The following is a 144,179-nucleotide window of genomic DNA, read 5'->3' as shown; positions in this document are numbered from 1 at the left end:
AAATTTGAAAGGAACAATTGTTCCTTTCCCCTTTGCTGTGTACTGTGCTGATGCTGTTTTCAAAACCTACCACACTTAGTGTCAGTGTCACACTGAGATATTTCAAAGATAACCTGAATAAATACAAATAAAATACAAAGAAAGGGAAACAGCTGTCCAAACCTCTGTCTCTATGTAAAAAGTAATTACACCAATGTGTTAAATCAACAATCAACAGTGATTAATCACATTTTTTTTATAGAGATGACTTCATGAGCAACACCCAGGCCGGAATATGGCCAGAATATTTTAGTCAAGAAATCACTTAACTAGAAGGTGTCTGACAAAGTGAAGTTGACTAAAAGATCTCAGAAAGCAACATCGTGGACATCTAAAGAAACAGCTAAGAAACACTGAACTCTATCAGTCTGGAAAGGGTTACAAAGGCATTTCAAATGCTTTGGGAATCGAACCACGATGAGGGCCTTAATCCAGAAAATGCGGAAAACCTGAAGGCCTCACTTGTCTCATTTAATGTGCCCTGAAGCTCAAGTGCACCAGGACAATAATGCAAAACACAGCAGCAAGATCATCTCTGAATGGCTCAAAAAACAACATGGAGGTTTTGACCTGGTCAAAGTGCAGACTGGAATCAGATTGAGATGATTTAGCATGACCTAAAAAACTCAGCCTATGCTGGAAAACCCTCCAAAGTGGCCGAATTAAAACAATTCTGCAAAGAAGAGTGGACCAAATTTCCTCCACAGCGCTGTAAAACACTCATCACCAGTTATTGCAAATGCTTGAATGCAGTTCTTGCTAGATGACAAAAACACTTATTAGGTTTAGAAAGAAATTACTTTTTCACATGAGGTAAAGTTGGAGAGCTTTTTTCCCAAACTAAATGAAATCATGATTTAAAAAACTACAATCTGTATTTACTCTGACCATCTGTGTTAACATTTGAAATTGGAAACATGTAAGTGGAACAAACATGTAAAAACATGAGAAATCAGGAAGGGGCAAAAAAAAAAAAGCATTTTGCTAAAAAAAGATTTACAGCAGAAGTTTTTTGCACTGCATTTTAAAATGAAGATATATTGCATTTATTTACAATTAAAGACACACAGAGCAGAAAGTGTGTTACTGTTTTACATCCACAGACACACAAGAAAAGAAGCAGGCAACATGAGGTCAAGTTATGGCAATTTTATTTCTGTATTTCAGTAGATGTATTCAGAATAGAGTTTTTAAAAAAAGACACAAACATCCCAAGTAAAGTTTGGGGGGATTTTTAGGAGGAAGTGGGTTAAAGGTGAGAGGTGAGGGTAGAGAAGATGAGCGAGACAGAGAGAGAAGAAGAAGGATGGAGTGAAAGAAAGGTGGAGACAGGGGGAAGGAGGAAGAAACTATTGATCTCCTTAAACTTGATGCTGCTGGGTCAGTTTTTTCTCAGCAGTCTGCTCCAGAATCCCCCTCCTGTTCTCCGCTTTCTTTTCTTTTGTCTTCAGCTCCTTCAAGGTTTTCTTGAGCTGCTCCTCGGCGTCTTCAAATTTTTCTTTCAGCTGCTGTTTGGCCAGTTTCACTTTGTGTTTGAGGAGCTCTTTAGCTTCCTTTTTCTGCTTTTTTATTTCTTTAAGTGCATCCTTGCAGTCTTTTTTGGTCACCGGAGAGCCTGTCATTTCTTTCTTGAGTACCTTCACCTCAATTTTCTCTTCTGCAACTTCTTCTCGCACTTTCATCAGTTCTTTCTTCAGAGTCTCACTTTCCTGTTTTGCCTCCCATTTTCCATGTGTCTCTTTTTCAAGTGCTTCCTGTGTTTCCAGCAACTTCTTCTTCATGTTTTGAGTGTAACTCTTTGTATTTTCCATTTCTTTCTTTGCTTCCTGTATTTTAATTTTCTCTTCCTCCAACACTTTTTGGGTTTCCAACAAATCTTTCTTCATATTTCCAATCTCATTTTCTGCCTCATGTTTACGTTTTTTCTCCTCTTCAAGTTGTTGCTTTAAATGCACTAATTCCTTCCTCAGTATTTCAGCTTCAGCCATTGCATTTTCAGCTTCTTGTGTTGCCGACTGCATTTTCCTTTTTTCCTCTTCAAAAGCTTCCTGCACCTCCTGTAATTCCTGCATCACATTTTCTGCCTCCTTCTTTGCAGTTTGATATTTATTTTTGGCTTCTTCTGCTGTGGTTTTCTCTTCCTCCAATGCTTTTTCAGCTTCCAACAGTTCTTTCTTCATGTTTTCATTCTCATTTTCTGCCTGTTGTTTTCCCATTTTCTCTCCTGTAAGTTTTACACCCACATGCAGTAATTCCTGCAATACTACTTCAGTTTCAAACTTTGAATTTTTAGCTTCTCCTCTTGATTTTTCTGCCTCTTCTTTTAATTTGATATTTTCAGCCTGTATTATTTGAAATTCTTCTCTCAAGGCTCGTCGACTTCACTGTGCTGTATGGTGAAGCACTCACATATCCTCTTCTCGATCTCCCTTGATTCATTTTGGCCTTTTAAAGAAAAGAACCAACTTATTGTAGAGAAGTGAAGTGAAGTTTTCGATGGTTTTTTATCTTCAACTGTCTTTTGTCCTGCACAGAGATGCTGCTGTAGATGTGTCTCTAGCTGTGTCTGGATAAAATGAAAAATGCTGTAACTAAGTGCTTGTGTTGCACAGTTCTACTAAACATTCCATCTCATGCATGCTCCGCCCACATGGTCAGGAATGTCAGGTGCTGCATCACCAAATGCTGCTCCCGTTGCCTAGCAATAACAGCTGTTCACTTTTTGGGGTCTGGTTCATTATTTAATAAAGAAAACATGTCCAAGTATTGCAACCATGGTGCTGAGGCTCAGCGCATATTCTAGCCTGCTGTGTGGGTGGCCAGCTAGAAATCACTGGTGGGCAACATGAGTGAGGAGAAAACTGGAGCAGCCAAGCAGGGAGCTGCAGGTTGCTGGTTTGAGTCTCTGTTCAGATGCTGGTGTCTCCTCTCTCTGAGATGTTTGCAAAGAGTCCCAGATAAAAGAATAAGGATAATAAACAAACACGTGACTAAACTAACAATTATGACACTGATGTGTTTCATGTGTAGCAGGATGGCCTCTATACAGCAGTCGCTGCAAGCATCCACATCAGCACACTTACTTTTCTTTAAGCAGGCGTGCTGGGGTCCTCCTAAGGAAAGTTTGAGAATTTTGTGTGAGTTTTTTTCATTGAGTCAAATTCCAGCATTTTATTAGTCTAATAATTAGCAGATATGTGTAACCACAGTAGATAACAGTAACGTAAATTTCTTCCACATATAGTCACCAGCATTGTGGCGACAAAACAGTAAAGTTGAAGCTTCAAAACGCAAAGTCCAAAAGCCCATGGGCGATGTCAGCGTGGTATACCTGTTATAAGCAGTGTGTGAATCTGACTCAAATATAACAGCCACTTTATTAGGTATACCAGTTGAACTGATCCTTCAGACAAACACCTAGTCAGCCAACCATATGTCTGCAACTCAAAGCATTTAGACATGTAGACACCTCAAATGGAGCATGAGGAACAGGAAGAAAGTTGGTTTAAATGATTGAACGCGGGACGGTTGTTGGTGGTGTTGGGCTGGTCCGAGTATTTCAGAAACTGCTGCGACTTTGCCACACAACTATGTCTACAGTTTAGAGAAGTATGGTCTGAAAAAGAGGAAACAGAGTGGGTGATAATGCTTTGATGACATCAGAGAATGGCCAGACTGCTTCAAGATGATAGGAAGGCAATAAATAACCACTTGTTACACTCTAGGTACATTCGAGCATGTACGAATGCACAAAACCTTGAAGCAGATGGGCTAGAAGACCACACTGGGTGGCACTCCTGTCAGCCAAGAACAGGAAACAGAAGCTACAATTTACACAGTTCACACAGGCTCACGAAAATTGGACAGAAGCCTAAATAAATGTTGCCTGTTCTAGTGAGATTCAATTTCTGCTGCAACTGATTGTCATAATTTGATGTAAAAAGTTTGAAAGCGTGGATCCATCTAAATAGGTATCCCAATAAATGCATTAATACCATGCTCTTATTCTGAAAAGACAAGTTTAGAACTCTAAATCTGAAAGTACTTTTATGCTCAGCAGCCCAGACAAATTTTTAGGACAGATTTTAAATTCAATAAACAAATTCAATAAATTCCACAACAGCTCTGTAAATTAAAATAACACAGTACAAATCCAAAGAAACCACATATTAAAAGATTTTTTATTCACAATAGAAGTGTAACAAATATAGTTTATTAAAAGTCTGCTGCTCATTAATATCATCTTAATCCATAAGCTCGGGAGATTTTTATATAAATGTCGAGCGGCCAGTTTGCCAGAATGGAATATTTACATTTTACTAAATAATTATAATATTAACACAATAAAACAGATTTCCCCACAAAATTTAAATATTGCATATAAATGCAAAGTAAACTATGTGCAATGGAAAGATTATCAGCAATATTTTGTACAGATACATTTCTGAGGTTCACATGTTTAAACCCTTTAAAGGAGATTGACGACCATTTTGAGGAATTCAGATTGAGTTCCAGTCATTTCTAGTGGTTGTGTACCACCATGAAAAACAAATGTCAGTGATGTCTGTATGAGACGTTTAAGGAAAAGTGGTGTATATTCAAAGAGGACTGACTGACTTTGGTTTGAATTCCTGAAACTGGTGTAATTCTCCTTTAATATTCACTAATAGAAAGGCATTGGAAAGCAACAGACCGCCAACACAATAATCATAAAATCACCAAAGACACTGCAGCTTAATCATGAAAACAACAGATTAAAAAAAAATCAAGTCTGCATGTGATAATGAACAAAAGCCTGACGTCACACAAACGTGAAGCTAAAGCAAACACCAGAAACCAAATACATTCTCCAGATCTCCTTTTGCAGGTAGTGAAACGACCAGTTCAGTGTCAAATGAGAGAGAGAGAAAAAATGTTAAAATGATAAAAATCCAGGTGGACACGAGCACAAGAGAAATGAAATTGTTTTTTGAAGAAAAAGCTGGGACTCAGCCCTTTAAGTCTAAACAGGTCAAATGTTTCTAAGAATACAAACCTTCAAAATAAACGTCTGCACACAGGGCTTAAAATCGACAACAACAACAACATTTATAATCATATGTATACTGTGTTCAACTAATGCCTGCAAAGCAATTTTCCCTGTTGGGAGATTACTCCTCAAAATGCTGCAAATGACTGCTGAAAATATCAGGAAATCTCACCCATTCAAATCTCTATTAACGATCATATTTACCTGAGGCTTAAAAAAAAAAAAGAAAGTATGACCCACACACCATTAAATGTTTTGATCTGTAACCGACAGAAATCATCAGAAATTTTAAATAACTTAATTCATATCAGAGTGATATCAGTACCTTAATGCTGAAATGTAGCCTTAACTCTTTCCTCTCTTATATCTAACTGCACACTGGACATTTTTGTGGGTTCAGGACTGTCCAACATTTACATGTTAGACTGTAACTTGACCATCTCAGGGAATGACGTGATAGAGAAAATACTCGAGCTGTTAGCTGCAGGTCTTAAATGCAAAGTACATAAAGTATCTAAAAACACCAGGACCAATGTGAATGACCAATGCCAGGTTCAGACTACACGACATCAGCAAGAAGTTGAACTTGGGAACAAAAACTGGTGTTATGGACGAAAGAATGCCTCACCACGTCCTGACTGCAGAAAGTGTAAAAAAAAAAATAATAAATAACGCCAAGACCTTAAAAGTGAGGCTAATCCTGCCTTCTTTCTAATGGCCATCAGGGGCGACCTCTCTGGTTTCAAAAAGAAGTATTTTGTCTCCACAGACCTCTTCTCACCATGTTTTTAGATACCACTGCTACATGTCGCTAACTTTTATCTTCTTTCTCCCAAAGTCTGCATCATTAAAGAGCCTGGCTCTACTGGAGGTTTCTTCCTGTTAAAATGCAGTTTTCCTTCCCACTGTCACCTAGTGCTTGCTCATAAGAGATTCTTTGCTTGTTGGAGTTTTTATTGGTGGAGACAACTCAATGATCGCTGGATATTGGTGGGGACATGTCCCTTCCGTCCATGCCAAATCTACGCCCTTGACACACATGAATATTCATAAAGCTTTTGCTGTATTAATTAAGAGAAATTACTATATATGGTTACAAAGTGTGTTGTGCAAGCGTGGTTATACAATGTGAGTGGTTATATGATGTGAGTGCAGCCCTCCCAGGATGTTGTCGGTATCTTGTCCCTGTCAGGTGGCTTCCTTCATTGAGTAAATACAACATAAAATCAACGACCTCCTCGGCTGAAATTGGTCCAGCCCAGAGTTGATAGTGACACACTGACCCCACCTTTCATTGTTTATACGTTACAAAGAAAAGAAAAAAAAAAGAAAGAAAGATAGAAAACATCTGCAAAAACAAAAATTCAGCATCGGCCCACCAGCATATGCCCGGTATGCTCGTTGGCCAGTCCAGCTATTGTAAAACGCATAAAGGCAAAAACTCAAAAGCAAAGTTTCTTTTTCTTCTTTTGTGCTTTGTTGTTTACGTTAAATACATGTTCTCTGTGGTCAGTGTCTGTATGTTACAGTATACTGTCTTTTAAAAATGGCCACAGTGGTCCAACACACGACTCCTTGCAGGCTGCCTTTGACCTACACGCCTTCAGGCCAGCCGTGAACCTCAGCAATCCCACCATAGCCAACATCTTCATCTTGTATGCTGTCCTCGCTGTGGTGAGTACAGAGTGAAACCTACGAGGTGATTGGATGTTTTATATAAAATTTGAAAGGAACAATTGTTCCTTTCCCTTTGCTGTGTACTGTGCTGATGCTGTTTTCAAAACCTACCACACTCAGTATCAGTGTCACACTGAGATATTTCAAAGATAACCTGAATAAATACAAATAAAAATACAAATAAAGGGAAACAGCTGTCCAAACCTCTGTCTCTATGTAAAAAGTAATTACACCAATGTGTTAAATCAACAATCAACAGTGATTAATCACATTTTTTATAGAGATGGCTTCATGAGCAACACCCAGGCGGAATATGGCCAGAATATTTTAGTCAAGAAATCACTTAACTAGAACGTGTCTGACAAAGTGAAGTTGACTAAAAGATCTCAGAAAGCAACATCGTGGACATCTAAAGAAACAGCTAAGAAACACTGAACTCTATCAGTCTGGAAAGGGTTACAAAGGCATTTCAAATGCTTTGGGAATCGAACCACGATGAGGGCCTTAATCCAGAAAATGCGGAAAACCTGAAGGCCTCACTTGTCTCATTTAATGTGCCCTGAAGCTCAAGTGCACCAGGACAATAATGCAAAACACAGCAGCAAGATCATCTCTGAATGGCTCAAAAAAAACAACATGGAGGTTTTGACCTGGTCAAAGTGCAGACTGGAATCAGATTGAGATGATTTAGCATGACCTAAAAAACTCAGCCTATGCTGGAAAACCCTCCAAAGTGGCCGAATTAAAACAATTCTGCAAAGAAGAGTGGACCAAATTTCCTCCACAGCGCTGTAAAAACTCATCACCAGTTATTGCAAATGCTTGATTGCAGTTCTTGCTAGATGACAAAAACACTTATTAGGTTTAGAAAGAAATTACTTTTTCACATGAGGTAAAGTTGGAGAGCTTTTTTCCCAAACTAAATGAAATCATGATTTAAAAAACTACAATCTGTATTTACTCTGACCATCTGTGTTAACATTTGAAATTGGAAACATGTAAGTGGAACAAACATGTAAAAACATGAGAAATCAGGAAGGGCAAAAAAAAAAAGCATTTTGCTAAAAAAGATTTACAGCAGAAGTTTTTGCACTGCATTTTAAAATGAGATATATTGCATTTATTTACAATTAAAGACACACAGAGCAGAAAGTGTGTTACTGTTTTACATCCACAGACACACAAGAAAAGAAGCAGGCAACATGAGGTCAAGTTATGGCAATTTTATTTCTGTATTTCAGTAGATGTATTCAGAATAGAGTTTTTAAAAAAGACACAAACATCCCAAGTAAAGTTTGGGGGATTTTTAGGAGGAAGTGGGTTAAAGGTGAGAGGTGAGGGTAGAGAAGATGAGCGAGACAGAGAGAGAAGAAGAAGAAGGATGGGGTGAAAGAAAGGTGGAGACAGGGGAAGGAGGAAGAAACTATTGATCTCCTTAAACTTGATGCTGCTGGGTCAGTTTTTTCTCAGCAGTGTGCTCCAGAATCCCCTCCTGTTCTCCGCTTTCTTTTCTTTTGTCTTCAGCTCCTTCAAGGTTTTCTTGAGCTGCTCCTCGGCGTCTTCAAATTTTTCTTTCAGCTGCTGTTTGGCCAGTTTCACTTTGTGTTTGAGGAGCTCTTTAGCTTCCTTTTTCTGCTTTTTATTTCTTTAAGTGCATCCTTGCAGTCTTTTTGGTCACCGGAGAGCCTGTCATTTCTTTCTTGAGTACCTTCACCTCAATTTTCTCTTCTGCAACTTCTTCTCGCACTTTCATCAGTTCTTTCTTCACAGTCTCACTTTCCTGTTTTGCCTCCCATTTTCCATGTGTCTCTTTTCAAGTGCTTCCTGTGTTTCCAGCAACTTCTTCTTAATGTTTTGAGTGTAACTCTTTGTATTTTCCATTTCTTTCTTTGCTTCCTGTATTTTAATTTTCTCTTCCTCCAACACTTTTGGGTTTCCAACAAATCTTTCTTCATATTTCCAATCTCATTTTCTGCCTCATGTTTATGTTTTTCTCCTCTTCAAGTTGTTGCTTTAAATGCACTAATTCCTTCCTCAGTATTTCAGCTTCAGCCATTGCATTTTCAGCTTCTTGTGTTGCCGACTGCATTTTCCTTTTTCCTCTTCAAAAGCTTCCTGCACCTCCTGTAATTCCTGCATCACATTTTCTGCCTCCTTCTTTGCAGTTTGATATTTATTTTTGGCTTCTTCTGCTGTGCTTTTCTCTTCCTCAATGCTTTTCAGCTTCCAACAGTTCTTTCTTCATGTTTTCATTCTCATTTTCTGCCTGTTGTTTTCCCATTTTCTCTCCTTTAAGTTTTACACCCACATGCAGTAATTCCTGCAATACTACTTCAGTTTCAAACTTTGAATTTTTAGCTTCTCCTCTTGATTTTTCTGCCTCTTCTTTTAATTTGATATTTTCAGCCTGTATTATTTGAAATTCTTCTCGAAGGCTCGTCGACTTCACTGTGCTGTATGGTGAAGCACTCACATATCCTCTTCTCGATCTCCTTGATTCATTTTGGCCTTTTAAAGAAAAGAACCAACTTATTGTAGAGAAGTGAAGTGAAGTTTTCGATGGTTTTTATCTTCAACTGTCTTTTGTCCTGCACAGAGATGCTGCTGTAGATGTGTCTCTAGCTGTGTCTGGATAAAATGAAAAATGCTGTAACTAAGTGCTTGTGTTGCACAGTTCTACTAAACATTCCATCTCATGCATGCTCCGCCCACATGGTCAGGAATGTCAGGTGCTGCATCACCAAATGCTGCTCCCGTTGCCTAGCAATAACAGCTGTTCACTTTTTGGGGTCTGGTTCATTATTTAATAAAGAAAACATGTCCAAGTATTGCAACCATGGTGCTGAGGCTCAGCGCATATTCTAGCCTGCTGTGTGGGTGGCCAGCTAGAAATCACTGGTGGGCAACATGAGTGAGGAGAACACTGGAGCAGCCAAGCAGGGACCTGCAGGTTGCTGGTTTGAGTCTCTGTTCAGATGCTGGTGTCTCTCTCTCTGAGATGTTTGCAAACAGTCCCAGATAAAAGAATAAGGATAATAAACAAACACGTGACTAAACTAACAATTATGACACTGATGTGTTTCATGTGTAGCAGGATGGCCTCTATACAGCAGTCGCTGCAAGCATCCACATCAGCACACTTACTTTTCTTTAAGCAGGCGTGCTGGGGTCCTCCTAAAGAAAGTTTGAGAATTTTGTGTGAGTTTTTTTTTCATTGAGTCAAATTCCAGCATTTTATTAGTCTAATAATTAGCAGATATGTGTAACCACAGTAGATAACAGTAACGTAAATTTCTTCCACATATAGTCACCAGCATTGTGGCGACAAAACAGTAAAGTTGAAGCTTCAAAGCGCAAAGTCCAAAAGCCCATGGGTGATGTCAGCGTGGTATACCTGTTATAAGCAGTGTGTGAATCTGACTCAAATATAACAGCCACTTTATTAGGTATACCAGTTGAACTGATCCTTCAGACAAACACCTAGTCAGCCAACCATATGTCTGCAACTCAAAGCATTTAGACATGTAGACACCTCAAATGGAGCATGAGGAACAGGAAGAAAGTTGGTTTAAATGATTGAACGCGGGACGGTTGTTGGTGGTGTTGGGCTGGTCCGAGTATTTCAGAAACTGCTGCTGACTTTGCCACACAACTATGTCTAGAGTTTAGAGAAGTATGGTCTGAAAAAGAGAGGAAACAGAGTGGGTGATAATGCTTTGATGACATCAGAGAATGGCCAGACTGCTTCAAGATGATAGGAAGGCAATAAATAACCACTTGTTACACTCTAGGTACGCTGAGGAGCATGTACGAATGCACAAAACCTTGAAGCAGATGGGCTAGAAGACCACACTGGGTGGCACTCCTGTCAGCCAAGAACAGGAAACAGAAGCTACAATTTACACAGTTCACACAGGCTCACGAAAATTGGACAGAAGCCTAAATAAATGTTGCCTGTTCTAGTGAGATTCAATTTCTGCTGCAACTGATTGTCATAATTTGATGTAAAAAGTTTGAAAGCGTGGATCCATCTAAATAAGTATCCCAATAAATGCATTAATACCATGCTCTTATTCTGAAAAGACAAGTTTAGAACTCTAAATCTGAAAGTACTTTTGCGTTCGCAGCTCAGACAAATTTTTAGGACAGATTTTAAATTCAATAAACAAATTCAATAAATTCCACAACAGGTCTGTAAATTAAAATAACACAGTACAAATCCAAAGAAACCACATATTAAAAGATTTTTTATTCACAATAGAAGTGTAACAAATATAGTTTATTAAAAAGTCTGCTGCTCATTAATATCATCTTAATCCATAAGCTCGGGAGATTTTTATATAAATGTCGAGCGGCCAGTTTGCCAGAATGGAATATTTACATTTTTACTCAATAATTATAATATTAACACAATAAAACAGATTTCCCCACAAAATTAAAATATTGCATATAAATGCAAAGTAAACTATGTGCAATGGAAAGATTATCAGCAATATTTTGTACAGATACATTTCTGAGGTTCACATGTTTAAACCCTTTAAAGGAGATTGACGACCATTTTTTGAGGAATTCAGATTGAGTTCCAGTCATTTCTAGTGGTTGTGTACCACCATGAAAAACAAATGTCAGTGATGTCTGTATGAGACGTTTAAGGAAAAGTGGTGTATATTCAAAGAGGACTGACTGACTTTGGTTTGAATTCCTGAAACTGGTGTAATTCTCCTTTAATATTCACTAATAGAAAGGCATTGGAAAGCAACAGACCGCCAACACAATAATCATAAAATCACCAAAGACACTGCAGCTTAATCATGAAAACAACAGATTAAAAAAAAATCAAGTCTGCATGTGATAATGAACAAAAGCCTGACGTCACACAACGTGAAGCTAAAGCAAACACCAGAAACCAAATACATTCTCCAGATCTCCTTTTGCAGGTAGTGAAACGACCAGTTCAGTGTCAAATGAGAGAGAGAGAGAAAATGTTAAAATGATAAAAATCCAGGTGGACACGAGCACAAGAGAAATGAAATTGTTCTTTTGAAGAAAAAGCTGGGACTCAGCCCTTTAAGTCTAAACAGGTCAAATGTTTCTAAGAATACAAACCTTCAAAATAAACGTCTGCACACAGGGCTTAAAATCGACAACAACAACAACATTTATAATCATATGTATACTGTGTTCAACTAATGCCTGCAAAGCAATTTTCCCTGTTGGGAGATTACTCCTCAAAATGCTGCAAATGACTGCTGAAAATATCAGGAAATCTCACCCATTCAAATCTCTATTAACGATCATATTTACCTGAGGCTTAAAAAAAAAAGAAAAGAAAGTATGACCCACACACCATTAAATGTTTTGATCTGTAACCGGACAGAAATCATCAGAAATTTTAAATAACTTAATTCATATCAGAGTGATATCAGTACCTTAATGCTGAAATGTAGCCTTAACTCTTTCCTCTCTTATATCTTACTGCACACTGGACATTTTGTGGGTTCAGGACTGTCCAACATTTACATGTTAGACTGTAACTTGACCATCTCAGGGAATGACGTGATAGAGAAAATACTCGAGCTGTTAGCTGCAGGTCTTAAATGCAAAGTACATAAAGTATCTAAAAACACCAGGACCAATGTGAATGACCAATGCCAGGTTCAGACTACACGACATCAGCAAGAAGTTGAACTTGGGAACAAAAACTGGTGTTATGGACGAAAGAATGCCTCACCACGTCCTGACTGCAGAAAGTGTAAAAAAAAATAATAAATAACGCCAAGACCTTAAAAGTGAGGCTAATCCTGCCTTCTTTCTAATGGCCATCAGGGGGCGACCTCTCTGGTTTCAAAAAGAAGTATTTTGTCTCCACAGACCTCTTCTCACCATGTTTTTAGATACCACTGCTACATGTCGCTAACTTTTATCTTCTTTCTCCCAAAGTCTGCATCATTAAAGAGCCTGGCTCTACTGGAGGTTTCTTCCTGTTAAAATGCAGTTTTTCCTTCCCACTGTCACCTAGTGCTTGCTCATAAGAGATTCTTTGCTTGTTGGAGTTTTTATTGGTGGAGACAACTCAATGATCGCTGGATATTGGTGGGGACATGTCCTTCCGTCCATGCCAAATCTACGCCCTTGACACACATGAATATTCATAAAGCTTTTGCTGTATTAATTAAGAGAAATTACTATATATGGTTACAAAGTGTGTTGTGCAAGCGTGGTTATACAATGTGAGTGGTTATATGATGTGAGTGCAGCCCTCCCAGGATGTTGTCGGTATCTTGTCCCTGTCAGGTGGCTTCCTTCATTGAGTAAATACAACATAAAATCAACGACCTCCTCGGCTGAAATTGGTCCAGCCCAGAGTTGATAGTGACACACTGACCCCACCTTTCATTGTTTATACGTTACAAAGAAAAGAAAAAAAGAAAGAAAGATAGAAAACATCTGCAAAAACAAAAATTCAGCATCGGCCCACCAGCATATGCCCGGTATGCTCGTTGGCCAGTCCAGCTATTGTAAAACGCATAAAGGCAAAAACTCAAAAGCAAAGTTTCTTTTCTTCTTTTTGTGCTTTGTTGTTTACGTTAAATACATGTTCTCTGTGGTCAGTGTCTGTATGTTACAGTATACTGTCTTTTAAAAATGGCCACAGTGGTCCAACACACGACTCCTTGCAGGCTGCCTTTGACCTACACGCCTTCAGGCCAGCCGTGAACCTCAGCAATCCCACCATAGCCAACATCTTCATCTTGTATGCTGTCCTCGCTGTGGTGAGTACAGAGTGAAACCTACGAGGTGATTGGATGTTTTGTATAAAATTTGAAAGGAACAATTGTTCCTTTCCCTTTGCTGTGTACTGTGCTGATGCTGTTTTCAAAACCTACCACACTCAGTATCAGTGTCACACTGAGATATTTCAAAGATAACCTGAATAAATACAAATAAAAATACAAATAAAGGGAAACAGCTGTCCAAACCTCTGTCTCTATGTAAAAAGTAATTACACCAATGTGTTAAATCAACAATCAACAGTGATTAATCACATTTTTTATAGAGATGACTTCATGAGCAACACCCAGGCGGAATATGGCCAGAATATTTTAGTCAAGAAATCACTTAACTAGAACGTGTCTGACAAAGTGAAGTTGACTAAAAGATCTCAGAAAGCAACATCGTGGACATCTAAAGAAACAGCTAAGAAACACTGAACTCTATCAGTCTGGAAAGGGTTACAAAGGCATTTCAAATGCTTTGGGAATCGAACCACGATGAGGGCCTTAATCCAGAAAATGCGGAAAACCTGAAGGCCTCACTTGTCTCATTTAATGTGCCCTGAAGCTCAAGTGCACCAGGACAATAATGCAAAACACAGCAGCAAGATCATCTCTGAATGGCTCAAAAAACAACATGGAGGTTTTGACCTGGTCAAAGTGCAGACTGGAATCAGATTGAGATGATTTAGCATGACCTAAAAAACTCAGCCTATGCTGGAAAACCCTCCAAAGTGGCCGAATTAAAACAATTCTGCAAAGAAGAGTGGACCAAATTTCCTCCACAGCGCTGTAAAACACTCATCACCAGTTATTGCAAATGCTTGAATGCAGTTCTTGCTAGATGACAAAAACACTTATTAGGTTTAGAAAGAAATTACTTTTTCACATGAGGTAAAGTTGGAGAGCTTTTTCCCAAACTAAATGAAATCATGATTTAAAAACTACAATCTGTATTTACTCTGACCATCTGTGTTAACATTTGAAATTGGAAACATGTAAGTGGAACAAACATGTAAAAACATGAGAAATCAGGAAGGGGCAAAAAAAAAAAGCATTTTGCTAAAAAAAGATTTACAGCAGAAGTTTTTTCACTGCATTTTAAAATGAAGATATATTGCATTTATTTACAATTAAAGACACACAGAGCAGAAAGTGTGTTACTGTTTTACATCCACAGACACACAAGAAAAGAAGCAGGCAACATGAGGTCAAGTTATGGCAATTTTATTTCTGTATTTCAGTAGATGTATTCAGAATAGAGTTTTTAAAAAAGACACAAACATCCCAAGTAAAGTTTGGGGGATTTTTAGGAGGAAGTGGGTTAAAGGTGAGAGGTGAGGGTAGAGAAGATGAGCGAGACAGAGAGAGAAGAAGAAGGATGGAGTGAAAGAAAGGTGGAGACAGGGGAAGGAGGAAGAAACTATTGATCTCCTTAAACTTGATGCTGCTGGGTCAGTTTTTTCTCAGCAGTCTGCTCCAGAATCCCTCCTGTTCTCCGCTTTCTTTTCTTTTGTCTTCAGCTCCTTCAAGGTTTTCTTGAGCTGCTCCTCAGCGTCTTCAAATTTTTTTTTCAGCTGCTGTTTGGCCAGTTTCACTTTGTGTTTGAGGAGCTCTTTAGCTTCCTTTTTCTGCTTTTTATTTCTTTAAGTGCATCCTTGCAGTCTTTTTTGGTCACCGGAGAGCCTGTCATTTCTTTCTTGAGTACCTTCACCTCAATTTTCTCTTCTGCAACTTCTTCTCGCACTTTCATCAGTTCTTTCTTCAGAGTCTCACTTTCCTGTTTTGCCTCCCATTTTCCATGTGTCTCTTTTTCAAGTGCTTCCTGTGTTTCCAGCAACTTCTTCTTAATGTTTTGAGTGTAACTCTTTGTATTTTCCATTTCTTTCTTTGCTTCCTGTATTTTAATTTTCTCTTCCTCCAACACTTTTGGGTTTCCAACAAATCTTTCTTCATATTTCCAATCTCATTTTCTGCCTCATGTTTATGTTTTTCTCCTCTTCAAGTTGTTGCTTTAAATGCACTAATTCCTTCCTCAGTATTTCAGCTTCAGCCATTGCATTTTCAGCTTCTTGTGTTGCCGACTGCATTTTCCTTTTTCCTCTTCAAAAGCTTCCTGCACCTCCTGTAATTCCTGCATCACATTTTCTGCCTCCTTCTTTGCAGTTTGATATTTATTTTGGCTTCTTCTGCTGTGGTTTTCTCTTCCTCCAATGCTTTTTCAGCTTCCAACAGTTCTTTCTTCATGTTTTCATTCTCATTTTCTGCCTGTTGTTTTCCCATTTTCTCTCCTTTAAGTTTTACACCCACATGCAGTAATTCCTGCAATACTACTTCAGTTTCAAACTTTGAATATTTAGCTTCTCCTCTTGATTTTTCTGCCTCTTCTTTTAATTTGATATTTTCAGCCTGTATTATTTGAAATTCTTCTTGAAGGCTCGTCGACTTCACTGTGCTGTATGGTGAAGCACTCACATATCCTCTTCTCGATCTCCCTTGATTCATTTTGGCCTTTTAAAGAAAAGAACCAACTTATTGTAGAGAAGTGAAGTGAAGTTTTCGATGGTTTTTATCTTCAACTGTCTTTTGTCCTGCACAGAGATGCTGCTGTAGATGTGTCTCTAGCTGTGTCTGGATAAAATGAAAAATGCTGTAACTAAGTGCTTGTGTTGCACAGTTCTACTAAACATTCCATCTCATGCATGCTCCGCCCACATGGTCAGGAATGTCAGGTGCTGCATCACCAAATGCTGCTCCCGTTGCCTAGCAATAACAGCTGTTCACTTTTTGGGGTCTGGTTCATTATTTAATAAAGAAAACATGTCCAAGTATTGCAACCATGGTGCTGAGGCTCAGCGCATATTCTAGCCTGCTGTGTGGGTGGCCAGCTAGAAATCACTGGTGGGCAACATGAGTGAGGAGAACACTGGAGCAGCCAAGCAGGGAGCTGCAGGTTGCTGGTTTGAGTCTCTGTTCAGATGCTGGTGTCTCCTCTCTCTGAGATGTTTGCAAAGAGTCCCAGATAAAAGAATAAGGATAATAAACAAACACGTGACTAAACTAACAATTATGACACTGATGTGTTTCATGTGTAGCAGGATGGCCTCTATACAGCAGTCGCTGCAAGCATCCACATCAGCACACTTACTTTTCTTTTAAGCAGGCGTGCTGGGGTCCTCCTAAAGAAAGTTTGAGAATTTTGTGTGAGTTTTTTCATTGAGTCAAATTCCAGCATTTTATTAGTCTAATAATTAGCAGATATGTGTAACCACAGTAGATAACAGTAACGTAAATTTCTTCCACATATAGTCACCAGCATTGTGGCGACAAAACAGTAAAGTTGAAGCTTCAAAACGCAAAGTCCAAAAGCCCATGGGTGATGTCAGCGTGGTATACCTGTTATAAGCAGTGTGTGAATCTGACTCAAATATAACAGCCACTTTATTAGGTATACCAGTTGAACTGATCCTTCAGACAAACACCTAGTCAGCCAACCATATGTCTGCAACTCAAAGCATTTAGACATGTAGACACCTCAAATGGAGCATGAGGAACAGGAAGAAAGTTGGTTTAAATGATTGAACGCTGGGGGCGGTTGTTGGTGGTGTTGGGCTGGTCCGAGTATTTCAGAAACTGCTGAACTGCTGCGACTTTGCCACACAACTATGTCTAGAGTTTAGAGAAGTATGGTCTGAAAAAGAGGAAACAGAGTGGGTGATAATACTTTGATGACATCAGAGAATGGCCAGACTGCTTCAAGATGATAGGAAGGCAATAAATAACCACTTGTTACACTCTAGGTACGCTGAGGAGCATGTACGAATGCACAAAACCTTGAAGCAGATGGGCTAGAAGACCACACTGGGTGGCACTCCTGTCAGCCAAGAACAGGAAACAGAAGCTACAATTTACACAGTTCACACAGGCTCACGAAAATTGGACAGAAGCCTAAATAAATGTTGCCTGTTCTAGTGAGATTCAATTTCTGCTGCAACTGATTGTCATAATTTGATGTAAAAAGTTTGAAAGCGTGGATCCATCTAAATAAGTATCCCAATAAATGCATTAATACCATGCTCTTATTCTGAAAAGACAAGTTTAGAACTCTAAATCTGAAAGTACTTTTTGCGTTCGCAGCTCAGACAAATTTTTAGGACAGATTTTAAATTCAATAAACAAATTCAATAAATTCCACAACAGGTCTGTAAATTAAAATAACACAGTACAAATCCAAAGAAACCACATATTAAAAGATTTTTATTCACAATAGAAGTGTAACAAATATAGTTTATTAAAAAGTCTGCTGCTCATTAATATCATCTTAATCCATAAGCTCGGGAGATTTTTATATAAATGTCGAGCGGCCAGTTTGCCAGAATGGAATATTTACATTTTACTCAATAATTATAATATTAACACAATAAAACAGATTTCCCCAAAAATTAAAATATTGCATATAAATGCAAAGTAAACTATGTGCAATGGAAAGATTATCAGCAATATTTTGTACAGATACATTTCTGAGGTTCACATGTTTAAACCCTTTAAAGGAGATTGACGACCATTTTGAGGAATTCAGATTGAGTTCCAGTCATTTCTAGTGGTTGTGTACCACCATGAAAAACAAATGTCAGTGATGTCTGTATGAGACGTTTAAGGAAAAGTGGTGTATATTCAAAGAGGACTGACTGACTTTGGTTTGAATTCCTGAAACTGGTGTAATTCTCCTTTAATATTCACTAATAGAAAGGCATTGGAAAGCAACAGACCGCCAACACAATAATCATAAAATCACCAAAGACACTGCAGCTTAATCATGAAAACAACAGATTAAAAAAAAAATCAAGTCTGCATGTGATAATGAACAAAAAGCCTGACGTCACACAACGTGAAGCTAAAGCAAACACCAGAAACCAAATACATTCTCCAGATCTCCTTTTGCAGGTAGTGAAACGACCAGTTCAGTGTCAAATGAGAGAGAGAAAAAATGTTAAAATGATAAAAATCCAGGTGGACACGAGCACAAGAGAAATGAAATTGTTTTTTTGAAGAAAAAGCTGGGACTCAGCCCTTTAAGTCTAAACAGGTCAAATGTTTCTAAGAATACAAACCTTCAAAATAAACGTCTGCACACAGGGCTTAAAATCGACAACAACAACAACATTTATAATCATATGTATACTGTGTTCAACTAATGCCTGCAAAGCAATTTTCCCTGTTGGGAGATTACTCCTCAAAATGCTGCAAATGACTGCTGAAAATATCAGGAAATCTCACCCATTCAAATCTCTATTAACGATCATATTTACCTGAGGCTTAAAAAAAAAAAAAGAAAGTATGACCCACACACCATTAAATGTTTTGATCTGTAACGGGACAGAAATCATCAGAAATTTTAAATAACTTAATTCATATCAGAGTGATATCAGTACCTTAATGCTGAAATGTAGCCTTAACTCTTTCCTCTCTTATATCTTACTGCACACTGGACATTTTTGTGGGTTCAGGACTGTCCAACATTTACATGTTAGACTGTAACTTGACCATCTCAGGGAATGACGTGATAGAGAAAATACTCGAGCTGTTAGCTGCAGGTCTTAAATGCAAAGTACATAAAATATCTAAAACCACCAGGACCAATGTGAATGACCAATGCCAGGTTCAGACTACACGACATCAGCAAGAAGTTGAACTTGGGAACAAAAACTGGTGTTATGGACGAAAGAATGCCTCACCACGTCCTGACTGCAGAAAGTGTAAAAAAAAAAAAAAATAACGCCAAGACCTTAAAAGTGAGGCTAATCCTGCCTTCTTTCTAATGGCCATCAGGGGGCGACCTCTCTGGTTTCAAAAAGAAGTATTTTGTCTCCACAGACCTCTTCTCACCATGTTTTTAGATACCACTGCTACATGTCGCTAACTTTTATCTTCTTTCTCCCAAAGTCTGCATCATTAAAGAGCCTGGCTCTACTGGAGGTTTCTTCCTGTTAAAATGCAGTTTTCCTTCCCACTGTCACCTAGTGCTTGCTCATAAGAGATTCTTTGCTTGTTGGAGTTTTTATTGGTGGAGACAACTCAATGATCGCTGGATATTGGTGGGGACATGTCCCTTCCGTCCATGCCAAATCTACGCCCTTGACACACATGAATATTCATAAAGCTTTTTGCTGTATTAATTAAGAGAAATTACTATATATGGTTACAAAGTGTGTTGTGCAAGCGTGGTTATACAATGTGAGTGGTTATATGATGTGAGTGCAGCCCTCCCAGGATGTTGTCGGTATCTTGTCCCTGTCAGGTGGCTTCCTTCATTGAGTAAATACAACATAAAATCAACGACCTCCTCGGCTGAAAGTGGTCCAGCCCAGAGTTGATAGTGACACACTGACCCCACCTTTCATTGTTTATACGTTACAAAGAAAAGAAAAAAAGAAAGAAAGATAGAAAACATCTGCAAAAACAAAAATTCAGCATCGGCCCACCAGCATATGCCCGGTATGCTCGTTGGCCAGTCCAGCTATTGTAAAACGCATAAAGGCAAAAACTCAAAAGCAAAGTTTCTTTTTCTTCTTTTTGTGCTTTGTTGTTTACGTTAAATACATGTTCTCTGTGGTCAGTGTCTGTATGTTACAGTATACTGTCTTTTAAAAATGGCCACAGTGGTCCAACACACGACTCCTTGCAGGCTGCCTTTGACCTACACGCCTTCAGGCCAGCCGTGAACCCTCAGCAATCCCACCATAGCCAACATCTTCATCTTGTATGCTGTCCTCGCTGTGGTGAGTACAGAGTGAAACCTACGAGGTGATTGGATGTTTGTATAAAATTTGAAAGGAACAATTGTTCCTTTCCCTTTGCTGTGTACTGTGCTGATGCTGTTTTCAAAACCTACCACACTCAGTATCAGTGTCACACTGAGATATTTCAAAGATAACCTGAATAAATACAAATAAAAATACAAATAAAGGGAAACAGCTGTCCAAACCTCTGTCTCTATGTAAAAAGTAATTACACCAATGTGTTAAATCAACAATCAACAGTGATTAATCACATTTTTTATAGAGATGACTTCATGAGCAACACCCAGGCCGGAATATGGCCAGAATATTTTAGTCAAGAAATCACTTAACTAGAAGGTGTCTGACAAAGTGAAGTTGACTAAAAGATCTCAGAAAGCAACATCGTGGACATCTAAAGAAACAGCTAAGAAACACTGAACTCTATCAGTCTGGAAAGGGTTACAAAGGCATTTCAAATGCTTTGGGAATCGAACCACGATGAGGGCCTTAATCCAGAAAATGCGGAAAACCTGAAGGCCTCACTTGTCTCATTTAATGTGCCCTGAAGCTCAAGTGCACCAGGACAATAATGCAAAACACAGCAGCAAGATCATCTCTGAATGGCTCAAAAAACAACATGGAGGTTTTGACCTGGTCAAAGTGCAGACTGGAATCAGATTGAGATGATTTAGCATGACCTAAAAAACTCAGCCTATGCTGGAAAACCCTCCAAAGTGGCCGAATTAAAACAATTCTGCAAAGAAGAGTGGACCAAATTTCCTCCACAGCGCTGTAAAACACTCATCACCAGTTATTGCAAATGCTTGAATGCAGTTCTTGCTAGATGACAAAAACACTTATTAGGTTTAGAAAGAAATTACTTTTTCACATGAGGTAAAGTTGGAGCTTTTTCCCAAACTAAATGAAATCATGATTTAAAAACTACAATCTGTATTTACTCTGACCATCTGTGTTAACATTTGAAATTGGAAACATGTAAGTGGAACAAACATGTAAAAACATGAGAAATCAGGAAGGGCAAAAAAAAAAAAAAAAGCATTTTGCTAAAAAAGATTTACAGCAGAAGTTTTTTTCACTGCATTTTAAAATGAAGATATATTGCATTTATTTACAATTAAAGACACACAGAGCAGAAAGTGTGTTACTGTTTTACATCCACAGACACACAAAAAAAAAGAAGCAGGCAACATGAGGTCAAGTTATGGCAATTTTATTTCTGTATTTCAGTAGATGTATTCAGAATAGAGTTTTTAAAAAAAGACACAAACATCCCAAGTAAAGTTTGGGGGATTTTTTTAGGAGGAAGTGGGTTAAAGGTGAGAGGTGAGGGTAGAGAAGATGAGCGAGACAGAGAGAGAAGAAGGATGGAGTGAAAGAAAGGTGGAGACAGGGGAAGGAGGAAGAAACTATTGATCTCCTTAAACTTGATGCTGCTGGGTCAGTTTTTCTCAGCAGTCTGCTCCAGAATCCCCTCCTGTTCTCCGCTTTCTTTTCTTTTGTCTTCAGCTCCTTCAAGGTTTTCTTGAGCTGCTCCTCGGCGTCTTCAAATTTTTCTTTCAGCTGCTGTTTGGCCAGTTTCACTTTGTGTTTGAGGAGCTCTTTAGCTTCCTTTTCTGCTTTTTATTTCTTTAAGTGCATCCTTGCAGTCTTTTTTGGTCACCGGAGAGCCTGTCATTTCTTTCTTGAGTACCTTCACCTCAATTTTCTCTTCTGCAACTTCTTCTCGCACTTTCATCAGTTCTTTCTTCAGAGTCTCACTTTCCTGTTTTGCCTCCCATTTTCCATGTGTCTCTTTTTCAAGTGCTTCCTGTGTTTCCAGCAACTTCTTCTTAATGTTTTGAGTGTAACTCTTTGTATTTTCCATTTCTTTCTTTGCTTCCTGTATTTTAATTTTCTCTTCCTCCAACACTTTTTGGGTTTCCAACAAATCTTTCTTCATATTTCCAATCTCATTTTCTGCCTCATGTTTATGTTTTTCTCCTCTTCAAGTTGTTGCTTTAAATGCACTAATTCCTTCCTCAGTATTTCAGCTTCAGCCATTGCATTTTCAGCTTCTTGTGTTGCCGACTGCATTTTCCTTTTTCCTCTTCAAAAGCTTCCTGCACCTCCTGTAATTCCTGCATCACATTTTCTGCCTCCTTCTTTGCAGTTTGATATTTATTTTTGGCTTCTTCTGCTGTGGTTTTCTCTTCCTCCAATGCTTTTTCAGCTTCCAACAGTTCTTTCTTCATGTTTTCATTCTCATTTTCTGCCTGTTGTTTTCCCATTTTCTCTCCTTTAAGTTTTACACCCACATGCAGTAATTCCTGCAATACTACTTCAGTTTCAAACTTTGAATATTTAGCTTCTCCTCTTGATTTTTCTGCCTCTTCTTTTAATTTGATATTTTCAGCCTGTATTATTTGAAATTCTTCTTGAAGGCTCGTCGACTTCACTGTGCTGTATGGTGAAGCACTCACATATCCTCTTCTCGATCTCCCTTGATTCATTTTGGCCTTTTAAAGAAAAGAACCAACTTATTGTAGAAAGTGAAGTGAAGTTTTCGATGGTTTTTATCTTCAACTGTCTTTTGTCCTGCACAGAGATGCTGCTGTAGATGTGTCTCTAGCTGTGTCTGGATAAAATGAAAAATGCTGTAACTAAGTGCTTGTGTTGCACAGTTCTACTAAACATTCCATCTCATGCATGCTCCGCCCACATGGTCAGGAATGTCAGGTGCTGCATCACCAAATGCTGCTCCGTTGCCTAGCAATAACAGCTGTTCACTTTTTGGGGTCTGGTTCATTATTTAATAAAGAAAACATGTCCAAGTATTGCAACCATGGTGCTGAGGCTCAGCGCATATTCTAGCCTGCTGTGTGGGTGGCCAGCTAGAAATCACTGGTGGGCAACATGAGTGAGGAGAACACTGGAGCAGCCAAGCAGGGAGCTGCAGGTTGCTGGTTTGAGTCTCTGTTCAGATGCTGGTGTCTCCTCTCTCTGAGATGTTTGCAAAGAGTCCCAGATAAAAGAATAAGGATAATAAACAAACACGTGACTAAACTAACAATTATGACACTGATGTGTTTCATGTGTAGCAGGATGGCCTCTATACAGCAGTCGCTGCAAGCATCCACATCAGCACACTTACTTTTCTTTAAGCAGGCGTGCTGGGGTCCTCTAAAGAAAGTTTGAGAATTTTGTGTGAGTTTTTTCATTGAGTCAAATTCCAGCATTTTATTAGTCTAATAATTAGCAGATATGTGTAACCACAGTAGATAACAGTAACGTAAATTTCTTCCACATATAGTCACCAGCATTGTGGCGACAAAACAGTAAAGTTGAAGCTTCAAAACGCAAAGTCCAAAAGCCCATGGGTGATGTCAGCGTGGTATACCTGTTATAAGCAGTGTGTGAATCTGACTCAAATATAACAGCCACTTTATTAGGTATACCAGTTGAACTGATCCTTCAGACAAACACCTAGTCAGCCAACCATATGTCTGCAACTCAAAGCATTTAGACATGTAGACACCTCTCAAATGGAGCATGAGGAACAGGAAGAAAGTTGGTTTAAATGATTGAGCAGCGGGACGGTTGTTGGTGGTGTTGGGCTGGTCCGAGTATTTCAGAAACTGCTGAACTGCTGCGACTTTGCCACACAACTATGTCTAGAGTTTAGAAAGTATGGTCTGAAAAAGAGGAAACAGAGTGGGTGATAATGCTTTGATGACATCAGAGAATGGCCAGACTGCTTCAAGATGATAGGAAGGCAATAAATAACCACTTGTTACACTCTAGGTACGCTGAGGAGCATGTACGAATGCACAAAACCTTGAAGCAGATGGGCTAGAAGACCACACTGGGTGGCACTCCTGTCAGCCAAGAACAGGAAACAGAAGCTACAATTTACACAGTTCACACAGGCTCACGAAAATTGGACAGAAGCCTAAATAAATGTTGCCTGTTCTAGTGAGATTCAATTTCTGCTGCAACTGATTGTCATAATTTGATGTAAAAAGTTTGAAAGCGTGGATCCATCTAAATAAGTATCCCAATAAATGCATTAATACCATGCTCTTATTCTGAAAAGACAAGTTTAGAACTCTAAATCTGAAAGTACTTTTATGTTCGCAGCTCAGACAAATTTTTAGGACAGATTTTAAATTCAATAAACAAATTCAATAAATTCCACAACAGCTCTGTAAATTAAAATAACACAGTACAAATCCAAAGAAACCACATATTAAAAGATTTTTATTCACAATAGAAGTGTAACAAATATAGTTTATTAAAAGTCTGCTGCTCATTAATATCATCTTAATCCATAAGCTCGGGAGATTTTTATATAAATGTCGAGCGGCCAGTTTGCCAGAATGGAATATTTACATTTTACTCAATAATTATAATATTAACACAATAAAACAGATTTCCCCACAAAATTAAAATATTGCATATAAATGCAAAGTAAACTATGTGCAATGGAAAGATTATCAGCAATATTTTGTACAGATACATTTCTGAGGTTCACATGTTTAAACCCTTTAAAGGAGATTGACGACCATTTTGAGGAATTCAGATTGAGTTCCAGTCATTTCTAGTGGTTGTGTACCACCATGAAAAACAAATGTCAGTGATGTCTGTATGAGACGTTTAAGGAAAAGTGGTGTATATTCAAAGAGGACTGACTGACTTTGGTTTGAATTCCTGAAACTGGTGTAATTCTCCTTTAATATTCACTAATAGAAAGGCATTGGAAAGCAACAGACCGCCAACACAATAATCATAAAATCACCAAAGACACTGCAGCTTAATCATGAAAACAACAGATTAAAAAAAAAATCAAGTCTGCATGTGATAATGAACAAAAGCCTGACGTCACACAACGTGAAGCTAAAGCAAACACCAGAAACCAAATACATTCTCCAGATCTCCTTTTGCAGGTAGTGAAACGACCAGTTCAGTGTCAAATGAGAGAGAGAGAAAATGTTAAAATGATAAAAATCCAGGTGGACACGAGCACAAGAGAAATGAAATTGTTTTTGAAGAAAAAGCTGGGACTCAGCCCTTTAAGTCTAAACAGGTCAAATGTTTCTAAGAATACAAACCTTCAAAATAAACGTCTGCACACAGGGCTTAAAATCGACAACAACAACAACATTTATAATCATATGTATACTGTGTTCAACTAATGCCTGCAAAGCAATTTTCCCTGTTGGGAGATTACTCCTCAAAATGCTGCAAATGACTGCTGAAAATATCAGGAAATCTCACCCATTCAAATCTCTATTAACGATCATATTTACCTGAGGCTTAAAAAAAAAAGAAAAAGTATGACCCACACACCATTAAATGTTTTGATCTGTAACCGGACAGAAATCATCAGAAATTTTAAATAACTTAATTCATATCAGAGTGATATCAGTACCTTAATGCTGAAATGTAGCCTTAACTCTTTCCTCTCTTATATCTTACTGCACACTGGACATTTTGTGGGTTCAGGACTGTCCAACATTTACATGTTAGACTGTAACTTGACCATCTCAGGGAATGACGTGATAGAGAAAATACTCGAGCTGTTAGCTGCAGGTCTTAAATGCAAAGTACATAAAATATCTAAAAACACCAGGACCAATGTGAATGACCAATGCCAGGTTCAGACTACACGACATCAGCAAGAAGTTGAACTTGGGAACAAAAACTGGTGTTATGGACGAAAAGAATGCCTCACCACGTCCTGACTGCAGAAAGTGTAAAAAAAATAATAAATAACGCCAAGACCTTAAAAGTGAGGCTAATCCTGCCTTCTTTCTAATGGCCATCAGGGGCGACCTCTCTGGTTTCAAAAAGAAGTATTTTGTCTCCACAGACCTCTTCTCACCATGTTTTTAGATACCACTGCTACATGTCGCTAACTTTTATCTTCTTTCTCCCAAAGTCTGCATCATTAAAGAGCCTGGCTCTACTGGAGGTTTCTTCCTGTTAAAATGCAGTTTTCCTTCCCACTGTCACCTAGTGCTTGCTCATAAGAGATTCTTTGCTTGTTGGAGTTTTTATTGGTGGAGACAACTCAATGATCGCTGGATATTGGTGGGGACATGTCCCTTCCGTCCATGCCAAATCTACGCCCTTGACACACATGAATATTCATAAAGCTTTTGCTGTATTAATTAAGAGAAATTACTATATATGGTTACAAAGTGTGTTGTGCAAGCGTGGTTATACAATGTGAGTGGTTATATGATGTGAGTGCAGCCCTCCCAGGATGTTGTCGGTATCTTGTCCCTGTCAGGTGGCTTCCTTCATTGAGTAAATACAACATAAAATCAACGACCTCCTCGGCTGAAATTGGTCCAGCCCAGAGTTGATAGTGACACACTGACCCCACCTTTCATTGTTTATACGTTACAAAGAAAAGAAAAAAAGAAAGAAAGATAGAAAACATCTGCAAAAACAAAAATTCAGCATCGCCCACCAGCATATGCCCGGTATGCTCGTTGGCCAGTCCAGCTATTGTAAAAAGCGATAAAGGCAAAAACTCAAAAGCAAAGTTTCTTTTCTTCTTTTTGTGCTTTGTTGTTTACGTTAAATACATGTTCTCTGTGGTCAGTGTCTGTATGTTACAGTATACTGTCTTTTAAAAATGGCCACAGTGGTCCAACACACGACTCCTTGCAGGCTGCCTTTGACCTACACGCCTTCAGGCCAGCCGTGAACCTCAGCAATCCCACCATAGCCAACATCTTCATCTTGTATGCTGTCCTCGCTGTGGTGAGTACAGAGTGAAACCTACGAGGTGATTGGATGTTTTGTATAAAATTTGAAAGGAACAATTGTTCCTTTCCCTTTGCTGTGTACTGTGCTGATGCTGTTTTCAAAACCTACCACACTCAGTATCAGTGTCACACTGAGATATTTCAAAGATAACCTGAATAAATACAAATAAAATACAAATAAAGGGAAACAGCTGTCCAAACCTCTGTCTCTATGTAAAAGTAATTACACCAATGTGTTAAATCAACAATCAACAGTGATTAATCACATTTTTTATAGAGATGACTTCATGAGCAACACCCAGGCGGAATATGGCCAGAATATTTTAGTCAAGAAATCACTTAACTAGAAGGTGTCTGACAAAGTGAAGTTGACTAAAAGATCTCAGAAAGCAACATCGTGGACATCTAAAGAAACAGCTAAGAAACACTGAACTCTATCAGTCTGGAAAGGGTTACAAAGGCATTTCAAATGCTTTGGGAATCGAACCACGATGAGGGCCTTAATCCAGAAAATGCGGAAAACCTGAAGGCCTCACTTGTCTCATTTAATGTGCCCTGAAGCTCAAGTGCACCAGGACAATAATGCAAAACACAGCAGCAAGATCATCTCTGAATGGCTCAAAAAAACAACATGGAGGTTTTGACCTGGTCAAAGTGCAGACTGGAATCAGATTGAGATGATTTAGCATGACCTAAAAAACTCAGCCTATGCTGGAAAACCCTCCAAAGTGGCCGAATTAAAACAATTCTGCAAAGAAGAGTGGACCAAATTTCCTCCACAGCGCTGTAAAACACTCATCACCAGTTATTGCAAATGCTTGAATGCAGTTCTTGCTAGATGACAAAAACACTTATTAGGTTTAGAAAGAAATTACTTTTTCACATGAGGTAAAGTTGGAGAGCTTTTTCCCCAAACTAAATGAAATCATGATTTAAAAACTACAATCTGTATTTACTCGGACCATCTGTGTTAACATTTGAAATTGGAAACATGTAAGTGGAACAAACATGTAAAAACATGAGAAATCAGGAAGGGCAAAAAAAAAAAAAAAGCATTTTGCTAAAAAAAGATTTACAGCAGAAGTTTTTGCACTGCATTTTAAAATGAAGATATATTGCATTTATTTACAATTAAAGACACACAGAGCAGAAAGTGTGTTACTGTTTTACATCCACAGACACACAAGAAAAGAAGCAGGCAACGTGAGGTCAAGTTATGGCAATTTTATTTCTGTATTTCAGTAGATGTATTCAGAATAGAGTTTTTAAAAAAAGACACAAACATCCCAAGTAAAGTTTGGGGGGATTTTTAGGAGGAAGTGGGTTAAAGGTGAGAGGTGAGGGTAGAGAAGATGAGCGAGACAGAGAGAGAAGAAGAAGGATGGAGTGAAAGAAAGGTGGAGACAGGGGGAAGGAGGAAGAAACTATTGATCTCCTTAAACTTGATGCTGCTGGGTCAGTTTTTTCTCAGCAGTCTGCTCCAGAATCCCCTCCTGTTCTCCGCTTTCTTTTCTTTTGTCTTCAGCTCCTTCAAGGTTTTCTTGAGCTGCTCCTCGGCGTCTTCAAATTTTTCTTTCAGCTGCTGTTTGGCCAGTTTCACTTTGTGTTTGAGGAGCTCTTTAGCTTCCTTTTTCTGCTTTTTTATTTCTTTAAGTGCATCCTTGCAGTCTTTTTTGGTCACCGGAGAGCCTGTCATTTCTTTCTTGAGTACCTTCACCTCAATTTTCTCTTCTGCAACTTCTTCTCGCACTTTCATCAGTTCTTTCTTCAGAGTCTCACTTTCCTGTTTTGCCTCCCATTTTCCATGTGTCTCTTTTTCAAGTGCTTCCTGTGTTTCCAGCAACTTCTTCTTAATGTTTTGAGTGTAACTCTTTGTATTTTCCATTTCTTTCTTTGCTTCCTGTATTTTAATTTTCTCTTCCTCCAACACTTTTTGGGTTTCCAACAAATCTTTCTTCATATTTCCAATCTCATTTTCTGCCTCATGTTTATGTTTTTTCTCCTCTTCAAGTTGTTGCTTTAAATGCACTAATTCCTTCCTCAGTATTTCAGCTTCAGCCATTGCATTTTCAGCTTCTTGTGTTGCCGACTGCATTTTCCTTTTTCCTCTTCAAAAGCTTCCTGCACCTCCTGTAATTCCTGCATCACATTTTCTGCCTCCTTCTTTGCAGTTTGATATTTATTTTTGGCTTCTTCTGCTGTGCTTTTCTCTTCCTCCAATGCTTTTTCAGCTTCCAACAGTTCTTTCTTCATGTTTTCATTCTCATTTTCTGCCTGTTGTTTTCCCATTTTCTCTCCTTTAAGTTTTACACCCACATGCAGTAATTCCTGCAATACTACTTCAGTTTCAAACTTTGAATTTTTAGCTTCTCCTCTTGATTTTTCTGCCTCTTCTTTTAATTTGATATTTTCAGCCTGTATTATTTGAAATTCTTCTTGAAGGCTCGTCGACTTCACTGTGCTGTATGGTGAAGCACTCACATATCCTCTTCTCGATCTCCCTTGATTCATTTTGGCCTTTTAAAGAAAAGAACCAACTTATTGTAGAGAAGTGAAGTGAAGTTTTCGATGGTTTTTATCTTCAACTGTCTTTTGTCCTGCACAGAGATGCTGCTGTAGATGTGTCTCTAGCTGTGTCTGGATAAAATGAAAAATGCTGTAACTAAGTGCTTGTGTTGCACAGTTCTACTAAACATTCCATCTCATGCATGCTCCGCCCACATGGTCAGGAATGTCAGGTGCTGCATCACCAAATGCTGCTCCGTTGCCTAGCAATAACAGCTGTTCACTTTTGGGGTCTGGTTCATTATTTAATAAAGAAAACATGTCCAAGTATTGCAACCATGGTGCTGAGGCTCAGCGCATATTCTAGCCTGCTGTGTGGGTGGCCAGCTAGAAATCACTGGTGGGCAACATGAGTGAGGAGAACACTGGAGCAGCCAAGCAGGGACCTGCAGGTTGCTGGTTTGAGTCTCTGTTCAGATGCTGGTGTCTCCTCTCTCTGAGATGTTTGCAAAGAGTCCCAGATAAAAGAATAAGGATAATAAACAAACACGTGACTAAACTAACAATTATGACACTGATGTGTTTCATGTGTAGCAGGATGGCCTCTATACAGCAGTCGCTGCAAGCATCCACATCAGCACACTTACTTTTCTTTAAGCAGGCGTGCTGGGGTCCTCCTAAAGAAAGTTTGAGAATTTTGTGTGAGTTTTTTTCATTGAGTCAAATTCCAGCATTTTATTAGTCTAATAATTAAGATATGTGTAACCACAGTAGATAACAGTAACGTAAATTTCTTCCACATATAGTCACCAGCATTGTGGCGACAAAACAGTAAAGTTGAAGCTTCAAAACGCAAAGTCCAAAAGCCCATGGGTGATGTCAGCGTGGTATACCTGTTATAAGCAGTGTGTGAATCTGACTCAAATATAACAGCCACTTTATTAGGTATACCAGTTGAACTGATCCTTCAGACAAACACCTAGTCAGCCAACCATATGTCTGCAACTCAAAGCATTTAGACATGTAGACACCTCAAATGGAGCATGAGGAACAGGAAGAAAGTTGGTTTAAATGATTGAATGCGGGACGGTTGTTGGTGGTGTTGGGCTGGTCCGAGTATTTCAGAAACTGCTGAACTGCTGCGACTTTGCCACACAACTATGTCTAGAGTTTAGAGAAGTATGGTCTGAAAAAGAGGAAACAGAGTGGGTGATAATGCTTTGATGACATCAGAGAATGGCCAGACTGCTTCAAAGATGATAGGAAGGCAATAAATAACCACTTGTTACACTCTAGGTACGCTGAGGAGCATGTACGAATGCACAAAACCTTGAAGCAGATGGGCTAGAAGACCACACTGGGTGGCACTCCTGTCAGCCAAGAACAGGAAACAGAAGCTACAATTTACACAGTTCACACAGGCTCACGAAAATTGGACAGAAGCCTAAATAAATGCTGCCTGTTCTAGTGAGATTCAATTTCTGCTGCAACTGATTGTCATAATTTGATGTAAAAAGTTTGAAAGCGTGGATCCATCTAAATAAGTATCCCAATAAATGCATTAATACCATGCTCTTATTCTGAAAAGACAAGTTTAGAACTCTAAATCTGAAAGTACTTTTGCGTTCGCAGCCCAGACAAATTTTTAGGACAGATTTTAAATTCATATCAGAAATTCAATAAATTCCACAACAGCTCTGTAAATTAAAATAACACAGTACAAATCCAAAGAAACCACATATTAAAAGATTTTTTATTCACAATAGAAGTGTAACAAATATAGTTTATTAAAAGTCTGCTGCTCATTAATATCATCTTAATCCATAAGCTCGGGAGATTTTTATATAAATGTCGAGCGCCAGTTTGCCAGAATGGAATATTTACATTTTTACTCAATAATTATAATATTAACACAATAAAACAGATTTCCCCACAAAATTAAAATATTGCATATAAATGCAAAGTAAACTATGTGCAATGGAAAGATTATCAGCAATATTTTGTACAGATACATTTCTGAGGTTCACATGTTTAAACCCTTTAAAGGAGATTGACGACCATTTTGAGGAATTCAGATTGAGTTCCAGTCATTTCTAGTGGTTGTGTACCACCATGAAAAACAAATGTCAGTGATGTCTGTATGAGACGTTTAAGGAAAAGTGGTGTATATTCAAAGAGGACTGACTGACTTTGGTTTGAATTCCTGAAACTGGTGTAATTCTCCTTTAATATTCACTAATAGAAAGGCATTGGAAAGCAACAGACCGCCAACACAATAATCATAAAATCACCAAAGACACTGCAGCTTAATCATGAAAACAACAGATTAAAAAAAAATCAAGTCTGCATGTGATAATGAACAAAAGCCTGACGTCACACAACGTGAAGCTAAAGCAAACACCAGAAACCAAATACATTCTCCAGATCTCCTTTTGCAGGTAGTGAAACGACCAGTTCAGTGTCAAATGAGAGAGAGAGAAAATGTTAAAATGATAAAAATCCAGGTGGACACGAGCACAAGAGAAATGAAATTGTTTTTTTGAAGAAAAAGCTGGGACTCAGCCCTTTAAGTCTAAACAGGTCAAATGTTTCTAAGAATACAAACCTTCAAAATAAACGTCTGCACACAGGGCTTAAAAATCGACAACAACAACAACAACATTTATAATCATATGTATACTGTGTTCAACTAATGCCTGCAAAGCAATTTTCCCTGTTGGGAGATTACTCCTCAAAATGCTGCAAATGACTGCTGAAAATATCAGGAAATCTCACCCATTCAAATCTCTATTAACGATCATATTTACCTGAGGCTTAAAAAAAAAGAAAAGAAAGTATGACCCACACACCATTAAATGTTTTGATCTGTAACCGGACAGAAATCATCAGAAATTTTAAATAACTTAATTCATATCAGAGTGATATCAGTACCTTAATGCTGAAATGTAGCCTTAACTCTTTCCTCTCTTATATCTAACTGCACACTGGACATTTTTGTGGGTTCAGGACTGTCCAACATTTACATGTTAGACTGTAACTTGACCATCTCAGGGAATGACGTGATAGAGAAAATACTCGAGCTGTTAGCTGCAGGTCTTAAATGCAAAGTACATAAAGTATCTAAAAACACCAGGACCAATGTGAATGACCAATGCCAGGTTCAGACTACACGACATCAGCAAGAAGTTGAACTTGGGAACAAAAACTGGTGTTATGGACGAAAAGAATGCCTCACCACGTCCTGACTGCAGAAAGTGTAAAAAAAAATAAATAACGCCAAGACCTTAAAAGTGAGGCTAATCCTGCCTTCTTTCTAATGGCCATCAGGGGGCGACCTCTCTGGTTTCAAAAAGAAGTATTTTGTCTCCACAGACCTCTTCTCACCATGTTTTTAGATACCACTGCTACATGTCGCTAACTTTTATCTTCTTTCTCCCAAAGTCTGCATCATTAAAGAGCCTGGCTCTACTGGAGGTTTCTTCCTGTTAAAATGCAGTTTTTCCTTCCCACTGTCACCTAGTGCTTGCTCATAAGAGATTCTTTGCTTGTTGGAGTTTTTTATTGGTGGAGACAACTCAATGATCGCTGGATATTGGTGGGGACATGTCCCTTCCGTCCATGCCAAATCTACGCCCTTGACACACATGAATATTCATAAAGCTTTTTGCTGTATTAATTAAGAGAAATTACTATATATGGTTACAAAGTGTGTTGTGCAAGCGTGGTTATACAATGTGAGTGGTTATATGATGTGAGTGCAGCCCTCCCAGGATGTTGTCGGTATCTTGTCCCTGTCAGGTGGCTTCCTTCATTGAGTAAATACAACATAAAATCAACGACCTCCTCGGCTGAAATTGGTCCAGCCCAGAGTTGATAGTGACACACTGACCCCACCTTTCATTGTTTATACGTTACAAAGAAAAGAAAAAAAGAAAGAAAGATAGAAAACATCTGCAAAAACAAAAATTCAGCATCGGCCCACCAGCATATGCCCGGTATGCTCGTTGGCCAGTCCAGCTATTGTAAAACGCATAAAGGCAAAAACTCAAAAGCAAAGTTTCTTTTTCTTCTTTTTTGTGCTTTGTTGTTTACGTTAAATACATGTTCTCTGTGGTCAGTGTCTGTATGTTACAGTATACTGTCTTTTAAAAATGGCCACAGTGGTCCAACACACGACTCCTTGCAGGCTGCCTTTGACCTACACGCCTTCAGGCCAGCCGTGAACCTCAGCAATCCCACCATAGCCAACATCTTCATCTTGTATGCTGTCCTCGCTGTGGTGAGTACAGAGTGAAACCTACGAGGTGATTGGATGTTTTGTATAAAATTTGAAAGGAACAATTGTTCCTTTCCCTTTGCTGTGTACTGTGCTGATGCTGTTTTCAAAACCTACCACACTCAGTATCAGTGTCACACTGAGATATTTCAAAGATAACCTGAATAAATACAAATAAAATACAAATAAAGGGAAACAGCTGTCCAAACCTCTGTCTCTATGTAAAAGTAATTACACCAATGTGTTAAATCAACAATCAACAGTGATTAATCACATTTTTTATAGAGATGACTTCATGAGCAACACCCAGGCGGAATATGGCCAGAATATTTTAGTCAAGAAATCACTTAACTAGAAGGTGTCTGACAAAGTGAAGTTGACTAAAAGATCTCAGAAAGCAACATCGTGGACATCTAAAGAAACAGCTAAGAAACACTGAACTCTATCAGTCTGGAAAGGGTTACAAAGGCATTTCAAATGCTTTGGGAATCGAACCACGATGAGGGCCTTAATCCAGAAAATGCGGAAAACCTGAAGGCCTCACTTGTCTCATTTAATGTGCCCTGAAGCTCAAGTGCACCAGGACAATAATGCAAAACACAGCAGCAAGATCATCTCTGAATGGCTCAAAAAAACAACATGGAGGTTTTGACCTGGTCAAAGTGCAGACTGGAATCAGATTGAGATGATTTAGCATGACCTAAAAAACTCAGCCTATGCTGGAAAACCCTCCAAAGTGGCCGAATTAAAACAATTCTGCAAAGAAGAGTGGACCAAATTTCCTCCACAGCGCTGTAAAACACTCATCACCAGTTATTGCAAATGCTTGATTGCAGTTCTTGCTAGATGACAAAAACACTTATTAGGTTTAGAAAGAAATTACTTTTTCACATGAGGTAAAGTTGGAGAGCTTTTTTCCAAACTAAATGAAATCATGATTTAAAAACTACAATCTGTATTTACTCTGACCATCTGTGTTAACATTTGAAATTGGAAACATGTAAGTGGAACAAACATGTAAAAACATGAGAAATCAGGAAGGGGCAAAAAAAAAAAAGCATTTTGCTAAAAAAGATTTACAGCAGAAGTTTTTGCACTGCATTTTAAAATGAAGATATATTGCATTTATTTACAATTAAAGACACACAGAGCAGAAAGTGTGTTACTGTTTTACATCCACAGACACACAAGAAAAGAAGCAGGCAACATGAGGTCAAGTTATGGCAATTTTATTTCTGTATTTCAGTAGATGTATTCAGAATAGAGTTTTTAAAAAAGACACAAACATCCCAAGTAAAGTTTGGGGGATTTTTAGGAGGAAGTGGGTTAAAGGTGAGAGGTGAGGGTAGAGAAGATGAGCGAGACAGAGAGAGAGAAGAAGGATGGAGTGAAAGAAAGGTGGAGACAGGGGGAAGGAGGAAGAAACTATTGATCTCCTTAAACTTGATGCTGCTGGGTCAGTTTTTTCTCAGCAGTCTGCTCCAGAATCCCCTCCTGTTCTCCGCTTTCTTTTCTTTTGTCTTCAGCTCCTTCAAGGTTTTCTTGAGCTGCTCCTCGGCGTCTTCAAATTTTTCTTTCAGCTGCTGTTTGGCCAGTTTCACTTTGTGTTTGAGGAGCTCTTTAGCTTCCTTTTTCTGCTTTTTATTTCTTTAAGTGCATCCTTGCAGTCTTTTTGGTCACCGGAGAGCCTGTCATTTCTTTCTTGAGTACCTTCACCTCAATTTTCTCTTCTGCAACTTCTTCTCGCACTTTCATCAGTTCTTTCTTCAGAGTCTCACTTTCCTGTTTTGCCTCCCATTTTCCATGTGTCTCTTTTTCAAGTGCTTCCTGTGTTTCCAGCAACTTCTTCTTAATGTTTTGAGTGTAACTCTTTGTATTTTCCATTTCTTTCTTTGCTTCCTGTATTTTAATTTTCTCTTCCTCCAACACTTTTTGGGTTTCCAACAAATCTTTCTTCATATTTCCAATCTCATTTTCTGCCTCATGTTTATGTTTTTTCTCCTCTTCAAGTTGTTGCTTTAAATGCACTAATTCCTTCCTCAGTATTTCAGCTTCAGCCATTGCATTTTCAGCTTCTTGTGTTGCCGACTGCATTTTCCTTTTTTCCTCTTCAAAAGCTTCCTGCACCTCCTGTAATTCCTGCATCACATTTTCTGCCTCCTTCTTTGCAGTTTGATATTTATTTTTGGCTTCTTCTGCTGTGCTTTTCTCTTCCTCCAATGCTTTTCAGCTTCCAACAGTTCTTTCTTCATGTTTTCATTCTCATTTTCTGCCTGTTGTTTTCCCATTTTCTCTCCTGTAAGTTTTAGACCCACATGCAGTAATTCCTTCAATACTACTTCAGTTTCAAACTTTGAATTTTTAGCTTCTCCTCTTGATTTTTCTGCCTCTTCTTTTAATTTGATATTTTCAGCCTGTATTATTTGAAATTCTTCTCGAAGGCTCGTCGACTTCACTGTGCTGTATGGTGAAGCACTCACATATCCTCTTCTCGATCTCCCTTGATTCATTTTGGCCTTTTAAAGAAAAGAACCAACTTATTGTAGAGAAGTGAAGTGAAGTTTTCGATGGTTTTTATCTTCAACTGTCTTTTGTCCTGCACAGAGATGCTGCTGTAGATGTGTCTCTAGCTGTGTCTGGATAAAATGAAAATGCTGTAACTAAGTGCTTGTGTTGCACAGTTCTACTAAACATTCCATCTCATGCATGCTCCGCCCACATGGTCAGGAATGTCAGGTGCTGCATCACCAAATGCTGCTCCCGTTGCCTAGCAATAACAGCTGTTCACTTTTTGGGGTCTGGTTCATTATTTAATAAAGAAAACATGTCCAAGTATTGCAACCATGGTGCTGAGGCTCAGCGCATATTCTAGCCTGCTGTGTGGGTGGCCAGCTAGAAATCACTGGTGGGCAACATGAGTGAGGAGAACACTGGAGCAGCCAAGCAGGGAGCTGCAGGTTGCTGGTTTGAGTCTCTGTTCAGATGCTGGTGTCTCCTCTCTCTGAGATGTTTGCAAAGAGTCCCAGATAAAAGAATAAGGATAATAAACAAACACGTGACTAAACTAACAATTATGACACTGATGTGTTTCATGTGTAGCAGGATGGCCTCTATACAGCAGTCGCTGCAAGCATCCACATCAGCACACTTACTTTTCTTTAAGCAGGCGTGCTGGGGTCCTCCTAAAGAAAGTTTGAGAATTTTGTGTGAGTTTTTTCATTGAGTCAAATTCCAGCATTTTATTAGTCTAATAATTAGCAGATATGTGTAACCACAGTAGATAACAGTAACGTAAATTTCTTCCACATATAGTCACCAGCATTGTGGCGACAAAACAGTAAAGTTGAAGCTTCAAAACGCAAAGTCCAAAAGCCCATGGGCGATGTCAGCGTGGTATACCTGTTATAAGCAGTGTGTGAATCTGACTCAAATATAACAGCCACTTTATTAGGTATACCAGTTGAACTGATCCTTCAGACAAACACCTAGTCAGCCAACCATATGTCTGCAACTCAAAGCATTTAGACATGTAGACACCTCAAATGGAGCATGAGGAACAGGAAGAAAGTTGGTTTAAATGATTGAACGCGGGACGGTTGTTGGTGGTGTTGGGCTGGTCCGAGTATTTCAGAAACTGCTGAACTGCTGCGACTTTGCCACACAACTATGTCTAGAGTTTAGAAAGTATGGTCTGAAAAAGAGGAAACAGAGTGGGTGATAATGCTTTGATGACATCAGAGAATGGCCAGACTGCTTCAAGATGATAGGAAGGCAATAAATAACCACTTGTTACACTCTAGGTACGCTGAGGAGCATGTACGAATGCACAAAACCTTGAAGCAGATGGGCTAGAAGACCACACTGGGTGGCACTCCTGTCAGCCAAGAACAGGAAACAGAAGCTACAATTTACACAGTTCACACAGGCTCACGAAAATTGGACAGAAGCCTAAATAAATGTTGCCTGTTCTAGTGAGATTCAATTTCTGCTGCAACTGATTGTCATAATTTGATGTAAAAGTTTGAAAGCGTGGATCCATCTAAATAAGTATCCCAATAAATGCATTAATACCATGCTCTTATTCTGAAAAGACAAGTTTAGAACTCTAAATCTGAAAGTACTTTTATGTTCGCAGCTCAGACAAATTTTTAGGACAGATTTTAAATTCAATAAACAAATTCAATAAATTCCACAACAGGTCTGTAAATTAAAATAACACAGTACAAATCCAAAGAAACCACATATTAAAAGATTTTTATTCACAATAGAAGTGTAACAAATATAGTTTATTAAAAGTCTGCTGCTCATTAATATCATCTTAATCCATAAGCTCGGGAGATTTTATATAAATGTCGAGCGCCAGCCAGTTTGCCAGAATGGAATATTTACATTTTACTCAATAATTATAATATTAACACAATAAAACAGATTTCCCCACAAAATTTAAATATTGCATATAAATGCAAAGTAAACTATGTGCAATGGAAAGATTATCAGCAATATTTTGTACAGATACATTTCTGAGGTTCACATGTTTAAACCCTTTAAAGGAGATTGACGACCATTTTGAGGAATTCAGATTGAGTTCCAGTCATTTCTAGTGGTTGTGTACCACCATGAAAAACAAATGTCAGTGATGTCTGTATGAGACGTTTAAGGAAAAGTGGTGTATATTCAAAGAGGACTGACTGACTTTGGTTTGAATTCCTGAAACTGGTGTAATTCTCCTTTAATATTCACTAATAGAAAGGCATTGGAAAGCAACAGACCGCCAACACAATAATCATAAAATCACCAAAGACACTGCAGCTTAATCATGAAAACAACAGATTAAAAAAAATCAAGTCTGCATGTGATAATGAACAAAAGCCTGACGTCACACAACGTGAAGCTAAAGCAAACACCAGAAACCAAATACATTCTCCAGATCTCCTTTTGCAGGTAGTGAAACGACCAGTTCAGTGTCAAATGAGAGAGAGAGAAAATGTTAAAATGATAAAAATCCAGGTGGACACGAGCACAAGAGAAATGAAATTGTTTTTTTGAAGAAAAAGCTGGGACTCAGCCCTTTAAGTCTAAACAGGTCAAATGTTTCTAAGAATACAAACCTTCAAAATAAACGTCTGCACACAGGGCTTAAAAATCGACAACAACAACAACAACATTTATAATCATATGTATACTGTGTTCAACTAATGCCTGCAAAGCAATTTTCCCTGTTGGGAGATTACTCCTCAAAATGCTGCAAATGACTGCTGAAAATATCAGGAAATCTCACCCATTCAAATCTCTATTAACGATCATATTTACCTGAGGCTTAAAAAAAAAAAAGAAAGAGTATGACCCACACACCATTAAATGTTTTGATCTGTAACCGGACAGAAATCATCAGAAATTTTAAATAACTTAATTCATATCAGAGTGATATCAGTACCTTAATGCTGAAATGTAGCCTTAACTCTTTCCTCTCTTATATCTAACTGCACACTGGACATTTTTGTGGGTTCAGGACTGTCCAACATTTACATGTTAGACTGTAACTTGACCATCTCAGGGAATGACGTGATAGAGAAAATACTCGAGCTGTTAGCTGCAGGTCTTAAATGCAAAGTACATAAAGTATCTAAAAACACCAGGACCAATGTGAATGACCAATGCCAGGTTCAGACTACACGACATCAGCAAGAAGTTGAACTTGGGAACAAAAACTGGTGTTATGGACGAAAGAATGCCTCACCACGTCCTGACTGCAGAAAGTGTAAAAAAAAATAATAAATAACGCCAAGACCTTAAAAGTGAGGCTAATCCTGCCTTCTTTCTAATGGCCATCAGGGGGCGACCTCTCTGGTTTCAAAAAGAAGTATTTTGTCTCCACAGACCTCTTCTCACCATGTTTTTAGATACCACTGCTACATGTCGCTAACTTTTATCTTCTTTCTCCCAAAGTCTGCATCATTAAAGAGCCTGGCTCTACTGGGAGGTTTCTTCCTGTTAAAATGCAGTTTTTCCTTCCCACTGTCACCTAGTGCTTGCTCATAAGAGATTCTTTGATTGTTGGAGTTTTTATTGGTGGAGACAACTCAATGATCGCTGGATATTGGTGGGGACATGTCCCTTCCGTCCATGCCAAATCTACGCCCTTGACACACATGAATATTCATAAAGCTTTTGCTGTATTAATTAAGAGAAATTACTATATATGGTTACAAAGTGTGTTGTGCAAGCGTGGTTATACAATGTGAGTGGTTATATGATGTGAGTGCAGCCCTCCCAGGATGTTGTCGGTATCTTGTCCCTGTCAGGTGGCTTCCTTCATTGAGTAAATACAACATAAAATCAACGACCTCCTCGGCTGAAATTGGTCCAGCCCAGAGTTGATAGTGACACACTGACCCCACCTTTCATTGTTTATACGTTACAAAGAAAAGAAAAAAGAAGAAAGATAGAAAACATCTGCAAAAACAAAAATTCAGCATCGCCCACCAGCATATGCCCGGTATGCTCGTTGGCCAGTCCAGCTATTGTAAACGCATAAAGGCAAAAACTCAAAAGCAAAGTTTCTTTTTCTTCTTTTTGTGCTTTGTTGTTTACGTTAAATACATGTTCTCTGTGGTCAGTGTCTGTATGTTACAGTATACTGTCTTTTAAAATGGCCACAGTGGTCCAACACACGACTCCTTGCAGGCTGCCTTTGACCTACACGCCTTCAGGCCAGCCGTGAACCTCAGCAATCCCACCATAGCCAACATCTTCATCTTGTATGCTGTCCTCGCTGTGGTGAGTACAGAGTGAAACCTACGAGGTGATTGGATGTTTTGTATAAAATTTGAAAGGAACAATTGTTCCTTTCCCTTTGCTGTGTACTGTGCTGATGCTGTTTTCAAAACCTACCACACTCAGTATCAGTGTCACACTGAGATATTTCAAAGATAACCTGAATAAATACAAATAAAATACAAATAAAGGGAAACAGCTGTCCAAACCTCTGTCTCTATGTAAAAAGTAATTACACCAATGTGTTAAATCAACAATCAACAGTGATTAATCACATTTTTTATAGAGATGACTTCATGAGCAACACCCAGGCGGAATATGGCCAGAATATTTTAGTCAAGAAATCACTTAACTAGAACGTGTCTGACAAAGTGAAGTTGACTAAAAGATCTCAGAAAGCAACATCGTGGACATCTAAAGAAACAGCTAAGAAACACTGAACTCTATCAGTCTGGAAAGGGTTACAAAGGCATTTCAAATGCTTTGGGAATCGAACCACGATGAGGGCCTTAATCCAGAAAATGCGGAAAACCTGAAGGCCTCACTTGTCTCATTTAATGTGCCCTGAAGCTCAAGTGCACCAGGACAATAATGCAAAACACAGCAGCAAGATCATCTCTGAATGGCTCAAAAAACAACATGGAGGTTTTGACCTGGTCAAAGTGCAGACTGGAATCAGATTGAGATGATTTAGCATGACCTAAAAAACTCAGCCTATGCTGGAAAACCCTCCAAAGTGGCCGAATTAAAACAATTCTGCAAAGAAGAGTGGACCAAATTTCCTCCACAGCGCTGTAAAACACTCATCACCAGTTATTGCAAATGCTTGATTGCAGTTCTTGCTAGATGACAAAAACACTTATTAGGTTTAGAAAGAAATTACTTTTTCACATGAGGTAAAGTTGGAGAGCTTTTTTCCCAAACTAAATGAAATCATGATTTAAAAAACTACAATCTGTATTTACTCGGACCATCTGTGTTAACATTTGAAATTGGAAACATGTAAGTGGAACAAACATGTAAAAACATGAGAAATCAGGAAGGGGCAAAAAAAAAAAGCATTTTGCTAAAAAAAAGATTTACAGCAGAAGTTTTTTGCACTGCATTTTAAAATGAAGATATATTGCATTTATTTACAATTAAAGACACACAGAGCAGAAAGTGTGTTACTGTTTTACATCCACAGACACACAAGAAAAGAAGCAGGCAACATGAGGTCAAGTTATGGCAATTTTATTTGTGTATTTCAGTAGATGTATTCAGAATAGAGTTTTTAAAAAAAGACACAAACATCCCAAGTAAAGTTTGGGGGGATTTTTAGGAGGAAGTGGGTTAAAGGTGAGAGGTGAGGGTAGAGAAGATGAGCGAGACAGAGAGAGAAGAAGAAGGATGGGGTGAAAGAAAGGTGGAGACAGGGGAAGGAGGAAGAAACTATTGATCTCCTTAAACTTGATGCTGCTGGGTCAGTTTTTTCTCAGCAGTCTGCTCCAGAATCCCTCCTGTTCTCCGCTTTCTTTTCTTTTGTCTTCAGCTCCTTCAAGGTTTTCTTGAGCTGCTCCTCGGCGTCTTCAAATTTTTCTTTCAGCTGCTGTTTGGCCAGTTTCACTTTGTGTTTGAGGAGCTCTTTAGCTTCCTTTTTCTGCTTTTTATTTCTTTAAGTGCATCCTTGCAGTCTTTTTGGTCACCGGAGAGCCTGTCATTTCTTTCTTGAGTACCTTCACCTCAATTTTCTCTTCTGCAACTTCTTCTCGCACTTTCATCAGTTCTTTCTTCAGAGTCTCACTTTCCTGTTTTGCCTCCCATTTTCCATGTGTCTCTTTTTCAAGTGCTTCCTGTGTTTCCAGCAACTTCTTCTTCATGTTTTGAGTGTAACTCTTTGTATTTTCCATTTCTTTCTTTGCTTCCTGTATTTTAATTTTCTCTTCCTCCAACACTTTTTGGGTTTCCAACAAATCTTTCTTCATATTTCCAATCTCATTTTCTGCCTCATGTTTATGTTTTTTCTCCTCTTCAAGTTGTTGCTTTAAATTCACTAATTCCTTCCTCAGTATTTCAGCTTCAGCCATTGCATTTTCAGCTTCTTGTGTTGCCGACTGCATTTTCCTTTTTTCCTCTTCAAAAGCTTCCTGCACCTCCTGTAATTCCTGCATCACATTTTCTGCCTCCTTCTTTGCAGTTTGATATTTATTTTTGGCTTCTTCTGCTGTGCTTTTCTCTTCCTCCAATGCTTTTTCAGCTTCCAACAGTTCTTTCTTCATGTTTTCATTCTCATTTTCTGCCTGTTGTTTTCCCATTTTCTCTCCTTTAAGTTTTACACCCACATGCAGTAATTCCTGCAATACTACATCAGTTTCAAACTTTGAATTTTTAGCTTCTCCTCTTGATTTTTCTGCCTCTTCTTTTAATTTGATATTTTCAGCCTGTATTATTTGAAATTCTTCTCTCGAAGGCTCGTCGACTTCACTGTGCTGTATGGTGAAGCACTCACATATCCTCTTCTCGATCTCCCTTGATTCATTTTGGCCTTTTAAAGAAAAGAACCAACTTATTGTAGAGAAGTGAAGTGAAGTTTTCGATGGTTTTTATCTTCAACTGTCTTTTGTCCTGCACAGAGATGCTGCTGTAGATGTGTCTCTAGCTGTGTCTGGATAAAATGAAAAATGCTGTAACTAAGTGCTTGTGTTGCACAGTTCTACTAAACATTCCATCTCATGCATGCTCCGCCCACATGGTCAGGAATGTCAGGTGCTGCATCACCAAATGCTGCTCCCGTTGCCTAGCAATAACAGCTGTTCACTTTTTGGGGTCTGGTTCATTATTTAATAAAGAAAACATGTCCAAGTATTGCAACCATGGTGCTGAGGCTCAGCGCATATTCTAGCCTGCTGTGTGGGTGGCCAGCTAGAAATCACTGGTGGGCAACATGAGTGAGGAGAACACTGGAGCAGCCAAGCAGGGACCTGCAGGTTGCTGGTTTGAGTCTCTGTTCAGATGCTGGTGTCTCCTCTCTCTGAGATGTTTGCAAAGAGTCCCAGATAAAAGAATAAGGATAATAAACAAACACGTGACTAAACTAACAATTATGACACTGATGTGTTTCATGTGTAGCAGGATGGCCTCTATACAGCAGTCGCTGCAAGCATCCACATCAGCACACTTACTTTTCTTTAAGCAGGCGTGCTGGGGTCCTCCTAAAGAAAGTTTGAGAATTTTGTGTGAGTTTTTTCATTGAGTCAAATTCCAGCATTTTATTAGTCTAATAATTAGCAGATATGTGTAACCACAGTAGATAACAGTAACGTAAATTTCTTCCACATATAGTCACCAGCATTGTGGCGACAAAACAGTAAAGTTGAAGCTTCAAAACGCAAAGTCCAAAAGCCCATGGGTGATGTCAGCGTGGTATACCTGTTATAAGCAGTGTGTGAATCTGACTCAAATATAACAGCCACTTTATTAGGTATACCAGTTGAACTGATCCTTCAGACAAACACCTAGTCAGCCAACCATATGTCTGCAACTCAAAGCACTTAGACATGTAGACACCTCAAATGGAGCATGAGGAACAGGAAGAAAGTTGGTTTAAATGATTGAACGCTGGACGGTTGTTGGTGGTGTTGGGCTGGTCCGAGTATTTCAGAAACTGCTGAACTGCTGCGACTTTGCCACACAACTATGTCTAGAGTTTAGAGAAGTATGGTCTGAAAAAGAGGAAACAGAGTGGGTGATAATGCTTTGATGACATCAGAGAATGGCCAGACTGCTTCAAGATGATAGGAAGGCAATAAATAACCACTTGTTACACTCTAGGTACGCTGAGGAGCATGTACGAATGCACAAAACCTTGAAGCAGATGGGCTAGAAGACCACACTGGGTGGCACTCCTGTCAGCCAAGAACAGGAAACAGAAGCTACAATTTACACAGTTCACACAGGCTCACGAAAATTGGACAGAAGCCTAAATAAATGTTGCCTGTTCTAGTGAGATTCAATTTCTGCTGCAACTGATTGTCATAATTTGATGTAAAAAGTTTGAAAGCGTGGATCCATCTAAATAAGTATCCCAATAAATGCATTAATACCATGCTCTTATTCTGAAAAGACAAGTTTAGAACTCTAAATCTGAAAGTACTTTTATGTCAGCAGCCCAGACAAATTTTTAGGACAGATTTTAAATTCATATCAGAAATTCAATAAATTCCACAACAGGTCTGTAAATTAAAATAACACAGTACAAATCCAAAGAAACCACATATTAAAAGATTTTTATTCACAATAGAAGTGTAACAAATATAGTTTATTAAAAGTCTGCTGCTCATTAATATCATCTTAATCCATAAGCTCGGGAGATTTTTATATAAATGTCGAGCGGCCAGTTTGCCAGAATGGAATATTTACATTTTTACTCAATAATTATAATATTAACACAATAAAACAGATTTCCCCACAAAATTTAAATATTGCATATAAATGCAAAGTAAACTATGTGCAATGGAAAGATTATCAGCAATATTTTGTACAGATACATTTCTGAGGTTCACATGTTTAAACCCTTTAAAGGAGATTGACGACCATTTTGAGGAATTCAGATTGAGTTCCAGTCATTTCTAGTGGTTGTGTACCACCATGAAAAACAAATGTCAGTGATGTCTGTATGAGATGTTTAAGGAAAAGTGGTGTATATTCAAAGAGGACTGACTGACTTTGGTTTGAATTCCTGAAACTGGTGTAATTCTCCTTTAATATTCACTAATAGAAAGGCATTGGAAAGCAACAGACCGCCAACACAATAATCATAAAATCACCAAAGACACTGCAGCTTAATCATGAAAACAACAGATTAAAAAAAAAAATCAAGTCTGCATGTGATAATGAACAAAAGCCTGACGTCACACAACGTGAAGCTAAAGCAAACACCAGAAACCAAATACATTCTCCAGATCTCCTTTTGCAGGTAGTGAAACGACCAGTTCAGTGTCAAATGAGAGAGAGAGAGAAAATGTTAAAATGATAAAAATCCAGGTGGACACGAGCACAAGAGAAATGAAATTGTTTTTTTGAAGAAAAGCTGGGACTCAGCCCTTTAAGTCTAAACAGGTCAAATGTTTCTAAGAATACAAACCTTCAAAATAAACGTCTGCACACAGGGCTTAAAAATCGACAACAACAACAACAACATTTATAATCATATGTATACTGTGTGTTCAACTAATGCCTGCAAAGCAATTTTCCCTGTTGGGAGATTACTCCTCAAAATGCTGCAAATGACTGCTGAAAATATCAGGAAATCTCACCCATTCAAATCTCTATTAACGATCATATTTACCTGAGGCTTAAAAAAAAAAAAAGAAAGTATGACCCACACACCATTAAATGTTTTGATCTGTAACTGGACAGAAATCATCAGAAATTTTAAATAACTGAATTCATATCAGAGTGATATCAGTACCTTAATGCTGAAATGTAGCCTTAACTCTTTCCTCTCTTATATCTAACTGCACACTGGACATTTTTGTGGGTTCAGGACTGTCCAACATTTACATGTTAGACTGTAACTTGACCATCTCAGGGAATGACGTGATAGAGAAAATACTCGAGCTGTTAGCTGCAGGTCTTAAATGCAAAGTACATAAAGTATCTAAAAACACCAGGACCAATGTGAATGACCAATGCCAGGTTCAGACTACACGACATCAGCAAGAAGTTGAACTTACAAAAACTGGTGTTATGGACGAAAGAATGCCTCACCACGTCCTGACTGCAGAAAGTGTAAAAAAAAATAATAAATAACGCCAAGACCTTAAAAGTGAGGCTAATCCTGCCTTCTTTCTAATGGCCATCAGGGGCGACCTCTCTGGTTTCAAAAAAAGTATTTTGTCTCCACAGACCTCTTCTCACCATGTTTTTAGATACCACTGCTACATGTCGCTAACTTTTATCTTCTTTCTCCCAAAGTCTGCATCATTAAAGAGCCTGGCTCTACTGGAGGTTTCTTCCTGTTAAAATGCAGTTTTTCCTTCCCACTGTCACCTAGTGCTTGCTCATAAGAGATTCTTTGATTGTTGGAGTTTTTTATTGGTGGAGACAACTCAATGATCGCTGGATATTGGTGGGGACATGTCCCTTCCGTCCATGCCAAATCTACGCCCTTGACACACATGAATATTCATAAAGCTTTTTGCTGTATTAATTAAGAGAAATTACTATATATGGTTACAAAGTGTGTTGTGCAAGCGTGGTTATACAATGTGAGTGGTTATATGATGTGAGTGCAGCCCTCCCAGGATGTTGTCGGTATCTTGTCCCTGTCAGGTGGCTTCCTTCATTGAGTAAATACAACATAAAATCAACGACCTCCTCGGCTGAAATTGGTCCAGCCCAGAGTTGATAGTGACACACTGACCCCACCTTTCATTGTTTATACGTTACAAAGAAAAGAAAAAAAGAAAGAAAGATAGAAAACATCTGCAAAACAAAAATTCAGCATCGCCCACCAGCATATGCCCGGTATGCTCGTTGGCCAGTCCAGCTATTGTAAACGATAAAGGCAAAAACTCAAAAGCAAAGTTTCTTTTTCTTCTTTTTGTGCTTTGTTGTTTACGTTAAATACATGTTCTCTGTGGTCAGTGTCTGTATGTTACAGTATACTGTCTTTTAAAATGGCCACAGTGGTCCAACACACGACTCCTTGCAGGCTGCCTTTGACCTACACGCCTTCAGGCCAGCCGTGAACCTCAGCAATCCCACCATAGCCAACATCTTCATCTTGTATGCTGTCCTCGCTGTGGTGAGTACAGAGTGAAACCTACGAGGTGATTGGATGTTTTAGTATAAAATTTGAAAGGAACAATTGTTCCTTTCCCTTTGCTGTGTACTGTGCTGATGCTGTTTTCAAAACCTACCACACTCAGTATCAGTGTCACACTGAGATATTTCAAAGATAACCTGAATAAATACAAATAAAATACAAATAAAGGGAAACAGCTGTCCAAACCTCTGTCTCTATGTAAAAAGTAATTACACCAATGTGTTAAATCAACAATCAACAGTGATTAATCACATTTTTTTATAGAGATGACTTCATGAGCAACACCCAGGCCGGAATATGGCCAGAATATTTTAGTCAAGAAATCACTTAACTAGAAGGTGTCTGACAAAGTGAAGTTGACTAAAAGATCTCAGAAAGCAACATCGTGGACATCTAAAGAAACAGCTAAGAAACACTGAACTCTATCAGTCTAGAAAGGGTTACAAAGGCATTTCAAATGCTTTGGGAATCGAACCACGATGAGGGCCTTAATCCAGAAAATGCGGAAAACCTGAAGGCCTCACTTGTCTCATTTAATGTGCCCTGAAGCTCAAGTGCACCAGGACAATAATGCAAAACACAGCAGCAAGATCATCTCTGAATGGCTCAAAAAACAACATGGAGGTTTTGACCTGGTCAAAGTGCAGACTGGAATCAGATTGAGATGATTTAGCATGACCTAAAAAACTCAGCCTATGCTGGAAAACCCTCCAAAGTGGCCGAATTAAAACAATTCTGCAAAGAAGAGTGGACCAAATTTCCTCCACAGCGCTGTAAAACACTCATCACCAGTTATTGCAAATGCTTGAATGCAGTTCTTGCTAGATGACAAAAACACTTATTAGGTTTAGAAAGAAATTACTTTTTCACATGAGGTAAAGTTGGAGAGCTTTTTTCCCAAACTAAATGAAATCATGATTTAAAAACTACAATCTGTATTTACTCGGACCATCTGTGTTAACATTTGAAATTGGAAACATGTAAGTGGAACAAACATGTAAAACATGAGAAATCAGGAAGGGGCAAAAAAAAAAAAAATTTTGCTAAAAAAAAATTTTACAGCAGAAGTTTTTGCACTGCATTTTAAAATGAAGATATATTGCATTTATTTACAATTAAAGACACACAGAGCAGAAAGTGTGTTACTGTTTTACATCCACAGACACACAAGAAAAGAAGCAGGCAACATGAGGTCAAGTTATGGCAATTTTATTTCTGTATTTCAGTAGATGTATTCAGAATAGAGTTTTTAAAAAAGACACAAACATCCCAAGTAAAGTTTGGGGGATTTTTAGGAGGAAGTGGGTTAAAGGTGAGAGGTGAGGGTAGAGAAGATGAGCGAGACAGAGAGAGAAGAAGAAGGATGGAGTGAAAGAAAGGTGGAGACAGGGGAAGGAGGAAGAAACTATTGATCTCCTTAAACTTGATGCTGCTGGGTCAGTTTTTTCTCAGCAGTCTGCTCCAGAATCCCTCCTGTTCTCCGCTTTCTTTTCTTTTGTCTTCAGCTCCTTCAAGGTTTTCTTGAGCTGCTCCTCGGCGTCTTCAAATTTTTCTTTCAGCTGCTGTTTGGCCAGTTTCACTTTGTGTTTGAGGAGCTCTTTAGCTTCCTTTTTCTGCTTTTTATTTCTTTAAGTGCATCCTTGCAGTCTTTTTGGTCACCGGAGAGCCTGTCATTTCTTTCTTGAGTACCTTCACCTCAATTTTCTCTTCTGCAACTTCTTCTCGCACTTTCATCAGTTCTTTCTTCACAGTCTCACTTTCCTGTTTTGCCTCCCATTTTCCATGTGTCTCTTTTCAAGTGCTTCCTGTGTTTCCAGCAACTTCTTCTTAATGTTTTGAGTGTAACTCTTTGTATTTTCCATTTCTTTCTTTGCTTCCTGTATTTTAATTTTCTCTTCCTCCAACACTTTTGGGTTTCCAACAAATCTTTCTTCATATTTCCAATCTCATTTTCTGCCTCATGTTTATGTTTTTCTCCTCTTCAAGTTGTTGCTTTAAATGCACTAATTCCTTCCTCAGTATTTCAGCTTCAGCCATTGCATTTTCAGCTTCTTGTGTTGCCGACTGCATTTTCCTTTTTTTCTCTTCAAAAGCTTCCTGCACCTCCTGTAATTCCTGCATCACATTTTCTGCCTCCTTCTTTGCAGTTTGATATTTATTTTTGGCTTCTTCTGCTGTGGTTTTCTCTTCCTCCAATGCTTTTTCAGCTTCCAACAGTTCTTTCTTCATGTTTTCATTCTCATTTTCTGCCTGTTGTTTTCCCATTTTCTCTCCTGTAAGTTTTAGACCCACATGCAGTAATTCCTGCAATACTACTTCAGTTTCAAACTTTGAATTTTTAGCTTCTTGTCTTGATTTTTCTGCCTCTTCTTTTAATTTGATATTTTCAGCCTGTATTATTTGAAATTCTTCTCGAAGGCTCGTCGACTTCACTGTGCTGTATGGTGAAGCACTCACATATCCTCTTCTCGATCTCCCTTGATTCATTTTGGCCTTTTAAAGAAAAGAACCAACTTATTGTAGAGAAGTGAAGTGAAGTTTTCGATGGTTTTTTATCTTCAACTGTCTTTTGTCCTGCACAGAGATGCTGCTGTAGATGTGTCTCTAGCTGTGTCTGGATAAAATGAAAAATGCTGTAACTAAGTGCTTGTGTTGCACAGTTCTACTAAACATTCCATCTCATGCATGCTCCGCCCACATGGTCAGGAATGTCAGGTGCTGCATCACCAAATGCTGCTGCCGTTGCCTAGCAATAACAGCTGTTCACTTTTTGGGGTCTGGTTCATTATTTAATAAAGAAAACATGTCCAAGTATTGCAACCATGGTGCTGAGGCTCAGCGCATATTCTAGCCTGCTGTGTGGGTGGCCAGCTAGAAATCACTGGTGGGCAACATGAGTGAGGAGAAAACTGGAGCAGCCAAGCAGGGAGCTGCAGGTTGCTGGTTTGAGTCTCTGTTCAGATGCTGGTGTCTCCTCTCTCTGAGATGTTTGCAAAGAGTCCCAGATAAAAGAATAAGGATAATAAACAAACACGTGACTAAACTAACAATTATGACACTGATGTGTTTCATGTGTAGCAGGATGGCCTCTATACAGCAGTCGCTGCAAGCATCCACATCAGCACACTTACTTTTCTTTAAGCAGGCGTGCTGGGGTCCTCCTAAAGAAAGTTTGAGAATTTTGTGTGAGTTTTTTCATTGAGTCAAATTCCAGCATTTTATTAGTCTAATAATTAGCAGATATGTGTAACCACAGTAGATAACAGTAACGTAAATTTCTTCCACATATAGTCACCAGCATCGTGGCGACAAAACAGTAAAGTTGAAGCTTCAAAACGCAAAGTCCAAAAGCCCATGGGTGATGTCAGCGTGGTATACCTGTTATAAGCAGTGTGAATCTGACTCAAATATAACAGCCACTTTATTAGGTATACCAGTTGAACTGATCCTTCAGACAAACACCTAGTCAGCCAACCATATGTCTGCAACTCAAAGCATTTAGACATGTAGACACCTCAAATGGAGCATGAGGAACAGGAAGAAAGTTGGTTTAAATGATTGAACGCGGGACGGTTGTTGGTGGTGTTGGGCTGGTCCGAGTATTTCAGAAACTGCTGAACTGCTGCGACTTTGCCACACAACTATGTCTAGAGTTTAGAGAAGTATGGTCTGAAAAAGAGGAAACAGAGTGGGTGATAATGCTTTGATGACATCAGAGAATGGCCAGACTGCTTCAAGATGATAGGAAGGCAATAAATAACCACTTGTTACACTCTAGGTACGCTGAGGAGCATGTACGAATGCACAAAACCTTGAAGCAGATGGGCTAGAAGACCACACTGGGTGGCACTCCTGTCAGCCAAGAACAGGAAACAGAAGCTACAATTTACACAGTTCACACAGGCTCACGAAAATTGGACAGAAGCCTAAATAAATGTTGCCTGTTCTAGTGAGATTCAATTTCTGCTGCAACTGATTGTAGGGCAATAATTTGATGTAAAAAGTTTGAAAGAGTGGATCCATCTAAATAAGTATCCCAATAAATGCATTAATACCATGCTCTTATTCTGAAAAGACAAGTTTAGAACTCTAAATCTGAAAGTACTTTTATGTTAGCAGCTCAGACAAATTTTTAGGACAGTTTTAAATTCATATCAGAAATTCAATAAATTCCACAACAGGTCTGTAAATTAAAATAACACAGTACAAATCCAAAGAAACCACATAGTAAAAGATTTTTTATTCACAATAGAAGTGTAACAAATATAGTTTATTAAAAAGTCTGCTGCTCATTAATATCATCTTAATCCATAAGCTCGGGAGATTTTTATATAAATGTCGAGCGGCCAGTTTGCCAGAATGGAATATTTACATTTTTACTCAATAATTATAATATTAACACAATAAAACAGATTTCCCCACAAAATTAAAATATTGCATGTAAATGCAAAGTAAACTATGTGCAATGGAAAGATTATCAGCAATATTTTGTACAGATACATTTCTGAGGTTCACATGTTTAAACCCTTTAAAGGAGATTGACGACCATTTTGAGGAATTCAGATTGAGTTCCAGTCATTTCTAGTGGTTGTGTACCACCATGAAAAACAAATGTCAGTGATGTCTGTATGAGACGTTTAAGGAAAAGTGGTGTATATTCAAAGAGGACTGACTGACTTTGGTTTGAATTCCTGAAACTGGTGTAATTCTCCTTTAATATTCACTAATAGAAAGGCATTGGAAAGCAACAGACCGCCAACACAATAATCATAAAATCACCAAAGACACTGCAGCTTAATCATGAAAACAACAGATTAAAAAAAAAAATCAAGTCTGCATGTGATAATGAACAAAAGCCTGACGTCACACAACGTGAAGCTAAAGCTAAAGCAAACACCAGAAACCAAATACATTCTCCAGATCTCCTTTTGCAGGTAGTGAAACGACCAGTTCAGTGTCAAATGAGAGAGAGAGAAAATGTTAAAATGATAAAAATCCAGGTGGACACGAGCACAAGAGAAATGAAATTGTTTTTTTGAAGAAAAAGCTGGGACTCAGCCCTTTAAGTCTAAACAGGTCAAATGTTTCTAAGAATACAAACCTTCAAAATAAACGTCTGCACACAGGGCTTAAAAATCGACAACAACAACAACATTTATAATCATATGTATACTGTGTTCAACTAATGCCTGCAAAGCAATTTTCCCTGTTGGGAGATTACTCCTCAAAATGCTGCAAATGACTGCTGAAAATATCAGGAAATCTCACCCATTCAAATCTCTATTAACGATCATATTTACCTGAGGCTTAAAAAAAAAAAAGAAAGTATGACCCACACACCATTAAATGTTTTGATCTGTAACCGGACAGAAATCATCAGAAAAATTTTAAATAACTGAATTCATATCAGAGTGATATCAGTACCTTAATGCTGAAATGTAGCCTTAACTCTTTCCTCTCTTATATCTAACTGCACACTGGACATTTTGTGGGTTCAGGACTGTCCAACATTTACATGTTAGACTGTAACTTGACCATCTCAGGGAATGACGTGATAGAGAAAATACTCGAGCTGTTAGCTGCAGGTCTTAAATGCAAAGTACATAAAGTATCTAAAAACACCAGGACCAATGTGAATGACCAATGCCAGGTTCAGACTACACGACATCAGCAAGAAGTTGAACTTGGGAACAAAAACTGGTGTTATGGACGAAAGAATGCCTCACCACGTCCTGACTGCAGAAAGTGTAAAAAAAAAAAAAAATAACGCCAAGACCTTAAAAGTGAGGCTAATCCTGCCTTCTTTCTAATGGCCATCAGGGGGCGACCTCTCTGGTTTCAAAAAGAAGTATTTTGTCTCCACAGACCTCTTCTCACCATGTTTTTAGATACCACTGCTACATGTCGCTAACTTTTATCTTCTTTCTCCCAAAGTCTGCATCATTAAAGAGCCTGGCTCTACTGGAGGTTTCTTCCTGTTAAAATGCAGTTTTCCTTCCCACTGTCACCTAGTGCTTGCTCATAAGAGATTCTTTGCTTGTTGGAGTTTTTATTGGTGGAGACAACTCAATGATCGCTGGATATTGGTGGGGACATGTCCCTTCCGTCCATGCCAAATCTACGCCCTTGACACACATGAATATTCATAAAGCTTTTTGCTGTATTAATTAAGAGAAATTACTATATATGGTTACAAAGTGTGTTGTGCAAGCGTGGTTATACAATGTGAGTGGTTATATGATGTGAGTGCAGCCCTCCCAGGATGTTGTCGGTATCTTGTCCCTGTCAGGTGGCTTCCTTCATTGAGTAAATACAACATAAAATCAACGACCTCCTCGGCTGAAATTGGTCCAGCCCAGAGTTGATAGTGACACACTGACCCCACCTTTCATTGTTTATACGTTACAAAGAAAAGAAAAAAGAAAGAAAGATAGAAAACATCTGCAAAAACAAAATTCAGCATCGGCCCACCAGCATATGCCCGGTATGCTCGTTGGCCAGTCCAGCTATTGTAAAAGCGATAAAGGCAAAAACTCAAAAGCAAAGTTTCTTTTTCTTCTTTTTGTGCTTTGTTGTTTACGTTAAATACATGTTCTCTGTGGTCAGTGTCTGTATGTTACAGTATACTGTCTTTTAAAATGGCCACAGTGGTCCAACACACGACTCCTTGCAGGCTGCCTTTGACCTACACGCCTTCAGGCCAGCCGTGAACCTCAGCAATCCCACCATAGCCAACATCTTCATCTTGTATGCTGTCCTCGCTGTGGTGAGTACAGAGTGAAACCTACGAGGTGATTGGATGTTTTGTATAAAATTTGAAAGGAACAATTGTTCCTTTCCCTTTGCTGTGTACTGTGCTGATGCTGTTTTCAAAACCTACCACTCAGTATCAGTGTCACACTGAGATATTTCAAAGATAACCTGAATAAATACAAATAAAATACAAATAAAGGGAAAGAGCTGTCCAAACCTCTGTCTCTATGTAAAAAGTAATTACACCAATGTGTTAAATCAACAATCAACAGTGATTAATCACATTTTTTATAGAGATGACTTCATGAGCAACACCCAGGCGGAATATGGCCAGAATATTTTAGTCAAGAAATCACTTAACTAGAACGTGTCTGACAAAGTGAAGTTGACTAAAAGATCTCAGAAAGCAACATCGTGGACATCTAAAGAAACAGCTAAGAAACACTGAACTCTATCAGTCTGGAAAGGGTTACAAAGGCATTTCAAATGCTTTGGGAATCGAACCACGATGAGGGCCTTAATCCAGAAAATGCGGAAAACCTGAAGGCCTCACTTGTCTCATTTAATGTGCCCTGAAGCTCAAGTGCACCAGGACAATAATGCAAAACACAGCAGCAAGATCATCTCTGAATGGCTCAAAAAACAACATGGAGGTTTTGACCTGGTCAAAGTGCAGACTGGAATCAGATTGAGATGATTTAGCATGACCTAAAAAACTCAGCCTATGCTGGAAAACCCTCCAAAGTGGCCGAATTAAAACAATTCTGCAAAGAAGAGTGGACCAAATTTCCTCCACAGCGCTGTAAAACACTCATCACCAGTTATTGCAAATGCTTGATTGCAGTTCTTGCTAGATGACAAAAACACTTATTAGGTTTAGAAAGAAATTACTTTTTCACATGAGGTAAAGTTGGAGAGCTTTTTTCCCAAACTAAATGAAATCATGATTTAAAAAACTACAATCTGTATTTACTCTGACCATCTGTGTTAACATTTGAAATTGGAAACATGTAAGTGGAACAAACATGTAAAAACATGAGAAATCAGGAAGGGGCAAAAAAAAAAAAAAAGCATTTTGCTAAAAAAGATTTACAGCAGAAGTTTTTGCACTGCATTTTAAAATGAAGATATATTGCATTTATTTACAATTAAAGACACAGAGCAGAAAGTGTGTTACTGTTTTACATCCACAGACACACAAGAAAAGAAGCAGGCAACATGAGGTCAAGTTATGGCAATTTTATTTCTGTATTTCAGTAGATGTATTCAGAATAGAGTTTTTAAAAAAAAGACACAAACATCCCAAGTAAAGTTTGGGGGATTTTTAGGAGGAAGTGGGTTAAAGGTGAGAGGTGAGGGTAGAGAAGATGAGCGAGACAGAGAGAAAGAAGAAGGATGGAGTGAAAGAAAGGTGGAGACAGGGGAAGGAGGAAGAAACTATTGATCTCCTTAAACTTGATGCTGCTGGGTCAGTTTTTTCTCAGCAGTCTGCTCCAGAATCCCCTCCTGTTCTCCGCTTTCTTTTCTTTTGTCTTCAGCTCCTTCAAGGTTTTCTTGAGCTGCTCCTCGGCGTCTTCAAATTTTTCTTTCAGCTGCTGTTTGGCCAGTTTCACTTTGTGTTTGAGGAGCTCTCTTAGCTTCCTTTTCTGCTTTTTATTTCTTTAAGTGCATCCTTGCAGTCTTTTTTGGTCACCGGAGAGCCTGTCATTTCTTTCTTGAGTACCTTCACCTCAATTTTCTCTTCTGCAACTTCTTCTCGCACTTTCATCAGTTCTTTCTTCAGAGTCTCACTTTCCTGTTTTGCCTCCCATTTTCCATGTGTCTCTTTTTCAAGTGCTTCCTGTGTTTCCAGCAACTTCTTCTTAATGTTTTGAGTGTAACTCTTTGTATTTTCCATTTCTTTCTTTGCTTCCTGTATTTTAATTTTCTCTTCCTCCAACACTTTTTGGGTTTCCAACAAATCTTTCTTCATATTTTCAATCTCATTTTCTGCCTCATGTTTATGTTTTTTCTCCTCTTCAAGTTGTTGCTTTAAATTCACTAATTCCTTCCTCAGTATTTCAGCTTCAGCCATTGCATTTTCAGCTTCTTGTGTTGCCGACTGCATTTTCCTTTTTCCTCTTCAAAAGCTTCCTGCACCTCCTGTAATTCCTGCATCACATTTTCTGCCTCCTTCTTTGCAGTTTGATATTTATTTTTGGCTTCTTCTGCTGTGGTTTTCTCTTCCTCCAATGCTTTTTCAGCTTCCAACAGTTCTTTCTTCATGTTTTCATTCTCATTTTCTGCCTGTTGTTTTCCCATTTTCTCTCCTTTAAGTTTTACACCCACATGCAGTAATTCCTGCAATACTACTTCAGTTTCAAACTTTGAATTTTTAGCTTCTCCTCTTGATTTTCTGCCTCTTCTTTTAATTTGATATTTTCAGCCTGTATTATTTGAAATTCTTCTCGAAGGCTCGTCGACTTCACTGTGCTGTATGGTGAAGCACTCACATATCCTCTTCTCGATCTCCCTTGATTCATTTTGGCCTTTTAAAGAAAAGAACCAACTTATTGTAGAGAAGTGAAGTGAAGTTTTCGATGGTTTTTATCTTCAACTGTCTTTTGTCCTGCACAGAGATGCTGCTGTAGATGTGTCTCTAGCTGTGTCTGGATAAAATGAAAAATGCTGTAACTAAGTGCTTGTGTTGCACAGTTCTACTAAACATTCCATCTCATGCATGCTCCGCCCACATGGTCAGGAATGTCAGGTGCTGCATCACCAAATGCTGCTCCGTTGCCTAGCAATAACAGCTGTTCACTTTTTGGGTCTGGTTCATTATTTAATAAAGAAAACATGTCCAAGTATTGCAACCATGGTGCTGAGGCTCAGCGCATATTCTAGCCTGCTGTGTGGGTGGCCAGCTAGAAATCACTGGTGGGCAACATGAGTGAGGAGAAAACTGGAGCAGCCAAGCAGGGAGCTGCAGGTTGCTGGTTTGAGTCTCTGTTCAGATGCTGGTGTCTCCTCTCTCTGAGATGTTTGCAAAGAGTCCCAGATAAAAGAATAAGGATAATAAACAAACACGTGACTAAACTAACAATTATGACACTGATGTGTTTCATGTGTAGCAGGATGGCCTCTATACAGCAGTCGCTGCAAGCATCCACATCAGCACACTTACTTTTCTTTAAGCAGGCGTGCTGGGGTCCTCCTAAGGAAAGTTTGAGAATTTTGTGTGAGTTTTTTCATTGAGTCAAATTCCAGCATTTTATTAGTCTAATAATTAGCAGATATGTGTAACCACAGTAGATAACAGTAACGTAAATTTCTTCCACATATAGTCACCAGCATTGTGGCGACAAAACAGTAAAGTTGAAGCTTCAAAACGCAAAGTCCAAAAGCCCATGGGCGATGTCAGCGTGGTATACCTGTTATAAGCAGTGTGTGAATCTGACTCAAATATAACAGCCACTTTATTAGGTATACCAGTTGAACTGATCCTTCAGACAAACACCTAGTCAGCCAACCATATGTCTGCAACTCAAAGCATTTAGACATGTAGACACCTCAAATGGAGCATGAGGAACAGGAAGAAAGTTGGTTTAAATGATTGAACGCGGGACGGTTGTTGGTGGTGTTGGGCTGGTCCGAGTATTTCAGAAACTGCTGAACTGCTGCGACTTTGCCACACAACTATGTCTAGAGTTTAGAGAAGTATGGTCTGAAAAAGAGGAAACAGAGTGGGTGATAATGCTTTGATGACATCAGAGAATGGCCAGACTGCTTCAAGATGATAGGAAGGCAATAAATAACCACTTGTTACACTCTAGGTACGCTGAGGAGCATGTACGAATGCACAAAACCTTGAAGCAGATGGGCTAGAAGACCACACTGGGTGGCACTCCTGTCAGCCAAGAACAGGAAACAGAAGCTACAATTTACACAGTTCACACAGGCTCACGAAAATTGGACAGAAGCCTAAATAAATGTTGCCTGTTCTAGTGAGATTCAATTTCTGCTGCAACTGATTGTCATAATTTGATGTAAAAAGTTTGAAAGCGTGGATCCATCTAAATAAGTATCCCAATAAATGCATTAATACCATGCTCTTATTCTGAAAAGACAAGTTTAGAACTCTAAATCTGAAAGTACTTTTATGTTCAGCAGCTCAGACAAATTTTTAGGACAGATTTTAAATTCATATCAGAAATTCAAAAATTCCACAACAGGTCTGTAAATTAAAATAACACAGTACAAATCCAAAGAAACCACATATTAAAAGATTTTTTATTCACAATAGAAGTGTAACAAATATAGTTTATTAAAAAGTCTGCTGCTCATTAATATCATCTTAATCCATAAGCTCGGGAGATTTTTATATAAATGTCGAGCGGCCAGTTTGCCAGAATGGAATATTTACATTTTACTCAATAATTATAATATTAACACAATAAAACAGATTTCCCCACAAAATTTAAATATTGCATATAAATGCAAAGTAAACTATGTGCAACGGAAAGATCATCAGCAATATTTTGTACAGATACATTTCTGAGGTTCACATGTTTAAACCCTTTAAAGGAGATTGACGACCATTTTGAGGAATTCAGATTGAGTTCCAGTCATTTCTAGTGGTTGTGTACCACCATGAAAAACAAATGTCAGTGATGTCTGTATGAGACGTTTAAGGAAAAGTGGTGTATATTCAAAGAGGACTGACTGACTTTGGTTTGAATTCCTGAAACTGGTGTAATTCTCCTTTAATATTCACTAATAGAAAGGCATTGGAAAGCAACAGACCGCCAACACAATAATCATAAAATCACCAAAGACACTGCAGCTTAATCATGAAAACAACAGATTAAAAAAATCAAGTCTGCATGTGATAATGAACAAAAGCCTGACGTCACACAACGTGAAGCTAAAGCAAACACCAGAAACCAAATACATTCTCCAGATCTCCTTTTGCAGGTAGTGAAACGACCAGTTCAGTGTCAAATGAGAGAGAGAGAAAAATGTTAAAATGATAAAAATCCAGGTGGACACGAGCACAAGAGAAATGAAATTGTTTTTTTTTGAAGAAAAGCTGGGACTCAGCCCTTTAAGTCTAAACAGGTCAAATGTTTCTAAGAATACAAACCTTCAAATAAACGTCTGCACACAGGGCTTAAAAATCGACAACAACAACAACATTTATAATCATATGTATACTGTGTTCAACTAATGCCTGCAAAGCAATTTTCCCTGTTGGGAGATTACTCCTCAAAATGCTGCAAATGACTGCTGAAAATATCAGGAAATCTCACCCATTCAAATCTCTATTAACGATCATATTTACCTGAGGCTTAAAAAAAAAAAGAAAAGAAAGTATGACCCACACACCATTAAATGTTTTGATCTGTAACCGGACAGAAATCATCAGAAATTTTAAATAACTGAATTCATATCAGAGTGATATCAGTACCTTAATGCTGAAATGTAGCCTTAACTCTTTCCTCTCTTATATCTTACTGCACACTGGACATTTTTGTGGGTTCAGGACTGTCCAACATTTACATGTTAGACTGTAACTTGACCATCTCAGGGAATGACGTGATAGAGAAAATACTCGAGCTGTTAGCTGCAGGTCTTAAATGCAAAGTACATAAGTATCTAAAACACCAGGACCAATGTGAATGACCAATGCCAGGTTCAGACTACACGACATCAGCAAGAAGTTGAACTTGGGAACAAAAACTGGTGTTATGGACGAAAAGAATGCCTCACCACGTCCTGACTGCAGAAAGTGTAAAAAAAAATAATAAATAACGCCAAGACCTTAAAAGTGAGGCTAATCCTGCCTTCTTTCTAATGGCCATCAGGGGGCGACCTCTCTGGTTTCAAAAAGAAGTATTTTGTCTCCACAGGCCTCTTCTCACCATGTTTTTAGATACCACTGCTACATGTCGCTAACTTTTATCTTCTTTCTCCCAAAGTCTGCATCATTAAAGAGCCTGGCTCTACTGGAGGTTTCTTCCTGTTAAAATGCAGTTTTTCCTTCCCACTGTCACCTAGTGCTTGCTCATAAGAGATTCTTTGCTTGTTGGAGTTTTTATTGGTGGAGACAACTCAATGATCGCTGGATATTGGTGGGGACATGTCCCTTCCGTCCATGCCAAATCTACGCCCTTGACACACATGAATATTCATAAAGCTTTTTGCTGTATTAATTAAGAGAAATTACTATATATGGTTACAAAGTGTGTTGTGCAAGCGTGGTTATACAATGTGAGTGGTTATATGATGTGAGTGCAGCCCTCCCAGGATGTTGTCGGTATCTTGTCCCTGTCAGGTGGCTTCCTTCATTGAGTAAATACAACATAAAATCAACGACCTCCTCGGCTGAAATTGGTCCAGCCCAGAGTTGATAGTGACACACTGACCCCACCTTTCATTGTTTATACGTTACAAAGAAAAGAAAAAAAGAAAGAAAGATAGAAAACATCTGCAAAACAAAATTTCAGCATCGCCCACCAGCATATGCCCGGTATGCTCGTTGGCCAGTCCAGCTATTGTAAAACGCATAAAGGCAAAAACTCAAAAGCAAAGTTTCTTTCTTCTTTTTGTGCTTTGTTGTTTACGTTAAATACATGTTCTCTGTGGTCAGTGTCTGTATGTTACAGTATACTGTCTTTTAAAATGGCCACAGTGGTCCAACACACGACTCCTTGCAGGCTGCCTTTGACCTACACGCCTTCAGGCCAGCCGTGAACCTCAGCAATCCCACCATAGCCAACATCTTCATCTTGTATGCTGTCCTCGCTGTGGTGAGTACAGAGTGAAACCTACGAGGTGATTGGATGTTTTGTATAAAATTTGAAAGGAACAATTGTTCCTTTCCCTTTGCTGTGTACTGTGCTGATGCTGTTTTCAAAACCTACCACACTCAGTATCAGTGTCACACTGAGATATTTCAAAGATAACCTGAATAAATACAAATAAAATACAAATAAAGGGAAACAGCTGTCCAAACCTCTGTCTCTATGTAAAAGTAATTACACCAATGTGTTAAATCAACAATCAACAGTGATTAATCACATTTTTTATAGAGATGACTTCATGAGCAACACCCAGGCCGGAATATGGCCAGAATATTTTAGTCAAGAAATCACTTAACTAGAACGTGTCTGACAAAGTGAAGTTGACTAAAAGATCTCAGAAAGCAACATCGTGGACATCTAAAGAAACAGCTAAGAAACACTGAACTCTATCAGTCTGGAAAGGGTTACAAAGGCATTTCAAATGCTTTGGGAATCGAACCACGATGAGGGCCTTAATCCAGAAAATGCGGAAAACCTGAAGGCCTCACTTGTCTCATTTAATGTGCCCTGAAGCTCAAGTGCACCAGGACAATAATGCAAAACACAGCAGCAAGATCATCTCTGAATGGCTCAAAAACAACATGGAGGTTTTGACCTGGTCAAAGTGCAGACTGGAATCAGATTGAGATGATTTAGCATGACCTAAAAAACTCAGCCTATGCTGGAAAACCCTCCAAAGTGGCCGAATTAAAACAATTCTGCAAAGAAGAGTGGACCAAATTTCCTCCACAGCGCTGTAAAACACTCATCACCAGTTATTGCAAATGCTTGAATGCAGTTCTTGCTAGATGACAAAAACACTTATTAGGTTTAGAAAGAAATTACTTTTTCACATGAGGTAAAGTTGGAGAGCTTTTTTCCCAAACTAAATGAAATCATGATTTAAAAACTACAATCTGTATTTACTCTGACCATCTGTGTTAACATTTGAAATTGGAAACATGTAAGTGGAACAAACATGTAAAAACATGAGAAATCAGGAAGGGCAAAAAAAAAAAGCATTTTGCTAAAAAATTTACAGCAGAAGTTTTTGCACTGCATTTTAAAATGAAGATATATTGCATTTATTTACAATTAAAGACACACAGAGCAGAAAGTGTGTTACTGTTTTACATCCACAGACACACAAGAAAAGAAGCAGGCAACATGAGGTCAAGTTATGGCAATTTTATTTCTGTATTTCAGTAGATGTATTCAGAATAGAGTTTTTAAAAAGACACAAACATCCCAAGTAAAGTTTGGGGGATTTTTAGGAGGAAGTGGGTTAAAGGTGAGAGGTGAGGGTAGAGAAGATGAGCGAGACAGAGAGAGAAGAAGAAGGATGGGGTGAAAGAAAGGTGGAGACAGGGGGAAGGAGGAAGAAACTATTGATCTCCTTAAACTTGATGCTGCTGGGTCAGTTTTTTCTCAGCAGTCTGCTCCAGAATCCCCTCCTGTTCTCCGCTTTCTTTTCTTTTGTCTTCAGCTCCTTCAAGGTTTTCTTGAGCTGCTCCTCGGCGTCTTCAAATTTTTCTTTCAGCTGCTGTTTGGCCAGTTTCACTTTGTGTTTGAGGAGCTCTTTAGCTTCCTTTTTCTGCTTATTTATTTCTTTAAGTGCATCCTTGCAGTCTTTTTGGTCACCGGAGAGCCTGTCATTTCTTTCTTGAGTACCTTCACCTCAATTTTCTCTTCTGCAACTTCTTCTCGCACTTTCATCAGTTCTTTCTTCAGAGTCTCACTTTCCTGTTTTGCCTCCCATTTTCCATGTGTCTCTTTTCAAGTGCTTCCTGTGTTTCCAGCAACTTCTTCTTCATGTTTTGAGTGTAACTCTTTGTATTTTCCATTTCTTTCTTTGCTTCCTGTATTTTAATTTTCTCTTCCTCCAACACTTTTGGGTTTCCAACAAATCTTTCTTCATATTTCCAATCTCATTTTCTGCCTCATGTTTATGTTTTTCTCCTCTTCAAGTTGTTGCTTTAAATGCACTAATTCCTTCCTCAGTATTTCAGCTTCAGCCATTGCATTTTCAGCTTCTTGTGTTGCCGACTGCATTTTCCTTTTTCCTCTTCAAAAGCTTCCTGCACCTCCTGTAATTCCTGCATCACATTTTCTGCCTCCTTCTTTGCAGTTTGATATTTATTTTTGGCTTCTTCTGCTGTGCTTTTCTCTTCCTCCAATGCTTTTTCAGCTTCCAACAGTTCTTTCTTCATGTTTTCATTCTCATTTTCTGCCTGTTGTTTTCCCATTTTCTCTCCTTTAAGTTTTACACCCACATGCAGTAATTCCTGCAATACTACTTAGTTTCAAACTTTGAATATTTAGCTTCTCCTCTTGATTTTTCTGCCTCTTCTTTTAATTTGATATTTTCAGCCTGTATTATTTGAAATTCTTCTCGAAGGCTCGTCGACTTCACTGTGCTGTATGGTGAAGCACTCACATATCCTCTTCTCGATCTCCCTTGATTCATTTTGGCCTTTTAAAGAAAAGAACCAACTTATTGTAGAGAAGTGAAGTGAAGTTTTCGATGGTTTTTATCTTCAACTGTCTTTTGTCCTGCACAGAGATGCTGCTGTAGATGTGTCTCTAGCTGTGTCTGGATAAAATGAAAATGCTGTAACTAAGTGCTTGTGTTGCACAGTTCTACTAAACATTCCATCTCATGCATGCTCCGCCCACATGGTCAGGAATGTCAGGTGCTGCATCACCAAATGCTGCTCCCGTTGCCTAGCAATAACAGCTGTTCACTTTTTGGGGTCTGGTTCATTATTTAATAAAGAAAACATGTCCAAGTATTGCAACCATGGTGCTGAGGCTCAGCGCATATTCTAGCCTGCTGTGTGGGTGGCCAGCTAGAAATCACTGGTGGGCAACATGAGTGAGGAGAACACTGGAGCAGCCAAGCAGGGAGCTGCAGGTTGCTGGTTTGAGTCTCTGTTCAGATGCTGGTGTCTCCTCTCTCTGAGATGTTTGCAAAGAGTCCCAGATAAAAGAATAAGGATAATAAACAAACACGTGACTAAACTAACAATTATGACACTGATGTGTTTCATGTGTAGCAGGATGGCCTCTATACAGCAGTCGCTGCAAGCATCCACATCAGCACACTTACTTTTCTTTAAGCAGGCGTGCTGGGGTCCTCCTAAAGAAAGTTTGAGAATTTTGTGTGAGTTTTTTCATTGAGTCAAATTCCAGCATTTTATTAGTCTAATAATTAGCAGATATGTGTAACCACAGTAGATAACAGTAACGTAAATTTCTTCCACATATAGTCACCAGCATTGTGGCGACAAAACAGTAAAAGTTGAAGCTTCAAAACGCAAAGTCCAAAAGCCCATGGGTGATGTCAGCGTGGTATACCTGTTATAAGCAGTGTGTGAATCTGACTCAAATATAACAGCCACTTTATTAGGTATACCAGTTGAACTGATCCTTCAGACAAACACCTAGTCAGCCAACCATATGTCTGCAACTCAAAGCATTTAGACATGTAGACACCTCAAATGGAGCATGAGGAACAGGAAGAAAGTTGGTTTAAATGATTGAACGCGGGACGGGTTGTTGGTGGTGTTGGGCTGGTCCGAGTATTTCAGAAACTGCTGAACTGCTGCGACTTTGCCACACAACTATGTCTAGAGTTTAGAGAAGTATGGTCTGAAAAAGAGGAAACAGAGTGGGTGATAATGCTTTGATGACATCAGAGAATGGCCAGACTGCTTCAAGATGATAGGAAGGCAATAAATAACCACTTGTTACACTCTAGGTACGCTGAGGAGCATGTACGAATGCACAAAACCTTGAAGCAGATGGGCTAGAAGACCACACTGGGTGGCACTCCTGTCAGCCAAGAACAGGAAACAGAAGCTACAATTTACACAGTTCACACAGGCTCACGAAAATTGGACAGAAGCCTAAATAAATGTTGCCTGTTCTAGTGAGATTCAATTTCTGCTGCAACTGATTGTCATAATTTGATGTAAAAAGTTTGAAAGCGTGGATCCATCTAAATAGGTATCCCAATAAATGCATTAATACCATGCTCTTATTCTGAAAAGACAAGTTCCATCCATCCATCCATCCTCATCCGCTTTATCCGAAGTCGGGTCGCGGGGGCAGCAGCCTAAGCAGAGAAGCCCAGACCTCCCTCTCCCCAGCCACCTCCTCCAGCTCATCCGGGGAACACCAAAGGCGTTCCCAGGCCAGCCGAGATATAATCTCTCCAGCGCGTCCTGGGTCTGCCCGGGGCCTCCTCCCGGTGGGACATGCCCGAACACCTCACCCAGGAGGCGCCCAGGGGCATCCTTGTCAGATGCCCGAACCACCTCAACTGGCTCCTTTCGATGTGGAGGAGCAGCGGCTCTACTCTGAGCCCCTCCCGGATGGCCGAACTTCTCACCCTATCTCTAAGGGAGGGCCAGCCACCCTTCGGAGGAAGCTCATTTCTGCCGCTTGTATCCGCGATCTCGTTCTTTCGGTCACTACCCACAGCTCGTGGCCATAGGTGAGGGTCGGGACGTAGATCGACCGGTAAATTGAGAGCTTCGCTTTTACACTCAGCTCCCTCTTCACCACGACGGACCGGTGCAGCGTCCGCATCACTGCAGCCGCAGCACCAATCCGTCTGTCGATCTCCGGCTCCTTCTCCCATCACTCGCGAACAAGACCCCGAGATACTTGAACTCCTCCACTTGGGGCAGGAACTCATCCCGACCGGAGTGGGCACTCCACCCTTTTCCGGGCTGAGAACCATGGCCTCAGATTTGGAGGTGCTGATCCTCATTCCTGCTGCTTCACACTCGGCTGCGAACTGTTCCAGTGCGAGCTGGAGGCCCCCACCGATGAAGCCATCAGAACCACATCATCCGCAAAAAGCAGAGATGAGATTCTGAGGCCACCGAAGTGGAAGCCCTCCGCCACTTGGCTGCGCCTAGAAATCCTGTCCATAAAAATATGAACAGAATCGGTGATAAAGGGCAGCCCTGGCGGAGCCCATCACTCACCGGAAACAAGTCCGACTTATTGCCGGCAATGCGAACCAAACTCTTACAACGGTTGTATAGGGATCGAATGGCCCGTAGCAGTGGGCCAGACACCCCATACTCCCCGCAACACCTCCCACAGGACACCCCGAGGGACACGGTCGAATGCCTTCTCCAAGTCCACAAAACACATGTAGACTGGTTGGGCAAACTCCCATGCACCCTCAAGTATCCTCGAGAGGATAAAGAGCTGGTCCAGTGTTCCGCGACCAGGACGAAAACCGCATTGTTCCTCCTGTATCCGAGGTTCGACTAACGGACGAACTCTCCTTTCCAGCACCCTGGCATAGACTTTCCCAGGAGGCTGAGGAGTGTGATCCCCTGTAGTTGGAACACACCCTCCGGTCTCCCCTCTTAAAGATGGGGACCACCACCCGGTCTGCCAGTCCAGGGTACTGCCCCTGATCTCCACGCAACATTGTAGAGGCGTGTCAACCAGGACAGCCCTACAACGTCCAGAGCCTTCAGGAACTCGGGCGGACCTCATCAACACCAGGGGCTCTGCCACCGAGGAGTTGTTTAACTGCCTCAGTGACCTCGACCCCAGAAATTGGCGGGTCATTCCCTCATCCCCAGACTCTGCTTCCTCCTCGGAAGACGTGTCAGTGGGATTAAGGAGGTCCTCAGTATTCCTTCCACCGCCTGACAATTTTCTCAGTCGACGTCAGCAGCGCACCGCCAGCACTATACACAGTGCAGGTAGAGCACCGCTTTCCCCTCCTGAGACGCCTGACGGTTTGCCAGAATCTCTTCGAGGCAGTCCGAAGTCTTTTTCCATGGCCTCTCCGAACTCCTCCCACACCCGAGTTTTTGCTTCAGCCACTGCCCGAGCCGCATTCCGCTTGGCCTGTCGATACCTGTCAGCTGCCTCTGGAGTCCCACAGGCTAACCAAGCCCGATAGGACTCCTTCTTCAGCCTGGTGGCTCCCTTCACCTCTGGTGTCCACCATTTGGTTCGGGGATTACCACCACGGCAGGCACCAACCACCTTGCGGCCGCAGCTCAATGCAGCAGCCGGCAATGGAGACGCTGAACATGGTCCATTCGGACTCAATGTCCCCGTCTCCCTCGGAATGTTGTTGAAGCTCTGCCGGAGGTGTGCGTTGAAGATCTCGCGGACTGGGGCCTCTGCTAGACGTTCCCAGCACACCCTCACTACGCCGTTTAGGTGCACCGGGTCTGTCCAGCGTCCTCCCCGCCACCTGATCCAACTCACCACCAGGTGGTGATCAGTTGACAGCTCAGCCCCTCTCTTTACCCGAGTGTCCAGAACATATGGTCGCAAGTCTGGTGATACGATTACAAAATCGATCATCGACCTGCGGCCTAGAGCATCCTGGTGCCACGTGCACTTATGGACACTCTTATGTTCGAACAAGGTGTTCGTTATGGCCAAACTGTGATTTGCACAGAAGTCCAATAACAAAACACCACTGGGTTCAGATCAGGGAGGCCGTTCCTCCCAATCACGCCCCTCAGGTCTCGCTGTCGTTACCCACGTGAGCATTGAAGTCTCCCAGTAGGACAACAGAGTCTCCAGGTGGGGCACCTTCCAGCACCCCCAGGGACTCTAAGAAGGCTGGGTACTCTGAACTGCTACTCGGCGCATAAGCGCAGATGACAGTCAGGACCCGTTCCCCGACCCTGAGGCGCAGGGAACAAACCCTCTCATCCACTGGGAAAAACCCCAACGTGCCGGCAGCAAGCCGGGGATATTAGAATACCCACCCCAGCCCGCCGCCTCTCACCAGGGGCAACTCCAGACTGAGACAGAGTCCAGCCCCTCTCCAGGAGACTAGTTCCAGAGCCCAAGCCATGCGTGAGGTGAGCCCGACTATATCTAGCCGGTACTTCTCAACCTCACGCACTAACTCAGGCTCCTTCCCCACCAGAGAGGTGACATTCCATGTCCCTATTGCCAGTCTTGGCAGCCGGGATCGGTCCGCCAGGGCCTCCGCTCCTGGCCGCCGCCCGACACACATTGCACCCGACCCCTATGGCGCCTCCTGCGGGTGGTGGGCCTGCGGGAGGATGGGCCCATGTCTCCTCTTCGGGCTGTGCCCGGCGGGCCCCATGGACTAAGGCCCGCCACCAGACGCCGCCCTCGGGCACCCTCCCGGGCCTGGCTCCAGGGCGGGGCCCCGCAACCCTATCCCGGGCAGGGTAAACTGTTCCCTCGATGTTCTTTTCATACGGGTCTTCTGAATCGCTCTTTGTCTGGTCCCTCACCCAGGACCAATTTGCCATGGGAGACCCTACCAGGGAGCAAAAGCCCCCAGACAACATAGCCCCTGGGATCCCTGTGACACACAAACCCCTCCACCACGATAAGGTAGCGATTCACGGAGAGGAAAAGACAAGTTTAGAACTCTAAATCTGAAAGTACTTTTGCGTTCGCAGCCCAGACAAATTTTTAGGACAGATTTTAAATTCAATAAACAAATTCAATAAATTCCACAACAGGTCTGTAAATTAAAATAACACAGTACAAATCCAAAGAAACCACATATTAAAAGATTTTTTGTTCACAATTGAAGTGTAACAAATATAGTTTATTAAAAAGTCTGCTGCTCATTAATATCATCTTAATCCATAAGCTCGGGAGATTTTTATATAAATGTCGAGCGGCCAGTTTGCCAGAATGGAATATTTACATTTTACTCAATAATTATAATATTAACACAATAAAACAGATTTCCCCACAAAATTAAAATATTGCATATAAATGCAAAGTAAACTATGTGCAATGGAAAGATTATCAGCAATATTTTGTACAGATACATTTCTGAGGTTCACATGTTTAAACCCTTTAAAGGAGATTGACGACCATTTTGAGGAATTCAGATTGAGTTCCAGTCATTTCTAGTGGTTGTGTACCACCATGAAAAACAAATGTCAGTGATGTCTGTATGAGACGTTTAAGGAAAAGTGGTGTATATTCAAAGAGGACTGACTGACTTTGGTTTGAATTCCTGAAACTGGTGTAATTCTCCTTTAATATTCACTAATAGAAAGGCATTGGAAAGCAACAGACCGCCAACACAATAATCATAAAATCACCAAAGACACTGCAGCTTAATCATGAAAACAACAGATTAAAAAAAAAATCAAGTCTGCATGTGATAATGAACAAAAGCCTGACGTCACACAACGTGAAGCTAAAGCAAACACCAGAAACCAAATACATTCTCCAGATCTCCTTTTGCAGGTAGTGAAACGACCAGTTCAGTGTCAAATGAGAGAGAGAGAAAATGTTAAAATGATAAAAATCCAGGTGGACACGAGCACAAGAGAAATGAAATTGTTTTTTTGAAGAAAAGCTGGGACTCAGCCCTTTAAGTCTAAACAGGTCAAATGTTTCTAAGAATACAAACCTTCAAAATAAACGTCTGCACACAGGGCTTAAAAATCGACAACAACAACAACAACATTTATAATCATATGTATACTGTGTTCAACTAATGCCTGCAAAGCAATTTTCCCTGTTGGGAGATTACTCCTCAAAATGCTGCAAATGACTGCTGAAAATATCAGGAAATCTCACCCATTCAAATCTCTATTAACGATCATATTTACCTGAGGCTTAAAAAAAAGAAAAGAAAGTATGACCCACACACCATTAAATGTTTTGATCTGTAACCGGACAGAAATCATCAGAAATTTTAAATAACTTAATTCATATCAGAGTGATATCAGTACCTTAATGCTGAAATGTAGCCTTAACTCTTTCCTCTCTTATATCTAACTGCACACTGGACATTTTTGTGGGTTCAGGACTGTCCAACATTTACATGTTAGACTGTAACTTGACCATCTCAGGGAATGACGTGATAGAGAAAATACTCGAGCTGTTAGCTGCAGGTCTTAAATGCAAAGTACATAAAGTATCTAAAACCACCAGGACCAATGTGAATGACCAATGCCAGGTTCAGACTACACGACATCAGCGAGAAGTTGAACTTGGGAACAAAAACTGGCGTTATGGACGAAAGAATGCCTCACCACGTCCTGACTGCAGAAAGTGTAAAAAAAAATAATAAATAACGCCAACACCTTAAAAGTGAGGCTAATCCTGCCTTCTTTCTAAAGGTTTCTTCCTGTTAAAATGCAGTTTTTCCTTCCCACTGTCACCTAGTGCTTGCTCATAAGAGATTCTTTGATTGTTGGAGTTTTTTATTGGTGGAGACAACTCAATGATCGCTGGATATTGGTGGGGACATGTCCCTTCCGTCCATGCCAAATCTACGCCCTTGACACACATGAATATTCATAAAGCTTTTTGCTGTATTAATTAAGAGAAATTACTATATATGGTTACAAAGTGTGTTGTGCAAGCGTGGTTATACAATGTGAGTGGTTATATGATGTGAGTGCAGCCCTCCCAGGATGTTGTCGGTATCTTGTCCCTGCCAGGTGGCTTCCTCCATTGAGTAGAGTCTGTGCTTCTCAAGGCTGCTTGTTCCCTTTGTGGAGGTCAAGCACATACTCATATTCGTGGGTTACATAGGGAGCAAACAAAAGTATTCTACCTTTTTAAATGGCAATGTGTAGCTTTTAAAATGGCAACCTACAACACATACATTAAACCTAACATCTTTTAAAAGGTTGTACAAAATAAAATAATTAAAAAAAAAACACCAGATGCATTGCTTGCATTTTTAGATAAATAGTTGTTGAACTGTCTGCCTCCCATCGAGGTTTGGTTTTTCTTCTTCAGTTTATATATTTTGAATTGTTTGGTATGTATTTGAATTGAAGTGAATCCTCAGCAATCCCCTTTTTTCTGTCCTTCTTGTTTGTGTTTTTTCTAACCTGCTTCTCTGTCCTCATCGTTTCCTTCTTTTTTGTTCACCCCATGAACTGTCAGTAAAACTACTCTATAAAAAAGGCAACATGGGTATTTTTAAATTTGCACTATCTTTAATATATAAACTGGGTTCACTTTATTCTGGCTCTATTGTATTCCTAGTCTATTTGATATGGGCTCACTCTCTGATTACTTCTGGCAAATCTTGCTGATTGCCATTTTCATAAAAATGAGCGATCATGTTTAAAAAAAAAAGGATGAAATCAAAGTTGTTCTCTTAGATGCATCAAATATCCTCCTGACATCAGAAGAACAAGTTTTTTGATATTTAGATTCTTTTAGATAATTTAAATATTTTGTTTTTTAAAAAGATGTTGCATTTCTTAAATTGTTATTTATTTGGGGTTCATGATTTTTTTAGTACTGTAGCTTATCACTTATTCGATGGCATGTTGTAATGATTTCTGATGAGTAATGATTTCCATATTTGTGACAATTTCTGTTAAAAATGAATTTTTATTTCATCAACATTAAAACAGTCTGATAAGAGAAACAGGTCTAATTACTAAAATCATGTAAAAAAATGATTAGACTTAAACTTTTTTTTTTTTTTTAAGTTTATTCTGCACACCTAACACTTGCCTAAACCTGGGTTGTCATAGTGACAGAGGGCTGAATGAGCCAGCCAGGATTTTACTCAGAACTGTAGAAGTAGAGTCATACATACAGTAGTGCTATCAGGCGATGAGGTGGAGGAAAGCCCGACATTAAAGAAAGAAGATGACAGCGCAGATGAGGACACCAAAGCTTTTGAGGAGCATGAGAAGGGGCAACAGGAAGGTAAGCTAATAGTCTCAAGTTGTGGGATTTGGTTTTCAACTCTCATACAGGACACCAGCCTGTGACCTGTCTTTCCATGGCCTTGGCAGATTGAGACAGCCTCTTCATATTGTTGACATCCAGATCATTTGTGACTGTGGCTGACCTCCTAATCTTGAATAATCATTATCGACTTTTTATATGCTATATATACTATAACTGGGAGCCAGTAACATCTAATCCGAGGTTACCTGAAGCATGGTAGCAGGACACCAGGACTCTCATAGATTGTATAAATGCAGCTTGACATAGAGGACTCATGCCCCCAACAAAGGATAAAAAGTAATTTGGGGGTGGCCTAAATTTATTAGGCCACCTGTCATAAAACATGATGTCATAAGCTGCAGATGCAGGAGACAAAAGCGAGCCATTTTATCAAAACTGAATAAAAATGCAAAACAAAGGCAAAAAGAGGTCAAGACGACTAACTAAACTGAGTGAACTGAACACATGGAGCATGAAGCAAGACACATAAGAAACATGAAAGACCAGAGACTTGGACCATGGAGGGAGACAGACGATCCAACAAAGGACAAACGGGAACTGACACAATAGGGTGATTAGACAAAGCTGGAGCAGACTAGACACAACGAGAAAACACTGAACACAAAGCACGTGAGACAGGGACTATCAAAATAAAACAGGAAATACACAACTTGTTGCAGCAGACATGATGGAGCTGAGGAAGCGGGAGAGAGACATGACACATAAACCTGACAAGGACAAAGGGAGGGATAAACAGGGACTGGGGAACATGCATAGAGGAAACAACAACATAGACAAAGACACAAAAGGAACCTAACTGACACGAAACCAGAAATACAAATAAACTCAAATATAAAAAACAAACAAACTCCAGATTAAACCCAGTAACACTTAAACTTAAGTCTGCAGAAAATCTGTAGAAAATTAAAATAAATTAATGGATAATAACAAAAATTACATTATAGCATTCACATTTTAATTTTGATTAAAGATTTTGTGCATACTGGTGGATAAAGCATTACAGAAACATAAAAAATGATTATGCTCTTTTGAATATTGAAAATTTAGGGCAGCTGTGGCATAAACTTTACACTGGTGGTGCTTATAGGGTCTACTTTACAATATAAAGTGCCTTGGTTGTGATTTGGTGCTGTATAAATAAAATTGAACTGAAATGAATTGAATTGACCTGAAACAGTGTATTTCTTTGATTATGGCCTGCTTACTGTTCCTTGACTTTATAAATTCTCTGACTTAAAAGAAAGGATACATGAGACATTGTTTTCTATTTCTTTATTCAATACAATAAATCATCTATAATTGCATTTTTCATTGTGTTTGCCATGTAATATGCATATGGTAGGGGGAAGGAGCACTATTCACAATAAAAATCACCATAACTCAATTTATAATGAATTTGTTTTGATATTTATCTCCAATTTCTTATTCTGATTTACTAGCTTTTGATCTCATCCTTTTTTCTTTCTTTTTTTTTTTAAGTCTGGATGTATCTCCTGTGATCTTTTACATGAAGTTTCTGTCAAATTGGTCCAAAGATGGCGCGTGACTGCTGGGCTTGATTCATGTGCTACACTGAACACACCACAGGATGGCAGCATAGTCAAACACTCTAATCAGGAACATATCCTGTGGCGGAGTGTGAGCAATGGTGATTATATAAACAAAAATGATGTGTGTCAGTTCATGTAGAATATGAGATATTAATATGCTCTTTTCCCCTGTGAGATTTGGGTCACTATCAAGTTACTATCAGTCACTCACTATCAGGTAACAAATCAAATGTTATACATATATATATATATATGGGGGGTGGTGGTGGCATGAATAACATATTTTTTGTAACCAAATAAGTAATGATGGTCAATAATGATTATATAGTATATCTAATATTAGTCTTACAGTCCCTAAAGAAAAGTTCATTCAAATTAGGGTCACATGGCTATCTCAGCTACCATGGGGCAAACCCTAGATAGGTGTCTACCACAGCCTTTCACTACTACCGTCGAATCATCAATTAACCTAGGATTAAGGAACAGGTGTAGGCAGGAAGAAGATGCAAAGTTTAAAAAGGCCCCACCCTGGATTCAAGCCAGGACCTATCTGCTGTGAGGCAACAGTGCCTACCACTGCATCACTGTACCAACCCAGCTAAGAAACCCAGCTGAAATAACACAGTGAATGCACAGACCAGGAACAGAATGGGTTAAATGCTGTAGCTCTGCAGAAACTTCTGTGAAACTAATGTAAAAAAAAAAAAAAAAAAAAAAGTGTTTACCATTTCTCACATCCTGAAGATCTGAAGGTTAAGAAACATATTCCTCATAATTACAAGAAAGTATGGACATTTTTTTAAATAAAGGTTAATTGCTTCTTCAAACCAAATGTGATACTTTTAGTTTGTTCTTTATCAAAAAGAACAGAAGCTCTTCTTTAAACAGTAATACATTTAGCAGGTGCTGTTTTTGTATCACGTAATGGGTTTACAGTATGATGCATTTTGTTTTGACCATAATTACTGAGAATTCATTGATTGTCTATTTAAAGGTGAAGATGTTAACCAATCAGATTAAAAAAACAAGCTCTTTCAGTAGTTTTAAACCTCTGAGGATTGTTTTTAAAAAAAAAAATTGTTTTATCTTTGATGAGAATTGAATGCACACGCATAAATACACATTTTAGGTTTTACTGGACCTAATTAAATATGGTGCACATTTGAACAAAATCTCATATGATAAACAGCTCCATTCCAAAAATAGTGGTCAGATTTGGCTTTAAAAGCCGGTCGAGCTGTGGTCCTGCAGCACCATGGAGGTGATCCAACACAGCACAGATCCTCAGAGGTGGCGCTCTGCCATTTCCAAAGAGACTCATCTCTTCCATCTCTTTTGCTTTGTGATGGTGATGCCAAGTTTTGGAGGGCCTGGCACCAAAATGCACCCTCCTCCTCCTCCTCCTGCTGGTGTGTGTGTGTCTGTGTCCATGCTTTACCATCAAAACACACACATTCACTGTACAAACACACATGGTTGGAGATTAACAGTGATGACAGACGAGTCACGGTTTGTAACATCGCTTCAGGCAAAGATCAGAGTAAGGAGGTCATCCATAATCCCAAACCCGAAACACGGCAGTCACAAGCAAAGAGCAAACTAAAGTGTTCCAATGCATTTATAAGCATGATATCTGCTGTTAGTATCTTATAGGTTGCTGCACATTTAGCGTGAGAATTTGTTTTGGGTTTTTTTAATTACAGGCACTCATGTGGTGAAAAAAAAATCCTCTGATCTGTGAGAACCTGTAACATTAAACATTGTCTTTTTGCAGAATCTGTGGAAATGACTGGATACTACATCTGGTTTTTGATAAGGTTCTAAAATGATTTAACTACAACCTCAGATAGCAACACATGACATATTGCAGCTGGACTTATTTAACAAAAATTTAGAAAAAATGCAAAAGCAGTGTAAAAAAGCAAAGTACTGTACACCCCATCATTCACCTTTAGCAGGAATTAAGTAATCATTTTCCTGAATGACTTTATCGGTCCCTCACATCCTTGTGGACACATTTTGGTCCACGTTTCTTTACAGTGCTTCAATTCGTTGATGCTTAGAGGCATTAATTTATGCACAACTCTCTAAAGGTTCTGGTATAGAATTTCAATCAGGTCGAGGTCTGGACTTTAAGTGGGCCATTGCAACACCCCTTTTCTTTTTCAGTCATTCTGTTATAAATCTGTCAGTGTTTTTGGAAACTCTGTCCTCTTGCATGGCCTACTTTCAACTTAGTTTTGGCTGTCAGACATATTTGACTCTAGAATACTTTGGTATACAGAGGACTCCATGTAGCACTCAGTGACTGCAAGGTGCCCAGATCCTGTGGCAGCAAAATAAACCCAAACACCAGCCCTTCCTTCACCACTGTGCTTGTGACAGTTGGTGTGAGGTGTTTGTGTTGGTATGATGTGTTTGGTGGCACCGTGCATTACGGCCAAACATCTCCAATTTGTTTCCAAAGGACAAAGTCTTGGGAGGGAAGAGACTTTCTGATAGCAGCTCTTCCAAACAAGCCACACTAGTTAGCGTCCTTCTCATTTTACTGTCATGAACTTTAACATGTAACTGAGGCCTGTTAGCTGAGATGTAGCTCTTGGGTTTCTCTGAGCTTTGCATGGTCTGACCTCAACTCCTGACAGGAATGGCAACTATCTTGAATGTTTTCCACTTACAGTATGAATAATCGTTCTCACTGCAGAATGGTCGACTGAATTGTTTGGAAATGACCTTATACTGTAACCCCTCTCAGACTGATGGTTAGCAACAGTCGCTTCTCTAAGGTCGCTGTCAACGTCCATCCTCTGTGGCATTGTGTTAACACACAACTGAATCCTCCAGACCAGCAAACTGTCAAAGCTTTGGCTTTTATAGAGGTGCTCACACTTAGCAGCAAATACTTACCCTGTTAGCTTCTATGGAAGCAACAAAGTGTATTTAGTTTTTCACACGCTCCTGCATTCTTGGGTTAGTTTCTGTTAGTTAAAAGATGACACTCTGTAATATGTTATGGTTGTTCAGACCTGTTAAGGACCTGATGATTTGTCATGGTAAGTACCACAGAAATGAAAGACGGTGTACTTTCTTTTTCACGACAACAATTTGCTCTTGATCTTGTGAAGCAGTTTCTTTCAGCTGTGGAATGGTGAGACTTCTTTACCTGTAAAGAGTTACTCTTACCTAAAATAAAATGCATGTGTAGTATACACACGGGGCAGTGTAAAAGTCACACAAAAGACACAGGATATAAGCAATTTCTCAAGCTGTTTTATTCCTTGTAGTCTTTAGACAGCAGCCCACTCTTAAATATGTTTTTAAAGGAACTTAAGCAACAAACGTATAATTTTCCCAAAGCAGTTGCAAACTATAAGAGCTGATTAACCAAACTAATACAGTGAAAAAGCAGTCCACACACTAAAAGTTCTTTACTTAATGCTGCGCAGGATTTCACTGCTTTCTAACAAGATTTCATTTTAAACACCTTCTTTTCAGGATGCATGAAATTACTCAGAATTTCATCATCGATTATGTGTCGCATAATCTTTGTTTTTTGGGATTGCACCTTTTTTAAAAGATTTTTTATCTAAAGACTGTGAAGAGTCTTTACTGGCTTTCAAAGTTTATGCTATGTCAGAGGGTGACATCTGGCAGGTACTGATCCTTAAAAAAAACTGAGCTGAAGCTCCAAATTTTTTGAGCATCAGATAAATGTGGACTATAATGTGATGTAAGAAAAAGGCCATAAAATATGTCAAACGGTAGGAATTTAACCATCTGAAACACAAAACTTTTTGCATTAGTGAATATTCTCTTTCAAATCGATCCATTGCGGCATCCTTGCAGACAGATCGGAGATATTTCTCGGCTGTTTTTGGCTATCTAGGCCTTCGACTTGATTCCTATCGGACACGCGACACCTGTGCCTCCCAGTCCACAGTATCCATCAGGGTTTTTGCTCAGGTACTGTTGATGGTAGTCCTCAGCATAGTAGAACTGCTTGGCCTCAGCAATTTCTGTGGTGATGGAACCGTAACCTTCCTGTGTTAGTACCTGAAAGACAGAGAAAAAAAAAGAAAAGAAAAAAATCACAAATTACTGGGCCGGTCATTATGAAATGAAAAGCATGAAGATGAGCAGTCCAAGGCTAATCCACATCCTGCACAAACTGACGGATCCAAATCAGTTTGTGATCATTTCTTAACAACAGCAAAGTGATCTCTGCCGGTTTTCTTTCTTTTTAAAAAAAACTTATTTTAAGTTGATCCGTACTTACGATGATATGACAATAAATCTAGTATTTAGCCACAGTTGTATAAAATCTTTCGAGAAATTACTGTTCAGATCTAGTCTGACCCCAAAATTAAACACCTCTAAGTTGAAGCAATCCCAGCCTCCCACAGTCATATTAAATGATTCTGCTAAACAGACAAACGGAACCACTTGTATAACTGACTGGTTTCCAAATCTTCCACCTTGAGGCAGGTCCACATGTGTTTTTATCTCACCTAAACACTTACTGTAAATTAACAAAGAAGTAATGAATTATTATTATTTAACGAGTATATCTATAAAATCATATGTTGTTATTGACATATGAGGAGGTATTTTCTAGCATGAAGAAAACAAGAAACATAAAGCCATGTAACTCCTTCAGACAGACTGGGGATGTTAACTCGGCCTTCAAACTAAGTGCACCTTTTGTTGGGTGGCGTTAAATGACACTAACGTGGGACTAGTGGAGCTAAAGAGGCACTTAGAAACCAAACGTCCTTTCTTAAAGAAACTTTGCCTCCTTTAAAAGAGCAGTGAAGACAAACAACAGGCAGAAAGACTGAGGTGATGGAGAGCATCCTGCAAAGGAAAAAAAAGTTTGTAATGCTCAAAAGTGCCTTTATCAGACCATGCAAAAAAAAAAAGGATATCTTTCTAGCTGCTCAAGAGATTATTTTCTGCAGATATGAAAACTTGTGGTTTGCCCTTTTGTGTGACATGGGAACAAAAAGGTTGAAATTCACTGAAATAATCCCATATTAGCAGTGCAAATCATATACAGTACATTACCCCAGAGACACAATTCAGTTCAGCAAAAACAGATCTGGTGGTTAAATAAATTTAACTGGATTTATAAAATAAGTTGGAGTCATTGGGTTCCTCAAACTCAGGAGGGATAGATGCTGAGACTGAGTTTCCCACCATTCATCAATAAAAATATCCTTGTTAGTCTGCACCAAACCAATTTAACTGCAAGAATGATTTGACTTTGAGCAGAACTCATCTTATCAAGGTCGTTTGCTGCAGGTACTTATTAGCATCTTGTCTCTCTCGAATGTGTTTATTCAGCTCCAGGTGGGGCGGTACCTACAAAACACAGACAATGCGCTCACACATATTCAGTGTGTAATCATTTGGTGATGACACCCTCTCCTCCTTGTGATAAAAATTACTCAACCAGATGGCGTGTGGGTAAATTAAAAGACAGAAACGGTAGAAGACAATGAAACTTTCGCTTCTGATGGAGGGATGTGTGTGCGTGTTTTTAGCATGTGCGCAGACACAATGAGGCTTTTTATCTGATCGCGCCCTGCAGTACATGTTGGGAGACATAAATTTGGCAGAACATTTACAGGTTTAGCCTTTTATCTGCAGAGCTGCTGTTATTCTTCCTGACATGAAAGCTGCTAAAAGGAATACAAACCCAGAGCCCCTGTAGCCACTGCACTAGGTTTATGGTAATTAACCTAAATAATCATAAAACAGAGCAATTTTTCATGGCTCAACTCGGGATCTTCACGAAGGCTGGATTTGGTTTATTTATGTCAAACTCCCTCCATGTTTATTTGGTTAAAATTTTATTTGAAAGCCACACGATGAGGTTAATTATTTAAGCACTCAGTGCTTCAGAGCATTCTGAGCAGCTACTCCACTGGAAACATACTATAATTCACAGCTTGATTATATGCTCCATATCCTGTGATTTTATGGCTTCTGTGGCTTTTTCTACTTGATAATCTTATAAACACAGTGAAATAAAAACACAAATCTTTTAAAAGACTGAAGTGGAAGGAGTATAGTATTTGCTGTAAGAAATTTAGGAAAATGTGTATTTTCTGACATTCTTAATTAATGATATTCAATGAAAAAATGCGACAGTAAAATGTTTTACTCTTGATCGTTTTATTGCTAACAATATTATATGTCTTATTTAAGTACCATGAGCTTCACAGACATATTGATACTGATTGGAAAATAAAGCACTTTGATTCAACATCATGTAACTACACGCTTCATCTGTGTTTAGTTTGCCGATTGCATCCATCGTCCTTCCCTGCTTTTATTCCCCCATGCAGTGTTTTTGTCATTAGCCAAAGACCCAAAGGCCTCAAAGAGGTGACCTGGACCTGAAGCACAGCAGGGTCCTTCTGCTCTGGTCTGAATGCAGGTTCATTGATACTGGGCCTTGACAAGCAACAGCCAGAGTGTAATGGTACAAGATTGGTTTAAATGATTGGGTTACAGTTTCTGAAAGCCATCATTTTATTCTGATTCAGGTTAATTTGGGCCTTTAAAACCAGGAAATGGGGAAAAAAACCTCATCCCACAGAAATTCTCAGTGACATTTGTGTTTGATAAATAGAAGTCTAGCCTTGGAACAGAGCAGTTCTTAACATTTTGTCATGAGTCTCTTTTTATGTGCTTAGATGAGGATGGTAGGTTTTCATTAGCCTTAACCCTTTACTGCCAGGTGTATTACATTTGCATACATTTTTAACCTCTTAGCTGTAAAAGGCTGATGGGGTACTGTTGTCATCCGGGTGGGCGGGAAGTGTGGACACCCAAATTTGTGAATGCAATAACTCGAGAATGAGGTGAAGGGATGTGACCTGGAAATTTCAGATTTATGTGTCTATCTAGTAGGGGGCTGAGGGGTAGCCCTCAGGAATTTATACTTTTAGTACCATACAAACAAGCAATTAATAGCCCTGCAATTAGTAATTAATGGCTATCTCTGAGAGCGTCTTACAGGGTTCTTCGGGACGATTTTCAAAGCAGCTGCTAGTTTTATATCACTTATTAGGAGTCCTGTTCCCTGTTTTTGAATACGGTGCTGTAAAAAGGTTGTCCTTCAACTTGATTTTCATTTGCAGGAAGAAAAAGCAAAACGGGGATAAACTGGCATTCATGTAGCTCTTTTCTAGGCCACATCAACAGCGAGTTTAGAATCCCAATATACCCAACAAGCATGTCTTTGGGAGGAATGACCACACAGGCACAGGGAGAGCATGCAAATTCCACACTGAACTTTCCGAATCAGGGTTTAAACTAGGAATCTTCTTGCTGGAAGGCAACAGTACTACTCAGTAGCCCACCATCACACCCAAAGGAAAACCAGGTCAAGGTGGTAAGCAGACATTGTGTTGGTATAGCAAAAAAAAGCTTCTACTATTTAATGTACTACGTGGCGGTATACGTGCATTAACTGCCTTCACAGTTTCTGCAGGATGCATTCACGGTGCACTCAATCCCATGACTGCTGAAAAAACAAGCATGCGTGTGGTCACCTACTGCTTTGAACATAAACACCGCAGACTCTACAGCTGAAAACTGCTCAACTGTAGCTTGAGATCTCTCATCACGAGCAACATGACCTTCAGGTTAGTTTGTGCAAGCGGTCAGAAAGGGACTGACTTAAAAATAGCAGCCGCAAAGGCATCTGCCTGGACACAAGATTACCTTGAATGTGAAATCAGCCAAATTCAAATCAGGTAAGGTTTATGATTTTATAGCCAGAGTCTCATAACTTTTTTATCACATCTCTTATATGAGAGAAAAACATAATAGTTCATTTTAATAGGTCCTTAAGGACTATTCTTTCTAGCAGCTTCTGTTTGAATGGATATATTGGTGCACTGACATCTACCAGTCGATTACTTTGATGATATGGCAAATAGGTATAATGTGAAGCCCCTGTTTGGACTGCACTTCCAGTTTGAACACAAAGAACTCTTTGGGGAAATACTAAAAAGTTCTCACTTTATTTTTAGTACAAAAACAATCAAACTAAAGCTGCAATTTCACACATTGGTGCCTCTAATACTTAGTGAGAGGTAATTGTTTGCAAACCATTTTAACTTCATTGACGTCAGCACTCGGCAGTTGTTAAAGAAAATGTCAGCAAACATACCCAGAGGGTCTGAGCAGCTTTTATAGCAACACCCCCCCCCCAAAAAAACAAAGACACAACAGACACAAAACATGTGACGCCGGCAAGTTCTGCTCTTAATGCAGAGTTTGCTCACTGCTGTTTGATTCATTGCTTCCTGTGAAGATTCCCCACCATGACTGCACTGACACCACAATTTAATTTGAGTAAGAAGGGTGGAGGTACAGCACAGCAGCAGTTAGTCAGAACGGGATTCTCATTTCTGCTGCAGCTTGCCATTCGTGATTCAGGCTGGTGAGCTGGATTCACAAGTACAGTAGGCAGGTTTATTTTTAGAAGCTTGTAATTATCTTTTGAGTGTTTATAGTTATGTAATATCAAACATAACATAAGATATATAGGGGTGGGATTCACCACACGACAGATTGTCTCTGATTGTTTGCTGTCTGATGCTCTCCAGTTTATTTTCTTGCTGTGACTTTCTTCTTTTTTACAGCAAGCTAGTTACATTTCTTCACTTTACTGTCATCGTGATAAGAGCCACCACAAGGAGTCATGACACAGTCGCTCTGGTCAGATAAGCTGGTGAGATATAAACTAAAAATATCAGTATTTACTGTCAGTGAATCCAGAGTTTTATGGATAGATTCTACGTCAATATATGCCCCAAAATAAGCTTTCATTGACTCCTTTGAAAATCATTTATTTCCCAAGTAATTTGTGACAAAATAACTAGCTGCCTCTCTATCCTATCCTTCACACAAACTCAAAATCCACCATCTTGAACTGCAAGAAGCACTGGTAGTCCTTGTTCTGCCCTGCATGAACCAGATCTCCACCTGCTCCCGGTTCTTCCACTGTGGAGCAGACCTCTAAACCAGAACAAGGCCTACCAGTGCCAGATGAAGTCCCAGATGGTGGAGTTGGAGTACATCTGAATGCAGGACGAGAACCTCTCTGGGAGAGCAGCTGAATAAAACTGAGCAATCTGCGCAGTGAACCAGCCAGCAGAGAAAAAACCAGAAAGGAAGCGTTAACAGCATCAGAACTTTCAAAATAAGACTACTAAATTAATCGTGAGTGGTGTTATTCTTTCACACAGAAGGGGACAATAGACTAAAAGAATAATATTCAGTAAGCTATCAAGTATACTTGGTGGGGGAAGCTAGGCTCAAGTAAAACCAAAGTGTGGGAAACTGATTTTGATGCAGTGTCATGAATTATGATTTAATTTATTATTGATATTTTGCCACATCTCTACTTACATATATGGATGCATCAGGCTGCAGATTCTGGAAAGTCTGGTTCTTTTACAGTAACCCCAAACATCCTGATTTTAAATCTCAGCCACATTCAGAAATAAAGGAAGTGGACATCTTGGAATTGTTATTTTACTTACCGAGTGTGAGATTGTATCTCGGCGCCTACGGTAGAATTACAAACACCAAGTGGATTAAAAGCTCTGGCAGCTATCAGCCTCTCAAACTATGTTTTGTTTCTAGCACTGCTTCTGTTCTCCACAAGAACAATGTGCACATCAATATTCATGAGTGACTTGCATTGACCATTGGTTGTGGGAGTGTAGTGGGTGGACTATGTGTGAACATTTTGAAGTTGATTGTGATCTGTAAAGGGAGCTGTGTGCTCACAGTTCCATAAATTTGATTTTTTTTAGGTTCTGACATTTTTGACAGGAATTCTTACCATGACTTGGCCGTGAGACCTTTGTTAAGTGATTGGGAAAGTGTCGCCAGGACAAACGACTTTAAACTGATTCTGTATATGAATATGCAGAATCTGTAGGCAAAAGGCAAATGTTTTGTTCCAGAAGCTTTAAGGGTTGTGTTTGTAGTGGAAGTACTATTGACCAGTTGCCTTTGAGCAGGCTTTGGTCGACTGCTGGCAAACAGTCTGTGTTTAGAGAACAAGACAGATGGCATTTGCCAAAATGCATCTGACAACTATTGGCTATCGAATGACAATGATTTAGCTTTTAATTATTTATCTGCATTTGTAAACAATGACCAGTGGGTGGAAATGGAAATCTTGGCCCAGATATCTGCTGGCTACACCGGAAACTCTGAAAAATTGGCTTTAACCGAGGGTGACCAGGTGTCCCACTTTATATACAGCATTTTTATTCTTTATCCAACCGCCGAAGGTAAACAAACGCCTCATTAGAAATGTGTGGCTCAAAAAAGAGAAGTGTTGATATATGTGGGGATGATGAATGCATCCCTGCCGAAACCCAAACAGAACAGCACGACAATAACGGATAACAACATCAACAGTTACTGAGGTAGAAAAAGGGATGAACAAATGTAAAAGGACAACACGACCACGTTTACATTGAGTTTTCATTCATTCTTGAACACTATAGGAAATTTGCAATCAAATAACCGTTTAATGGAATCAATACAAAAGATTTTAAAGCGTTAAGTTTTAGTAATCCTCCCACATTTTACCATACAAATATACTCTTTGACAGCAGCACGGCACCCCAGAGTGGGCAAGATAAACTGCATGAAACAGGAGGAAAACACGGTGGGTGATAGACGGAGCATGGTGCTGGCTACTTTCCATACTTAGTTAAATGGTAACCAAGTATGGAAAGTTCATTTTTAAGGTGCTTTTCAGAGACATGTCACAAAGCACTGTGCAACAAAACGAACAAACTTCATGAAAGAACCAGAAAGACATACAAGAAAATGAAAAACCACCCTGAGCTCCTGTTGGTTCATGTCCTTGCTTTTTTGTTGATTTTTTTATATTGATGTTATATATTATTAATGTTGATGTTTGTACTGACACTGTGATACACTACACACTACAAAACAATTAGCATTTGGTTTTGGTTTTCTTTATTTGCCTTAATCTGGCATACAGAGACATTCACATTTAACTCATATGGTAACAATGGTGCGCATGCCTATTTTTCTGAGCTGGTGTAAGAGCTGTCATTCATACTCGGCTATGGAGACCACTTGAAAAGGAGAGTCGCTGTTTGTTGTGCGAAAGCACGGATCAACTACGGGGTTACAAGATAATGCCTCTTGTGTGATCTGTGTGGTGAATTTGAACTGTTTGCGATGCAATCTAATCAATAAGTGCGTATATATTTATGTATGCATATATTTATGTGAAATCTTTTTGTAACCATGGTAACATGGTAACCATGAGTTTCAGCACGTCACAACCAGACAGTCAAAAACAGTCAAAGCTGGAGTCTGTTGTGTCTCAATTCTGCACTCTGAAAAAGACGACTGAAAAAAGCATCAAACTGCTTTACATCATCTCCCTGGTATTATTATAAGCTGTGGTTTATGTGGGGTCAAATAATACTAAAAGAGCTCACAATTAAGCATTTGTGTATGAGTTATTTGCGAAACCAAATACATTAGGGGCTTTAAAGTGCAACGAAACCTGAAGCCAATAACCAGATTTTCATTTCTCCACATCAGGTCCTAATGATGCTCGATGACAAACTGTCTAATCAGTGCTACCTTTAAGGCTGTGTGACTTCATGTTTACCTCTTGCCTGCTTTGTCAAAATTAAAAATGTTTCCACACATGCACTGCAACCCTGAACTTTGCAAGACATTTTCTGGAGGAGCTGTATGTCAATCCGAATCATTTCAGAATCACATTGAAAGACTTGTGTGTGTGTAATATCACATTAGCATGAGCAGAGTGGGATTGTAGTCGGTTGAAATAGTGAGAATTATGGGGGGAAAATGATATAATCTTTAAGTAAATAGAAAATGATAAGATAAGACAAATCGTTATTAACATTGTACAAATTTCAAAAGCTGCTATTTCCAGCACAGTAAATCATTATAATCCTGTATTTATACCAAAATGTTAAAACTGGGTTTCAAGACTATCAAAGTGAACATTAACAGATTTATATGTTTATATGATTGTGTGATTACAGAGCTATATCAGCTACTGATCACAATATAAGGAGTACTGAAGAATGTATGTTAACAACATCTTCTTCTGGAAATTTCCCTCATGTTTTCAACAAAAGGGGTAGAGACAACAGACAGCTGCATTTCTAGACTTTTTACAGGTTTTGATTACAGTAAAACACCTTTCAGTGAATATTAAGGATGCACGGCACCATGAGCCACTTTACAACATCTGCCAGCTTCGTATGACGAATGAGGAAATGCGCATCTGCGGAGAATTTCGAGCAGCCGCTAACTGATAGAAGTCACCATCAACCACCACAACCAGCCGTTTCTTATGTGAGCTCGGAAGTTTCTGTTGTGGTTTAACTACACTTCAAACATCTGTTTTAGTTTTTATTCAGAAATGGGTGCTATTGAGAGAATTGTAAATATCATAAACAACCAATCAGCATGCATTAGGCAGAATGCTGGTGTTTTATACGCAAAGCTGGCTTTACTGTAAGAAAAATTAAATGGACGTGAGGTTGTTTTATTTCAAATCAGAAACACTTATATTGTAATTATGAAAACTCAAATAAAATATGGGCTGTTTTCTGTAGAAACCTGTAAATAATTACTTTAGCTCCTACTCATTGAGCACTGGCTCTATAGCTCTATAGCACCCCCTGCTGAACCCCAAATGGGATTAATGGAAGTGTAATGGCTCTCCTCGAATGGCTCTGGTTAGACAAAGCAATCACCATCAGGTAGGATGATGTCAACATGTCCTGCTTCCCGCACACCTCACGTAAATCATGGACGATATCCTTTTTTATGCTCCATGTGAGGAAGATAAACCTCATAAAGACCTAAATCTCCTTCTAAGTAACCTTCTATTATGACTTATTGTGATAAGTTCTTTTCGTGATCTGCTGCTTGAATTTTTTTAAAGTCGCTTTTCAAGCCAACTGTGATTATTTAACACGCACACACACAAAAAGGCATCTTATCATCTGAGATAATAAACACTGGTTACAGGACAAAAATATGCATGCTAACAATAACTCGAGGAGGAAACCTGTAATACCCAAAATGGCTGCATTCTCCATTACGCTGCTGTAGTGGCATCTTTAACTGTGTTTCCTGCCTTTGCCAGTGTTTCATTGCATTTGTTTGCACTGGTCCTGCTGCTGTGTTAGCAGCCTGCTATAAATGCATAATTCACATCCATTAATTTGCATGTCAGAGAAGTAGATTGCTCATTTGGAATGCAAATACCTTGACTGCTCTGGTAAAGCAGGAAAACGTGAACAACACTGATAAGCACCCATGAGACAGAGAGAGGAATGAAAAAAGGTGAAGCTGGCATGTTAAAAGAACTAGAAAGGGATTTCATAGACAAAGGAGAAATGGAAAGAAAAGGAAATAGGGAAGGAAAAGCAGCTATTTTGTGTTCAGAAGTGGATATATGAATGTTCATGAAAAGAAAATGTAGCCAGAGAGGTGTATCAAGAGAGAAAGAGGTGCCAGAACAATGAGTACAAACTGCTTTAGCACCCATGCTTGCACCCACAGACCGAGCACACATTATTACATAAAGCGAGCATGCAAGCGTGCGCGGACACACACACACACACATACACACACACGCTTACCACTTCCACCTGCCATTTTAGACGCAGTGCACACCCTAATGATGGGTAGGAGGCAAGAAAAGAAAGGGGAGGCTCCTTTCATGCTTTCAACCACCAGCCGCCTGCAAGGTAATTTACTGCAGTGCTGTTGTACCTTACACACACATATATACACACCAAATTCCCCAATCACTCTCTGTGTGAACAATACAATCAAGCCAGGCGGCGAAGCGAAAGTAGTCAATACCCTGACACCAAATTAACCAGACTCTTTCTTCTCTTTTAACCCTCCCATCTCTCTTTATCACCAGTCCTGGCCTAAACTTTATCTCCGCATTGCTCTTCCCTCTACATTTTTTATACTTGCACGTGTAAAATAAGGCAATAAACATTCAGTTTGTGTCTGAAAGGCACGTCATGGGAAATTCCTCTGTGCTGTGATGCAGTTTGCATTTTTGCTTTGTTTGAAAGAAGAGAGAAAAAGTAGGCGGTTGGCGTGAGTGTGCACAGCCACTGTGGACGCACAGACAAAGACTTTAACAAGATTTTTTTTTTTGGGGGGGGGGGCACAAATTCATAAATATTTTAAGGACAGCACTGTACCGATGCGTGCCAATTTAATGCACAGAGGTAAACACTGGAATACGATGCATCTACTATCCAAAAATTAGGAGGGAAAAAGAGACACTAAATAATTCAAATTTAGCCTGATTTTTGGCAGGGGAATCCTTAAACTTAAAACTGTTGCAGCTTTATGTAAAACATTGCATATGGAGGACTGCAGACCCAATACCTAACCTTCAGTGTATGTATACGTGTGTGTGCGTTATTTTGCAACTAAAGCGATTTTCGTGGAGGACAGATTTAAGACCCAGATGGTTTGGCATGGAGTCTGTTTGCTATAGGCCAACTGCTTGCACACACACGTGCATGCATGCACAAACACACACACACACACACACACACACACACACACACACACACACACACACACACACACACACACAGATGGGAGAGGTGGGGTATCCAATCTGGTGAGAAAAAAAATGAGAGAGGAAACAAAACCTAAAAGAGATTTTTATAGAGGAATCTATCCATCCATCAAATGTCTCTGTAATAGCTCGACAATGTAAATGGAGGAAGGAAGTAAAAAATAATATAAGCATGCTATTAATATGAGATATTTGAGACCCTAAGAAATACTTCACATGATGAAATAAAATACAGGAAACAATAACCTGCAACATATATTACAGGACAGGTGAAGTTTAAGGTTTAATATCAACACTGAGCACAGTCTTGGACGTGAAGCAGTTCTGGAGGAATTAGGGAAAGCCATGAAGAATAGTCACCACAGGTCTTGTGCTTAGTCCTGCAGCATAGGGAAATTTCCCACCCAGCAAAATCGTGTCTAAAAAGGACAACTTTGTTAACATCTGGTTCAAACCACAGAGTGAAAAGCCATCTTTTCCCAGTGACACATATGAAATATCTGCCTCCTCAACACTTCTGCAAAATCATGTGACAGCCAGCAGGACCGAACGAACGCACATTCTTGTTGCTGTGAAGCAACAGTGCCAACCACTGCACCACCATGCCACCTCAGCATCTGGGAACAAGAGCTTTTCAGTGTCACGGAGGCTCAATCAGCTAAGTTCGCCATGCAAGACACAGAAACGTAACCCTATGAGAAACATAATTTCTATCTATATATATGTAAATGGTGAAAACAAATGTTTTCTTAAAAAATGTGTACCTGGCTGGGATGTTGTGTGTCGGATTTCAACCATTTCACAGTCAAATAAAATGTCCATCCAAATGATTAATTTTTGAAATCCAAAGATGTCTAAAAAGCATTTACATTTTTGGAAGAAGTGGGCGCTGAGGAAACGGTCACACAGCAACATAAGAAAGAGCTTCTGGACATAAGTGGAGTGCGTAACACATTGATGTCGTGGCAGACGGCTACATTTTGGTATATCTGTGTATTAGTGGAAATGTTGGCATCGAGGTTTCTGTTTTTCGCCTTGCCAGGAGGGGGTTGCATTTATTCACACACAAGTTTGAGCCTATGTTTGAGCATTCGAAACAAAAAAATTAGTTCCGCTTGGGAATAAACCAAGGAGACCTCACCATTTATCTCTTTTAACAAGGACATGCCCACTGTATTAGATCTGCAAATAAAATTGCATCATGTACATATTATCTTGAATGCAATTGTTTAATATCCAAGAGGCAGTCACACTAAAACCACAACCAACTGCATTTTTCCACTGGATCTGCAAGAATCTAGAATCCATAAAATATTAGGATCTAAAGCTTGTGTTTATAACATCTGGCATACAACAAATCTTACATGTGTGAAATATCCATAAGCTGCTCTTGTAATTCTGTTTGAGTCGAGTGAATATTTGCAATAATGTGCAAAAAGCCTGCAGGCAAACAATTCACCATCTTGCTTGTTTGTCACTCACCTACAACGGCTGTCCATTGTTAAAAATGGTGACTCAATTTCCACAAAATAAATAAATAAATAAATAAATAAAAACTGGGCTGGCTGAGTCTTCAGCCCTTAATAAGATTTTTTTTTTCTCTAGTGGAAAACCACTTGACAAAAACTTCATTTCATTTTGTTATGTGCCTCCAGCCTCACTCCAGCAAATGTTTTGATGAAAGTTGAACCATTTTCCACTCATATTTGGACCAATTTGCATCCTGCCCGGTAAAATCCTTGTTTAACTGAATCTTTGCAACGACTCTGTTATCTTATTCAGCACACACTGACTGAACGGAATGGTAAGGAAATACATAGTTATCACGTTTTGATTAATTATTCAAATGGACTTTAGTGACAAAAATTTTTTTATTGCACCGTCATGTAAAAATAATGCTGATTTCTGCTAATGTACAAAAATCGGTCCTCCTTATTCACCCAAATTCATTACGGCTGTTAGAAAAAGAAATGTGACTAAACTTAACACCCGATTAAATCGACAGAGCGCTTCTTTTATTTTACATTCAGCTACATTTTCATCAATTCAAACATTTTTATTTAAATAGGGTGTTTAAAACTGCCCTAAGTGCATCTCCTAGAAACTAACACTCAATTCAGTGTACCTGCATTCATGATGGATGTGAACAAATTGAACAGCAAAGTACTGGACAATGCCACTTTGAAAAACTATACAGCCGGTAAGTTCACCATGTTCCTGAAGCCTTTGTTACTCACCATGTGTATTGTATACATAACTGTGGTGACTGGTTGGTGATTTCAATGTGTCCTTGTGAGATTTGTTTTTGGTTAACCTCGCTGGACATAAAGCCAAAGCATTTCCAAATAACTGATGACGATCTGCTTTGAGGGACAAGCTCGCCGCCTCTTGTCATTCCAGACATTTGAGTTTTGTTGTATATCTGTTGTTTCCGATTGCGAAAACTTTATGCTGCAGGATGCAGGGAACAGCTGTGATTAACACATGAGATCTGCATTCTATTGGCAGAGCATGCATTTTGAATATTGCTCAATCGTGTTCACTTAATTGTAGAAAGCCAAAGTCTTGATCAAGATTCAAATTCAATTAATCGTACGGCCCAAGTGTGCCTGTCTCTTACAGTCCTGTCTCGTCTTGTCCAACTGCATTTTATTGGCCTGCTACACAAAAATCTAATGTCAGTTATAAATTTATATGTAATTATTTTTTCTTTCCTATAGATTCCTTGTTTTTCAACTAAGTGTATGAAGATACGTTGCATTAAATAGGTTTACTTTACTTTGTTATGACCTCGTATTCCAGCGTTCACCTAATGGGACTCAACTGTTAATATTTAAACTCAGTGCGCCCCAGGGTGGCTGTGGCTACAACGTAGCTTGCCATCACCAGTGTGTGAATGTGTGCGTGAATGGGTGAATGACTGGGTATGTAAAGCGCTTTGGGGTCCTTAGGGACCATAAAGGCGCTATATAAATACAGGCCATTTACCATTTACCATAAACTCAGCACTCTGTGAAATAAAACATTAATTTAAAAGAAAAAAATCTACCAGTCGACAACCTCTTAAATTTGTTTCCATCTCAGCAAGCTTCAACTATTGCTCCAGTTACTGCTAGCTAAATGTCCAGTAAATATAACACAAGATACATTTTATGATTATCTTCAACTCAAGATGCTTTTGGGGAAAAGCTGCCTAAGAAAATTGGTACAAACACAATTTCTGACATGAGACAATAAAGACAATGAAATTTGCCTTCTCTGTGTATGGACGGAGCTTAACTTTGGGACAATTTAGTATCATTACATGTCCATTAGTTGATGTTTTTCAGTTGTTATGGTAAGAGCAGGGTTCATCCCCCACCTCTCACCATGTTCCCAATCCACTCTGATGTCTTAGGCTCTCTACCGGGTTGTTGTTAATTAATGCTCCCACATTATTACTCCCCCCTTCTGCTGGACGAGCTGTTTTTGATATTCATGTTACACACAAAGCCACAGCATAACCAGAACCATTATGAAACCCCAATGACTGCACTCCATTCAGCCCATTCAAGTGCTTGATTCTGAGACAAATTCTGCTGAGAGAAAAAAAATGGTTTCCGAAAGAAAAGGAAGGGCAAACAGGGTGAAAAAAGGCCTTTAATGAAGACCAGACTACACTAGAATAGAATAGAGTAGAATAAAGTAACCTCTTCTTCGTCAGTTTCCATGGCAACAAGCCCTTTGGTGGGATGGTGGTGGAGAAGCCTCAGCAGGAGTGTTTGAGAGAGGCAGCGTGTGAACATCTTCTGTGTGCGCAGACTTTAAAAACATATGGAAATATATGGAGAATGCTGCATGCACGCACAGACAGGTCCATTATGTTTCAGTATTCACACACTGTAGTCTCTGATACAGACAGCAAGAAAGAGGGCTGAGAAGCAGAGGGGGATGCTGGTAAGTGGAAGTTAGTAACAAGGAGGAAGAAAAAAGAATCCAAAGGGAGGAAGAGGAAGCAAAGGGTGCGCTTAGATGGATGCATGGCTTAACTGGCTTTACATCATATGGAGGAGGGTATTTTTTAATGAATGCATAAAAAATAGAAATATTTCTGTTTCTTCATATCTGTGCAGGAGCCTGTGATGTTTACGAATACAAATGGTTAATCTGACTAGTTTGTGTTGATCTCAGCCACAATCCCAGCAGATCAGCTCATTTCAGTGCAAGCACACACCAGCTGACAGCTCATGGCTGATACGCTTCTACACATCCAGTTATCAAATCTCACATATAGCATGTTGCTTAAGCTGTTACTACAGTTATTACGCATCTGCAATCCTCTTTGCAACCCACTTCAACAAACATTCTGACATAATCGGTGTGTTATATATAGCCCTTGATCTGCTCTGTCTGCCTTTGGCTTTCCATGGAAGCACATGGAAGGAGAAGGAGCTAACAGAGACTTGAGCATTTTGGGCATCACCATCCTGGGTGGTCGAACCACATGCAAAAAGAACGTGTCAGAACTGTTGTTTATCAAGGTAGCCATAGCTACTGTTTGAGACTCTCAGCTGAGATCAACTGAGAAGTTGGGTAGTTTTTATATAGACTTCTTTTTGCAACCAGAGGAATCACCACCTGCTGACCATTAGACCATTTAAGACTTTTTAGTCCCAGATATTCTTTATATAAAGTCTAGTGTTTCACTTTACATATTGGGAAATGGACCTCTTGTCACTATCTCTATCCCATATTTGAATGGGATGTCTCTCTGTGCAGCCTTTTTCATCATTTAGCATATTTGGGTTTTTTTCAAATCCAGAATAAAGGCTTCTGAAATCGGCATATGATGTTTAAAGGCAAAGAGACAAAAACAAGGCATTTAAAATCACCCAGTCATAAAAACAAATGACAGATATATTCATGTACCTTCTGGTATTGCTCTTTGGAGGCCAAAGCTTCCTCAAGCTGCTGCTTTGTGTAGGTGTAGATGGCAGAGCGGTATGTCGTCCCAATATCGTTCCCCTGACGCATCCCTGCACAGAAACAGACACGCAAAAAAAAACCAGACCAAAAAAATAAATAAAAAAATCAAGATTTGACGATTTCAGCTGACGTGAGGTGCCGTTGTCCTCAGTTCTTGGCAGAGGGAACGTCACATCATCTGAAAACAACAGCTGACAACATTTCCAAAAATATGACTTGTCTGTCTTGGTGGAACTGAATGCTGTTTTTGACTGATTTGATCATCTCGCCGTGCATCCTTTCATCATTTAACTGTCATCTTGTCAGCCTGTCGACAACCGCGTCTGGTTAACTCAAAGGTTTCTAATGATGGCAATGTGTGTGGGTCAATCTGTGAAGCACACGCAGGTGCAGACATTTATGCTCCAATGTGACTGAAGATATTTCATCCACCTACTGACAGCGAATATCATCAGCTTTACCTGCACCTGCGCTGCTGACATTGGCATGCACAACAAATCTAAATCAGTACATTAAATGTGTTTATCAGGAAGTTTTATGTGAAGGGATTGCCTAAACATGTTATGCCTCTCATTCAAAGCAACAGCAGACAAAAAGTGACATGTTTCAAACTAATTCAAACTAAGGCTGGAGCAGCTTTTTAAGGACCCTGTGGCTCTGAAGGGTCTCATTTATTTAGACGTGACTCACAGTTGCAGCCAGTACAAAGATAACAGATGCATTCAAAAACATATTATAGAAACTATAGAGTTACAGACATATAAAGGAACAAGCCTTTATGTATGGAAACGTGATTCCTAAAGTGCATTTACATGAGTTATTTTAACATTTAAACCCTTCTGCCAAAACGACAGGATATAGTTAATAGTAAATAATTAAATGTGATGATCATAACAAAAAAACAAGAGGGATGTTAGATTATCCAGGAGGCTGCTGTGTCTCTACAAACAGCATCACTGAGGACCATATAAAGCAAGCATGGAAAAACACCAGCTGCAGCAGCTCCCATTTTTCTCTCAATAAGACGAGGATCATTACAGAATTATGACATTTTACACGCTTCTTTACTTTTCAGTATGCTGACATATTATAATATCTTTTTGTTGTAATGTATTTTAAATAAAATAACATTTATCCTATATGGGAATAAATGAAACCTGTTTCTGAAAATTGTAATCTTTATCACAGTCCTGGTGATTTTCCTTCACAGGAACATCAAAATCTTTGGGTGTGCCTACGATAAAAACTTCTTCACCTTTTTCCCAGACGGCCAGCTGACACAGAGGGCCACAACATTCCCATAACATTTTTTTTTATACTGTGGGAAGAATTTACACTATTTTGTGGTGGGGTGATAAAAAGGGAGGACAAAAGCACTGAGCCTGCTACACATTATATCTAAAGGAGTTGCTGGGCCATGGAATACATGCCACGAAACTCATGGTGCACGATTTTCTGCTGATATTGTAACAACCGTAATTACGGCATAGCACCACTAGGGAACTTCCCTTTAATATTGTAGGAGGGGAGACCCCTAGAGTTGTGTGTGGCCCGTAGCATTACCGACAGCCAGTCACATTCATCTCTTCACTGTTGTTGTAATGGGCTAACCGACTCCAGGACCTGTATGACCGTAGAGCCTACAGCAATGGATTAGTGGTCTACCTACCTGACTAGCCTCTAACTTATCCGGTTAACTTCCAGACTGCACACCCGCTAGACCTGCTAGCTGCTCCTCCCTCCCCAGATTTCCATTACAGTGTTAATGCCAGAGTTACTGGAGTTACCGCAGTCAGCAAAGCATTGTCGACTTTTACACACTATGCACCTTAGCACTCGGTGACCCAGCTGGTGGTTCCTAGACGCTTTCATTTTCAGTTGATAGTGGAATATCTAGGAGGGAAGAAATATCCTGAACTGGCTTGGTGCAGCTGTGGCATCCTATTACAGTATTACACATGACTCAATATTTCACAAATGTTTGTAAAGGCAGACTACATGGTTAGGTTCTTGATTTTATACACGTGTGGAAATGGGACGGAAAACAGCTGAATTCAAAGATTAAGACGTGTGCCCCAATTCTTTTGTCCAATAGTGCAGGGTGATGTCATGTGTTGCAGAACTGAAGTGGTTCTATTGATTTGCTTTGCTTGCACTGAAAAGTCAAGAAAAGTTCAAGCATCAGCCAATCATTTTCTTTCTTTTAGCCAAGTCAGTGTCACGGGTGGGGGGTTGGAATCTATCCCAGCTGCCACAGGGCAAGCAGTGGGGTACACCCTGGACAGGTTGCCAGTCTGTCTCAGGGCTAACACAGAGAGAACATGCAAACTGGCCCAATGCTGGATTCAAAACCAGGACCTTCTTGCAGTGAGGCAACAGTGCTAACTACTGCACTACCACAAAGGTAACCAGAACCAGAGATAGCTGCTTCTGTAGTTCACCATCAGAAAGAAGGAGAAGCCAATCACTGAAGTGAGTAATCATACTTTACTACATGAAAAGATTAGCACGTGGCAGCAAGCCAGTGTCATGTTATTTCCTCATGTAAGCTTAGTTAGGTGAAGTGAGTGACTGGTTGCTGTCTCTATAGTGAAAACCAAGATGACACTGACACTGGAGATGAGCTCTATAAGGAGGAGAAAGACTTTATGAAATAAACTAGTATTCCTACTTTACACTTACTCAGAGGTGAATGGAAAGTAGGTTAAACAAGCTAAATGCAAAGGGGCGGATAATTTTTGGTAATGCAAATGTACTCTGTTACATTTCTCAGTAGGTAGCTGAAAATGTAATATATTATTTATACTAGAAGTAATCTAATGCAATGTAACAAGTTACTTTAAAAAATAACATTAAAACTGAGCTTTAAGAAGTTGGCTAATAGCAGCTAACAGTTGAGCCAAGCCTGAAAAAACTAAGTCTGTAATTTTGAAACAATGAGCCTAAAACATGCTTTTGTTTCAAAAGGCTTTATTAGCTGTTTTTTTCTGTTGCCATCTTTAAACCAAACACTTTTCTTTCTTTTTTTCCCATCAGTTTTATCCTCATAATAGTTCCCTAATGGTATTCTAAGATACATAGGATGATAGATGATGCTCCCTGTTCTCACTCAGTTTAATAAAATCTTGAATGTATTACAAACTGATATTACTGTTAGTGCTGGTTAATAGAATTTCCTGGTGAAAATCAGAAGAAAATGAAGCATAATTGGAAAAAGGTAAGAAGAAAAATTACACTTTTCAGTATTCACTGCATTAGCCACTTTTTCATCCTGTTTATCAGTTTAAAAAAAAAACTCAGTGTTTTCCTTTGGGGCCAAAGTAATGAGTTTGTTGGTGAATGATGTACCTTGAGTTGGGTTGTGGCTTTCCCAGAAGACTTTGAGGAGACTGGCAAAGCTGATCTGCTCTGGTTGGAAGACAACTCTGACCACCTCAGCGTGGCCTGTCCTGCCTGCAAAATACAACATTTGTGAGCAGATGAATGATACGGAAAGGTACAGCGTGTTCAGCTGATGAATCATTCACCCCAATTTACTGCTTATGAAAAAACATTAAGATTTTTTTTTCTTTCACATTTTCCACAGCTCCATTAAGAGCTTTTTTTGGTTTGGACTTGGGTTGTTTCATTGCATTACTCACTGTGAATGGAGGTTAAGATGCACTCAGTTTGGAACTGAAGCAATGTGATGCTATGGACAAGATTAACCGCAAAACTGTTTTTAGCTTGTATGTAACACATTAAATATTTTCACCATTTTTACTTTCCACTAGAAAGCCCTTTCTAACGAGAGACTCGGGAGTCACTGGTCTACATTGATTTGTTGTGCGTTAATGAACAACTGAACAAATCCAGCTACTGATGAAAATACAGTGAAATACAGTGAAAAGCTTCAGAATAACAAGTGGACTGCAGTTGATTTAATCTTATTTTAACTGCTGGTTTGCAAGCAAGCTATTACCCATAATCCAGAAGTACTAGCTAGACCAAGCGAAATAAACCAGTAAAAGGACCTTGAGTTAAGATTATTTTGTTAACTTCAGCCTGACAGCTCATCACTCTTCACTTGCCATTAACAAACCGGCCTTGAAGGTCTGCTTACTGTTTTCCTTTGGATCCTTTGCTTGCATCACATGGTCTTCATCAGCAGCTGTAAGTGCTGAGCTGTATTTTAGGTACCTCATCCATACTGTCTCTCAATTTGAGCTTAATATTTTAATCTAGACGATTTCACTGCCATTGACAGAAGAATCTAAACTCAAGGTTCACCTTTTCACTGGTTCTGGAGCTTTCAGATTAATTCTTAAATGAGCTACTGTACAGTTTTTAATATCAAGAGTTATTGATCCCTCTGGGAGATGTGAACAAAACAGTCATGACTAAAGGGGAGCTTTTAGAAAATAAGAAAAACATTAGCATAAGCACACAAGACTTATAACTTACAGTATTCACATAATATACTTTTAATATCCAAAGTTAAGGAGTTCTAAGGTAGGTATTTTTATATTTTCTAAATGCCTCCAAAATGATCATATTTTACACCTAAAAAAAACGAAGAATATTTTTTTTCTTAAATACTGGTTCAAAGCCGATTTTAACATTCAACCACTACAAACAATCGCTGTTACAGACAGTCAAACAGCAGCTGGTGCTGGTAATGAGCGTGACCCATTACGTGACACCTCATCTTCCCCCCGTCTCTTATTCTGCCTCCACTCCTATGTCTCTCTCTGTCTTATTACTTTTTTAATATCAGGAGTTATGGATTCCTACGGAAAGATATTGGCGAACAGAGACAAAGCAGCAGTCGATATTAAATTAATGCTTCACCAGGCCAGTCTCACAGGAATTAATTCATCTTGGACAGCACAAGAAATACAGCAGTGGTTGGAACCACAAAAAATAATGCTGCAGCTGTTAGCTTAATAGACATTCAGCTGCAAAATCATCTGATAGTCTATCATTAATTCAGAATGAACAATAAAGTATTTGGGTTTGATCTTGCAATGACCTGAAATATTATTTTTCTCTTATTTTTGTTAAACTAAATGAATGAATTTCTTAAGACTCCTTTGCACCTGTATAAACAGCCTTTACTGGTTACTGGTGTTTGATGGCAGTGGAACAATTACATAACATCATTTTATAAATTCGATACATGTAATAAGCAGTTGCATGCTTTTACAGATCAAGCAGACATTAGGCAACATTTGCATTCATTTACTTTGTGTTTCTGGCCACTGACATTATGTTTTAATGTTTACTGACAAGTAAGAAGGTTATTTGATTACTTCAGTTTGTTTTTGAATTACTCAAAAGGTTATGAATGGATTTGCATGAAAATGGTATCAGAGGTGGGGCTTGGCCCAGCTTTGAAAGATTTCACTTTTGGATTTAATCTGACTCTGGATACTCTGGATTTTTCTTTTTTTTTAGGCAAAAACTGATCCAACTCCATATATTCTTCTGGTTTAGGGCGTCAAAACTCTGGAGTTAAGGCCTAGAAACAGGCCCCAAAACAGGCACAAAGATATGAAGGGAAAAAGTAAACAGTCTTCCAGTTAACGAAGGGGAGGACAGGACTATAAAATGAGACACAGGGGGTCACAATCAAGTCAAGCCAGAGTCTTGATCAGACACGGATCTCAGACAGGAAATGACACAAGTGGAAAAAAATAGGGAGTTCCAGTGAAGTTACAGGGGGGAAAAAGACTGGCATGGGATCGGATAGGAAGGGAAGCACAAGAAGACTGGAGACATGAGAAAAAATCTGGAAAAATCAAAACAGGAACAAAAACTCAACAATAACCAGGCATTGTGGGAGCAGGACAATACATCCATAGTTTTTCTGGCTCACGATGCACTTGTTACACAAGTAATCCTTTCAAACAACTGAATGAATGTCAGTAAGTAGTGAGTTTGGTGGATAATAACAGTTGTTAGTCATTGCTTTTATTTCACTCAAAACAGCTGGGACACAGGGGACACAGGACTGAACACTCATCTTTCTCAGAAATCTTTTGACTCTTTTCTAGGAAATATTTAGTTGATTTGATTCTTACATTCCAACCTTGCTGAATTAGTATGTGCTGCTTTTGCACATAGCAATTCAACAAGTATATACAAATATGGATAATATAATATCCCATTATGCTGTTGCAGTATTGGCATCTTTATATCATAAACCCAACCAGATGATAAGGCTCCGTTTAAAAAAAAAATTTGGTTAAATCTCATTCAGAAATTCCCACGACTTTTAAAATTGATCACATTTTTAGTTTTAATCATTATAATGTTAATACTGTTACAATGATGATTGCTTATAATAAACACGGCCAAAGTTTGACATAATGAAATCAGTTTATGTAAAAGTAGTATGTATGATATGGATCTGTACAACATAAGAGAGCAAATATGAGGATGTCAGGCACACAGCTCTGCCTGTGAGCACCAAACACGCCTGCTGATGAAACCTTCTGTTTGTGGGAGGTAGACAGTCAAGGGGGAGGTAAAGATGATTGTTTCACACAGGATGAACTCCTCAATAAAAGATAAATAAGGACTATTTTGAAGTGTAAATTATACAAAACTACTCCAGCAGAATCCCGGAATAATGAAAAGAGAAATGAACACAACAGCTGCCATTTAAAGACACAAAGACAGTGGACCTCCAGCAATTTTTGGACATTATTTAACAGTACCGCTGAGACATCACACATTTATGCCTCTTTTTTTTTTTTCTTGGTTCACTGAAGCACAGAATAAGAGAGAGACCGACTAAACAGAAAAGGTGACTGAAAGGATAAATCTGTTTTAGCATGTGTGGGTATTTTACCAAATTGGAACTATGGTGTTATAAGCCCACCGGGACTGCACAGCTAGACTTGACGAGCACTTCCTCCGAGTGTCAGCAGTGTTATTCAGTGTGTGACAACATGAAAAAAAAACAATAAAAAAAAATTATATACCATGTTTACTTTATATAATTACAGCAGTGGCAGCACTGATGACCCCCAAGATAAAGGAGACACTATTTTGGCAGCTCTCTTATTCGCAAGGGGTTGATATTCATCAGTATGTAGCTGCTTTAATTCAGGTGATGAATGCTGAGCTTGTATGACGTCAGCCGTTCTATGGTTAAACCCTTCCTTCTCATCGAACCGCCACACCCACATTTCTGCACAGAATGCAGAAACACTCTTACAAGATGATTCGTTTTTTGGCCTACTGCTCTCTAGCAGCAACTTCATTAAAGGCTTTAAAAGTCCAGAAAAGTCCAGAAACCAATGGTGATGTCGCAGTGGATGGCTATATCCATCCCTTACACACACATATATATACATATATTTAAAAAAAATTCCCTGCTCGCCCCTGTGGGCGGGGAATCCTTCAAGCTCGGGTCCTCTACCAGAGGACTGGGAGCTTGAGGGTCCTGCGCAGTATCTTAGCTGTTCCCAGGACTGCGCTCTTCTGGACAGCGATCTCCGATGTTGTTCCTGGGATCTGCTGGAGCCACTCGCCTAGTTTGGGAGTCACCGCACCTAGAGCTCTGATTACCACTGGGACCACTGTTACCTTCACCCTCCACATTTTCTCGAGCTCTTCTCTGAGCCCTTGGTATTTCTCCAGCTTCTCGTGTTCCTTCTTTCTGATGTTGCTGTCATTGGGAACCGCTAAATCTATCACTATGGCCGTCTTTTTCTGTTTGTCTACCACCACTATGTCCAGTTGGTGAGCCACCACCATTTTGTCCATCTGTATCTGGAAGTCCCACAGGATCTTAGCTCGGTCATTCTCCACCACCCTTGGGGGCGTCTCCCATTTTGACCTCGGGACTTCCAGGCCATATTCGGCACAGATGTTCCTGTACACTATGCCGGCCACTTGGTTATGGCGTTCCATGTATGCCCTACCTGCTAGCATCTTACACCCTGCTGTTATGTGCTGGATTGTCTCAGGGGCATCTTTACACAGTTAATGCTTATAATCAGCCTTTTAAATCAAGTGTTATTTCATTATTACTTCACAAATTTGAATGTGATCCATCTACATAATAAGACAGCACTGTGTAAACGTCAGTGTTACCAGTCATCTATTTACATTTTGATAGTAAAACAGGAAATAGGTGCAGCGATTTATTGACATATCTGCAAACACAGTATATAAGGCAAAAGCACAGTTTATACAATTTTAACAAGCTTGAAAGTCATTTTTTGGTGTAATCACCTTTTAATTCTTCAACATAGCCTGAACTTTCTTAAGAAAGCTTTCCTGTAATTTCTTTAAGAAGTCTTCAGGAATAGTTGTCCAGGTTTCTTAAAGGACATTCAAAGCTCTTCTTTGCATGTTGGCTACCTTTTGTTCTGTTCTCTGTCAAGATGATCCCACACTGCTTCAATCATGTTGTTTGCACTGGCACTGTGTTTGGGACCCTGAGCCATGCCAATCAGATGCTTTCCAGATGGAACTGCATGGCGGATCAAAACCTGACAGTGTTTTTCAGCATTCATAATTTCATCAACTTTGCCAAGATCCCCAACACCACTGGCTGAAGTACAGCCTCAAACCATGACAGACCCTCCACCATGTTTTACAGATGGCTGCAGACACTCACTGTTGTACCTCTCTCCTGACCTCCTCCACACATACTGACAACGATTTGAACCACAGACTTCAAGTTTGGATTCATCACTCCATCAGACCTATTGGCACTGATTTTCAGTCCAGTTCATGTGTAGTTTGGCATACCTCAGCCTTTTCTCCCTGTTTCCTTTCCTTAAGAAAAGCTTATTGACAGCCACCGTTCCACTGAGGCCATTTCCAATGAGGCTTCAGTGAACAGCAGCTGGATCAACTAAAGTTTCAGCTGCAACTCTCAGATACTGTTCATCTGCTGAGGATAATTTTTTAACACCTGCCACATCATCTTTTGTCCTCCACTTATCCAGTTTCCTCAAATATTTTTAAGGACGCACTGCACAACATGGTGAATAAATCCATTTTTTCAGCTAATAGCTCTTTACCTTGTTGTCTAATACCTTGTTGGTCCAAAAATAGTGTTTCATGCCTGTTTCATTGGTTCAACTAAACAAAATGTAAACAAACTATGTGCTTTTGCAACAGCCTGCAGGTAACAGTGTCTAAATATACCATTTAAATTTGGATATTTGCAAAGTTGTTATGTGCTGACACATCACAACACTGGTGCCTCTTTTACTACTAGAATAAAAAAAATGGGGGTGGATGAAGATTTTTGCCCAGTACTATATAAGAAAAGCCTGGAGGAGGAGCTAAATGATTTACTTTAACAACTGATTAAATTCCTTTTTAAACACCATAATTTTAATTATCGCAGTGTCTTTATAATATTCCAGTTTTATGTACAATTAAAAACTTAAATCCATCCATTCCTGATTAACTGCGACAAATAAGCTGCAGGCACAAGCACTCATCTTCACAGCAGTTTTTACAGCTTCAAACGGTAAAAATAAACACACATTCCTTTGACCGTGTATGAAGATGGCTTCAAACTCCAATAATGACGAGCACACAGTGGAGTGAGAGAGTCAGAAACAAAGACAGCAAATGAGAAAAATAATGAAGTGTGTGGGAGTGTTTTTACATCTATACTAACTCAGGTGCTCTATCTTAAAAAAAAGAGAAAAATATGCTAATATAATCATCACATTTTGAACCTACGCAGATCTGACTGTAAATATTTAACCAACAATGAATATTCAGATCAATCTTTTTTTTTTTCCCTCCGGTTGTGTGTGTCTCTTGAAGATGTGGTGATGAGGTGTGAGGAGCACTTCATTTAGCCAAGTGCCCTCTTTCAATAGTCTGCCAAGATACCGTGCTAATTAAAACACACATCCAGCAGTTCAAACCAGGTTCGCGGTAGGTGTTTTTGTTTCAGAAACAGTGAGAGCAGTTAGTTAATGCCAGTTTAGGATTGTCACTGTGCTGCATTTGAATATGAAAGGTGAATTTTAATGAAAAGTGACAAGATGTGCCTCTGCTTGAAAGTGTATCATCAAAAGTATTCAGCATACAGATAAGATATCACTCTATAACATGAATAAATGTAAAATAGCTGTCTGTCTGCTTACAATTAAAGAAGAAGGACATAAATGAGCTGAAACGTGAAGCCAAATGTCTCAAAAGTATCCCAGAGTTTATTTAACTATGACTCCAAGTCCAGAACCACAAACAGACCTCTGGGTTTAGCTACCAAACTGTATACTCATGCATGTCAAAGGTATCAATGTGCTGTTTTCCCTTTGACCTGCCGATCAGTCTCTGATATTTTTCATATGATTAAATTAGCCCTCATGCGCCTCCCCAGAAATGTAGCATGGTCACGATGCAGACTGCAGCTGTGAATGGTTACTGATGTGCACAACCCCTCTGTAGAACATAATGCGATCCATTATGGGATGTTATTCTATCTAGATTCCACATAATGCTAATGTAATTTGCCAGTGTAATCTGCTATTGCCTTGTTTTCATACCTCTGCTATTCTGTGCATGAACTCCGTCTCTTGTCTGCACTGCAATAATTAAAGTATTCATTTTGCTCCATCTCAAAACTGATCTTCTCTGTTTCACTCCTAGTTTTCTGAAGTAAGAGAATCAAGTCAGCAGCATGGAGCAGCACCCCACCACCAATTTGTGTTTTGGAGGTGTAATTACAGAGCCATGCCCTGTGTTAGATAAAATGAAATGAACTGCAATTCAGCTTCGCTTGGATTTTATTTGCGCAAAAGAAATCTGTGTCCAGTAACCTGGAGCATTTTGTCTCAAGACTTGTTGAAGGCGATAGAGGGTCCAGTAGGCGCTGCAGAAGGAAATGTAAAAGCTATTAAATGGTAGTCATTTTATTATAGACATAAATTGAATTTCCCATTAAAGAAAAGTTAGAAATTATAGTTCAGTCAGAACCCCTGTAGTTAAAACTAGCCTGTTATTTCCTTCTGCAGTCATTTTTATATTTGTCGTCATTGACTTCATTCTGGGATCTTCCAATGCATATACGAAAAAATTGCCTGAACTTACACCATCGAATCTCCAGTCGAGCCTCCTTTTTGCTGCTATGTTTATAATCACTATAAATAAAAGTGTACTTTCTAATCAAATGCTGCTCTCACATTTTTTTTTCCAGAAACTCAAAACCCAACTACTCTCTTTCATTTTTTGTGTCTTTAACACGCTGCACACACAGACAGCATGAAAAGCACCAACTTATCAATTAATCATCTAAACTTTTCTGCACCATATCGATGCGACTGTTTGACAGAATAAAACCAAGTTAAAAAGTAAAAGAGACAGATGGTGATGCAGATCTAATGATGGATTCACTCTCTACTGGCCGACTGAGAGATCTGGACACACATCACACACAGACACACACACACACGAACACAGCTCCTCCTCAGAGTGGTCAGGCATCAATAGCAGCCTTATCCATGCCCCAGTATAATAGGGCCTGTGGGAAATGATTCACGCTTCTGTTTATGTGTGTCTTGTTTTCCACAATTTATTGACTCACAGTAGAAAACACATGATTATGTGTGTGTTGGTAAGCAGAGGGTACCTGTGCAAATTTCCTTGTAGGTAGGGTTAGGTGTGTAACCCCCAGAATAGCCCACTTGGGTAGAATAAACTCCTTTTTGCTTCCAAAACTTCCTCTCTGCACCCCAGAAGCAGCCCATACCTTCAAGGAGAAAATAAATAAATAAATAAATAAAACAAATAACAGCAGTCTTTAACAACCAATCCAATTTAACAAGACAGTAAAGACCAGGTCACACCATGCATCACATCTGTGGGAGTATTTACTGAGTTGAGTCCCTCATTACCTTCTGTTGGCAGAGAAAACTCACAAAGATTCAGATGTTTGACTTTGATGTGAGCATTTACATGAAGAATAAAGGCAGACAAATACAGAAAATGAGATGCAGTTTGACTGGGAGCCGAGTTTGTACGGTGGATGGAAAATTACTTATTTTATTCTTTCTACCTTTGTTTCTTTTAATTGTTTTTTTGATCCATTTAGTGTAGTCAATAGAAAACCATAAATCTCATGACATTTGAATTTGATAGGAACTGTTTGCATGTTTTAGACCAAACTGAGGATGATAAACACAAATAAAATTCAAAAAGAAATACAGAAATCAAAAATAAACTTCAGGTTACCTGCATAACCCCGGTTCTCAGACTTTTATAGTAAACCCATATTTACAGAGTCTTATATCCACAGCTAAAAACTACGAGCTTTATTTTACTTGTATAACTCCAGTTTTCAGATTAGCATGATAAGACGTCTCACTATGGAATAGAGATGGACCGATCCGATATTACGTATCGGTATGGTCCGATACTGACCTAAATTACTGGATCGGATATCGGCGAGAAATAAAAAATGTAATCCGATCCATTAAATATCAAAAAAACACCTCACAAAACTTGCGACACGGCGTAACTCGGCTCATAACCGTAGCACGTAGGAGCAGTGTGCTCACGTGATAGAGCGGCTGTGTGTATTTGTAGCCTGCTACCAAACCAGCATTTCATCTCCGAGGAAGTTATCCCAGAGAGAAGTAAAGCAAGTGTGTAAGTTCATCTCTGAATGTTTGTAAAGCGTTCCCATGTTAAGCTTAACAACCGATATATGGAGCGACTGACTCTCTCTCCTCACCTTCCTGCGGCTACTTCAATCGTGAAACTGCTTAACGATCAGCTGATCGGCTTTTCTGTCGCGAGTCCGTCTCTCTTCTTTGTTTTTGGTCCACTTTGCACCAGAAAGAGGAAACCAGCGGCTGAACAACAGCAGCACGTTTAAGCTTGATAAGCTGTTGTTAGAATTTATTTAATATTACTTTCTACACCAGGATCCTTTTCTACGTAGCTGACAGCTGGTAACTGTGCAGGGGCGGATCTAGCAAAGTGTAGCCAGGGGGGCCGATAGGGCATGAACAGGGAAAAGGGGGCACAAAGACATACTTTTCTTTCTTATTCTCATTTAAAATGCCTAGCTTTTAATAAATAATTATCTGAATCTTACACCCAAAGTTTTAATCTGATTTAAAATGTATAGAAGTCCATTACTGTATATAGTAACTGTTAAGTCTAATATACCCTAGTAAGCTATAGTACTTTTTTCTTTGAGAAGGTACCATCTGTGAATTCTGCAATTCTGTTGAAGAAAGATGTTGAATCTATTTAATTATTCTTGAAAAATAATTTATTTCTGTGCATTTTTTTTCACCCTGCATCAAATTAAAGTTGATTACATCGATTAAGCATCATGAGGTGGAGGGTGGGGGTGGTTCCCTATTTTTTTTGTTGGGAGTTTGCAACCCTATTAGTTAGGTTGCTTAATATTTCTGCTAAGTACTCTTTAAAATACCAGAATAGGGAGGATTAAGTTTATTAGATTGATCAGTGTTCCTGAACTATGAAATATTTTGGGTGCAGTGTATTTTTTTACATACAGGTATAACAGAATAGCTTTAGTGTTGTTGTTTATTTAAACTTGAGTATGAACTTATACAAAATGCAGCAAGATATTAAAAAAACAGTTTTATTGATTAAAAAACACACTATATCGGATTCATATCGGTATCGGCAGATATCCAAATTTATGATATCGGTATCGGTATCGGACATAAAAAAGTGGTATCGTGCCATCTCTACTATGGAATGCACCATACCTCAGACATCTCATTATAGCAAACCATCTCCAGGGTTTACAGAGAATGATCTGAAAATAGGAAAATATCTAGAAAATATCGTTCCGGTTCTCTAGATAAAAATATCTTGTTGATGTCAGAGGTCAGAGGAGAATAGTCAGATGGCTTTGAGCTGATAGAAGGCAACGGTAAGTAAAATAATCAACTCGTTACAACCAAGGAATGCAAAATCATCTATGCTTGCACAACATGTCAGTTAAAGCAGATGGGCTACATCAGCAGAAGAGCGCACCAGGTGGAGTTCCTGTTCTGATGAGTCTCGATTTCTTCTGTGACATTCGGTTGGAATGAATTTCCATGAAAACATGGATCCATCCTACCATCCTCAATGGTTTGGGTCGATGGTAGTATAATGATGCTGGAGATTTCTTATCGTGGCACATTGTGGGCCCCTTAATACCAGCTAAACATCGTGTCACAGCCTACCTGAGCCTGTCCATGCCTTTATGACCACAGTGTACTCACTTTTACACTTCTACATCACTTCTACAGTCATCAGATCTCAATCCAGTAGGATCTGGTGGAACCATCATCATGGATTTGTGGCCAACAAATCTACAAAAATTGTGTAACGTGATCGTGTCAATATGGATCAAATGAGGAAGGCTTCCAGCTCCTTGTTGAATCTGTGCAATGAAGAATTAAAGCAAATCTGGTACTAGCAACGTGTAACTAATAACATAAAACAGTATAATTTATATATGTATGTATGTGTTTTTATTTTTATTTGCAATGCTAATTTTGTAGGCTCACTCTATATATGTTTCATATGGCTTTTTTGTTGGCTTTCTCAATTTCTTCAGATGATTTTTGTGTCCACAAGAATTCACCTTAATAATATTTTGTCTAGGAGAGAAAATCTATGTATAAAAAGAAAACAAGATTTCAGTCAGTTAGCTGTCTGTTTTGTCTTCTTCTGGAAGGTGAATTACACAAATTGTAAGAGAAGAAAAGCAGTGTGTTTGCAGCCATAGTTCTAAAAACAGCAGTGCAAAAAGAACAACTACAAAAATTAAATCTGTTGTTATATGGTATTCTAACTTAAATTTCACAGATATATCCAGAAATGGTAAGTATGCAGCAACTAACCCTGGGCTGTGTTTATCTGTGATGAAATATATTCAGATTAAAAATGCAAAAATCTGGGCGTAACATACAAGCCTATGGGTGTGAGTTTTAAAAGCATTCTAACAAGCCTGGTTCATAACTGGAGTTTATTTTTCAGCATATTTTCATTTAATTTTCAGCATTACATTGGGTGACTGGTCTAATATTACATGTAGAGAAGAAGTAGGTAGCTAATGCTTCATTTACGCTTAAGTTCACGCGAGTCAACATGACCATCAATAGGAAGCCCTCCACTTTCTGTTTGTATGTGTACATGACTATATTATGCCCCTTTTTGTGGCTTGTGCATGTACAATAAATACTGAAGTTATCAAGGCAGGAAAGACTGAAATTGAAATCACTGAAATTACAATTACAATAAGCTGCAATGCAGGTTTTAGGTCACATCAGCATTTAAGCTAAACTGCATCAATTTCCTGGTACGTGTTTGGAGACACTTACCAAACATGACCATCTCTGTTCCCTCTGGAAAAGGTGGAACAGTCCTGTTTCCATTCACAACGTGTTTTTCTGCAGGAGCAAGTGACAAAGAAAGAGAAGGTATGAGAATTAAAAGATAAGAACCAAATGGCTGAAGACTGGCTCAATTCTCTGCTTCAGTTATGTTGTTATCTGCAGTGTGGTCATTGTTTACAGACACTGAGAGGATTTATTCATTAGATTTGCACCACTGGTACATGTTTCCCAACATGTTAATGTCTTCCCGAATCCAGTATAGGAGGGAGCAAAGACCACTCTGCGTATGCCAAATCAGACTTTATCTGTAAATGTAATTAATATTCATGCCAGTATCATTTTAAAATAGCTGTTAAACAGTTTTTATTGTAGCCAGCTATCATCAGGGAATTTCTTTCCAAACGTACAGCACAATTTCAATAAAAAACATGCTTTTAACAAGACTGCACCACCCAAATACACAAGATGTAGTACACACACACACACACACACACACACACACACTGAGTGACCCACTTAGACAGTGGCGAACAGATCTACATAATTTCATAGCAGCTGCATTCACTCCAATCAGCACAGAGCCAGAGGTGCACAAGGACCCATTTGAGGCCACCCAGCCACCTGGCTGGGCTAACACACATTAGCATTAGCATGCTGGAGGCTGCATGTGTGTGTGTGTGTGTGTGTGTGTGTGTGTGTGTGTGTGTGTGTGTGTGTGTACAGATGGCTTGCTGTACAATGCTGTGGGGGAGGGAGATGGATTAAATTAAATGTGATGATGGAGGAGAATGAGAATAAACCCAACATCTGGATCCCCCCTTCTTACACCCTCCCCCCTTTTCACAAAAACACGCAAACATACATGCACACACACACACAGACACACACACAGTCTTCACGCGTGATCGCATAATTGACATGAGGGGCAGCATGCCTATAGACAAAAGCAGCCAGATGGACTGCCAACCAATCAGCAATGCGTGCACACACACATCAGAAAATGATTTTTGATTATCAGTTTGAATTTTTACATTTTGCACTCAGTGTTCTCAGATTTTTTTTTTCCTTTCGTACAAACACAAAAAGACACACTTTATCACAGTCTGAGCGAATGAGTCGTCCTTGTTTGTCTGATTACATGAGCAGCTTTTCATCCTGTGTCAGCCCGACAAAATCTTCAGACATTTTCTCATCTTCCTCTGGATTCTGGGGGAGGAAGGTTTGGAGCTGCAGCCATCTCCTGCCCTGACTGGGAGTTTGGGAGGAAATGACTGCACCTCCTTGCCTTTACTCCCTTTACAATCCTACTGTTAGATTAGTATCCCATTGCACAATATCCCTGTTGTTCCTAATGTCCAACTGAGCACAACATTTGCATTGATACAATCTGAAAAAGCTGCTGTATGTGCAGTGGCATAATTATTTGTTCAAATGTTTAAAAATGATGTAAAGTGATTGTATCATAAAGAATAAAGTGAATGAACTATTGTTTTGGACATTTTCTATGTATTTCACAAACCAAATCCAAATTGATCTGATTGAATTACCAACCTTAGAATATTGATAAAAAAAAATTGAAATTTGATTGGTTGACTATAACATATACATACATATATATATATATATATATATATATATATATATATATATATATATATATAGTGAAGCAATCTTATGGATTTTCTTGTGGATTTTCTTGCATATATCCACATTTCTACCCTCTGCTATAGCCACAAGCTGCGGGTAATGACTGCAAGGATAAGCCTGCAGATGCAAGTGGTGAAAATGAGCTTTCTCCGAAGGGTGCCTCGGCTCAGAAAGGGTGAGGCGCGCAGTCAGTTGGGAAGGGCTCAGAGTAGAACTGCTAAGGTAATTATTAGAGGTGGTTCAGGCTTCTGAATATGATGCCGCCTTGGCGAGGTGTTTCAGACATGAACAACTGGAAGGAGACCCCAGGACACTCAGCTGACCTGGGACCGCCTCATTTTCCTCACAGAAGACCTGGAGGTGGTAGCTGGGGAGAGGGAGAACTGGGCATGTCTGCTTTGACTTCAACCTCCACAACCCCTAACCCAGAGGAGGAGCAGAAAATGAATAAATTGATAGACGGATATCAGGATGGCTCAGAATGGCTCTTTGGGTGTGTCTACAAAATTATATTACACTACAGTGAAGGCAGCAAGACTGTGTTTTATTATCCTCACTAATATCTGTATATTTTTTGTCATTATTGGAAAAATGGATGCTATGCCTGACTTAATAAAAGCCCAATTAACAAAACTGCTTAAAAATAATTTGTCTTTGGCTCTCACTAAAACCTTTTTGGAAGATGTGTAAATTCCCACTGTGAAGGAAAAACCCTGAATATACAGCATTCTGCCCTGCAGGAACCCAAACGTTGTCTGTTGGCTAATCCACAGTGTAATCCAGTGTGCTGATACTTCTTCAGTCTTAATTGGACGGATGCTGAGAGATTTTTCATCTGAGATGCCCCAGTTTCCAGACACTGGAAAACCGGATTTAAACTCTAGAATAAACGCTGGTAACGGAAAGATTTTTGGTACAAAACCAAGGGAGTTGAAAGTCATAAAAATCATCACAAATGGAGCTTTAATCCAAAAAGCATCAACCTTCAACAACCTGCAAATCCCTGTGATTTCAAATGGAAATTTAAGATCCTGCACCTTAATACTGGTACACATTCTCAGCATCCCCTTTCCTCCCCTTTCCTCCTCCTCCCACATTATCCTCTCTATGTGTGTGTATGTGTGTGTGTGAGAGAGAGAGTGTTAGTAATGGCTGCCTTCAGGGACCAGCAAAGGCATGTTCATTACTGGCTACACACAAGCACACACGGATATGCGCGCGCGCACGCACACACACACACAGAAAGACACTGAAAGATAAACAATTTAAATGTAAATGTCAGTGGGAAAGACAATAAATCCAGACAGAATACTAATGAGAGTAAAAGCTCACTGTGTGTGCGTGTGTGTGTATGTGTGTGTGTTAGAGAAAAAGAAAGATAAAGAAAAAACAAAGCTGCAACACAAGATGCAGATCACCTGTCAGGTGTGGGCTTGCTACGGTGCACTGAACACATACATGCTCTGAAATGTAAACACCTTTCTTAGTAACAGCTGTTGCAAACACACACACACACACACACACACACACACACACACACACACACACACACACACACACACGCACGCACCAGCCCATTTGTTTCTTGAAAGATTTGAACAAGAGCAGATAATAATGTGTACCAATAAGTTTGCAGGATTTATTTAAACTCAGATGGGATAGAAAAAAAAATCTGTTATTTGTTATAAAATTGCTCTACAGCTTTTATAATTTCACTGCACAATATTTGTTGTTTGGTCTGAGCTCTGCAAAAGGACTCACTTCAGTTTTCACAAAATCGGTGCAGCAATTCTGCTCATTTTTAAAAATGAATTCTGCAGTGACAAATCAATTGCACACTGCTATTTAAGCTGCTTTTTTCCACACATTTCCCCGGTAGGGCTGATTTTTAATGCTCACAAAGTTCATGTTTTAGTTCAAATGACACCCAAATACAGTAACAGCTCGCACTTGAAAGTATTTTTGAATACTTTTTGAATACTGGTTTCCTTTCCTGCGTCTGCATGCTGGACTTCAGAACCTGAAACAAAGCCCCACACCCTACAATTTCCATCAATCCTTACCAATAAAAATAGAGCCAAGTTGCCACCAAGTTCATCAACAAATTCCTGTTTTTTCAGGCCAAAAATATATCCATTCAACTTAGACTGACTTCATATTTTTCCTCTCTTCATCTTTGCCCCACCTGCAGTAGATCCAGGCCACAAATGGGACCTGTCTCCTAGTTTCAAATCCACTGGTACCGACCATCCAAGAAGTTTGTGCTTCAGTTCTCATGGGTGAAGTTGTAGCATTGCATACGTCTGTTACCAAACACTAATTAGCAGATGTGTGTCTGTGCATCTATTCAGATTAGTGAGCTAAGAAAGACGGCTGTTGTTAGCTGATAAATTACCACTCCATTGTCTCATCCAAATATGTTAATATCTGGCTCAAAAAAACTAATATGATAGCAGTCAAAACCCAGAGGCTTCAAAATGAGGTGACAGTGGCTACACCCATATTATATATGTAGAGTCTTTAGGAATATAACGTGCCAATAGATTAACTACATCAGTTAGTCTATTGTTTTTAATTCAAATAATTCAGGAATCATAGTGTACCCTACAATACCTGCTCTGCAGCCTGTAAAAATATTCATTATTATTATTATGTAACCTTTATGATCTTGTGAGTTTAGAGCTTTACCAGAGCATTTATAATACTGCAATTTATTTTTAAAATAAATTAATATGTATAATATTCCCAGTTTCACACAATAATACAAATCATTTGACATGCCAGAATTAAATTCCTCCTCTACATAGTGCCATTTAGCCAGCCATGCCATTTCAGTTCCAGATTTAATATGAAATCATCTCAGAATGCAACAGCGCAAAAGTAAGAAATAACAGTCGATTCCTAAGAAAAGTCTGCTTTTATGGCTGATTTTTTCTGCTTCCCTGCAGTGTGTTTTCTGCAGCGTGTTCAGAGTTGAAGAGCCAATACATATGTGAACTCAAAAATGTTCTACAGCATCAGGGACTGAAGGTTCTTACAGTGAATGATGCTGTTAGAGCCAGGTGGATCTTTCCAAATAAGAGTGTGACTGTTCCTCTCTATTAGGAACTGCTACTCTGTCACTTACAAAGCCAACAAACCGTGCATAACATTTCTTCAGAGACACCCATCAGAGTTTCTAACTGCAGGGTGTCACAGAAAACAACGCACTCCATCCATCCATTCTCTTCCGCTTATTCCCATCAGGGTCACAGGGGGGTGGAGCCTATCCCAGCTACCATAGAGTGAGGCGAGGTACATTCTGGACTGATCGCCAGTCGGTCACAAAGCCAACACTGAGAGACCGACAACAATTCACTCTCACTTTCACACCTGTGGACAATTTAATATCACCATTTAATGTAGCCCCACAGCGCCGGTCCATAACTGCAACTGAACAAGTTGAAATAAAATGCTGTGAATCTCACCTTTTAGGGAATTCATATGTAGATGATCAGACTAGTGGTTGGCTCTAAGTAGAAATATTTTTGGAAGTTTTTGTAAAAATGTATCTTTTATTTAGCGAGCAGTAGTTTTCACTCTGAAACAGCAGTGCTTGGTAATGAAAAACAAATGAAAAGGAATGAAATCTGGATCGTCCCCCCAACAATGTCCTTTCTAATCTTACAGGGTTGCGGGGACACTCAAAGTGAAACATACTTTCTGATTTAATTGTTGTTTGTGCTGTAGACTGTTTAGAGATGAAGTGCTAAAAACTAAGACAGTCAATCACACCGCGGGCGTATCAGTCGGGACTGAAAAAGAAAAGATAATAAGGAACTGCCTTAAGCGTGCATTATTTGTAATGGCTATCAGAGGGCAAGAAAACGTGTGGTCCTATGGAAGTCTACAGACTGACCTCAGCAAAGACTTTCCTGCTGGGTTTATGGTCACAGTCAGTAATTTCATAATGAAACACTGAATTAATTTTAATTTTTTCTCAATGTAAGTATCAGAAAGGAGGATTATCCCAGATATGTTCATTGGCTAACCACTTCTGACTGACCAGTGTTTAGGGAATTCACAGTCAAATCTGCCCCCGCTTGTCACATTCAGTTTCATAACACCAGGACAGTGGTGGCTTCAAAACGAGACTTCAGAAACTAGTGGGTGACCTCACAATGGCAATTTTCATACTGTTACTGGAATCAGTATACTGGAGTGTATAATCAGAGCTGCGTGCACCAAGGAAGAGCTCATCAATGGTGCGGTGCCCAATATGTGTTTAAAAAGTCAAGCAACAAGCAGAAAATGATCAGTAGCAGACATATTATGGGACTAAAAACACACAGACTATTTTCATTCTCATGCTTGACTGACTTTGTGCGCTGATTTAAAGAAGACAAAACAGACTGCAGATTGTTTCTGCTCCGCATCTTGTTTCTGTGTTTATTAAAGACAGTTTCTGACTGTTTGCACTAATTTTCTTTTATTTAGTGGTAAAGAGCAGCGAAAGAGGTTAGAAAGCACTTCAGGGCCCTTCACATCAGAGACCCACTTCATTTTAGGTTTTATGTGTGTGTGTGTGTGTGTGTGTGTGTGTGTGTGTGTGTGTGTGTGTGTGTGTGTGTGTGTGTGTGTGTGTGAGTGTGTGTGACTAACCAGCTTGCCTCCCGGTCTCTTCTCCCGCTCCCTAAATCCTGTCACAATAATAAGCCTGATCTCAGGACAGGCGTTTATCCATGGTGACATCTGTGGCACACACGTTCACACTCTCCATTAGTGCTGCTCTATTTCAGCTCAGGCCTACGTGTGTGTATGTGTGTGTGTGTGTGTGTGAGTGAAGGCAGGCAGAATCAGCCAATCAGCACTCAGTACATTCCAGTTTATCTCCATGGCCTTTCATCACGCCCTTCATCGCTTTTTAATTTTCTGTAGTGCAGCCACAGATAACAAAACAGAAACTGATAAAATAAGAAAGAAAAGAGTTAAATAAACCGATCAGCACTGAATTTATTGTTGTGTAATGAGGCTATACTGCGTCATTAAAAGATAGTCACCTCAATTCTATGAATCTGCATGATTTCCATCAGCCTATTCTGTAGAGAATGATGTGACTTTCAATAAATTTCTGCCGATCCGAGATAAACCAGAGGAGAAAATCTCTTACGTCACCCTGCACACAGAGCTGACAAAGTGCTGAGTCAGGCTCTTGCGTCATTGTCTTATATTTTGTAGCTATTTCATCTCCCTTTTTCCTTTACTTGGTTTTCTTTCACTGTTCATCTGCAGCACAATAAAAACCATTATGCTTGCAGGAAGAGCAAACTCCATGTAAACTGAAAAGATTAAAACTTTCTTTCTGTTAACTGAAAGCACGGGAAAAATTAAGATGCAAAATAACACCCAACAAACTTGTCAGACCACATTTAAACTACTGCACCAACACCTATGCAAACTTTTTCTAATCAACCACTCAAATCTGTGAGAAACATCCAGTCAAACTTGCCAGATTTAAGACTAGCAGGAAACAGCAAAGGAAAAAAACTTCTAATCTATGAGATACTGATGTGCAGGTAAAGCAGTTCAAGAAGATTCTTGACTCGATGCCACCTAAAGCTAAGATCTTGCTAAGGGATCCTGGGATGGAAAGGTGGAGCATGAGTTGGACTGGTTAAAAGAGCTATGCCAAAAAAACAGTGTGGGTAACACAGCACAGTTCTCAATGTTAGTAGTAACCATTAATGGTTAAACAAGCGGAAACCGTCAGGGCTAAAAAACGAAGTAAACAGTAAAGTGCCAAAAACTCTAATGGCCACTTGAGGCCGGCTCCAACAGAGAATCAATCCCAAATCACATGTTAAAATGTCCAAATTAACAGGAAAAACAAACATGTTTACAGCCTGATACAAAATAGTTTTGGTATATAAGAGTAGTTTTACTCTTTATAGCAACTGAATGTTCTTTTAGAACTCATCCATGTGAATAGTAGAGTTAGGGGCCTGGCTACTCTGACTGACAGATATGCAGATGCAGGCAGCTGGAGCCAATCAGCCAATCAGTACCTCTGCTAATCCAAGTACATCAACTGGACCTTTGCCATGGAGCATGTAATTATCTGACAATTAATTTGAGTTTCCTATGTGTGCCTATCTACCGTTTGTTTCAGACGATAAGGCGCCCCGGATTATAAGGCGCATAGTCGATGAACGGGTCTGTTTCATACATAAGGCGCACCGGATTATAAGGTGCATTAAGCGAAACAAAACAGTTAGATGAGTCAAACTTTACTCAACTCATTCTTTTTATTTCCTCTACTTCCATACCATTGATTCATTAATGCTGAATTCTCTCGCAGCTGCTCTATTCTCATGTTGTTGCAGTATATTAATGACTAACCTCGTATTGTGGATGGATTATCTCGGTTGTTCTCCTGGCTGAAGTTTGGTCCGTTTACAGCATCCTGCCATGCGACTGCAATTGTTCCTAACCATTGGGAATCCTCACGTTAACTTTTATCGACTGGAAAAAAGTTAGCATTCATCCTCCAGCTTTGCTGTTTATGTTATGCTAACATAGCTATTTCGTGAGCCATCACGTAGCACATCATTATATACCAGCTAGCCGAACTTCAGTAACCCTGCAAAAGTACAAAAGTCACTGATGTTTGGTTTTCTGTCTTCATTTATGTTGGAACTGGTGGCAAAAGCTGTATGTTTTAATTTTATCACAAATCACTCAGTCAGAACATGGTATATCATGCTTAGGTAACTAGCGAAACTAGCGAGCTAACTTCCTGCTAACTTCTAACAAAATTGATGGACTTATGACCTGATATAGATCCATCATACCAATCCATCATACTGGCAACAACTTTGTATTTTTCAGTATGAAAGTGATCCCAAACATACTTCCAATGCAGTGAAGGCATACAGAAAAACAGACACTGGGACACTATCAGTCATGGATTGGCCTTCCCAGACCACAGATGTCAGTGTGGGATTATCTTGACACAGAACAGAACAAAAGGCAGCCAACATCCAAGTCTGGAGAACTATTTCTGAGGACTACTTGAAGAAGTTATAAGAAAGGTACAAACATTTGCCATGTGTGCTATTTATATTTGGAGATGTTTCAATGAATCTCTGCATCAATTTCTGATTTTCTGTGCAAAATATAAAGAAATTAGGGGTAATTCAACACTTTAGAGATTACTATATGTACAAAATTCCCACACATTTTCGTGGTGCTACAGAAAAAGTCTAAAGATCACTAAAGTATATCTTCTTCCATTTTAACCTGTCTGAAGAGTGTCTATGCAAAATTTGTTGGTAGAAATTCCCAATTACTGCAATTATTAGTATTTGTCATGTGGCCTTCTTTTTTGCATTTGCTCCAAAATTACTTTTCTCTTTAAAAATGCTGCTGTTTAAGAAATGATTAGTATCTATATCAGTAAAATTGTAGCTAGAAATATTGGTATCGTATCAAATTGAAAAAAAATTGGTATCGCCCATCTCCATGAAGAACCCCACCTCCTCCCCCCTGGAGCTCCCGACTTGACAGTGATAAATGAAGCACTGCAGCTAATGTCTAGCTTGGGGAGATTGGTGAGTCTACACACACACACACACACACAGAGAAAAGATTGCTTCTACTGCACTGCAATTAAATCTACAAAGTAACCTCCCCCCACCCTCGCCTCCTCTGATTGCCTGGTTTCTTCATCTTCCTCCTGCTCCCCCTTCCTTGCATCCTCTCTTTACCTCTCCCTCCTTCGCCCATATCTCTCTTTCCATTTATTTCTCCCTGCTAAAGGATTTCTCTCTCCCAATCTATCCGAGCCCCTCAATCAGCTGCTCTGATTGCCGTCATCATTTTTTATTACCGCCCATCATTACAAGCATCAGCGTTACCCTTATTGTTCTGCAGCTCGCAGACATACTGGACATGACAAGGAACCTGTACACTCACTTATTTTTAACACAAGGTTGTTGGAGTCCCCTGTGTTTAATGGGGAAAATATTACATCTTAGAGGGTAGAGTTTCCCCAGAAGATTATTTAGGCATTGAATTTGTCACGGTCCCAGGTTACAGTGTTGTGTTTATTGAGTTTTGGGTTCCTGTTTTGATTTGTTACTCATTCTTCTCTTTCTAATGTTCTCATTTTCTGGGTTCCTACGTGTCTTGCCTCTCTCTGTCTTCTCTGTGTGTCTGCTTGTTTGTCCGCATGTGCTCCCCCATGTCTGTCATCTTTATTAGTGTTAATCTTCATGCATCAGTGTAGTTTTTTCTCTACGTGACTTCCTGTCTTGTTTTTCTGGGCCTCGCTCTAGTTTCACTTCCTGTTTTTTCCCTCAGTTGGGATTACCTGCTCCACAATTCTTAATTTTATTTGTGTTTGTTTGCCTTTGCCTCGTACTGATGCCAGCTGTGTTCTATGGTTTATTAATCCCCCACATATATAATATAGATTGCATAGTGTTTTCCCTACATCCTGTGTAAAGGCATCTGATTATGTTCTCTTTTCTCCTGGTCACTTCTGCTACTAGTGTCCCATTTTTGGGATTTCGGTTACAAGTTTCCCTTCTGAAGTTTAACACTGCTATCAGCTTTTTGTTCATTTTGTCTGGACGAGTTCTCAATTCCCCCAAACCTGAGAGAACCGGCAATAAAGCAAATGTTTTGCTGAATATATTACAAATCAAGCTTCATATGGAGCAAAAGTCTAACTGATGTTTCTAAATGTTCAAACCTGAGGTGCAAATTAAAAATGTCACAAGCTGATCTCACGAATCGATATCAAAAGTACAGCAATCCAAAATCTGACACTTTCTTTGTTGTATTTTTCTTTTATTTCAGGTGCTTAAAATGCTGCTTTCCTTTATTAACCAATGTTTCATTTATTACTTTAGTTGTTTTATTACCATTAATAAATATTCAGGTTTTAACTAACATTTAACTGGGCTCGGCAATTAATTAAATTCTAATTTCATTTACAAATTTGCCTTCTTTATTAAAACAAGATAATGGAGGGAAAAAAACAATTATTATGCTGCATTTTGATTTTCAATAATTCTTTCATTTCACCTTTCAGCACATCTTTCTTTTCTTTTCTTTTACTGAGCCGAAAAGGTCGGCACTGACTCTCCGCCGGACTGTGGCAGGTTTGGTTCAGTTCAGATTTATTTATGTGGTTAGTTTTTCAGTTGATTTGAATTTAAAATTAAACAGCATCCACTAAATCAAAATGATGTCTTATAAATCTACCACTTTTTTCAAAGTCTGAATGACTGCGTTAAAATAACGTTTGGTTAGAAATTTATGATTAATGCCACAATAACCTCATTATTTGAATAACTGCAGGGTTTCTGTTAAAGTGGTCACCATAAATGTTTATGGTTTATAATGTGACAGTTATTCAGTTCAATTAAGTCAATTTGCATTAATTTTTTTCTTTAATTGAAACACCATAAACTAGAAATGGACATCGGAAGTTCTCTATTCTCTGTTGGAGGTTCAAAAGCAGTTAAAACTTCACATCTGTCACTGTAGGACAAAACAAGCATGCCCGTCTTTACATATATGGATAAAAAGTGGTAACGTAATTGTACAAAAAAGAGTTTGATGCTCTTAATTGCACAAAATTAAATGTATGTGGTATATGCCAAACACACAACTCAATCAGCACCAGCAAAACAACTTCTACACCTGAAGGTCTGTTTTCTGTTTTGCACTAATCTTCTTCTTCGAGCCTCTGAATCAGTGGATCGACAGCTATGAGTGTAGTTAGAGCGGTGGTGTGGGTTAATAAGCCTCCACAGGGCTCATATATGCGCGTGTGCACCTTCCTGACGGTTCGACTCGATCGATCGCTCAGAGCCATTAGTCTAGAGACAGTGTATGGTGCAGGGAAACTTGACGCACTTTGCACTGGTGGAGTGCTTAGTCTTTTCCAGACATCTTTATGTCATAGTAATGGCTCTTTGCATTCATACATGCTTTAAGTACATCCTTTGGAGAATTCTGAATGCTGCTTAGAGCAATAATACTTTAAAATGCAGCACACAAAATTAGGCTGTAAATTATACTTTTTACTACAAAATGTAAAAAAGCTTTAATTAAAATCAATACATTTATGATATACAGATATAGCCTGCCACAACCCTGAATTGGATAAACAAAATAAGATGGATGGATGCCGATGATGCAGTCCATACATATTTTATCTTATAACAAGTTATTTTATTTAATACTAAAACTATTCCTACACTACTGTAAGTACAGGCTGGGTTAAAGCTTTAGTATATCTTCATTCACTGATAACAGATTGGTGTGTTTACTGCACAAAAGGGGATGTTTTGGGGGTGGCTAGGATGGGAATGAGGGACAGCTCAGGTTGAGCAGTTTAGAGACAAAGTTAGAGAGTCAAGGCTGAGATGGTTTGGACATGTGCGGAGGAGGGATAGTGGATATGTTGGACAAGGATGCTGAATATGGAGTTGCCAGGCAGGAGAAAAAGAGGAAGACCTCGAGGGAGGTTCACAGATGTAGTGAAGGAAGACGTGCAGAGTGTTGGTGTGACAGAGAGACAGAGGCAGATGTGCTGCTGTGGCAACCCCTGAAGGAAACAGCTGAAAGAAGAAGAAGAAGATTTATTCATAAACATAAGCTGCCGTGGTGATCCACAAACAAAACTTTAATGGAGATGCTTACTGTAAGAGGCATCTTCTTAGCTACATCTATATCTGCATCTAATATCAGTGTAAGGCCAAAAACATCTGACATGAAAAAAATTCCAGATAACTAACTAGGGCTGGGCCATATTATACCGTTCACGGTAATACCGGTATAATGTTAGGCAATGATAAGAAAATGAAATATTGTGATAGAATATGGGTAAAACGCACATGCACAGTGCCTTTGTTTTCATACGCACATGGCGGAAAAAGCATGGCGGTGACGGGGAATGAGAAGGGTGAAGGCGGATCGTTGAATGAAACAGATGAAACAGAATTGGTTTGTAAAAATGCTGCAACTTGGTGTGGAACTGGTTTGGCTTTCGTCCGTCAGATACACACCAAAGCACATTTTTTGGTAGAGCATGCAAGCGGGCCATTGTTATTACTGTTATTACCGAACCGATTTTATGTGGTACACGGTGCTCAAAAATCTGTCAAAAAAATGTTTTAGTACGACTTTGCTAAGCTACAAAGCCGCACCGCTCGATGGATTGTCGGAGCATTACAGCTACCGTAGGCAGGAGCCTCGCGGAGTAATACGTACTGTGCTTTAACATAATATTACTGCACTGTGTGTGTTTAACCTCTTTTTAAGTTTTGTGAATATTATACATGGTTATGCTGAGGATATGTTGGCCAATTTCCACTGGAAATGCCTTTTGTCAGCAAGGAATTTGCATTTGCACTGTTAAATTTTTATATAGATTTAATGCACATAAAAAACAGCTGCTTGTTTAAGTGCAAATACATCCATCCATCCATCCATTCGCTTCCGCTTATCCTTTCCAGGGTCGCGGGGGGCGCTGGAGCCTATCCCAGCTGTCATAGGGCGAGAGGCGGGGTACACCCTGGACAGGTCACCAGTCTGTCGCAGGGCCAACACACAGGGACAGACAACCATTCACGCTCACATTCACTCACACATTCACACCTAGTGACAATTTGGATTATCCAATTAACCTATCCCCTCAAACTGCATGTCTTTGGACGGTGGGAGGAAGCCGGAGTACCCGGAGGGAACCCACGCAAACACGGGGAGAACATGCAAACTCCACACAGAAAGACCCCGGCCTGATGGTGGAATTGAACTCAGGACCTTCTTGCTGTGCGGTAACAGTGCTAACCACCGTGCCACCGTGCTACCAGTGTGCAAATACATTTAAGTGAAAATACATCGATGGGATTTTTTTTCGCACTAACAAAGTTGTGGAGTTGTAAAGTATTTTGTCTCGTCAATTATATCGTCAGTTATATCATTATCGCAAATTTTCAAATATATATCGTGATAAATCTTTTTGGCCATATTGCCCTGCCCTATAACTAATGCTGGGCTTACACTGTGCGATTTTTGGCCCATTTTGAGCCGATTTTTGAGTCATGCGACCGGTTTGGTGTTCGGCCCGAGTTTGGCCTTCATCGTGCGTCGTGCATCGTGTAGTATACGTGGGGTAACGAGAAGCGATTAACACCTCATGGCCAGCTCCCGATCATCAATCGCTTGGTCGTGAGGGTGTCACCGCAGCCGCTCACACTGCGCACGCGCAAACACATAAATGTCGGTGAAAAAGACGGAGTAGCTAGCAGTGCAGCGTGTGATCTGGACACAAGCAATGGAGGCACAACTTGTAGAACTCATCCGAGCCTTTTCGATGTGGCCTCACAAAATTATCACGACCACAACAACCGTGAAAATAGTTGGATTTACACTGCTGCTCAATCACAGCTGCCTGATCAATGTTTTTCATTAGCAATTTAGCAAAGTTGATGGTGGCGGTGTGCGTGTCTGTGTGAGTGAAAGGGAGAGAGAGGGAGAGAGAGGGAGAGAGAGGGAGAGCGAGCGACAGAATTTCTGTTATAACCTTCATGTTATGGACGCACAGTGTGAACACTCAGGTCGCATCAGAGCATCGGGCCGTATAGTGTGAGACCCTGCATCGTGACCTGCGAACTTCTAACCCCTGCGAGTCAATCGTGCAGTTTGAGCAGAAGCTGAATAACGCGACTGAAAACATTGCACAGTGTATGCCCAGCTTAACAGTGTGCAAAGCTAAGCAGAGTTCTAGTCTCACAACAAGCCGACATCAGCTCATGATTTCTACATATGGTCATCTGGTACAACATCAAGTTGAGTCAAATTGAATCAAATTGAGTTGATTTGTTTGTTTTTTAATCAGCGCATAAACAAACATCAGGTGTTAGCCAAAGTGTTGTGCAACTAAAAAACTAAAAGAATAATTAAATAATAAGGATCCTAGCGGTTTTCCCATTCTAGCATTTTAAAAACTGCTAGGATGGGAAAACCACAAATAAAACAACATAATAACTCTAGTTTAAAAGCCAAAGATGGGTGTCTATTCTACAAACACACCATGCCCACAGAGCACAGGAGTACTATTCACAAACTCCTCAGCAGGCTTCCATAACTTGGCAAATCAGAAGAAAATGGGATTTTATGGAGGTGGGCCTTAAAGAGATGAGAGGCAGAATGGCCTGTTTATCACAGATAACGAAATTATAGGCTGGATAAAAGGGCAGTATAAGTCTTACAACAATAAACAAGCAAATGAGAAATAAAAACTGACAGTGATACATTTTTACATTTCAACTATCTTTTGTTTCAAAGATAAAGTATTCATAAGGTACTCATAATGCCAGCAAACACTAACTGGTGTCAAATGAGGGGCTGCTTTCAGCTTACAGAGAGTGGTGTGAAGAAACAAATTTACAAACGTGATATCTGCTATTCAAAGCCTCATTAGCACAATATCACATCAGACATTTACATCACACTCAAAAAAATCCCTAGAAACATTTGCTGTCAGAATTATTATTATAGCAAGCTGCAATAATAATTATTTACACCTACAAGTACACCTGGTAATTAAAAGACATCGACACACCAGCTGCTGTGTGTCTGAACACATCTGCATTAAGCTGACATTAAATTCTTCATTAGTCTTTTTGTTACAGTTTTCCATCTGTGTGTGTAGGTGGTGAGAGCGAAGCTAAGACATCTGAGATGAGTCAGGTAGGAGTAGTAATGTCCAGATAACACCATTAAAAAATATTTAGCTCTAGACTCCTGACCCCAAACATGAACCTCCCAGTAGGGATTCGCTTTTTGGACAACATATTGCAGGGCTAAGGTTACTAGTGAAGGTAGAGCAGATAAAGAGTGGATAAACTGAAAAAGTTGAGGATAAGTTAATTAAAATAAATGCAAATATCAACTAGATTGATAAACCTCTAGACTAGCTGTAAAGAAAACCAATGCAGTGCCAAACAGTGCAGTTCCTCAAACGGCCTAATGGGCGTGTCTAAAAGTGTCTCAGTCTCTGTAGACTCTCAAATTAAAATACTTCACAACTTCACAGCATTAAAAAGCATTTCTACAGACTGGTACAAAAAATGTTTTGGTTTCTATGAATAATTTTTCCCCTTCATAAAAACTGTACAGGCGTCCTTTTGATTAATTAATTTTTTGGGGCTCTTATTGATGTAGGCTCCAAAAACTTGGCTTCAGGTAAAACTCCAGTGTTTTCCTTGTTTTATATGAAAGTATATGTGCCTTTATAGTAGAAAGGGAGGACTACCAAATATTTTTTAAGTACATGGATCTTATGCGTGTTTAAGAATTGTTTGGTGTTTATTATAAATGCTGTGTTCAGCGTGTAAGAATTTCAAATCATAGGTGTGGTCAAAGGTTGGAACTATTCACAAATGTTGCTGCTACTGTGACAATTACAGTTAAATGTTGCTATTATATGTAGACAAGTTGTTTATTTCAATCGGAGCCAACAGCTCTGGCCTCTATGGACAGTATCCCCAACAACTCTCATTCATTCATCAACCTAATAATTTCTCAGTTATTACCCAATGAGCATATCTGGGATAATCCTCCTTTCTAAATCTAAAGTTGTGTCCACGCTGGATGAAATTTGCTCGTTGCACATCACTTTGAAACTGATGGCTGGTGGACTTTCCAGGCACTGGGCCATGACAATTACAGGTACCCTTCACTCTCGTTGGAAGTCATTTAAATCCCTTGCCTGGAAGTTTAAAAAAGTTTATCTAAGATTCCTCCCTTCATAGTGTTAAAAGTGGTTATGCCACCCGTAGTCACTCAAAGTCGCAGGATACCCTTGAATTTCTGTCATCTCTGGTTGCCACATTGCTGCAATGTTCTGCTTTAGAATGTCAAAATTCTAATTTAAGGTGTTGGCGTGTTGGCTTTACTTTATGTTCTATGGGTCCAGATCATTCAGTTAGTTTATGGCGAATGGAATTTCCCTGTTTTTCTGTCTGTGTTGATCCTGTACAGGTATGGCTGCTAACTGAGCTTCCTGATAAATGAGCACTTTCATTGGGATTTCTTAAGTTATGAATTATTAAACTGTTTTATTTATCTGCAAGTATTTTATTTGCCAAGTGCATTGCAACAAATAAATAACTGATTGGCATAATAAGCTGCCTCTTTGGTAAGTGTGTTTTTCTGTGGATGAACTCTACTTCCACGGTCATTGACTGCAGCTGTGAGCTCAGTGTAGCAGCACATAAATGAACCTGTTCTGGCCAGCTGGATGATGAACGCTAGCTGGAGTCCAAAATGGTGGAGCTGGAGAACTTCCAACACTGCAGGATGAGATTGTCTCTGTGGACTGCCCCCCAAGAGCTAGGAAGCCAGCAAAACAACTGATGGGAAATGAAACATGGGGTGGCGGGAAGCGCTGGGTAAGCAAGTTAGGAACAGTTAAACTTTCAAAATAAGAGCAAGGGGATTGCCAAATCTGTCATTTGTCAATCAAACACAGATGGTGCCATTATTCCTAATGGAGAAAGAAAACATGCCAAATACACCTGGAGGGCCAGACCAATTAAAGTCTGTATGTAGGTGAAAACAGATTAATATGCAGATTTTACATTATTATATACATCTAAAACTTGGCCGATTTATATAGCTGCAATTGGTAACTGTATTAATTGAGACCCATCTTTCTAAAGAAAATACCACCAACCATCACTTTTTCTGGCCCTTTATGGTGAACCTTAGACAGTCTGAGAGTTTAGGTGAAACAAACAAGAGAAGAAATTTCTGAAAACTTAGAAATCACTATAAATTATTTCAGTCAATGTTTAAGCTAACATTCCAAACAGCGCCAGGCTCCAGCTCGACAAATGTCAGAATTTGATACTTTTCTTAGTCCTCTATCATAATAAAGCAAACATCTTTGACTTTTGGCTTTTTAAAGTATTCTTGAAAAAAAGGTTTCCACTACTTTTATCACTATTGTACTTTTGAACAAAGTTCCATAAGTTTTCAAGTACTTATTTGAACCCATTATTTCCGATCCTACTACTAGGCACACCTGGTCAGACATGTTAACATGATTAAAAATAAAGTTATAGTCCTACTTAACATTGTAAATACATAGTTCTGTCTAAAGTCTGATTGGCTTCACTGTTAACCATGCAAAAGCTGACCAAAAGATCTTGGTGGGCACTTTGGTCTTTTTCTTAGGCTTCTGGCCCTGTTTGGCCTGCTTTGTTCCTTCAAGCTTGATCATCAAACACATACCTGGCTGCTCTTTGTGTTTCTACTCCCTTAAGCATGAAACCTCCAAACAATTACTATTGGTTTAAGAAGTTTCAAAGTTTTCAAAGCCCAAAAAGCATTGATACACAAACCTCTTGCACTGCGCACAGATGGCCTTCCTCTGGCTACTACGAGAGTCTCTGAAGTCCAGTATTCGGCCTTGTCCAGTTCACAGATGCTGTTTAGAGCTCCAAGAAATACAAATGCTTTACAAACTACTTTTTTAGCATTAAAATCATAGGTCGACTTTTTCACACTGTAGTCACGCTACACTTTGTCTCCGAAATGTAATCGCATCCAATTGGTCCAATGCGGAATTTCGTTTAAATAGAGAAAAGGGGTTGTTTGTTTCCGATTTCCATTGACCTCAAAGACGCTTCAGTCCGTTGAAAATACTTTTTCTCTCCCGTCTTTTTGAAGCCGACGCAAAGCTTGTCCCCATCCACCACCACCACCTTCACCACCACCATGCCTGGACGTTTCTTGATTTCCTCTGGCGCTGCATCTCTGAGCCAGACAGACAAAGGAGGGGAAGTCCTGCCAAGTCTCTCGACTGCAGGCATGGCTTTTTCCTTTCCTCTCTGCTCCCTCGCTCTTTCTTCGGCTCTCTCTCGATTGTGGCAGTGTTCCCGAGGAGCCTTGGCGATGCTCCAGCATGTCTGCCACTCCGTCTGAACCTTCCCATCCTACCCTCCATCCCGATCGTCCTTTCGCTGTGGACCCCCGCCCCGCTAACCCCTCCACTCCCACATCCTCCTTCCCCAGTCCAACCCCCTCCAGCCTAACCAAAACATTAAACACACTCCAAAAAACAAAACAAAAAATCTACATTCAACTCATTTATAATCAGTCAAATATTTGATTCCGCCTCTTTTTCTTTCTCTTCAACCCTTAAACCAAAACTCACTCAATATTCCGAAAAACTCTTTTCGCCCAACAACCTTTACACTCACCACTAAAAGGAAGTGACCGCGTGTGTCTCTGACTGTGTGTGTGAGTATATGTGTGTCTCAGGTCTTTTGTTTAGTGCCAGTGCAGATCTATTCATCATGTGCCAAGACTCTGTGCCCTCACTTGTAGTGAAGAGGGGGCAGGTTGGTGCCAAGTGCCCTGACTGCCAGCTTAGTGCTGCTGTCGGTCTGTTTATGCTCACAGAAAGCTCTCTATCTCACAAGCACACACACACACAAATATATAAGCACAGTTTTCTTTGAGCCATTTACAAGCAGGAGTGGCAAATGTATTTGTAAAGAGGGAACTAAATAAACAGATGTATGGCCTATTAAGAGCAAGAGCTGATATGTATAAAATGAAGCTGATATTATCTGATGCTTAATCGGAATATCTCTCCCTTAATATCATCAAAGTATAGTTGAGCAACATTATAGTCTTATGGTTTATTGAATGAAATATTAAAACGTTTTCAAATTCTACAACATTATTCGGAGGAAATTTGACATAAAATGCGCCTTTTTTATATACATGAACATGTAACATTCTGTTACATGATATTTAATTTTGCTGTAATTCTATAAAATTATACCTGAATTTTACATACATTACATACATTATTCAAATAGTTTTCTTAGATAAACCTTGCTAGTAGCAGGTTGGACCCCCTTTTTCCTTCAGAACTGCCTTAATTTGCCATGTCAAAGATTCAGCAACGTGCTGGAAAAATTCCTCAGAGATTTTGGTCCATATTGACATGACAGCATCACACTGTTGCTGCAGATTTGTCAACTGGACATCCATGATATAAACAACCCTTTCTACCACATTGCAAAGGTGTTCTATTGAATTGGCATAGCATGTTATCTTTCTGGAAACAAGCATCGGAAGATGGTACATTGTGGTCATAAAGGTGTGGACACGGTCAGCTACAATACTCAGCTAATTGGTACTAAGGGACGAAAAGTGTGCACAACGCTATCATACAGTACCACCATTAACAGCCTGAACCAAGGCTTTCACACAGTTTACGACAATTTCTGACCCTACCATCTGAATTTTGCAGCAGAAATGGAGACTCATCAGACAAGCCAACGTTTTCACAATCTATTGTCCAACTTTGGTGAGCTTGTACAGCTTGTACAGCTACAGCAACAGCCTTAGCATCCTGTTGCTGTAGCGCTTGTTATTCAAGGTTCAACATCTTGTGTTTAAATAGATCAGGGGTGTCCAACTCCAGGCCCCAAGGACCGGTGTCCTGCAGGTTTTAGATGTGTCCTTGATCCAACACAGGTGATCTAAAACCTGCAGGACACTGGCCTTTGATGCCTGGAGTTGGACACTCCTGACAGAAATATTCTTCTGCATATCTTTGATGTTACTAGTAGTTATTTGATTTACTCTTGGCTTACTATCAGCTTGACCCAGTTTGGCCATTTTCGGACCATTCTCTGTAAACTCTGGAGGTGGTTATGTAGGAAAATCACAGCAGATCAGCAATTTCTGAAATAGTCTGACCAATTTCTGAAATACTCTGGTTGTGGGTGCCTGATCAGGCACCCCTGATCCTATCAGGCACCCACAACCATGGCACATTCACATTCACCAACAATATGTAACTGTCAAAGGGATTCCCAACATTTCTAACGTAATCATTTTTAAACGTGCAAATATCAGAAAATATTTTGAGAATTAAATTGATTATACTGATGCTAACAAGTTATACAAGTTAAGTTATACCCCAGCTCTTACAAAATGACAGCTGAAACAGGCAAATGCGCCCACAACACTGAATTTGGGCAAATGGTTGGAAAAATTGATGGATCAGTGAGTTTTATAACACAATGGATTTATGTTTTCAAACTTAAACCAAATATATTGCATAATGTTTAACTGCTGTAAAAATCTACTGCTGTCACTATCAGAATGCAATTTTGCTGCAAACTAAATGCAATGTTTGGTTAGTCACTAATAAAGCATCATATTTTATATGTACTGTACATAAATATGAGGAGCTGTTAAGAGTTTAAGCAGTAGTTTATAATCTTTGGACCTTGTCAGATTAAAAATCACTTTGTACTTTTGATCCCTTTTAATCTTTCACATATCTGTGGGGCATTTCCACTCTAACTTTCGGAATTCAGAATTCAGAGAAAACAAATATCAAATTCTTTGCAAAAAATAAACAATCGGAGGGTAAATTTAAAATATGTAAAATGATGACACTTTTTCCCTTTTATTCACTTTCACCTGATCTATCTGTTAGAGTGAATTGTTAAATGTTTGTCATTTTTATGCTTACCATTTCTACATTGTTTAACTGTAGGATGAAAGGAATTCCACAGTCCCCTCCCCAGATTCTCGAGGTTCTGGGTGAGGGGCTGTAGTCTTTTATTACAGGCAACATCCTTGTGAAGGTCTTTTTTTGACTTTTTTTGATGTAAGCTTCCTGCCCAGCAGGAGCCCCACACACACACACACACATTCTTACTTACATATAGAAGTTCACACATATACATACAATGCCTTAGAACTATGTGGGCGTTGCTTTGCTGTGTTTTGTGTGAACTGTCTCTCAATAAAAGGCAGCGAGAGGAGGCCATCGTTGGGGTCATTCGTGATGAGCTAAGATACCAACGAGGCCTCCCTTGCACAAGTAAATGATCGAACACTGTTGCCTTGTTTTTCTTTCACGGGAATAAGTCCTGGATACAGCGGGGTCTGAGTTTAGACCCAACACTATCTTTTGATTTATCTACTGATGCTTAACTAATCATTAAACAGGCAAAGGAACAGCAAGCTGTAGCTGTTAAATATTGTTTACTTTACAAACAATAACTTCACAATGTAATAATAAATCAAGCTTTTTTTTTCCTGGCTCAAAATGGGCCTATGAAGCATGACTCTGCACATAAGCATGGTTTACCCACATACAGTAAAAGTGTTATAAGCTATATAAAGATATCTTTTGTGATTTCTGCCCATTGGATAATCAAAAGTGTATGTTATGTTTGAGTAAATGGAACACCAATATAAAAGAAAATAAGTTTAAAATATTATAATCATGGGGATTTACATGAAAAAAATCGATTTTTCCATCACAAGTGAAAATTCTCACACATATTTTTCCTTTTTTAAATTGTACTTCTAATACTTCAGCATTTAAGTTGCCTTATTAGGTGCTGAAATTTAACCTGTGACTGAATATTTTTACATTCATACATTGGTATTAAATAGGTGAATACTTATTTACAGACCTCTACATTTGCGAATATTCGTTTTTTCCTCTACCACTGTTAAGAGACTGGGATGCGCATGCGCAGTAACAGCATGCTTTAACTGGGTAGTAGCAGGTGTAGCATCGGATAAATTTGCGATTGTTTAACTTAATTACATTTTTATAACTGAAGCTGCTTTCTTCGTGAATGGATGGAAACACCTGGGAAGTTACCCACAGACCATTGTAACATACAACAAACCAGCAAACAGTTCGTTTCATTTCGCTACATAACGCGGATATGTAGTAAAGTTATATCACAGGGCTAACTTAAGCTAGCCTGCTGAAGCTAACCGGGTCCACTCTTACCGGAGACTTTCAAACTCTCAGTCCGGCCGGGCAGCGCTGTCTCTGGGGTCGGCATCTGTGCTTTGAAGGCCATATCTCCCATCCTAATGTTGACAAAGTGACGCCAAACGAAAAGGATCCTGGATGAAGAGACCATTGACCCTCAGCACCTCCCACACCCTGCTGCTGCACTAGCTAGCCTTACCTAACAAAAACACGGGTTTGCGTAACTGTAAGTGTCGCCTGTTACACAACGATGACTGTAAAACAAAGCACATTTTAAAAATGTTTTATTGCACACTTACAACATAACATAGTGCGTTTCGTCATTGAAGATAAAGTACACATTTTGCCACACATGATGCAGAAAGTGAAAGTTAACTAGAAAAATTCTTCATTGTTTTTATTTGTATTTTCCTGTAAATAACTGGGACCACAATAAAGACGAATTCACCTCCTGGGTTTGTTTTTTATTTCTTCTTTTTTCTGTAAACATTGATGAGCTTTATCTTCGCCAGTGGCTAAGTTAACATGAAAATTGCTATTATTTTGAATGGAGTTCAGTCGTAGTCTCTCAGATGTAAGCTAATTTGTAGTTTTATATGACTGGTGCTCCGTGGCTGTTAAATACTAATATGAGAGATTTATGTATAAAGCCGGGGAATTCTTGTGTCACAGGAGCCAATCCACAAAATTGTAACAAAACAACTTTAATAAAGAAGAACCGCTGAAAAAATAAACAACATGACAAAAATAGCTCAGCAAGTTTAAAGAAAATGGTACAATAAGAGATTATTTAATAAAAGTTCAAATATAATACAATAAGTGGCTTAAGTAAAAACAAATAAATTTAGACAGCCTCCACACTGAGCTGTTATTTACTGATTCCACTCAGTCAGTTAAACTGGCCATGTGTCATTTTACCTAAACCTCTGTGTCAGCTTGAACTCAGAAAGTTTTTTACTCATCAACACCAAACTGTAGAAAGAAACATTTGTCTTTCACACCCTTAAAAGCAATATTACTTAGTCTGTTTGAATTTTGAGTTCCCCGTGGGTTTCAAAGATCTTTCTTTTTCTCCTTCTTTCAGCTGTTTCCTTTAGTCACCACAGCTGATCATCTCAGTCCATCTCACCCTGTTCCTACCATCCTCCTCTGTCACACCAATTCTCTGCATGTCCTCCTTCACTACATCCGTCAATCTCCCCTGTGGTTTTCCTCCTTCCTGGAAGCTTCATAATCAACTTCCTTTGGCAAATATATCCACTATGCCTTGTCTCCAAACCGTCTCAGCCTTGCATCTCTAACGTTGTGTCTAAACTGCTGTTCCTCTGGTGGACTTATTTCTTTCTTGTTGTTTTGGCCTTGGAGACCCTGATGTCTGTTTGGTTCTGTATATTTTTTCTAGCTAACTTTAATACTGTACATTAATTTAAAAATGCTTTGTTGCTCATTCAGCAAGCTGATTCTAAGATTTGTGGTTTGTCCTCCCTAGACTTTTAGGTGAGGGGTAGTAGCACCCTATGGCAGGTGTCCCTCTTGTGGGACAGCTGGGATAGACCTCAGGTCCCCTTCATCTCCATGGTTTAGAAAACTAAGAGACAAATGATCAAATATCACTTATTTAACACATCTACATAAATACCATGACCCTGAAATGTACCTGAAGCTGTTTATAATGTAGATTTATGTCTACAGTAGACTAGAAGACTTTAAAAGGACTTTTACAACACTAATGTCTGACACTGTCTCATATCTAAAGGCAATCTGTCATAAGTCAGGGTTTTTAGTTATATAGACTGTATAGGCTTCTTTAAACCTGTCAAAGCTTTTTGCAGACAGACTATGTCAACACTAACGGCCCTTTAAACAACAGCATCTCATTTGTACATTTGTCAAATAAGAACTCAAATTATGCATTTTAGTACTTTTCTCACTGTTCTGTGAGCATAAGTGTTCACACTATTACAAAAGCATATACAACTAGACAAACACTCAGGAGGGTCAGAAAGTAGTCAGTAGAACACTTTTGTTCTATGTTATAATCACAAAGCACCTGAGGCAGCAAAGTTTTTCTCAGCTACTCAGGGACAGTTTTTTCATGCTAGTTAAATTACAGCATACATTAATATGTATATATAACGTACACTAAGACAGCACGAACTTTGTGCCAATGCTTTGGGGAAAAGGGCCTTCCTTTACAAAGCTAGATCCTGTGTGACGTGCTTCACCCTGCACCTTTGAAGAACTCCATGAAAACCATCTTTATTGCCCAGTGCTGCACCTCCTGAGCATGAATGGCAGCACATTTCTGCAGAAGGCAGAGGCTGATTAACAGACCTGGTCTGGGGACTACATCATCATAGAGCCACATTTAAAATGTAGCTTTGGGTGTCCACATCCTTTAGGCCACGGAAGCTAATTGTATTGTTAGTTAAAACTATCTGGATTAAATTACCGATAGTTTATGTTGAGGTGGAAGGGGACTCATTTCACTCTGTGTGTTTGGTGACGCAGTGGTCCTCGGAGGAGGACGGAGCACCCATGAGCGGTGTACTTATTATATATTGAACATTTCAAAGACTGGATCTTACACTGTCACTGCTAATATGATATTATTTCCCATCATGTCGTCGCCATTATAAGAAGAAAAACTGCTGATCAGTAAGGCAGAGGCAGCTTTTGTCACCGCTGGCCTAAAAAGAGAAGACGGTGCAGAAAGTGGACACACTGCACAGAAAAAAAGGAGAGGGGGCACTTATTGGTTACTGGCAGTGGTCACAGGATTGAACTTCACTGGTTTTTATTAAAAGTTCGCCCTAAAAGAGCTCCAGCTGAGTTTTGTAACCATTTTACACTAAATAAATAATGTGACAGGGGCGCCAAAACATTAGAAAAATACAGCCATTAAAACGAACATGCACACAATATGAAAATGGATACGTTTTATTCCATACCTCGAAAAATGAAAGCAGAATATGAAAGATAAACAATGCAAATTGTAATTACAGGGAGTTAAACAAACACCAAGTCGTCTTTACACGGGTATAATGCTTTGAATTATGAAAGTAAACTATAAATATTTGACATTTTAATAAAAATCCAAACAGCAGAACAGTTTAATTTAATGTAAGCTATGAACACTTCAGCCCTGACGAGAAATGAAAAGTAAATATTAAATGATCACAAACATTACACAATGAATTAAAACAAAAAATGTTCAAGAAAACTATTCAGCTGTATTATTCAGACGGTTCAAATAAGGTTGGAGGGATTTCTTGAAGAAAGTCTGGCTCCATGAGATGGAAGATGATGATTATTTCATAGTCGGCAGCTATAATGGTGCAGTCAAATGAGCACCGAACAGCCTCCATCAGTCAACTGGTTCCCAGTACACTCGGTGGTGGTGGTGGGGGGATGGATGGAAAGAGGACAGATGATGAGCCATATGGAAGAACCCAGGAGGAACGCTGCTAATGCTGGAAAAAATGTTAATTTCGGTGTCTCATTGTTCGTGGATGAAGGTGGGAATCATCAATAATTCAGATGGCAGGTGCACAGTTTTAGTTTTCACTGGAGAAGAAGACTTTTCTGAATGTACACTTCTCTGTTAACTCTTTCCACCCTTTGGTTTCTTTATATTAGAACCAAGCAATGCAGCATGTCTCCAAACATTTCTGAACATCTACTGATTGAAGCACATTAAATGAAAACGTTACCTGGTGCAACTATGAGTGAAAATAATGTGCTTTATTTCAGCTAAAGTTAGTGAATATATTGAGTGGTTTAGGTGGGGGCAAAGAAGGCAGGGGCCCATTGGTACTCTAACTTTGCCCTGTCTGACTTTTTGAGGCAGGGATCGTGGCTGAATTTGTTTTGGGGGTTTTTAACATTTCTAAAGGGAAAAAAAGTTGTGCCAGTCTTCATGATGGCAGCACTGACAAAACTCAACCACAGAGACAAAAATCAATACTTTATCTGTTTAATGCAAACCCAATTAAACTGCTTTCTCATCCATAAAGAGCCTGTCATCTAATTTAACTCGCATCCAAAAATGCTTAAAAGAGGTTTTGGTGGTTTTTTATTCCTGTTGTTCCAATCACTTTAGGCTGGAGCCACAGAATGGAGAGTCTCAGATGCTCAGTATCTTTTATTTATACTCAGAAAAGGGAAGAAATATTTGTGAATAATGGTGTTTATGTAGCCTCTAAAGAAAATTTGAGCACCAAAAATGAGAAAATTGTATCCAGCAGCTCTACAATCACCTTATTTATGTGCATCTCAGCTGGAAGGCCATTCAAAATTCTACCAAAAATATCGTCATCAAACAGGTATATAATTATAAATGTCAACCTATTTCTTGAATGCTTTGGTAAATATGATGTTAATTACATACACAACAATGATGTCAACATATCTACTCTAATATGAATGTAGAAAAAGAAAAAGAAAAGCTCATTTAACTCATTTAACAAATAAAACAAAATAAACCAAATTATTATGGCTTTATTTCTAATTATTCTACATGATAATTACAAAGCACTTGGGGCTGTTTTGTTTATAGTTCAGTCGTAGTATACTAATTTTTTTATTTATTTTTTACAAGACTGCACATTGAAATTTATGGCATGGCTTTGGGAGAGCACTTTCCACATTCAGCATGACACCTTTTCATTTTTCTAAGCTGTATCCGGTTTGGTTGCTTCATCCTGCACCTTTGCTGAACTCCATGAAACCCGTCGTTATTGCTTATTTCAAGTACAATAAGCAAATCTCCGTAGACGAGTTTATAAATTCTCACAGCAAGCCTGAAACCACGACAGCAGAGGCTGATGAATGCGCCTGGTTTGGGGATTACATCATCATTTAAAATGTAGCTTTGGGTGTCCGTATACTAGCACAGAGGCTAGCTGCATTGTTCCTTGAAGCCATTTGGATTAAATTAATGACAGTTTATGGTCAGATGGAGTGGGGCTTGTTTCACTCGGTGTGTTTGGTGAGGCAGATGCTTTCACTCCCTCCCTCCCTCCTTCCTTAGAGGTGGATGGGGCGGATGAAAAGCGGAGGGAGGACGGAGCTGGAAGCTGAAACTGAGGATGTAAAAACCCGGCTTCATCTGACTCCCTCTCTTTCAGAGGACCACCCCCTCCCCTATCCTCTCTCCTCTCTCCATCTGACTGCGCCCAACTTCTCTCCCTCCATCCTGCCGTACAGCTACACGGACTGCACCCAGCACGCACAAAACCTGATTTTGAAGGGTTCGGGATATTTGCTTGACTCTTGTACTCTTTATGGGTCTGGACTATTTGTACTTTAAAGAGTGTTCTCTGGAAAGAGAAAGAGAGAGAGAGAGAGAGAAATACCGCCTATTCAGCTCGTGTGCAGAAGAAGGACGATCCGACCTCCGCATCCCCCGCAACATCCCTCCGCTTCCTCCGCATCCTCAGCATCCCATCCCTGAGAGGACCTCCAGAGAAGAGGACCGCGGACCAAGTCGCAAATAAAGCCGGTTTACATCGTTCTGTCACCGGCCCCACAGAGCCTCAAGAGTCGGTGTGTTTAATGGAGGTCTGGGCTGCCTTTTTATTTATTTATTTTTAAACATCAAACAATAAGAACGTGCTCGGTAATGGCAAAAGAAATAGATACCTGCGCCATTTATCCTGCACCCTGCCGCTGAAAGGTATTGTTGTTGTTCGGTGTTACACACATTTATAGCACATTTGATCGTTGTAAAGCTAAGGTATTATAGGCGTTGTGTGTGTGTGTGTGTGTGTGTGTGTGTTTAAAAACCCTTTCATCTGCGCTTTGCTCCTGCGAAAGCCGCAGTGTGCTGTCGTGCTCTGCGGAACTTCTCTTTTTTTCTGTTTCTGTTGCGAAAAAAAGAGCGAAATTCTGCATTCACGCCCAAATCCATCCACAAATACTGCACCAGATGTAATATTTAACTCTGGCAGGCCGTGGTGTTTTCTGGTAAATTTGATGCTGTAATTGGAAAAACGCAAAAACGAAAATCTTTATTGTGTTTTACTGTCTGTTAGACCAGTTTTTACAGGCTGTAATTTGACTTACTCGGTGCCTGCAGTCGTGTATTGCTTAAAAATGTTCAATATAAGCTCTAACACACACACACACACACACGCACACACGCCCGACCCCCACAAAGGCAACCATCCACCCCCTCCCTCCCCTCTGCAGTTTTAGCCTACATGAGCTATCTGGGTCATTAGCATTTCAGCGGTTAATGAGGCTGCAGATGGGTCCTCCTCTCTGCCGGAGAGCCGCTGAGCAGCACAGATGATGCTGATGCTGCTGCTTTTCATCTGCACAAATCAAAAGAAGAGGCTACATGTCCTGATGCCCCCCTGCCCCCCTCCTCTTTTTTTCTGTTTAGCTGACAGGATGGTGTACTCATGTGGGATGAGAAGTAAAATTGCAGCAGCAGCTTCCTCCCCTGCAGCTGTGTCACTAATGCAGTGCTGTATAAGAACGTACATTATGGCTGCTGCTGCTGCCGGATAATGGAGGATGATGCTTTAATGGTCCGCAGTGCTGCCGTGTTTGTGAATGATTTAAAACTGCACATCTCTGCAATACTTTTTACACATATACTGTATTATTTTAGATTTTTTTTTTTTTTTTTTTTTTTTGCCTCTTCCAAATGCATTTTCCCCTAAAGTCTTCCAGTAAGCCATTATTGGTTTCCACTCATCCGGGGGTATGAAAATCAATTTGCAGAGATTTTTACACTTACTCCATGCAGTCAATCAATTTCAGTGAGCACCATGTCTGCGTTTAATGCAGCTTAAGATGCATTACTGTTGCATACAGCGCAACTAAAAAGCAAAAAAAGGGTGAAGAAAAAAAACTGAGGGGGGTCACATGATGTTAAAAAAATCATTTTACATTGAACAAAATGTTAATCTTTTTTTTTCAGGCCTCCAGAAATCCTTCAGATGACACTTTTTGTGGAACTTCTGCCAAATTAAGCCAATGAAATGACAATACCAGTAGAGATTACATTATTTCAAGCGTGCTAGAAGCCAAAAGAGGAGATTGAAGCGATTAATATTCAACTGATTTAGATGGATTTTGACATGACTTTTAGTCACAGGGCTAAAATCTGCAAACTGTCCATATACACAGCGGATAAACTGACTGTCACTGAACCACTTCTAACACTGCATCCATTTACATCTCAGGGAAAAGAAAGATATGCACACACAGTCACATTTATGCCTATGCTTGGACCACTACAGGGTCCTCCTGAGCTGCTTCTCTGTGTGTGGACTGCAGGAGGAGACAAAGCACTGCAGAGGAGCAGAGCTGAGTGAAAAAACCTTGCCGTTATTGTAACGAACCACTCTTTTGCTTTAACAATAATGTATTATAACGCTGTCAATAGATTGCATTCACAATATCCAGTACAATCAGCACCAATATCATCATAAATGTTGCTGTCAGTGTAATTTGATCAGCTGTATTCAATTTGTAAGGCAGTTTTAGCAGCATGCGGAGGCATTATAAATAATCAGTGCAGTCATAGTCAATATAACCCAACGGTGACAATAAAGCGTTCACTATATTGGTGTTTAATAAATTTATAGCCCACTGAGTGTCATGGGAGATTTACAAGCTCAATATATTGAAATTTGTTTATCTGTTTATAGAAATACATTAAAGAGGAACCCCCTCTGCGCTTGATAACTTGGCAGCAATTTTATTTTCTGGAGTGCTGCTGTTGCAGAAAAACTACTGAGACAGATAAGGAGGGGAATAAAGAGGATGTGATTCAGTCAAGCTGGACAGAGAAAGCTCTAGTAGGGTAAAGTAGGACAGAGCAGTGCTGGGGAAAAAAAGAAAAACAGTGGTAAAAATGGACTCACTGGACGTTAAAGCGAGGTGCACAAGACCACAGCTGCATTGAAAAAAAAGAAGCAATAAATGCATGAAAACTGTGCAGAATCATGATGTTGTGAGTCAGATGAGAACAAAGGGGAATAAGAGAAATATGGGTTGTCACTCCTCGTGTTCACAGCGGACCTTGATTTAAATGTCCATACAATTAAGGCACGCGGTGAATGCCAAGAGAGCGACCAAATATCAGCCATCACAAACACTTATTTGAGTGTTCACGTCATGCAAAGATGTTAAGATGCATTTCCAGTTTCTCTAACATGGCTGTCTTGACGGTAGACTGGGTAAGACGTTGCAGTACCACCACAGACCACTAGTGCACATATATGATGCTTTTTTTTTATATATGACTTTCTTAAAACGTGTTCTTTTATTATTTTTAATTAAAAATTATTAGATATAAGATTGTTCTCATATTTTTCTTTCATGCCGTTACAACCCTACCCTTAATTAAGACTTAACTATGACAGCGCCTTCTAGTGTCCTAATTACATGAGCTTATATTTAGTCTGAGTGTAGCGCCAGTATTAGGAGGAGGTCGGGGTGGATGGATAGGTCTAGGATTCTGCTGTGTGATTATCTTATTTAAACCAAAAATGTAGAATTTATTTTAACCCTTATGTTCTTCTAAACCCGAATCAAAAGATTTGAAATAATAGAGTGTTTTTTGCCTTTAATCTCAGTTGAAAATCACTGAAACTGGAGTAGAAATTTGGTTAGAGAGTAATATGAATTCAATTTCCTGTCAAATTAAAGGATTAAATACAGTTTAGCATAAAGTGCTATCATTTCCAGGCTCTTGAAAGTGTCTAATGCCACATATTGCAAATGTTTTCAAAAGTCATGCTTGTAGCTAGCTGAGTTGTGCCAATTGGGGTTAAATATCAGCATGCTCACATGTGCCAAATTTGGAGAAGTATTATATGTGCAGATTTGGCCCAGTTTAGACTGAGAAATGACATTTATTTCTACTGGCTGGCAGAATTAGGACCATTTCAACCATGGGGTGCTGCAGGAAGGGACTAATATTTTGTAACTGAATGCCAACCACCAGTGAGCATTCAAAGAATCAGTATATACAGAGATTAGTCCAGAGATTGTGCCCAATTAAATGCTCACTAATAATGAACTTCAAGATAAAACTAGTCAGTAGTTTTATTTACAAAGGCCTAAATCCAACCAGATCATTTCTATCCTCACCTTCGGGTAAAAGAAAAATCCTCAAAAACTAATTAAATGAACGAGATAACGCTGAAAGACTCGAGATAAACACTTAAAAATGTCTCGTTAACATCAGCAGAACACATCAGTTCATTCTGCTTTCATTACCATCGCTGCTCTGTTGCGTCTCGCTTACATCAGCCTCCTAAATCCTAAGAAATCCACTATAATTTGTAGTCTTTGAGACTTTGAAAGCTGTCTGACATGCAGGTCTAGTTAATGTCCTCACTGAAAGATCTGATTAATTGTGTTCTAAAATGAGATTAGATTTAAATGAGATTGGAAGCACTGATTTGAAAAAAATGGAAAAGGGTGTGAGCAGCCGGGTTAATACCCACCACTAATTAATGCCCTGTGTTTACGGATTAAAATTCAAAATGGAATTAAAAGTATGGACAAAGCGGGTCTGCTGGAGGCTTTAATAATGTATGCTTCACTCACATGCATGTCTATAACGTGTAACATGTAATATTAATAGGAACCAAGTGCAGCTACGCTGTTCCTGTGCTTCCTGTTAATTTCCTGTCAGCCTGTATGAATCCACCCTGGCATGCTTTGCTTCAGTGCTGCAGGACTGTGATTAAAGTAACTGTGTTTCACATGGGTCTCATTTGTTATGGTTCTGACATGCAGACAAGGCCAACAAATACTATACAAGAGGATAAAGCCTTCTGATATTGGATAGAAAACAGCAGCAGAGCAACTGCAAGTAATGCAAATAGGAAGAGATTTTAGGCTTAAAATCTTTCATAGAAAAAGGATATTTTTGGACTTCAGAGCAAAAAACGGACTCCCAGCGCCTCCAGGCTTTGTTCCCAGTATAATTAATGCTTGCTTGTATAACTATAGCTGTCCAATAAGCACTTTTTGCTCTGTGTGAAATAGGAGAATACATTATACGGGTGTAGGTGAAGATTTTTCTGATCCACAGTAGAGACAAGGATAGCAGCAGGACAGGAAGTCTCCCGAGTTATCACTTACTAATGCATTTTCCCCAAACACAGACTGTATCGATCAAGGATGTATAGTTCCTCTGCTGGGAACGGAGGTCGTACACTGGATATTTACTGTATGCTGTTCTGAACATGCACAGAGAGTGAATTTAATCAGTCTGTTGCATCTAAATGTATTTTCTTCAGACTGTGAATTTTGAAAATAAAGTATTCTTTAGCTGATTTCAGCTTGTTAAATTATATAAAGAACCATGTTTTTGTTTTTTTACTGTAGCATAATTTGCTTAACTCTGGGCTTTTCTTAGATGAGCTAAAATATCTGTAAAAACAAACAAACAAACAAATAAAACCTTCTCCTTCTTCAGAAACTGCCATGTATGTGGGAAAATATGGACGCATGGATTGTGAGTGTTATATGGGCACATATTAGATCTTGGGTTTGACAGCTGAAAGATGAAACAGATGATTAATGTACACGCACTGCAGAAAAAGACACCATGATTGCATTATAGTTTATCCTCTGGCTGAATTCTTTTTATCCCAGTATTTTTTTTTCTTATTTGATTAAATAAAAGTAACCAAATCAATGTGCTGCAGTTTCCCTCCACACTTATTTACAGCTTTTGCACTTTTCTGCTATAGACATGTTTTATTTGTTGGCTGCGGTATAATTTTTCAAGATTTATATACTCGGATCAACTGTTCAAGCACTGTGGTTAAATAATTTCAAAGCAGTCAGTGTTATGTGTCTGTGCGTGCTGTTTGTCTATTGTATGTTCTCAGGGACATAATGATACCCAAGAGTGTCTTATAAAGATGCTAAACAATAAAATAAAATTTTAAAAATGACCTTGTTTTTGTCTTTCTTCTTTTTGTTTCATTTCTTATATATTTAATGAGAACCTACCTTAACTTCTGTCACACAGTTTTAGTTGTAGATCTCCATATTAAATGGCAAAATCTTCATATAATGATGTAGGGGTTTCCTGTGAGCCAAAAGCTCAGGCTTCAGACTCCTCTAAATGCCCTATTGATTATATTTGACAACAGTGAGACACCCTAATATGGTCATATTAGCTAGTTATATAGCATAGAAGCCCCACCCACCTGCAGGCAAAATCTTGTGTTTGTGAAGGGCAGTGATTTCAAAGAAAGCTGGATTAAAGAGAAGGTGGTCTTAAAGGGAGAGGAGCTAAAATGAACTGAGGGCTCACACAAGCCAGAACAGGTCTTCTTCTTCTCCTCCAATCCATGTCCAAGTGTCCTTGGGCAAGATACTGAAGTCCAAATGGGTCCCAGTGCATCCAGCATAGAGTGCACATGCAATAATAGAAAGCTCTTAATGGTGTAGAATAAAGCACTGTATGAATGAATGGGTGAATGCAGCTTAGCAATAAGCGCTTTGAATGCTCAGAGTAGAAAAATTTTGTAAGTACCAATCCAAATACCAAGACCCAGTAAAGGATGAATAAGGATGAGTTTGAACCAAAGCTACTTCAAAATAAAAAATATGGAGCTCAGTAGGTTGATTTGAACTACATTAAAAAGAAAACACACACACACACACACACAGACACACACAAAACCACATCAGCCGTTTGATGATTTCAACATATGCACTGTAAACCTTTGTGAAAGAATCTTAGAAATAGACTGTTTTTTCCATTTTTTAGGTGATATTTATTGCAGCATGCATATAAACTAAAGGCTCATGTCGAGGTCTAACAACTGATTTATGCAATGTTTACAGAGAACAGCAGAAACAAACTGGCGTTTTTGTTTTCATAATCACCGCCCAGAGGAACTCATCAGACATGTAACCTCAGAAAGATGAACAAATTTTCCTGCTTTTACAGCTCTGAGCTGCTTTTCAGTCTTCTCACAATAAAAACGAATAAAAGAGGCTGAGGAACGCAGGACTCATTGTTAAAAGCCTTTCTCGAGTATGATCCTAATAAGCCGAACCAGAATGAACCTGTTTCCTGAAGAGCCGAAGATCTCTCTAAAGATCCTTTAAAAGAGGAAGACAAGCAGCTGGTTTAAGTCAAGACTCCCCGTAATGAAATGTCACTGTCTGCAGGTGATAATGGTTGAATGTATAAGGTGTATAAGGTGTTGAATGTATAAGGGCTTGATAATCATGGTATTAAAAAAAAAACATCTGCATACTGTACATCTGTATTTGCATATTGTGCTAGGATTTATTTGTTTGTTGTTAAAGGTTTAACACAAAGCTTGGATTTCCAGACTGAACCCAGCTGGAACTCATGAAACCTAAATTTGAAGTCCCAAAAAGTTGATTCTGGTGATCCTGGACAGGGAGGAATGCTGTTTTGAGCGGGCAGTCAGGGAGGCCATTTACGTGAAAAGGGAAAGACCATCTCTGAATCGAGGAGGGGGCCTCGATAGAAGACATGCTGTGGAAGAGAGACAGAGATTAATAACAGATATGATTCAATGCAGAGAGGTCTATTAACACATAGTGAGTGAGAAAGGTGACTGGAAAGGAAAAACTCAATGCATCATGTGAATCCCCGGCAGCCTACGTCTATTGCATCATAACTAAGGGAGGATTCAGGGTCACCTGGTCCAGTCCTAACTATATGCTTTAGCAAAAAGGAAAGTTTTAAGCCTAATCTTGAAAGTAGAGATAGTGTCTGTCTCCTGAATCCAAACTGGAATCTGGTTCCACAGAAGAGGGGCCTGAAAACTGAAGGCTCTGCCTCCCATTCTACTTTTAAATACTCTAGGAACAGCAAGTAAGCCTGCAGTGTGAGAGCGAAGTGCTCTAATAGGATGATATGGTACTACAAGGTCATTAAGATAAGATGGGGCCTGATTATTTAAGACCTTGTATGTGAGGAGCAGGATTTTGAATTCAATTCTGGATTTAACAGGAAGCCAATGAAGGGAAGCCAAAACAGGAGAAATATGCTCTCTCTTTCTAGTCCCTGTCAGGACTCTTGCTGCAGCATTTTGGATTAGCTGAAGGCTTTTCAGGGAGTTTTTAGGACATCCTGATAATAATGAATTACAGTAGTCCAGCCTGGAAGTAATAAATGCATGAACTAGTTTTTCAGCATCACTCTGAGACAGGATATTTCTAATTTTAGAGATGTTGTGCAAATGGAAGAAAGCAGTCTTACATATTTGTTTAATATGTGCATTGAAGGACATGTCTTGGTCAAAAAGTAATGCCATCCAGAGTAAGAATCTGGTTAGATACCATATTTCTAAGATTTTCAGGACCGAGTACAATAACCTCAGTTTTATCTGAATTAAGAAGCAGAAAGTTAGCGGCCATCCAGGTCTTTATGTCTTTAAGACATTCCTGCAG

The 144,179-nt window shown here is 39.3% G+C and overlaps 2 protein-coding genes across 2 annotated transcripts in view; both read right to left on the bottom strand.

The window, feature by feature from the left end:
- The window catches only part of LOC120433213 (trichohyalin-like), a 47,671-nt gene extending 5,184 nt beyond the window's left edge, over positions 1-42,487 (bottom strand). The window contains exons 1-3 of the mRNA XM_039599106.1: positions 42,344-42,487; positions 40,555-40,649; positions 1,407-2,418 (exon numbers count right to left, since the gene is read on the bottom strand). Of these exons, the coding sequence (XP_039455040.1) occupies positions 1,407-2,418; positions 40,555-40,649; positions 42,344-42,487 (1,251 nt within the window). The remainder of the gene's footprint in view (positions 1-1,406; positions 2,419-40,554; positions 40,650-42,343) is intronic.
- Positions 42,488-76,536: 34,049 nt separating this feature from the next.
- msra (methionine sulfoxide reductase A) lies at positions 76,537-131,194 on the bottom strand. Its single transcript, XM_031746196.2, has 6 exons — positions 130,773-131,194; positions 108,260-108,328; positions 104,533-104,652; positions 96,285-96,389; positions 92,880-92,986; positions 76,537-77,341 (listed from the first exon to the last, which is right to left on the bottom strand). The coding sequence occupies exons 1-6, from the start codon at positions 130,906-130,908 to the stop codon at positions 77,171-77,173; spliced, it is 708 nt and encodes a 235-aa protein (XP_031602056.1). The 5' UTR covers positions 130,909-131,194; the 3' UTR covers positions 76,537-77,170.
- Positions 131,195-144,179: the final 12,985 nt, after the last annotated feature.

The sequence above is a fragment of the Oreochromis aureus genome, linkage group 15, assembly GCF_013358895.1.
Source record: "Oreochromis aureus strain Israel breed Guangdong linkage group 15, ZZ_aureus, whole genome shotgun sequence".
In the NCBI taxonomy this organism is placed as follows: Eukaryota; Metazoa; Chordata; class Actinopteri; order Cichliformes; family Cichlidae; genus Oreochromis; species Oreochromis aureus.
Note: the sequence above shows the minus strand (reverse complement) of the source record. Positions and strands in the feature narration are given on the sequence as shown.

Bases quoted from the DNA above. Each gene is read 5' to 3' on its own strand.
- msra (XM_031746196.2), bottom strand. From the start codon at position 130,908: ATGGTCTCTTCATCCAGGATCCTTTTCGTTTGGCGTCACTTTGTCAAC. The intron at 108,329-130,772 runs GTAAGAGTGGAC...TTGCTCCTGCAG, and splicing joins TGAGAGTTTGAAAGTCTCCG to AAAAACACGTTGTGAATGGA. The intron at 77,342-92,879 runs GTACATGAATAT...TCTGTCTTTCAG, and splicing joins CCAAAGAGCAATACCAGAAG to GTACTAACACAGGAAGGTTA.